The 120,076-nt window shown below is 53.7% G+C and overlaps 32 protein-coding genes across 32 annotated transcripts; 19 read left to right on the top strand and 13 right to left on the bottom strand.

The window, feature by feature from the left end:
- Nucleotides 1-477: 477 nt before the first annotated feature.
- PG985_010091 (Cytoplasmic tRNA 2-thiolation protein 2) lies at nt 478-1,881 on the top strand (the record flags this gene model as incomplete). Its single annotated transcript, XM_066829859.1, has 1 exon — nt 478-1,881. The coding sequence occupies one exon, from the start codon at nt 478-480 to the stop codon at nt 1,879-1,881; it is 1,404 nt and encodes a 467-aa protein (XP_066682249.1).
- Nucleotides 1,882-2,394: 513 nt separating this feature from the next.
- On the bottom strand, nt 2,395-3,363 carry PG985_010090 (Mitochondrial oxaloacetate carrier protein- variant 2; the record flags this gene model as incomplete). The annotated part of the gene is made up of 1 exon (XM_066829858.1): nt 2,395-3,363. The coding sequence occupies one exon, from the start codon at nt 3,361-3,363 to the stop codon at nt 2,395-2,397; it is 969 nt and encodes a 322-aa protein (XP_066682248.1).
- Nucleotides 3,364-5,660: 2,297 nt separating this feature from the next.
- On the bottom strand, nt 5,661-7,595 carry PG985_010089 (uncharacterized protein; the record flags this gene model as incomplete). Its single annotated transcript, XM_066829857.1, has 3 exons — nt 5,661-6,332; nt 6,393-6,486; nt 6,541-7,595. 3 exons carry the CDS (start codon nt 7,593-7,595, stop codon nt 5,661-5,663), a joined length of 1,821 nt encoding a protein of 606 aa, XP_066682247.1.
- A 6,811-nt stretch (nt 7,596-14,406) lies between these two features.
- PG985_010088 (uncharacterized protein) lies at nt 14,407-15,885 on the top strand (the record flags this gene model as incomplete). The annotated part of the gene is made up of 1 exon (XM_066829856.1): nt 14,407-15,885. The coding sequence occupies one exon, from the start codon at nt 14,407-14,409 to the stop codon at nt 15,883-15,885; it is 1,479 nt and encodes a 492-aa protein (XP_066682246.1).
- An 828-nt stretch (nt 15,886-16,713) lies between these two features.
- Nucleotides 16,714-18,420, top strand: PG985_010087 (uncharacterized protein; the record flags this gene model as incomplete). The annotated part of the gene is made up of 6 exons (XM_066829855.1): nt 16,714-16,834; nt 16,932-17,167; nt 17,232-17,364; nt 17,440-17,500; nt 17,567-18,102; nt 18,227-18,420. 6 exons carry the CDS (start codon nt 16,714-16,716, stop codon nt 18,418-18,420), a joined length of 1,281 nt encoding a protein of 426 aa, XP_066682245.1.
- A 925-nt stretch (nt 18,421-19,345) lies between these two features.
- Nucleotides 19,346-20,591, top strand: PG985_010086 (uncharacterized protein; the record flags this gene model as incomplete). Its single annotated transcript, XM_066829854.1, has 2 exons — nt 19,346-20,410; nt 20,478-20,591. The coding sequence occupies 2 exons, from the start codon at nt 19,346-19,348 to the stop codon at nt 20,589-20,591; spliced, it is 1,179 nt and encodes a 392-aa protein (XP_066682244.1).
- Nucleotides 20,592-20,917: 326 nt separating this feature from the next.
- Nucleotides 20,918-29,105, bottom strand: PG985_010085 (Ribosomal protein L19; the record flags this gene model as incomplete). The annotated part of the gene is made up of 3 exons (XM_066829853.1): nt 20,918-21,481; nt 21,540-28,885; nt 28,970-29,105. 3 exons carry the CDS (start codon nt 29,103-29,105, stop codon nt 20,918-20,920), a joined length of 8,046 nt encoding a protein of 2,681 aa, XP_066682243.1.
- A 1,277-nt stretch (nt 29,106-30,382) lies between these two features.
- PG985_010084 (helicase associated domain-containing protein) lies at nt 30,383-35,021 on the top strand (the record flags this gene model as incomplete). The annotated part of the gene is made up of 4 exons (XM_066829852.1): nt 30,383-32,443; nt 32,499-32,596; nt 32,653-34,726; nt 34,809-35,021. 4 exons carry the CDS (start codon nt 30,383-30,385, stop codon nt 35,019-35,021), a joined length of 4,446 nt encoding a protein of 1,481 aa, XP_066682242.1.
- Nucleotides 35,022-36,684: 1,663 nt separating this feature from the next.
- PG985_010083 (uncharacterized protein) lies at nt 36,685-38,852 on the top strand (the record flags this gene model as incomplete). Its single annotated transcript, XM_066829851.1, has 4 exons — nt 36,685-36,925; nt 36,979-38,293; nt 38,388-38,469; nt 38,514-38,852. 4 exons carry the CDS (start codon nt 36,685-36,687, stop codon nt 38,850-38,852), a joined length of 1,977 nt encoding a protein of 658 aa, XP_066682241.1.
- A 1,305-nt stretch (nt 38,853-40,157) lies between these two features.
- On the top strand, nt 40,158-40,978 carry PG985_010082 (60S ribosomal protein eL19; the record flags this gene model as incomplete). The annotated part of the gene is made up of 3 exons (XM_066829850.1): nt 40,158-40,231; nt 40,319-40,739; nt 40,820-40,978. 3 exons carry the CDS (start codon nt 40,158-40,160, stop codon nt 40,976-40,978), a joined length of 654 nt encoding a protein of 217 aa, XP_066682240.1.
- Nucleotides 40,979-42,989: 2,011 nt separating this feature from the next.
- On the bottom strand, nt 42,990-44,953 carry PG985_010081 (uncharacterized protein; the record flags this gene model as incomplete). The annotated part of the gene is made up of 4 exons (XM_066829849.1): nt 42,990-43,154; nt 43,328-44,024; nt 44,088-44,520; nt 44,590-44,953. 4 exons carry the CDS (start codon nt 44,951-44,953, stop codon nt 42,990-42,992), a joined length of 1,659 nt encoding a protein of 552 aa, XP_066682239.1.
- Nucleotides 44,954-45,354: 401 nt separating this feature from the next.
- PG985_010080 (uncharacterized protein) lies at nt 45,355-46,546 on the top strand (the record flags this gene model as incomplete). Its single annotated transcript, XM_066829848.1, has 3 exons — nt 45,355-45,838; nt 45,960-46,309; nt 46,463-46,546. The coding sequence occupies 3 exons, from the start codon at nt 45,355-45,357 to the stop codon at nt 46,544-46,546; spliced, it is 918 nt and encodes a 305-aa protein (XP_066682238.1).
- A 605-nt stretch (nt 46,547-47,151) lies between these two features.
- Nucleotides 47,152-48,289, top strand: PG985_010079 (uncharacterized protein; the record flags this gene model as incomplete). Its single annotated transcript, XM_066829847.1, has 2 exons — nt 47,152-47,903; nt 48,010-48,289. 2 exons carry the CDS (start codon nt 47,152-47,154, stop codon nt 48,287-48,289), a joined length of 1,032 nt encoding a protein of 343 aa, XP_066682237.1.
- A 1,201-nt stretch (nt 48,290-49,490) lies between these two features.
- PG985_010078 (uncharacterized protein) lies at nt 49,491-50,780 on the top strand (the record flags this gene model as incomplete). Its single annotated transcript, XM_066829846.1, has 1 exon — nt 49,491-50,780. The coding sequence occupies one exon, from the start codon at nt 49,491-49,493 to the stop codon at nt 50,778-50,780; it is 1,290 nt and encodes a 429-aa protein (XP_066682236.1).
- Nucleotides 50,781-53,738: 2,958 nt separating this feature from the next.
- Nucleotides 53,739-55,530, top strand: PG985_010077 (glycine hydroxymethyltransferase; the record flags this gene model as incomplete). The annotated part of the gene is made up of 3 exons (XM_066829845.1): nt 53,739-54,135; nt 54,196-54,333; nt 54,392-55,530. 3 exons carry the CDS (start codon nt 53,739-53,741, stop codon nt 55,528-55,530), a joined length of 1,674 nt encoding a protein of 557 aa, XP_066682235.1.
- Nucleotides 55,531-62,312: 6,782 nt separating this feature from the next.
- PG985_010076 (HAD-superfamily subfamily IIA hydrolase) lies at nt 62,313-63,746 on the top strand (the record flags this gene model as incomplete). The annotated part of the gene is made up of 2 exons (XM_066829844.1): nt 62,313-62,659; nt 62,711-63,746. 2 exons carry the CDS (start codon nt 62,313-62,315, stop codon nt 63,744-63,746), a joined length of 1,383 nt encoding a protein of 460 aa, XP_066682234.1.
- A 1,647-nt stretch (nt 63,747-65,393) lies between these two features.
- Nucleotides 65,394-66,232, bottom strand: PG985_010075 (short chain dehydrogenase; the record flags this gene model as incomplete). Its single annotated transcript, XM_066829843.1, has 2 exons — nt 65,394-66,063; nt 66,150-66,232. The coding sequence occupies 2 exons, from the start codon at nt 66,230-66,232 to the stop codon at nt 65,394-65,396; spliced, it is 753 nt and encodes a 250-aa protein (XP_066682233.1).
- A 996-nt stretch (nt 66,233-67,228) lies between these two features.
- PG985_010074 (mandelate racemase/muconate lactonizing enzyme domain-containing protein) lies at nt 67,229-68,695 on the bottom strand (the record flags this gene model as incomplete). The annotated part of the gene is made up of 4 exons (XM_066829842.1): nt 67,229-68,250; nt 68,319-68,467; nt 68,536-68,569; nt 68,623-68,695. The coding sequence occupies 4 exons, from the start codon at nt 68,693-68,695 to the stop codon at nt 67,229-67,231; spliced, it is 1,278 nt and encodes a 425-aa protein (XP_066682232.1).
- A 1,922-nt stretch (nt 68,696-70,617) lies between these two features.
- Nucleotides 70,618-73,561, top strand: PG985_010073 (transcriptional regulatory protein; the record flags this gene model as incomplete). The annotated part of the gene is made up of 3 exons (XM_066829841.1): nt 70,618-70,805; nt 71,104-71,128; nt 71,189-73,561. The coding sequence occupies 3 exons, from the start codon at nt 70,618-70,620 to the stop codon at nt 73,559-73,561; spliced, it is 2,586 nt and encodes an 861-aa protein (XP_066682231.1).
- A 175-nt stretch (nt 73,562-73,736) lies between these two features.
- PG985_010072 (uncharacterized protein) lies at nt 73,737-74,755 on the bottom strand (the record flags this gene model as incomplete). Its single annotated transcript, XM_066829840.1, is given in 2 exon segments — nt 73,737-74,042; nt 74,060-74,755. The coding sequence occupies 2 exon segments, from the start codon at nt 74,753-74,755 to the stop codon at nt 73,737-73,739; spliced, it is 1,002 nt and encodes a 333-aa protein (XP_066682230.1).
- Nucleotides 74,756-77,451: 2,696 nt separating this feature from the next.
- On the top strand, nt 77,452-77,844 carry PG985_010071 (uncharacterized protein; the record flags this gene model as incomplete). The annotated part of the gene is made up of 2 exons (XM_066829839.1): nt 77,452-77,584; nt 77,654-77,844. The coding sequence occupies 2 exons, from the start codon at nt 77,452-77,454 to the stop codon at nt 77,842-77,844; spliced, it is 324 nt and encodes a 107-aa protein (XP_066682229.1).
- A 663-nt stretch (nt 77,845-78,507) lies between these two features.
- On the top strand, nt 78,508-79,026 carry PG985_010070 (uncharacterized protein; the record flags this gene model as incomplete). Its single annotated transcript, XM_066829838.1, has 1 exon — nt 78,508-79,026. The coding sequence occupies one exon, from the start codon at nt 78,508-78,510 to the stop codon at nt 79,024-79,026; it is 519 nt and encodes a 172-aa protein (XP_066682228.1).
- Nucleotides 79,027-81,462: 2,436 nt separating this feature from the next.
- PG985_010069 (uncharacterized protein) lies at nt 81,463-83,422 on the bottom strand (the record flags this gene model as incomplete). Its single annotated transcript, XM_066829837.1, has 6 exons — nt 81,463-81,672; nt 81,824-82,063; nt 82,176-82,376; nt 82,435-82,950; nt 83,027-83,133; nt 83,200-83,422. The coding sequence occupies 6 exons, from the start codon at nt 83,420-83,422 to the stop codon at nt 81,463-81,465; spliced, it is 1,497 nt and encodes a 498-aa protein (XP_066682227.1).
- Nucleotides 83,423-84,174: 752 nt separating this feature from the next.
- On the bottom strand, nt 84,175-85,734 carry PG985_010068 (S-(hydroxymethyl)glutathione dehydrogenase/alcohol dehydrogenase; the record flags this gene model as incomplete). Its single annotated transcript, XM_066829836.1, has 3 exons — nt 84,175-84,453; nt 84,587-85,416; nt 85,473-85,734. The coding sequence occupies 3 exons, from the start codon at nt 85,732-85,734 to the stop codon at nt 84,175-84,177; spliced, it is 1,371 nt and encodes a 456-aa protein (XP_066682226.1).
- Nucleotides 85,735-87,302: 1,568 nt separating this feature from the next.
- Nucleotides 87,303-90,410, bottom strand: PG985_010067 (Splicing factor; the record flags this gene model as incomplete). Its single annotated transcript, XM_066829835.1, has 1 exon — nt 87,303-90,410. One exon carries the CDS (start codon nt 90,408-90,410, stop codon nt 87,303-87,305), a length of 3,108 nt encoding a protein of 1,035 aa, XP_066682225.1.
- Nucleotides 90,411-93,875: 3,465 nt separating this feature from the next.
- Nucleotides 93,876-94,955, bottom strand: PG985_010066 (RNA recognition domain-containing protein; the record flags this gene model as incomplete). The annotated part of the gene is made up of 2 exons (XM_066829834.1): nt 93,876-94,089; nt 94,201-94,955. 2 exons carry the CDS (start codon nt 94,953-94,955, stop codon nt 93,876-93,878), a joined length of 969 nt encoding a protein of 322 aa, XP_066682224.1.
- Nucleotides 94,956-97,787: 2,832 nt separating this feature from the next.
- PG985_010065 (protein phosphatase 1 regulatory inhibitor subunit 16B) lies at nt 97,788-99,019 on the top strand (the record flags this gene model as incomplete). Its single annotated transcript, XM_066829833.1, has 2 exons — nt 97,788-97,947; nt 98,007-99,019. The coding sequence occupies 2 exons, from the start codon at nt 97,788-97,790 to the stop codon at nt 99,017-99,019; spliced, it is 1,173 nt and encodes a 390-aa protein (XP_066682223.1).
- Nucleotides 99,020-102,460: 3,441 nt separating this feature from the next.
- On the top strand, nt 102,461-105,409 carry PG985_010064 (uncharacterized protein; the record flags this gene model as incomplete). The annotated part of the gene is made up of 2 exons (XM_066829832.1): nt 102,461-104,698; nt 104,756-105,409. 2 exons carry the CDS (start codon nt 102,461-102,463, stop codon nt 105,407-105,409), a joined length of 2,892 nt encoding a protein of 963 aa, XP_066682222.1.
- Nucleotides 105,410-106,035: 626 nt separating this feature from the next.
- PG985_010063 (uncharacterized protein) lies at nt 106,036-107,151 on the bottom strand (the record flags this gene model as incomplete). Its single annotated transcript, XM_066829831.1, has 1 exon — nt 106,036-107,151. The coding sequence occupies one exon, from the start codon at nt 107,149-107,151 to the stop codon at nt 106,036-106,038; it is 1,116 nt and encodes a 371-aa protein (XP_066682221.1).
- A 1,435-nt stretch (nt 107,152-108,586) lies between these two features.
- Nucleotides 108,587-109,186, bottom strand: PG985_010062 (uncharacterized protein; the record flags this gene model as incomplete). Its single annotated transcript, XM_066829830.1, has 1 exon — nt 108,587-109,186. One exon carries the CDS (start codon nt 109,184-109,186, stop codon nt 108,587-108,589), a length of 600 nt encoding a protein of 199 aa, XP_066682220.1.
- Nucleotides 109,187-113,674: 4,488 nt separating this feature from the next.
- Nucleotides 113,675-115,304, top strand: PG985_010061 (Trichothecene C-15 hydroxylase; the record flags this gene model as incomplete). The annotated part of the gene is made up of 2 exons (XM_066829829.1): nt 113,675-113,719; nt 113,784-115,304. 2 exons carry the CDS (start codon nt 113,675-113,677, stop codon nt 115,302-115,304), a joined length of 1,566 nt encoding a protein of 521 aa, XP_066682219.1.
- Nucleotides 115,305-115,877: 573 nt separating this feature from the next.
- Nucleotides 115,878-116,144, top strand: PG985_010060 (uncharacterized protein; the record flags this gene model as incomplete). Its single annotated transcript, XM_066829828.1, has 1 exon — nt 115,878-116,144. The coding sequence occupies one exon, from the start codon at nt 115,878-115,880 to the stop codon at nt 116,142-116,144; it is 267 nt and encodes an 88-aa protein (XP_066682218.1).
- Between the last annotated feature and the right edge of the window lie 3,932 nt (nt 116,145-120,076).

Here is a 120,076-nt window from a genome sequence, read left to right as displayed (position 1 = left end):
TCCAGGGTCGACTTATAAGTCTTACAAAGGCAGATGATGGTTGGGAGGTGAAGCAGCCCGAGTGGTAGAATTATAGCGGATCTTGGAGTTGCCTTAGCGCCGTCATCGTTGGGCAGTTTGCCTGGGAAGTCTCCACTATTTTATCAATCACACACCACACCTTCTGAAATCTCATGAGTCAACCGACGACTGTGATCCAAAATCGGGCTTCCCTTTCTTCGCCTTCGTAGCTGGGCGCAATTCTATGAGATCTGCATAAGGAGGTACTCTCGATCTTTTGTTAAATTGAGACAAGACTCTGCCGCAAGCATGGCAGAAGAATCGCAGGTGGCGTGCAACCGCTGTCAAGAAAACCCTGGCACCCTCGACCTACGAGGGTCAGAACGAGTATGCCCGTAAATCATCCACCCCTCTCTCCCCCCTATCCCTTCCTTACTGCCTTCCCTTCTCTTAGTCACAAACCCATGTTGGCCAAACATGCATGTTCTATCTCAAGACAGTAACACTTCACCTATTCGATTGACCTTTGTTCGCCGAATACTAACATCAGACAAACACAGACAATGTTTCAGCGCCTATGCCGTCAACAAGCTCGTCAAGCGCATGGAGCAGATGCAGCGTGAGACGCGCACCTCGGGAAGCAAGCTGCCCCTACGCCCGCAGCGCTACCTCCTCGCCCTGTCCAGCGGCGGCGCCTCGTCGACCGCGCTGCTGAACCTGCTGCACGAAAACCTCACGCGCCAGCAGGCCCCCCAGTCCGCCAAGGCCAACAAGGGCGGCAAAGGCGCCAAAGGGGGCGGCCAGCGCGTGCGCTTCGAGATCGTCGTCGCGTGGGTGGACTGCGACCTGAGCCGGCCCCCTCCTGTTTCTACCGATGAGGCTGCTGCTGTCGCCGCTGCCGAAACAGAGACGGACGCGGACGCGGCGTGGCGGCGCTACAAGGAGCGCTACCCGACCTTCGTCTTCCACCGCATCCCGCTGTCGTCGGCGCTCAGCCTGCGCACCAACTCCATCGACTGGTCATCCCTGCCGCCCCTGAATGCAGATCTGGCAGCGAATCCACACGAGCAGCTCGCGGACCTCTTGTACACGCGCCTCGCGACCCCGAGCTCGCGCGCCGACGTGCAGCGCCTGCTGGTGCGCCACCTGCTCATGGACGCGGCCCTGCGCGAGGGCTGTGACGTGCTGTTGCTGGGCACCAACACGACAGGGCTGGCCGAGCTGACGCTAGCTGAGACGGCCAAGGGCCGCGGCTTCTCGCTCCCGTGGCAGGTCAACGACGGCCCGTTCCAGGTACCCTCCTTCGCATCGTATCTGGCGCCATCACCGGGTCGGGGCTCGGAGGAGGCCCCGAAGGATACGGAAACCACAGACTCGGAATCACCCCCCACATCGAAGGCCGATGGCCGACTCTTCATCTACCACCCCTTGCGCGAGCTCTTCCGCAGCGAACTACAGACCTACGTAACCCTAACCGACCCACCCCTGACCAACCTCCTCTCCGCCCCCTCTTCATCCACAGCCGGTGGCGCCGCCGTCGTATCCCACAAAGACCTCAGCATCGACGAGGTCATGTCGCGGTACTTCGCCGAGGTCGAAATCAACTACCCGTCCGTCGTCGCCAACGTGGTGCGGACGACGGGCAAGCTGGAGCGATCCGCCGGCGCAAGTGCACACAAGCACGCTGAGGAGGATGAAGAGTCTACCACCAATGCCCACCCCCGCTTACAGCAGAAGCAGTGTGGATTGTGCGGCATTGTGCTCGACGAGGCGGGCGATGCGCGGTGGCGCGGCGAGCTGGGCGAGCAGGCGCCCGACGTGGAGGAGCGAAGGGGGAAGCTGTGCTATGGTTGCGATCGGTCTGTGAACGGTCGATCTTGATGGTGGGTAGTAAAAAGCGAAAAGAAATGGAAATATACAATGAAGGCCTTCTTCAGCCATGCAGACTTGAATCTTATTATGAAGTGAAATACAGTGCAATGAATTCAAGGTTCGTATTTTCCACACCCGCTGGCTACCTATACACACACTTCCATCTATCTACCCATCTCGAACCACCCCAGGCAAGTATGCAATGCAATGGCTTTCTTCGAAAAATGCAAACACCTCTCTCTCTGTCCCATAATATCAACAATACCAGAAACGCCAGATGGTATTATAGATTTTCTCTATCCGCTATGGTCGTCTCTTGAACAATACGCTCCTATATCCCACTCTTTTCTTTCGCTTTTTGTACATCAGGGGGCGCGCATGGCATGTCAAGACATACGTGAAGGGGCTCCGATCGTGTTGGGGATTCACATATAACCCCATCCCAACCCGCCTAAGAATCCCCCTTTTTCTCTATCGTGGTTCTTTTTCTAACAAATTGTCTCCTTGTGCTCCTCGTTCACTTCATGCCTTGGAGGCCGGCAGGAAAGAAGAAGGCAATATCCTAGTCTCGAGCTTGCGCATGAGCTTGTTGGTCTGCTCGGCCAGGGTGAGCGTCAGGATGGTGTGCGGTAAAATGCGGGCCAGGTGCGGCAGGAAGCCCTTGTAAATGGCGAACAGGCCCTCGGTGCGTATCGTCTTGCCGAGGCAGTCGAAGACGCCCTTGTACAGGTTGCCATTCTGGTTGTAGAGGCGAGACATGATGGTATCTGGAGAAATCTTAATGTTAGCAGAGTGCGCGGATAGAGAGATCAAGATCTGTAAACGCCGGGTGGAAGAGGCGACATATAGACTACGGTTCTTCGTTGCAATAGTGAGAGGAAACTTACCCGGCGGATGCATAAACACACAAACCACGAACCCGCTCACGGCGCTACTCGCCAAATGCAACGGCGCGCCCTCCTCCATGCCCAGATGCCGGACCAGCCGGCGCTTAGCAAAGAAGTACGTCGGCAGCTGCACACTGCTGCCGCACCCCGTGCGGATCATCGCCGCGCCTACGCCGCGGTAGAGCCCCCAGATCCCCTCGGCGCCGTAGATCTGGCGCAGGCCGTCGAGGGCGTTGCGGTAGCGGTGCTGGGTGCCGACGGGCAGGAACGGGCTGAAGCTCTGGAGGCGCGTCTTGACGAGGAAGAAGGGCGAGCCCGCGGCGGCGCCGATGATGCCCGACGAGGCGCCGCAGAACATGTTGACGCCCAGGCTCTGCACCTTGGCGTCGCCCTTGAAGAAGAGCTTCGTCAGCCCCGCGCGCATCGGCTCGTAGAAGCCCAGCCGGCACCCGTTCAGCAGCACCTGGTAGATGTACGCGCACCCGATGCCGCGGTAGATGCCCTTCAGGCCCTCGTTCCGCACAATGACGCTGACGCCGTGGATGGGGCCCCGGTAGTGGTGCGGCTGGTGGCCTTTCGTCTGGAGTTCGCCTTGCAATTGCATTCTGTGGGAGCGGGCGCGCGCACATGTTGGTTAGCTTCGATGGTCTTCTTCCTCTCATGGTCGCAATGGGTATGCGGGCATGCGAGACATGGTCGCGGGGCACAGCGCACACCCATTGACGGCAAGCAAGCAGGCAAGCAGGCAAGCAAACGACGAGAGCGCGACATAGTTGATCACATACCGAATCTTGACTGTCTCGAAGGGATGCGTAGCCGTGACGGCGCCGCAGGCGGCCAAACCGCCAGCTATGAATGCTCTACATCGGTGACCTCATCGTCAGCTTATGGATCTTGCGACGCGCACAATAGCGAATTGGGGGGCGGGCATCCAGCTTACCCGCCGGTTGTCGACATCTTTCCGTAATATCTCTTCTGCTGCTGCCGCTGCTGCTTGTCCCACGTGCGCGCACCTTCCTACACACAAGTACGACCGGGTTCGGGTGTTTGTTTCGTTCTGTCGGTTATTCAAGGGAGAAAAAGGAAAGGGTAGAGAGCTTGCTTCTCTTTGTGCTCCGCGAAATTTCCCAAGTGCAAGGGAAGACCCCGAAATCAAATGTTGCGACAAAGCTCCGATGTAGGACGAATCCACTCGGTATACGACGGGCTATCGAAATGGACCCTGTGGAGTTTTGTTCTTGTTTGGTCGCATTGATAGGAACACAATGAGAAGTAAAGGGACCTGAAGATAGCTCCAGGTATTATACCATGGTGCACGGCATGGTGTTGAGAGTGAATGGAAAACTAAAATTCTATACGTACGTCAAGCTTTCATTGGTAATCACAATCGGTCACGGTGACCCTACCCTTTGGGGGTTTCTTTACTTCTTACCCAGAGGATCGGGTCTCAGCTAAGGCCTCTCGGCCTTCTGGGCAATTGGAATTCCCTCTTCAGTGAATGGTCCGAACTCGGTAGGGCCCCTGCTGTGGGGGAGAGCTGGCCTATCCTCGCAGTAGTCCCATTAAGCCCAGATCCAGCCTACCTGGTCACTACGGCCGGTACATAGGCGGTCGTAGTCGGCTTAAGAGACGGCGTAAGCAACCTCACGCATGTCGTGATATTGAATGCACACTTAAGCCCCCTTTTCCTTTATAAGAACTGAAGCAGAATGGAATTCAGCTTCGAGGACTTAAGGGCGAGAACCCGAAAATAAAGCAATAAATATTTCTAGGTGTTAGGGAGTGTGCATTGTATCCCGAGGAGCGCGGGCAACCTGGCAATTGAAGGAAATCCCTCCCGAGCAATACTTGTCGCCAAGTACCTCTCGCTAAAAAGCAAGCAGGTTCGGAGCCTCCAGCTTTAATAGGTGGGGACGTCATGATGTCGATCTTTACATGTCATGTCATAAGGCGGCCTGCCTTGCACTTGACGTATTCAGGACCCTGGAGGGTCTTGTAGACGAACACTGTAGTGGTGGTAGGCATCGGTAGGTAGCTGAACAAGGGACCATGTGCATAGCCGTCAGGATGTCTCTAATGAATCCTTGAATGCTCGGCTAATATGGAAAAACGCGTTATACTTTCCGACAAGATACTGCCCGAAGACAAGGTATTATCCGAAACCATAATTCCAGAGTATCGTACGGACCGCACTGAGCACATTTGTTATTGTATAGGTATACTTTTGTCACGTCTGGCCACCCCCGGTTCCATGGGCAAGAAGCATTATGAACTCGATATGGTTCAGCTTTCCATGATCGCGCGGATTAGTCCCTTTATCAGGCAAAGGCTGCAGTGTAAAAGACAATTGTATTCTGTCCCTGATTGCATTATCTGTGCTGCCACTTATGAAGTAGCAAGTTTGGCTCCAGAACAACGTGTATATATGCAATGCAAGCTTTGCTCCACCTGTTCTTTTGCTCAGACACACACACACACACACACACTCTCTCTCTCTCTCTTTCTCTGCTATCAGACAGCCTCGTATTTCCGGCTGGCTGCTTATGCAGTTCTCCTGATTAGCCTTGGCTTACCCAGTAAAGCAAACTCCTGCCAATGCATTACAGGACCGACAATATGCACCAAATCCTTCCCGCTATGCCCTTGCCCTCGACGACGTGACTCCTGTCATATAAGACTAGGCAATGTGCGCGACGAGATGTAAAATGCAAACCCTTAACGCCAACCCTTATGGTATCACAAACTCTAGACATTTGGATGAGCATTACGACCACCTCCTGCTTCTCAACTTCGAAGCTCGAAACACGAAAGAGCCCGGCCGTACGCGCTGCTAGAACCGTCGGATGAAGATCCTTCACGGCTCTTTAGCGGACCCGTTCCGGGATCACTGGCTGCGGCTCCCTATGCCGTATTCACGCCAACCCTATTCGTGGCCGCATCGAGACTGTTCATCGCACCAGGTCTGGAAATGTCCTGAGAAGCACGTCCAGCATCTCCGTCAAAGACCCATGGCCCAGCGTCGTTACGCGGTGTCAGAGGTCCCTCGGTGCAGTTCGCCAGATGAGGTGCTCCGGTCGGTGATGGCGTGCGGGTCCCGCGGTTTGACGGCGTGCCTGCAGTCGGCGTCCGAGAAGCAGAGGGGATAGCCACCGGGCTCGAGGTGGTGGTGTGAGCTAATGTCGTGTTTCCAGCTGCTGGTGAGCTATTCAAGAGAACCGTGGAATCCCCCATTTCTACTTCGCGGGAGACGGCTTGGGGCACCTCTGCAACTGCCGACAGCACAGGCTCACTTTGTGCACTTTGCGTACTCTGCGCGCTCTGTGCTCCTTGGCGATCGGGCTCCGCTTCCTGTTGTGAATCGTTATCTGCAGATTGGTTGTCGTTTGCCTCCTCGGGACCTGAGTCGAGCTGCTGCCACTCATCCGAGACTTCTTCCACGTCCATGTCAAGATCCGCTGCGGCTCGACAGTTTGGGCAGGAGAAGATAGGGTATGAGGGTCCCATCAATAATTCCCTGATACACTTGAAGTGCCATGTGTGGCTGCAAGGGGCCACGAAGAGAGACTGGCAGGGCTAGAATAGTGTCAGCAGAGCCCATCGGGTCCGAATACGCCCGTCTCATGACAAACTTACAGCTATTGCGTTCAAACAGATCGAGCAGTCTTGGGCGTGCGAGGCGTTTGATGCTGCCAAAGTCATGTTTCTAAGCCGCTTGTGTGTGGCCATACTGCGTTCGGATCAGTTAAAAGAGCTACTCGGGGACGGAGGCAAAAACGCTTACTTGAAGGTATTCGGCTTGGCTTGCCAGCCCCGGTTCAGCTCAATCCGCATCTTGACGCAACGGAAAATCATCTCCTCCCCTCCCCGGAAGTCGATGCCCAACTGCACAATGTCTCCATCGTTGATCGAGAAAGGCTTGGATTCCGTGCCGGGTGGGCTCAGTCGGATGTGGTTGAGAAATGTGCCCGATGAGCTCTTGACGTCTTTGATGAACCACTTGCCGTTTTCGAACCAAAATTCGCAGTGTCTTCGGCTGACGACCTTACTCTTGAAGCCTACGGGAGCGGACGAGGGAGCATTTGACGGAACGGGGGCATGGTTTTCCCTTTCTGAATAGCGTCCAACTTTGATGATCTCCTTGCCAGTCGGTAGCGTACGCGAGACGGGGGTGAATGACAGTGATTGCCGATTAGACCTGGGGTCGTAATGAGCGGAAAACCTGATGCTCGGGAGTGCATCGGCAGGCAAGTCGCCCGTTGTGGCTGATCGAGATCGTGTCATCTCTGCCGAGTGACCTGCAGACTCTTCTTCAGGGACGGTGGATCCCGGTTCGTTGTTGGGAGTATTTTGATGCTCGGCAGGATTCGATGCAGTACTCGGCTCAGGTGTCGATGGCACGGCACCAGCACTAGCGATTTGTGATGTGTTGCCAACAGGCTGCGAGGTAACCCGTCGCAATTGTTCGCCGTTTACGTTTGCCGTGGATTGCAATGCAGTACGTGATCCGTTCTGATCACTGGGTTGGTTGGAGGCTCGTGATCGTTGCTGTTCCGTAGCGGCAGACGCTGTTACGGATCGGGTGAGCGTGGCGGTTCGACCAAGTTGCGGTGCATGCGAAGCTGCAGAGGGCGAGGGTGTACCGGGCGTCGAACTCGAAGTGTGGTTGTCACGAGAAAGAATATGGTTTTGCGTGTATGAGCGCAAATAACTCAAGCCTCGTAGTCTGCCGGTCCTACTGGTGTGATGGGCAGGAGATGACGTGGGAGGGGAGGACGGAGAGTTGTTGACAGAACCAGGCTGTAATATGCCCGGCGACGGGGCGGGCTGGGTGAACATTTGAATTGAGGTGAATGATGTTTTTTATTGGGGGGGGTGGTCTTGCGGGTGGGTAGTCGGCGGATCTGCGACGAAATTGCTAAAGGGCGTAAAAAGGCGGGCTGACCGACAGGATTGCTTGCACCAGCAATGCAATCAATACCAATGGGCAGCGATTTCCGTTGCTGTTGCTCGGTGTTTTTTGGCCGCAATAGGCACCACCAGCGTGTCCTGGTATGGTCGATCAATGCTCCCTCTCCCGCGGCAAAGCGGCGTTGCTTTGCTTTTACGTTGCTTGGCTTGCCCTGGGCTGGCCCTGGTATCTCTCGCTACCGCCGTTTCCCTGGAATCCTGGGTGGTTGTTTGAACGGTTGACAACGAACAAATTGATTGAACCTAAAAAGGAAGGGACCCTGGGTGAGATTGGAGGCCAATGCGATACCTGAACGAAAACAGATTTGACAGGCAGCGAAGAAAAAATATCGTGACTGAGCGGATGCCGTGGTGCCGCAGTCAGTTGCCGGGCGAGCGCTCGTTTCAATGGCCTACAGATCCGGGATAGAGTTGTTTCAACGTATACTGAGCGTGTAAGTTGGTTGCCGGTGATGGATCGGTGGGGTTGATGTCCAGTGAAGTGAGTGGCTTGCTTGTGTGGACAAGCTAAGAGGAAAATATGGCGAAAGTAGTGGGCGTGTTTTTTAGGTACTTTGGTAGGTAGGGGGGTCCAGATGCGGCTCTGTCGTCGTTTTTGTTTTCTTTTATCGTCCTCGAAAGTCGAACAGAACCGGTCGACGAAGGAAGAAGAAAAGAGTCGGGATGTAAAGTTGCGAGGTTTGCGTTCCCCAGATGGAAGCCGGGTCGGGTCATATGTATGCCAGTGATGAGATGAACGAAGGCGAAACTCCCCGATAAGGAAGGGAGAAAATTGGAACAGGTCTTCTTTTGGACTTGGATCCGGCCGTCAGTCAGGTCGGGTCATTGAAGTTACTTGACCTACGAAATACAAATAGGTAGCTGACTTTTTATTTGAGCTGGAGATCAGTCCGATCCAGTCCAGTCCAGTCCAGCCAGTGCTAGCAAGTGAAGATGCTACTAAGCTTAGTAGCCCGTTGAAGTGATCGCCACGGTACTGATTCGTCAAATCGAAACGGGAGATAGATTCTCAAATGCGCGCGCTCGCTGAAGGGCTGATGCAACAAACACCGTATCTTTATTATTAGAACGCCGTAAGACGAGAGGAACCTGCTTTTTTGCTGGCCGGACGCGCAGATATGTATGTAATGCACACACCGTAGGACTTTGCCAGGATCATGGAACCCGACAAGGGGCCTGACCACTGACGCCACCGACGGACGGGTCTGGCAAAAGTTGGGGGTGGGTTCCCTTCTGCAGGAGGTTCGCTGTGGGAGGTGAGATGAGCGGGCGGGGGCTTTCGGTGGTCGGGGAGGGGTTAGCTGGTCTTCCAAGGCCTCTCTCTCCGCAAAAATGGCTGGCAGCTCCTGTCTTCTGCAATCGCTAGGCAGTGGCTAGACCTTTTCAGGGGCGGTCCAGAAGGGAAGTCGGCAAGTCTAGAATCCCCAGATCTCTTTCTCCCTTCGTCTCTTCTTAAACCACCTCCCGGAATGCTCGTCGGGCGGCGGCGTGGTGAGTTTATTAAAGTCGCATCAGCCGCAGCAGGCCTTTGTCAGTTGCACTGCACCAACAGGAGAGAGGCGATGTCAGTAAGGTAATCCCTAAGGTACTATTGTTGGTAGCCCCGTATCAACCTTGCAGGATCTGAAGCACGAGGATGACAGAAGTCTCTTTGCAAAGAAAAACGCCTAGGTTACTACACCACGCCAGGCGATTGATTTCCTGGTCAGACGTTGCAACTCTAACTAAAACCCCACAAACAACGAACACGCGACCCTCGATCTTGTTACTTCCCGGCCAACGTGATTGCACAGACTCGATTTTCAAGAGAGCGAGACACACCACTTGTCGAAATAACCACATTGTGTGATGCGTCTGCCGTACCACCTAACCAGTTGATGCATAGGTGTTTGCAAGGCAACCTTTTCACAGCGACTTCTTAGTGTGTCGAAATGTTTAAAGTACCTTACTTACTAAGACCCGTCAAGCTCCGCCAGATCGATTCTGAGACTTCACCGAGACCTGCAGAACTCTGACGAGCTGTCTGCCAGCAAACAGGTCGAACAAGCATCGTCAGCATCGCCCTAAGAAAGTATATCTAGATGCCACTTGCGGCAGGACACTCATCAACACCAGCCTCATCAACTTCAATTCCATGGCTGCGACTGAACCGCCACCAGATCTTTGCCGACCCGGCCCGAGCCTATCCAAGTCATGTTTGTACCAGTTCGAGATAAGAACCTCCTCGGTTTGGGACTATTGACGATCACTGCCATAATTACTTGGGACGCGTCCATTTTGTTTCATTATGCCAATTCGAAGAGGCTCCGAGACTTCTCTTGTAATGTGCATGACAGATGCGTTGTCAGAGCTCCGAGCAGTGTGCACGGTATGTATGTCCAGTAGCTCAGTCGCGTCATCTGAAGTCGAAGCATCCAAGAGCTTGTCACATGACTCGGTCCATGGCGATATGATCGACCTTCCTTCCCGCCATGTCGTCAGGTTGCTGCCGCACGGAAAACGAGGCTGAACTGACAGCCCAAGGCTCCACGATGCTCGTCATTTCCACAATTATAGGGGACGGCCTGAATCGCTTTATGGCGGGTCGCGACGGGTACAGGCAGAGCAATTACTCGCGATCGGTCAGATTTCTGGGAACCCGGTTGCTTGTTGGCTCGGGGTGCATTTCCGAGGATTTCCGAGGAGCGCTCCGTCCGATCCCGATTCTTTGCCTCTATGGCGACCATCGGCTGTGCGCTCAGTTGAACTTATCGCGAAATGATTCCATCCCTTCATTGCGAATGACGGTCCGTTGTCCTCCGTCCATCTCAACCTGTTGTGCAAGCAGACTCCAAGCCATGCGAGATCGAGCCTTGCCATGTGAAAGAAAGGGGTCGTTCACTTCAGCCTCGCATTACAGGCTGTCTCGAAGGAACTGGCATGAAACCCCCTCTCCTAGCTAGTATGAGGATCTAATTGTGTCTGTGCCGGTAGTCATGTTCAGGCAGTCTCTTGAGCTCTTGTTTCGTCTTCAGGAAATGTATCTGAATCTAGCGGCGGCTTGCGCTCTCCAAGCAACACGCAAGGGCGATGCATACTCGTCAATGTTGAATACCTCCTTCAGATGTCTATCAAGCTTCATACGTTAAACTCTTGCGGTATAAAATTGTATATACATACTGTATATACGATAGAAAATAGAAATGTTCGAGCACATCTAAGACCTTGATTGGTCCGAATACGAGGCGAGAGATGACGTCGAGGCAAAGAACACAAGCAGTCTCTACGCTTCGTCCAAAGTATTGCATTAGATGGAGCCAATGAAGCATGAAGAAATTTAGATCAGATGAACCATGGTAAGTAATCATCAGAAAACAAGAGATCACAGTGCGAACGACGCCCTATTCGAACTCAGGACAAGCCCCTATTTTGCCAAAGTGAAAGATGCCAGTCGTGGTGTAATCAGATCACCCAGCACCGAAACTTTCTCCTCAGTTGTTAATATAGGCATTTGAATGGGCAGTTCTCGTCTTATTTTTTCTGTTTACCAACTCCCTTGATGAAGTTGCCAGTTTTTCAGCCACTACACTACATTTGGGGGGGGGGGGGGGGCGGAGCTGATACACTTTGACGGAAGAAGGAGACATATGCTGTTTTCACTATCATCCTGGGAAAGCAGGCATATTTGCCATCTAGGATTGCGTGACCTACAGAATCGACTTATTCTAGGCGTCAAGGATGATAGTGAAATTAAGGGAGCAACAGAGTTCCCATTTCTGAAAATATCAGTTCCCCTTAACCCCTGAGACCCCTTAACCCCTGAGACATAACCATGAAGACCCCAAGCTCCCCAGAGTTTGTCTTACCAGTGACCTGGTCATGTATGTGCCCTGATATGTGATGAGCAGACGCCAATGTATACAAACAAAGACTCGATATACAGTTGTTCCATAAAAGAGATTTTCATGCCGCCAACAAATCATTGTATAAAGTCATAGCACATAGCCTGAACGATCCCACGGCTGTAAAAACAATGCCCGGGTCAAGGGCTATTTCCTCGCTTATCGTCCGCCAGTAATGAATCTGAGGCTGTTGATTAATTGTAGCATTTCGAGGATCTCAACATGCGAGTCCGGCGTCTCGTATAAATACATATTTTGCTGCACAGGGTGCCCAGGACCTGGAGACAATGTCTTTTATTTCTAGCTCGAATTGTTCTCATCTGTTTCTACCGGGGAGCCTTGGTATGAATCGAAAAAATAGAAGAAAAAGAAGAAGTTCTCATCTGTTTTGGAGAGATTCAGTCTTGGCAACACATCCTCTCAACACAGCAGGTCCTCACTACCTACGGGCCAGCTGGTCCAGGAAGTTGTACATCGAGTATCAATGGCCACACTTACATAACTTGTTAGTTTCCAAAGGGCCATAGCTTCACTTCCTACCCCAGGAAACAACCGTACGTTTTGCAACGATCCTCGACCAACAAAAGGGTCTTATATCGATTCAACATCTTACGGAGCGCAATGAGGTCTTATGCTCAAGATAGAGGTCCTGCTGCAGGGCAGGATTAGGCGGGGGCTGTAGTCATATCCATCCTCGGTGACGACATCGAGACCATCTCCCTCTCCACTGACTGCCAGGAAAACCACCTGATTACACCAGGCTCACGGACCGCCTGCCAGGCGTGCTGCACGGATATGCATGGCTGCCTGTGGACGATCCCGGATACAGGATTCGGTTCCGGGCATACCTACAGCTCTACGTTACATCGTGAACGGAGCATGCCGGCTCGCGGATAACCACGCATTCGGTAGCAAGACCGAGAAGGATTCCAGGCCCGGTCCCTAATCCCGACATCAATTCATGCGAGTAAGGAAACCCGTTCGTGCTCCTCTCTCTTCCTTGCCGGCGGGAGAAGGGGGTGTTAGGGCAGCCGAAGTTGCCGACCGGAACATATGGCCTGAGCAGCAGTGGGTGCGTGGGCTGCCAGCTAATTTAAGGGGATCGCTCGCAATCCCGACATCCTCGGAGCATGAATACCGCCACCCCTGACGACGTTTCCGTACCTGCAGAACCCCCCGTCGATCTGAATCGGTGTTCATCTGCATATGTCTTGTAGCTCCTGGAAAGCAAGATGTGTATTCGCACGTGAAGAAACGGTATGTATATGCTCCTAACATATGCCCATTCTCCATGTCAAGTTCTATTAACGTATGGAACCGATTTTGACAGGAACCGTCGAGGTAACCTAATGTCGCAGCAACCGGTTCTCGCGGGGATCGGCCCAAAAGCACACACGAGCGAGCACACACGAGCGAGCAGCGTTTCCCGGGCTGGAGCTCCTGCCGAGAGCTTGGCTCAATTTCTGGAATATCGTACCATGCTCCCCCTTTACCCGTTGCTGAAATTGGAGGGTTTCTCCCGCCCGAGAGCGCCCGACTCTCGGCAGGCCGGGCGGGCTCTTCCTTTCAAACAACGTCTGAGGATATGAGAGCGTCCATTTGGAAAGTATATATCTAACTACATATCCCTTCAGTGGCTGCGAGATTGGGGTTTCCTCCTGCCTTGGCAAAATGAGAGTGGGGACTACCGTTTGCGGCGCAGTCCTGAGCAGCTGCTTCGATATCGTCGGTCGTGACCTGATGTGTAAGTATGCACGCATGCACGCAAGAGGTAGTTCGTTCGGACTTGAAAATGGGGCAGCTTATCTGCATACAGCCGGCCCATTACCAATAACACCCTCGTTTTACCGGAATACAACATCAGCTGTCAGCGTCGGTATTCAATCAGACGCCTCTATCGTCCTTGCACGCATCGAAGGCACGCCACCATCTTCAGCTTGGCGTGCGCCGTCCTCGTCCTTGGTGTATGTCCATGTTCGGCAATCTACTCGTGGGGAAAAAACGTGGATAGCGGAAGAAACAGGAAGACTATTGACATACATACTCGTTTACTCGCTACACGGCGAGACTGCTGCAGGAGGGATCGAGCTGTGTTCTGATTAGCCAGTGCTGTGAACCCCTCTGCTCCGGTGCAATGGTCAGAACGTAGTATCGGGCCTCAGCCATGTGCCACGCCGCCGGGTCATTTGCTTTTCGAGTCTCAGCCAATGCACTACCGTTGCATTTCGGGACTTGGCGTGAGTCCTATGTGGTCGCTAGGCGTGCCCACGGAGGGACTTCTGATTTGCATCTGCGAATAAAAGGCGGAGAGGGGGATCGTACGAGCAGCACAAGTCCTCTTTCCAGTAGTCTGCGCCGCTGTCAATCTCGCTCTGACTGGGGCTGGGTAATAGGGATGCTTTGGGAGCGGATCGAGAGTAGAGTTGCACCTCTTGGGCTGCTGCATCGCTGAGGGTATTTCTCAATACTAATGAAGTCGTTGCCTTGTTGCTGCATGCATTGTCACTTAAAGCCAACAGTCGCTGGGGATAGGCGCAAGGGGGTATTGCTCCATCTTGTTGTTGACCCTGACTGGTCATGGCCCCAGCTGAATCAGTCAGCCATGAAGTCCCCGGGTGTCCCGGCATCTGTCTTGTCTTGGAAGATTCCGAAAGCTGTATAAATATGGCTACCCCCAGCAGTGTGCTGCTATCTGGGAAGGATCCCTCTTCACCGGCTAGGCTAACCGCTTCATACATTCATTCGTTCCTCCAAGCCGTCGAAACCTTCGCCCCTGTTAATATCAGCCCATCCCAACGATGAAGTCATCTCTCCTCCTACCCCAGCTTCTGTTGTTGGCGCAGACCACCCTCGCTCAGACGAACTACGATGCCATCATCGTCGGCGGTGGCCTCTCAGGTCTGGGCGCAGCCAAAGCCCTGTCCGAAGCCGGGAAGAGCTTCGTAGTACTCGAAGCGCGCGACCGGGTCGGCGGCCGCGTCTGGAACCGCGAGCTCCAGGACGGCGGCTACACCGAAGTCGGCGCCGAGTTCGTCGGCGAGACCCAAGACAAAGTGCTGGACCTGGCCGCCGCGCTGGGGCTCGAGCTCTACCCGGAGTACAACACGGGCAACAACGTGCTGTACCACAAGGGCGAGCGCACGACGTACGCCACGAGCCCCATCCCGCCCGTCGACCTCCTGAGCCAGACGCAGATCGGGGCCGTCATCCTGGAGCTCAACACGCTCTCCCTGGGCGTCGACGTGCAGAACCCGTGGGACAGCGCGCTGGCGGCGCACTGGGACAAGCAGACGTTCGACCAGTGGCTCCGGGCCAAGGGTCTGACCGAGTCGGCGCGCTTCCTCATCGACGCCGCCGTCGAGACCGTGTTCTCGGTCGAGGCCGACGAGCTCTCCCTGCTCTACGCTTTGACGTACATCGCTGCCGCCGGCAACGAGACTACCAAGGGGACCTTTGACCGCCTCATCTCCATCGACGACGGCGGGGCCCAGCAGTGGCGCGTCGACGGCGGAACGCAGCTCCTGGTCATCCGGCTGGCCGAGAAGCTCGGCAACGACAACGTCCGGCTCGGCGCGCCCGTCCGCAAGATCAGCAAGAGCGGCGACGACGATGCCTACACCGTCACCCTCAAAGACGGCTCCACCGTCCACGGCGCCCACGTCATCGTCGCCATGTCCCCGCCGCTCGCCCGGCAGATCACCTACGAGCCGGCCCTACCCAGGGCGCGCGACCAGCTGACGGCGCAGATGCGCATGGGGTCCATCGGCAAGGCCATCGCCGTCTACGCGACGTCGTGGTGGCGCGAGGAGGCGCACGGGTCGCTGACGGGGCAGGCCGTCAGCGACAGCGGGCTAGCGCGGTCGACGTTTGACCAGTCGCTGCGGCCGGGGCACAACCCGCCCGTGAGCGCGCTCATGACCTTCCTCGAGGCCGACCAGATGCGCGAGTACGACAACCGGACCGAGGCCGAGATCACGGAGCAGGTCGGCCGGGACTTTGCGAAGTACTTTGTTGCCAAGGACGACGCCGCGGCCGCGGAGAAGGTGGCGGATGTCAAGGAGTGGGTCGTTCAGCGGTGGGACCTGGAGGAGTACTCCCAGGGCGGGCCGGTGGCCGTCGCGGGACCGAACATCTATACCAACTATGGACCGGCGTTGAAGCAGCGCGTGGGAAACTTGCACTTTGCTGGGACTGAGGCATCTGACTACTGGATCGGGTACATGGATGGGGCTCTGCGCTCGGGCTACCGTGCTGCCGCCGAGGTCATCGACGGGTAATAGTCGTTCTTCACCACTCAGGGTATCGCTCTGCTGTATATAGCGTCAAGCATAGTGTATGGTCGTAATGTTAATGATAGTCCAGTAATGCTCTCAGTCCTATTTGCGGAACCAATCTTTCGGTGAGCAGGGGGCAGCTTAGCCCCTTTTCGGGACATTCGGATGGAAACTTCAGAAGAACAGTGAGGGTGTGATGAAAGATCAAGGGTCCTTGGAGAAGCAAGACTCTGCATTGTGATAACAGTTCGGTTGGAATTATAACACTAGGGCGATCGGAGGAAATGAAGTTAGTGGCGCTTTTCGTTCTTCTGCTGTTACACCCAGGTTACAATGCAACATACCCCCCTCCCCACGCGTCCAATGAGGACGACCGGCTTCAGATTATATGTACCTGGTCATCCTCAACCCAACTTCTAGAAATAGACCTCCAAGTCGCATCATCCGTTAAGCTTATCATGCAATTTGACGAATGCTCGATTTTGGGTGCTCGCTCTGGCTGGTGACCTGTCGATGCTCCCCTCCCCAACGGGACTGCGCGCCAAGGCATCGCGTTATATTGCGTGCTATTGGGGCATCCTTGCCACTGCATCCAGACATCGTAACTCTGGGTTAACCGATGTGAGTGATGACGGCGACATTGTTGACTGAGAGATTGCAAATAGGGTGATCACTTGCGGGAATCTGCATGCATATTGGTTTTTGATGAAAGTGGTTGATAGCCGGATATGACGATGTAACCATCCGCAGTATTTAATACAGCTCCGTGACGGGGTGCATTTCTTCCAGTCGTTTTCATTCGTCTTGTTCGCTCAGAAGTACTCAGCAAAGATGAAGGTATCACTCGCCTTGCCACTGCTTGTCTCCTTTTGCGCAGATACCGGGAGCGGCGCACCTGGCTTTCTGAACGGGCAGCCCATCGACGGTAAAGGGAAGGGGGCAGTAATCTTAGGTCAGTCAGTATATGGGAGAGAAAGCTTTGATTCGTCATGCGTTATTGCCTGTCATATTACGCCAGAGTGGTTGGTTGATACTAACGAAATGAATAGGGGGCACCAATAAGGCGCTCGATCTGCAAAACCCTGACAACCTGGGCCGGCAAAGCACCGACAACGGCGTGGTGCCGAACCTGAAATGGAGCTTCTCCGACTCACGCACGCGGATCCTACGCGGTGGCTGGGTGAGGGAGCAGGTCATCACCGACCTTCCCGCCTCCGTGGACATCTCGGCCGCCCAGCAGCATCTGACCAAGGGCTCGATCCGCGAGCTCCACTGGCACCGAACAGTAGGTGATGACTGGATCATATGCGCCACCTCATTCGCATGTTGACACATAGGCATTATTACAGGCTGAATGGGGCTACGTGTATGCTGGCTCCATTCTTCTGTCGGCTGTCAATGAAGACGGCCAATTTCAGGTCTCGAAGCTCGAGGTCGGTGATATCTGGTACTTCCCCAAGGGAGAGGCCCACACTGTTCAGGGTAGGTGGTCTCCTCGTTAATCTGAATGACCTGATATCTCCCACATGGTAATATGCTAAACTGTCTGCTCGACAGGCCTCGAAGACGAAAATGAATTCCTGCTCGTCTTCGATGATGGTAATTTCGATGCGGTTGGGTAAGTACCAATGGTTGAGCCATTGATAATATCCCACGTGCTCTGACCTGGCATCGTCCCGCACAGCACCACCTTCAACCTCGACGACTGGATCGCGCACACCCCCGTATCGGTCCTGGCCAAGAACTTCAACCTGTCCGAGTCCGTCTTCGGCAACGTACCCTCGCCCAACCCCTACATCCAGAACGGCACGCTGAGTTCCCAGGACCAGGACGTCACGGGCGGCAACGGGCCGCTGACCGGCAACGTCTCGTACGTATACTACGCTAAGGACCACCCCCTCGAGAAGGTCCCCGGCCGCGGCGGTACGCTGCGCATCGTGGACACGACCACCTTCCCCATTGCCACCACCATCGCGGCCACCATCGTGACGCTGGAACCCGGTGGTCTGAGGGAGCTACACTGGCATCCCAACGTAAGCTCGTGGACATCTTTGCCCTTATGCTTCTCCATTGTACTGACTGCCCATCGACTACTACAGGCCGCGGAGTGGCTTTACTTCCACAAAGGCCAAGCCCGAGCCGGCGTGTTCATCGGCAACTCCAACGCCCGCACCTTTGACTTCTCGGCTGGCGATACCGCGCTCTTCCCGGACAACAGCGGTAAGTACACGTAACCTGATCGCTCTTATTTGCTCCTAGCCAAGCCAGCAAAAGTTACCCAATCGGCCTTGACTTCTTCCCTCGTGACTTGGTTAACTGACCACCTCTTTCTATTCTTATCTAGGGCACTACATCGAGAACATTTCGCCGACAGAGGAGCTTGTTTGGATCGAGATTTACAAGAGCGACCGCGTGAAGGACATTTCTCTGACACAGTGGCTGGCCTTGACACCGGCCAACATCGTGGCCGACATCCTGCGGATCCCCTTGGATGTGGCCAAGGGCATCAAGAAGGAGAAGCAGCTTCTGATCAAGTGAAGAAGAAGAAGAAGCAACCTCTATCGCGCCACGTCTGATGGTCTAAGTCACCGCTCGGGACAATTGTCGAGAAGAGGCGCGACTATTTGCTTGCCGGCGTTCTATCAAGTATTCTCAAGTATCCTTAATGACCTGACCAATGTTATCATAATAAACGCAAACAAGCACCACAATATTCAGGACGTGAAAAGAGCAGCATAGAGAACTCCCCAATCCTGTAAGTACTGCTGGCGTTGTTCCAAGGGTCGGGTCGTGGAGGATCCACATTCTGACCCATGATCCCTGTCCGCAAGGTGCTTGATTTACATAAACACCATACTGATAAAGGCGATATTGATTGGAACCCCCAAGCATTTCCATGGGCCATCCCGAGATCCCAACTCGACGGTTCCCGATACTGATCTACGCTGCGAATCCGCTCCCTACCAACCAACATATTGTTGCTATTGGGACTGACTTAGAGAGCATCAATGATACCAGACTTATTGGCCATCCCTTGAACGCTGGCTAGCTGCATTACCATCCTTTTAACTCCGATGCTGCTAAACTCCATCAGGTGAGCTTCTCCGGCCTCGTCGGTGCGGGGAACCAATTGCGCCGTGCCTCGTCCGAGCATCCCGAGGCAAAAAGTGTCAGAGAACTGGCATTCCTGTGGTGGCGGTGTCAGATATCGACGGTAGCTTCGTTGTACAATACTGTCATCCTCTAGCCTGGAATCTAGCTTCTTCATTACCAATCAACCCTCTACTCACATTGATGTACAACAACAGCAGTAACTGACAAACCAACCCCTACTTCAACCGCTTACTTACTGCCTACCTACCTATCGCTGTGTAATCTGATCAACCAACCAATCCACCGAGATCGATCGATCGACCGACCAAAACCACCGACCGACCCTCCTAGAACCACCGGCCGATCAACAATGGAGGAGCTCGAGAAGCCCAAGACGTCCTTCCTGTCCCTCCCGCCGGAGATCCGGGAGGAGATCTACCGCATCATCCTGCACCCGGACGCGAACCGCCTCGCCGGCCGCGACGACTACACCGACTACGACTACCGGCCGGCCCTGGTGCTGTTCCGGCTGAGCACGCAGCTGTACTGGGAAGCGCGGCGGATCTTCCGGGACCTCAACGTCTTCGTGCGGATCGAGACGCCCTGGCCCGAGGCGCACCACCACGTCGCCTTCGAGGGCCACGTCCCCATCCTCATGAAGCACGAGCGCGCCGCCCGCTTCACGGGCCACAGCCTCGCCGTCGCCATCGGCGCGCCCCACACGCTCATGCAGGAGGCCGAGCCGCAGCACTTCGTCATCCTGCTCGACGACCTCGACAAGTTCGCCACCACCTGGCGCTACGCCGACCTCACCAACCCGGGCCTCAACGGCTACCTGACCCTGACCCTGCAGCTGCGGGACCCGCACTTCGCGCCCGAGCTGCGCGGCGAGCCGCGCGCCGTGCCCAAGTGGCGCCAGCGCCAGCTGCTCCTCCCCTTCGGCGCCGTCAAGGGCCTGCGCGAGACCGTCGTCACCTCCGACGCCGCCACGACCGCGAAGCCCTTCTTCTCCGTCGAGAACGAGCTGCGCGCCGCCCAGCAGGTGCCCCACGCCAGCCCCGCGGCCTGCCTGGCCGAGACGGCGCGCCTCAAGGCCGAGGGCACGAAAGAATTATCGGCGGGCAACTACGACGCCGCCCTGGCGCTCTACAACCGGGCCTGGGAGGCCATGCACGTCGTCGTCAAGGGCCGGCAGCGGCACGTGCACGCCGAGGCCTTCTTCGCGGGCGAGCTGCGCGAGGAGCCCTACGTCGGCAAGAACGGCCAGCTCGAGCGGCTCGTCCTGCGCGTCCAGCTCGTCGCCAACACGGTCCTGGCCTACCTCAAGAAGGAGGACTGGGACGAGGCCCGCTTCTGGGGCATGCGCACCATCACCACCATGCGCTCCTCCATCGGCGCCCACGACCGCCACGACCTCGCCCCCGAGGACGAGGCCGTCACGGGCTTCCCCCGCCGCCGCCCCCCTCGGCCGCATCTACTACCGCACCGCCCTGGCCTACAAGGAGCTGGGCCAGAAGGCCGAGGCCCGCCGGCTGCTGCGTGTCGCCAGCGTCTACATGCCGACCGACAAGAGCGTGCAGAAGGAGATCGCCGCTTGTGCCCTGCGGCTTGGCTGAGTGGACCTGGCGGATCTGTGAGACGAACAAGCAATTAATTCATTTTGAAAATGTACTTCGAAACCATTGCAGTATACCTAATTCCCCCGAAGTTGACCCCAATGCAGGCAAGGAAGGTCATCGTTTAATTAGGATCCATGTACAGCTAGTCGTGACCGGTGCAATATTATGCCCTAATTTTCAACTCATCGTCTTGCCAAAGGTGTGAAATAAACAAAAATAATCATCTCTTCTTTTATCTACCTATCGTATCGTGAATGCAATATGAAAACTTTCGTAATGTCGGACATTCATACCCTAACATTATTCCCTGGACCGACCTCTCCTTAATCCTGGCTGAACACACCACCGCCCAGCTCAACCTGTCCCACACTCCAAATCTCTCTCTCATCCTCCACCTCGTCGTTGCTCAAACCAAGAGCGCCCTGTCCACCGACACCACCCTCGGCCTGTCGCCTCTCCCTCGTCTGGGCACCCAACCGCAGACCGACGCGCTTAAAGTAGTCGTTCATGCTCCGGCGGGTGTTGGGCTGCATCTCCTGGCCGGCGGGGCTCTGGACGAATTTCTCGAAGACGCGGCCCTCCTCCTCGGCGACCGAGAAGAGCTCGATGAAGGCCGCTTCGGCGGCCAGCTTGACGGGGATGACGGGGTCTCGCACCGAAGCGAACACGGGACCGGCCAGCAGGGGCAGATGGGGCCGCACGAGATCCACATTGGTACGTGAAATCGTGCGGATGATGACCAGGGCCAGTCGGCGGGAGTCTGTAGGGTTGCCTGGGGCAATGATGGTGGCAAGCGTGGAGAATATAGGCTTGGCTTGCTCGAAAGACGGCGTATGCGACATGAGGTACTTGCCTGTAGCAAGGATGCAGTTGTCGGCGACGAAGAGCTAGATAACGAGTCAGTTTGGTAAGTCTGACAAGTGCCAAGGGATATGGGTAACTTACGTTCTTGTTGGACATGCCCTGGGACAGGATCTCGGGCACGTCTTCAGCCAAGGGGCTGTCAAGTAGAATCTGGGGCGACTCAACGAATACCGCATTCATTGCAAGGACCGATGCGTTAGTGAAATGAGTGGTGGCGACGCGGCTCTTCAGCAGAGTGTTGGCCACATCTGCTGGCACGTTCTTGAGAAGAGCCGAGAGCAGCTTGGCGTTGGTCACCGTCATCGTCGAATCGGTGTTGTCACTATCCATATCGATCAAGCCCAGCACAGCAGTACGCGAGCTTTCGCCCATGTTGGCTCCAGCTTTGCTGACGACCTCGTACAAGGCCTTCAGCATAGCTGTCTTCACGCCAGCATCGGTTGTCTTAGATCCAGTTACCAGCTCTGCCACCAGGGGGTCGACACGGGGCGTGAACTTGATCAGAGTACCCAGTGCCTTGGCCGCACGCGATCGAAGCACCTCACTCGTAGTGTCGGCCAGAGATCTAGCGAAAGTACGCTGCAGTTGCGGCAAGAAGGGCTTGAGGGCGGTGGGCATCTTCTCGAGCAGGTTGTTGAGGGTAAGAAGAATGGCCGCCTTGACGTCAGTAGACCTCTCGGAAACGACACGAATGAGCGGACCGGTAATTTGGGTAACAAAAGGCTTGAGGGAGGCCTCGCTGGTCCTATCCACAATGTCCGAGATAGCAAGGGCTGCAGCAGTTCGTTGATCCGCTGTACCGTTCATCAAACCCTGCAAGAAGATCGGCAGGATGGCGTTGATTCCCTTTGGCAATTCGAAACCGGGCAAGTTGTGTCCAGCAACGCCGACTTGGAGAAGAGTCTGTCTCGTGGAGGGCACAAGAGATTCCATCTCTTCCTTCTTGAGCTTCTTAGTGAAAGTGCTCAGGGCCGTCCAGGCAGCCTTGATCACATCCTTGTCTCTATCGTCAAACGAAATCAACAGAGCACGGACAATGTCCTGGTTGTATCGTGAATAGTCCACGGATGCTTCCTCGAAGAAGTTGGCCATTCGGTAGGCAGCGTTTGCCCGCTTGCGGTGATCTTCGTGCTTGACAAGTTGAAGCAGAACATTGATGACTGTGTTGAGGCCATCGTACTCGTCCATGGACAAGATGACAGTGTCAATCGAGCTTTCGACATCTTTACGCATAGCCTCATCCTCGTTGTTGACAATGTTGTCCATCAGGGAGTTGATGATGTTGGGCAGGCGTCGGTTCATAGCAGCACCTGCCACCTTTGCCAAGGATGCCAAAGCTCTGGCATTGAACGCCGAGATAGGAGGCGTAATGAGAGTTGGGATAAGGTTGGGCAAGATGATGTTGGACCGCGTTGCCTCCGTGAGCAGCGTAAGGAGTGCCTGGAGGGCATTGTCGGCTTCGGAGGTATCTTCGGAACGCAGAAGGTTGAGAAGGTACGGAAGCGTTTGGTCGACCGCACGCTTGCCGATAATTTGTTGGAGCGAGTCGAAGGCTTCTGCGGCAGCCTCCCTTACATCCTCATCAGAGTCCGTAAGAGCGGTGCGAACCACAGAAATGAGAGTCTTCTCATGGTCCTCCAGAGCCTCTTCAGAGGCAGATGCAATGAGCTCCTTGAGGGCAAGGCATATACCCTGCTTGGCATCTGTGTCTGTGGAGGTCTGTAAGCCTTCTTCGAGGGTCGGGAGGAGACTCGAGAGCACGCCGTCACCAGCCTTTCGGATAAGTTCTCCGAGTGCGTTGCTGGCAATAACCTTGTGTTCCATGTTGGAACTACCAAGGCGACGAATGATGATTTGAGTAAGAGTAGGGGTAAGCTCCTTGAGGGTCTTGGGCGTGGCAACGAGAGCCTTCCATACGCTGATCGCAGCGGAGCGTACGGAACCAGCAGTATCGCAACGGCAGATGTAGAGGGCAGCCAGGATCTTGTTACGCTTCTCTTCGCCAAGTACCTCGCGAAGCGATGCACCAGCCTCCTTGGCCGACTCCAACTCGTCTTCAGCATCCTCCTTGCCAGTGATACCAGTGAGGTTGAAGAGCAAGTCACCAACCAGCTCAACTGAACTGAGACGGATTCTGTAGCTGTCATCCGCAAGACCACGTTCCAACTCGGGGAGGAGTAGATCAACGGCGCGGGCGGCAAAGTTCTTGACAAGCAGTCGGCCAGCACGCAGCGCGGTCTCACGAATGGATTCGACGTCGTCCGCAAGACCAGCGAGAATAGGCGGAATGATCTTGCTCAAATAATTGGCAAAGCTGTTTCCGAAGCATACCGGAAGGAAAATGAAGAGCGACATGAAGCCTTCTCGGATGGCGGCCTTGGACGACTCCACGTTCTGCAGAATAGTAGGAAGCGTCTCCTCCAGTCTTGTCGTTCCAAGACCAGCAAGGACTTCGGAAAGAGCTTGTGCAGAACCAAGACGATCGCCGGCACCTGTGTCGGACTTGAGTGTTTGCATGAGTCCGGGGATAAGGTCGGGAAGGGCATCTTCGCCAAGCTTCTCGACCAGTGAACCAAGAGCACGAGAAGCAGTGGCTCGCGTTGTAGGTACAGGATCGACGGACGCAAGTTTGAGGCCGGACACAAGCACGGGAAGATGGGCAATAAGATCCTTGCGCTCGGTCAAGTGGGCCAAGCTTCCAATGACTTGCGACGCCTTCCGCTTCGTTTGGGACCTGTCTGCCAAACCACGCTGGAGGACTCTTGTCACCAGGGCAAGAGATGGCGCATCGAGATAATGCACGAACTGGACCTTGATAAGAGAGTCCAGTGCAGGATCGGTGTACTTGGTAGGATCGCTGAGAGCCTTGAGGAGAATGTCTGCGAGGCTCTTGACTTCTGGGTTTGTGATGACGTCGCCGAACCGCTTCAAACTCTTGTTGGCAGCAGAACGGACTTCCTTGTGACTGTCATTCAGCACACCGGTCAAGGGAGGGATAATGTCTGGTAAGCTCGCCGCCAGTTGTTGAGGGTCCAGGTATGCCATGGCACCCAACAGTTCGCAAGCACCCTTCTTACTCCGCCACTGATCTTCGTCGAGACCGTTGAGAAGCGTAGGCAGAATCTGCTTCACACCAAACGAGCTGAGCTTTGCGAAGCAGGCTTTGGCAGCTGCCAGACACGCGTCTCTCACATCTGCACTGCTGTCGCCAAAGCCGGTGAGTAGCTGGGGCACGATCTGGATTGCATAGGGCTCAAAAAGGCGGCCAAGAATCAACGGTGCCAGCTCAAACGCAAGGAAGGCGCCTTCTCTTTGCTGCGTCTCCTTCTTGTTCTCGGTTGCGCTCTTGAGACTGATGAGGAGGCGGTATTCACGTAGCACCGAAATACCCCTTCCAAGTACTAATCCAGCCAATCCGTACGCAGCACCACGCTTGGCTGCGTAGTTCTTGGAAGTCAACAGCGTGTTCATGACTTGGTCAAAGTACTTGGATGACTTATCGCCGCAGGTGCGCACCAAAGGCGGAAGGCATTCGGCCACAGCGTACTGCACCGCCTCAGACGGAGTACCAAGAGTAGCCAATAACCGCTCAATAACGATTGGGATCTTCGCGTCGCCGGGCTTCAAATGCCTGGCCAAGGCACCGTACATGACGATCACAGCCTCGTTAACCCGATCTCCGGCCTCAGAGCCCGTGTCTGGCACTTCTAGGGTGCGCTCAAACATTTTCATCAACTTGTCCACCAGTGCGCGTCCATGGTTGTCAATAGCAGAGATGGCTGCCTCCAACATTTCGCTTCGGACATTAGGGTTCTTGTCACCAAGCGGACCCTTCTCGATGAGGAAACTGAAAAAGCCATCGACCTGGTCTTTCTGTAGACAAGGAGCAAGTGTTTTGAGCGCAGCAGCGACACCATGTCTAGCTTCCCATGGATCTGCCAGGTCCGTCTTCTTCGGCATACCATAAGAATCGTACCCTGCAACACGGGGTTTGGCGAATTCAACGTATCTTGATTGGATGTTCTGGAGAACTTCGTCAACGGTCGATGGGTGTGACCGACATGCGTCAGCCAGAGCTCTGGCAGAAGCTCTACGAAGCTGACCGTCTTTGCTCTCCAGATAGGGGATCATCTTGAATGGTACGTCCTTGGACACCTTGAAAGCACTCTCGTCCCAAATTTCCCGTGCAATCTCGATGTTTGTCTCGTCGTCGTCATGGCACGCGATCCATATTTCATCAGAGAAGTCGAGCTCGCTCATATCCACATCCGCACTGATAGATTGCAGGACCGTTTCGCGGACTGAGGACTCCGGCACGATCGCGCCCTTTGCAAGAACAGAGATCTCCGGCAAAGACATGTTGGGGGCAATGCATCTTATCATATCAGAGAAGCAGTCCTTGATGATCTTGTAATGCTGGTTGTATCGCTGCATTGAGGCGATCATTGTCGATATCAAGTCGGCCCGCGGAACAGCCTCCTCGGCGCAGACATCTGTGTGGAAAGTGACAAACTCGACAGCAAGAACTATTTGGGCATCGCGTTCCTCCGCTGTTGCTCCGAAACCACCGTGCTGCAACACCAGGAATATGAGTGAGAGCATGTATACGACGGAAATGACGTCGAATGGTCGCTGTTCTCCAGCGAATCGTAAGCGGTACAGAACTCGAGTTATCAGCTCTTCCAGGCCCTCTTCTTCCAGATTCTCGGGCAGACCGGTCACTCCCAGAGCACGCAGTGTAGACACGCCAATAAACGGCCGAATCGAGCCGAGGCGATCCGTGACCTTCTCTGCGCATGCCAAGTATACTTCAGGAGCACCGTCGCCTGTGATGAGGCATGCACCGGCTTCCATGGCCTTCAGAAGCGCGTTCACTGCTGGCCCCATCCAAAGACTTGCCTCGGTTGGTGGGCCATTGATCAACCCTTGGATGATGCCAATGCCACGCAACAAGCGTGCGGCAAGGAGCTGGACCGACTTTCGAATTTCTGACTCCTTCTTCAGCTGGGCATTGACCTTAGCTTGCTCATCAGCTGTGAGTTTCTTCTGCGTGCCTTTCTTTGCAGCCAACTGTGCTCTCAGCTCTTCTTCCCATTTGAGGGTATCGTAATCTTTGGTGTTCTTGTTAGGCAATTCCTGAGCCTTCTTAGCAAGTACGTCGATGCAAGCAGTGCCTTCAGGAGTGCGGAAGATGGCGGCTTCCACTGGCCCAACATCCTTGAGCTGGTCAGGGTCCAAATCGCCCTTGATCAACTCGATAATCTTAGATGTCATGAGCTCAGGGGCAACGAATGCAAGGTCGGCGGCAGCATTGCAGGCTGCAGTCTTGATGGCAGTAGACTTTTGCTCGAAACTTGTTTTGTGGGTGATTTCTTGCAATAGAGATGCCTCGTGTTTCTGCACCAGACTTCCAGGATCGAGACCGACCTTAAGACAGGATTCAATCCAACTGGACCTGGGAATAAGGTTGGGCCTCGCCAATGCAAGCAATGCACACATTTGCTTCTCAATGGCCTCCTGGTCGCGTTCTGTACCTGCCTTCTTGAAGTCATCCTCAGTCAGACAGATGGAGCGCAGCGGCAGATGCAGGTTTGTCTTGTCGAATTTAGCTGAGGCAGCTACGCTTTCCTTGTCGCTGAGTTCGGTAGACTCGATCCATTGCCAGAGGCCAGCAACTACTGCCTCGGACACCAGAGTAGGTTGTTTGGCATATAGTTTGGTGATGGTTTCGCATGTTTCCTTGCGAATTTGAGGTGGTACAGTTGGAGAAGAGGCTAGGAAGATTAGAGCCTGGGACCATGCTGACCGCACAGGACCTGGGGCTTCTCCAAGATCCACCACTACAGCTGCCAGGGCAGCAAGAAACCATCTCAAGTCGTCTTCCGCAGTCAGTCTGTTGTATATCCGGTGGTTGAGCAAGAATGACGGTTTCGGCTCAAGCACAAGGCTTTCCTTGGAAACTGCTGCCTTCTTGATGGTAGCTTTGATAGATTGACTCTCAACCTGTGCAAAGGCGTGGTAGGCCAGGACTGTGACCACATAAGCGCCCGAGATCAAAGTACTCTGCACAGCAGCAAGAGGATTCTTATTGACCTCGGCCCAGCTCTCTGCCAGGGGGTTCGCTATGGACTCCACAAATTTGACCGCGTTCGATGGAATGGCTTCTTGTGTGTTGTTGAAATGAGAGAGTACCTCGCCCGCTTTGAGAATCCACAGCCTGCGTGAAGGTATCTTTTTGTCGGCAAGACCTTTGGTGTAAGCATCAAGAACGGGCTTTGCCAGCTCAACATCCTGTTGCAATTCGTATGAAACGCAATATGTGAAAGCGGAAAGTTCGGCAGCCAGTGCCATTTCGTTGCCTTCTTTGCCAACCACAGGAGGGAGAGCGGCCGTGACTTTCGACGCAATTGATGCGGACAAGGGCATGCTTTGCAGCATTTCCGAGTGAAGTACACGCTGGTCGGCTGATGCCAGCTTTCCAGACTTCAGAGGGCCTACAATCTCATCCGCGACCTGCTCCAAGATTTTGAAGTCGTCACACTTGGAGACGGTGGTCTCGAACGTGGTCTTCACAGCTTGACGAATAACCGCATTGCTCGATTTGACGTTGGACAACAGGGGCTTCATCAAGTGACCACCCAGTATCGTTGAGAGGTCCATGTCTTTTGGAAGCGAGCTGACGAGATTCGGTACCAGACCCAGAACAACTTCAGGGGCACGCAGCAGACCCTTCTCGATTGACGGGACGACCTCCTTAGTCAGATCTTCGAATGTCACGAAATCCAGGAAGAAATCTCGTAGGCCAGATGCAATGTGATCTGGGAGTGATGTTTTGGATCCAGCTATCTCTCGTGTGTAGAAACCGAAATAGTCCGCCTTCCGGGAGGCAAGTACCGGCTTCGCCTTTTCGTGGCGAGACGATACCCCAGCAACTACACCCAACATAACAGCATTTCTGGCCGTGGGTTGACCAGCTTTTACTGTAAGTGCTTGCACTACCTTCTCAATGAAGCTTCCACGGAACTCTTTTTGCCAGAAGGCAGCCCGCAGGCCACGTCGGGTGACAGTGATGGCTGAGTCGGCCACCGAAGAGCGGGTGGGTGGTTGGTAGCATTTCTCCAAAGCAGCAGCGTTGGCATGGATAATATCCAGACCAAACTGGTCCAGCATGGGTGTAGTTGCGATTGTCGACAAAAGCAGACCGCACCACTCGACCAGAACAAAGGCGTTGTTGGAGGCTATGCCGGCCTTCTGCGACTCCAGTCGCAAAGCGTTTACGAAAGGCGCAACGACCTTGGGCTCGCTCGCGTTGGCGACGATAGAGACGAGGCATGACTGAACGGCTCGCCGAGAGGGTCTGTCATTATAAGCAGGATGGGTATCGAATAGAAGCTTGAGGACCCTGGGTGTCGCGGAGACATCGACAGCTATTACGGGCGAAGGATATCTGGTCAGCGGCAAGATGGGGTATTAGAGCTGAGGCGCTCCACAGCACAAGTATGAGGGCTTACAGTTCTGCTTGAATTTCTCTTCAATGGACTTTAATTGAGCTATGCGTTTCTTGGTAGATGCCGAGAACAGGTCTGCCTTGGCGGCGACCAAATCGACACCTGCCTGAGAAGCACCATCGGTGGTCGCTTCAGTCATTTTGAAGGTATAGTGAGAGTTGGTGGGGAACATGGACATGCTAGGCTGCCCAGCAATTCCGGTGGTTATGTAGAGTCGACAATGAATGCAATCTGGGCCTCAAAATGCACTCGCAATATCAACTGAAGTCTTCAAGAACCGAAGCGTCGTAGTAGGAAAAACCCAAAGACAAGCAGGTAATGCACTCGGCCTGACGTCCTGTTGCACACTCAACACACCAAAACCGCATCAATCGTAAAATGTGGACGAATGCGATGTCAATGTGGGGTGACATGGAAGAGCTGCTCCCGCAAAATCAAAATCAGCCCGGCGAGCTGTTTAGGGAAGGCGGTCACACTAACGGTTGTGTATTCTTTTTCTAGAGTGCCAAGATTTCGGGCCATTGACTCACCTGAACTGCATCATGGCATGAAGTACTGCTTGCTTGTACTAGGTAGGGGCTTTTTACTTGTTTGCCAACGGCTACCTTCACCAGGCATTCGAGTACCTATGTATGTTATGTACATCTGACTGAATATTTAGGCAGCCCAGAACATTAGTCTTTGTTCTGGTCATGACATGCCTGGCAGCTTCTCCAAGTGCCTATAAGCTTGAATAAAACATTTGAGTGTTCGAGCATTAAGCATCGGCAGCATTTTGCATTCAACATGAATCATATCGACAGCTGGTGCTAGATTTGGTTAGTCCAAATCTTTGGAGTGCTTCTACCCTGTACGTACCCTTTATTCGCCCTATCTGCCCTGTGCATCCAGTGGTGCTGCAACTGCAGGGGAAATAAATTTACCTCGAAACCAGCCTGCGGCCCTGCCTGGCTGAACCCGTAGTGTGCGTCTCGCCTGGCATTAGTCGGAGATCGAACCGGTGATGTCAATTTGTGCCCCTCCATACACACCTGGATGAAGCTTCATCCACTAGCACTTCCCTCGGGCCTTTGAATCATCAATGCGACCAATTCACTACCTCGCAACAACCAGACGATATCTACAGGAAAAAACGCAACTTGTTCACATAGTCGGCGATTTCTCTTTTTCGATCACGCGCTCAACCTGCCTGACGGCTACGGTTCTTGCTTGCTTGCTACCGCGTCATCCTCAACACAGCGCCACCAAGATCGACCAGAAATTACGTCCATTGATGGTAGCACTGACCGGCTTCCTTACGGAGTGAGCGCATAGGCGCTCTGCTTGCAATTCCCTTTTCCTTTTTTGCTTGAGATATCGAGCTGGACATTCCCTTCATTCTATCTATCCGATAAATTATACGACTTCACAGCCAAGATGCCGCCGAAAAAGAAGAAGACGAAGCCTACAGCCAACCCGGCACGAGGATTTGCTACTACATCAGTCGCATCAAAGCCCGTCACCCGCGTTGAGAAGGCCGAAGAGGCGAGCATCACACCAAATGGAAAGGGAGCCACTCCATCGTCAACCCTCGAAGGTAAAGCCGCCGGAGCGACGTCCGAGACCGCAGCGCCCGCACCGACTGATTCCACGCTGGCACAACCGACGAAGCCCGACCTGAGCCCCGAAGAGTTTGAGAAACAGCTCCTGGAGGCTGAGCTGCAGCTTCTCGTCGAGAAACACGCACAGAAGGTCAAGCGCGACGCCCAGCGCCAGAAGACACGCCTCGAGACGGACCGACGCCTGCTACGAGGACAGGCCGAGCCTATCAATTCACGAAAATGGCTACCGCAAGAGCTGATGGATCACATACTGGATTTGATCCAGGCCGAGCACCGGTTTGCCGCGTCTTCCCTTGGGCCCGATACCACTAGTTCTGGTAGGTTGCTGCCCGAGGAGGAGCTCACCATGAAGCTCTGGACGCTTCAGCAAACATTGGCAAGCGCTGGTTTTACCGAGGAGAAGGTCGCCTCTGTGTTGCAGTACATACTGGAGATTGCTCCAAACATTGGCGGCACCACCAAGGAGAACATCTGGGGCCTGGAAGAAGCGTTGGACTGGCTCGCTCGTGAGTGCAGCAGGGACGAATTGCCCGACTACGAACAGAGGGGCAAGACGTTCCCCAGGCTCATTGACACGCCCCAAGAAAGTCCCTTGGCTTCTGGTGCCAACACGCCGCGACTTTTGGAGCTCAGTGGCACTGCTACGCCATCGGCTAAAAATGGCTCTGCCAAATCTCGGTCTTCTCGCGCTGCTTCCCCGAAGAGGATCACTCCTGCATTTGACAGCGACATTGAGCCCGACGACCTTGTCCCCGTCTACCTTGAAAGCAAAGCGAAGCTTTTCCACATTCAGCGGCCAAAGCAAGATATCAAGCAGGCCAAGGGTGGTAAGAAGAAGGGCGTCAATGGTTCACAAGACGTGGATGTGGATATGGAGGAGGCCAAGCTACTGGCTAAAATCCAACATATAGAACAGGATGTTCTTTTTGATAAGATCTCTGCCGAGCAGACTTGGCGGAATGAGCGCGTCATTCTTGAGAGAGAATATGCCGCTACCAAGAAGCAAGAAGCCGATGAATCCGAGGCCCTCGCTGAGCAACAAAACGACGACGCTTCAGATGACGAAGACGATGAGATTGCAAAAGAGGCCAAGAAGATGGCCGCAGAAGTTCTCCAGCAGGATAGTGCCGATGACGAACAATCTTTGTCAGACCTGTTTGCCAGTCTTCCAGTGCAGGAAGTAGACCCTAGCACTGGAAAGACCGAAAACGTTATCAACAGCACAGATGGATCAAAGGTATTCATTCGCCATTTTGGTAAATGGACTGGCGTCACCCCCATGAGAGCGTTGGAAGAGACCTGTCGCTCCAGGGACCCAGCAGTGAAGCTACAATACCGACTTATATCTGAAGCATCTTTTGCGAACCGACATATCGTCGTCATCAATTGGTCCAAACCTCAAGAGCTTATCTCCACTGATATTGCTCACATTGAGAGCTATGCTTACCCCCTTCAATTCTCTTTTGGCATGGATGATGTGGCTACTCCTGATAGCAAACAATCAGAAGCTTATGTCGCCACGGCTGCACTGTTTGCCATCTTCCATTCTACCAAGGAAGAAAAGGTTTTCATGCGCTTACCAGCAGTATGGAAAGAATTGTGGAACGAATTCGCCCAAACCAGGAAGAGCCAGAACGACGCACAGGATCGTGCGTCCATCAAAGAGTTACGACGGATGGTCCGGCAGAGACAGGACCAGGAAGAAGAGGATGGTATCCTCTTGCAAGGCGCTTTCAGAGGCCGGAGAGCTAACCAGTCTCTCAATGATTCTGGCGATTCTGGCTCGGACAGAGAAAAGGGTCAATCCACAAACCCTGAATTCTACCAGAGGATATGGGCCAACAAATGCAACACCCCGAGGTTCCAAGCCATGCTTGTAAGTTACTACCATGTTCACCCTTTGCTGTTTTCTACTGACACTTGTTATGTAGCAATCACGTATGCAGCTACCAATGTGGCATTTCAAGCAACAAGTCCTGGATAGCATTGAAAGGGAGCAAGTTGTCATCATTTGTGGTGAGACCGGCTGGTAAGTAGAGCATTTTTCACTCTCAGTATCTTCATATATACTGACAAAATCGATAGTGGCAAGAGCACACAGGTGCCCGCTTTCATTCTGGAGCACCAGCTATCACTGGGGCGACCGTGCAAGATATACTGTACTGAACCACGACGTATCTCTGCTCTCTCTTTGGCGCGACGTGTAAGCGAAGAGCTTGGCGAGGGCAGAAACGAATTGGGGACAAACCGGTCTTTGGTTGGCTATTCCATCCGATTAGAATCGAACACGTCCAAGGAAACAAGGCTGGTCTATGCCACCACTGGTATCGTTATGCGCATGCTCGAAGGATCCAATGATCTTCGGGAGATCACTCATCTTGTTTTGGACGAAGTTCACGAGCGGACGATCGATTCCGACTTTCTACTGATTGTTCTCAAGAAGTTGCTTTTACGCCGCAAGGAGTTGAAGGTCGTCCTCATGTCGGCGACAGTGGATGCGGAGAAGTTCTCCAAGTACATGGGCGGTGCGCCAGTACTCAACGTACCTGGCCGAACCTTCCCTGTCCAGGTCCAGTACCTCGAAGATGCCTTGGAGCTCACTGGCTATAGTATTGACCAGAAGCATCCTGCTGAGAAGTCAATTGACCTGGATGATGATCCGGCCGAGAATGACAAGGAGGCGGGCTCAGCACGAGATGCTGTAAAAGACCTTCGACAGTATTCGGCCAAGACGAGAAACACACTTGCCCAATTTGATGAGTATCAAATTGACCCCGAGCTGATTGTGCAGTTGATCGGCCGAATCTCAGTTGACCCGCAGTATATTCCGTACAGCAAGGCCATTCTCGTTTTCTTGCCGGGCATCGCAGAGATCCGAGCCTTGAACGATTTTCTTCTTGGGGAGCCTTTCTTCCAGAAGGACTGGGACATTTTCCCTCTACATTCCACCATCGCCACTGAAGACCAGGAGAGGGCTTTCTTGTTCCCACCGCAGGGTGTTCGAAAGATTGTTTTGGCGACCAACATTGCTGAAACCGGTATCACAATCCCTGATGTCACATGTGTCATTGACACGGGAAAGCACCGTGAGATGCGGTTTGATGAAAGGCGACAGCTATCGCGATTGATTGATACTTTCATCTCAAGGGCCAACGCAAAGCAACGACGAGGCCGCGCCGGTAGAGTCCAGGAGGGACTCTGTTTCCACATGTTTACTCGACATCGCCACGATAAACTGATGAGTGATCAGCAAACACCAGAAATGCTTCGTTTGTCTTTGCAGGACCTGGCTATCCGTGTCAAGATTTGCAAGATCGGTGGCATTGAAGAGACTCTCGGAGAAGCGCTTGATCCTCCTTCAGCAAAGAACATCCGCCGCGCTGTCGATGCTTTAGTCGATGTGCGAGCGCTTACTGCTGGTGAAGACTTGACCCCGTTGGGCTTACAGTTGGCGAAACTACCTCTGGACGTTTTCCTTGGTAAACTCATCCTCCAGGGCACGATTTTCAAATGCTTGGATATGGCCATCACGACGGCAGCCATATTGTCTTCCAAATCCCCATTCTCAGCGGCTTTTGGACAGCGTACGCAAGCCGATCAAGCGCGCAAGTCGTTTAAGAGGGGTGACTCAGACTTACTCACCGTCTACAACGCATACTTGGCTTGGAAGAATGTCATACAGCAAGGCGCTCCGGTATTCCAGTTCTGTAAGAAGAACTTCTTATCTCATCAAAACCTCTTGAACATTGAGGATTTGAAGGGTCAGCTTATTGCCTCTTTGGTCGACTCGGAGTTCCTCCAGCTTACCGACGAGGAGCGTCGCACTCTTAAGCGACTTCGCCACTCGAATCGTCGGAGCCAGTTCTTCGATATGCCGCAACGGGTCAACATCAACAGCAACAACGACGTCATCATGTCGTCGGTCATTGCTTGGAGCTTCTACCCCAAGCTGTTGATGAAGGAGAACAAGGGCTTCCGCAACGTTGGCAACAACCAGAGCATCAGTCTGCACCCTTCGAGCGTTAACAAGGGTAACATGGAGCTCAAATGGCTGTCATACTACCACATTATGCAGTCGAAGCAGTTCCTCAATGCGCACGAGACGACAGCAGCCGAGGCATTTGCCGTCGCTTTGCTCTGTGGCGACGTGCGAATCGACGTAAGTAGCACCGCATTTACCCTCTTTGGGTCCTTTATAGGACTGTGCCCAGTACCACAATGGTTTGCTAACACATTTTTAGATGTACTCTGGTGTTCTCGTGCTGGATGGCAACCGAGCACGATTCAGCGTTCCGGACTGGAAGACTATGCTGGTTATCAAAGTGCTCAGAACACGGTTACGCGATATCCTCAACCGCAGCTTCAAGATGCCGGGCAAGTTGCTCACGGAGCAGCAAGAGAAGTGGATGGGAGTCTGGCAGAGAATCTTCAGCCAGGACTTTGGAAAGAATTAGTTAGGGCTAGGACATCAACATCATCCTAGGCAAACGCCCGGGTGTTTGCTTCTTAGCGATGCCTTGGCTATCACGCATTGCCAGCCCGTCCTCTTGTGGCTGGCCAGTTACTACACCATTGTCTACAGGAGTCATCCATATTGTTGGTGGCCAGCTGCCAGTCTCGGGGCTTGGTTATTGCACCATGCTTCTATATTTCTGGCTTGGCCCCAGGGAAACCCACCCTTATAGATAGCAATGCGAGAATAAAAGTCAGCGTCATTCGGCCTTGATACTTTGATTGATTTTGCCGCTTCTAGGTGTTTGTAGTCGCGCTGCGTGTTTTCGGGAGCGCAGAGTCGCCGCTCCATTTGCATGAAGACATAGTTGCATGTTATGTGGTCTGTAGACGGGATTTGAAGTTTTAAGAGGTGGGCGGCTCATCATTGCTTATCGAGTACTATCGGAATTAACTTGTGAACGTTGGAAGATAAGAATATTTGAATCGTGACATACCTCTACGTAAATGGAGAATCAGTTGTGACCCTTTCTGGCATGATTACGATATGGTGTGGGAAGCTGGTTGAGATCACCAGAGTCAGGGGCTCAAATTCGTGCTTGAATGAGCAGAAACTTTTCTCGATCACCTTTAATGTAATCCCATCATAATCAATCGGGGTTTCACATTCGCGACTCGATCCTCGACACCAAGCTATATTGAAAGGAGTCGCGCTGGTGATACACAAGGTGACAAGCATGGTCGGGCAGAGAAACAGCTAGTTGTCCAACATAAGGCCCCGACCTAGAATTCCACAGCCAAGGAGCCTTGTATACCCGTCTCCTCTTTGCATATCTTCTCATGCGACCAGTAAAGAGGGATAGCACCACTATCCCTTACACAGCCGGGGATTGCTCTATTACGGAGTGTCCTGGTCCTCTCGACTCGGTTTTGGTAATTCATGTGCGACCAATCACAACGAAACCTGTACTTCAACATAACCAACAAAGGAATCGGCAGTTTCATAATACCGATTTGAGGTAACGCTGTAGGTGACCAGGCTAAAGACTGCTCATGTTACTTTCGTGAATGGCGTTCCGCTGAGTGCGCGTCTCCTATTGAGATGATACTCGTGAATTGTAACATCCCACATTACGTACCGCCAACAGCTATGGCCTTTAATCACCGAGCCTTATACTGGCAAATTGGAGCAATCCAGTACGAGTGTATGAGTGATCATGTTGCCCTACCAGTAATACTATGAAAGCCCGCATAGTAGACGTTGCCTAGGGTGGGCGGCCTGATATAACACAGCAAACCTACCCTACCTAGGTACAAGCAAGGGATACAGGACACAAAACTACAACCATATTGCTCAATTTTTTTTTTTTTTTACTTGACTGTGATGCGGCCACGACATACCAAGTTACACACCAGGAACCGTTGGCAGAATTCGAGGAGAACCCGGCGTGTATACAGAAGCCTGCGGAAGCCGAAGTCTGGCGTAACGACCAACGGGGACCGGTGCGAGAGCTAACAAAGAGCCCCACCACCACACCAACCGCTCAACATAATAGACCTTGTTCTTCGGATATCATCAGCCTCATTTCTCTCCTTTCTGAAACCGAAAGAGTCATTGGACCAAATCAGCCTGGCATTCTGGCATGAATATTGCGAGGGCGCACAATGATCGCCTCTCGTCTCCTCATATGGGCCCTCGGGGCCCAGACTCTTTTGGCGAATACAAGTCAGGAACCAAACATGGACCTGATGGAGGAGATCGTGCAAGTACTTCTCGGGCCGCAGAATGAAGGGATCAGAGGGGCCATTCGTGAGGATGCGCTGGCAAGAGGCAACACTCCTGCCAGCCGCCCTCGCCTCGTCGCGAATGAGGAAGCCGTCGAGCTTGGGCACACGGTTTGGGTTGGTATGTCTTGAAGCCTCCTCTGTTCACCTTTCAAAAAGGGAAAGCTCTTTCAGCTAATGTTTTCCCTGAAGTGGACCGTATTCTTGAGCCGCAGACCATCGTCCATTTCTTTGAGTTCACCATCAACGGCCGCCTGCCGAGTGGCAAGCAGACCGAGCTTCCCCTTCTCGGAGACGATATGGAGCTTGTTACGGAACCTTACTCGGAGTGGGCCCCGGCGCCTTTCAACAAGAGTCCGCGGTCGGCGGCTGAAGACGTTATGACCCGCATCGGATCCGATGAGGACAGCGGAAGACTTCAGGTCATCAGCAAGGACCTCCACGCCATGAAGTCGCGGCTGTGGGAAGGTGTCATGCCCCTGTCCCAGCGGCGTCTTGACGAGCAAGGGGCTAGCGACCTTCGGAACTTCACTTACACGTCGCAGCTCGTCACGCAGGTCATTAACGTTTTCCATTATCTGAATGAGCCTGAGGTTAGCGATGCCCTGCGGGATACCTACAATCTCATCTACGATCACCTTGAAACCTTCGAGAAGGCTTTCAACGCCAAGCGGGCTCAGGAGTCGCAGCCCGGCGTCTCTGTTACTGCCCTCTGGGCCGAGTACATGCGATCCCACTACGAAGTCATGGAGAACAAGGCACATACATGGGTCTTGGAAGCCCTGCGCCCCCTCAAGAGGAAGGTTCTAGCAGCGATAGACGGCCACCAGCCTGACCAACTCATGGTAGCGGACTACGACGAGATACAGTGGAAATTGACGAACATGTGGCAGGATCTTAGTGAGAACACTGCACACGCCGATTGGGGTATCTTCATTCCCATGGATGGGTACAAGGGCTGCACGGCTTCGTCGGCGACCCCGCGCGCTGTCTCTAAGAGGAAGACGACCGCGCTAGATGGCACGGAGCCGATTGCGTTCTCGCCAGACACGGAGCGCAGGAGGAGAGAGTACCATCTCCGGCGCAGACACATCGACCTCATGGCTTCGCTGAAAGACATGGCGGAGAATCCGGGCGCCCAACAGCGGCCCTTCAATGACCCTGCGCAACTCGGGCCCTTACTGCTCATGCAAGCGAAGGCCCAGGCCGGGGCGCGTAAGGAGCTCCGCGGGAAGTCCATCACCTACGAGACGGAGTCCTGGATGGAACATCTGTCCGAGAAGTCCGGATGGGGCTACGTAGTGTACAAGACCTCCCAGGCGCACTCGAAGGCACAATGGTCGCAGTTTGTTGAGAAGTTCGAGGCCGACACGGGCAACTGGGGTCACAGCCTGGTCAACATCACCAAGGTCCGCGATATCTCAAACATGCACTGGATCGACGGGAACGACGTGGGAAAACCCACTCCCAACTTGGAAGATCTGAAAAGGTGAGACTCACCCACCAGTAAAATAGACTGGTACTCCTCTCGCTGGTATCGACTTTGAAGACACGAAAACTCCATGGCTAACATGACTCAACAGCCACTTCGCTACTTACGTGGAGTCTGCTTCATTCCCAGAAAACTGCTTCTCGGACGTTTTCTTGGTCGCTGATGAAGCGTCTGTGGCTTCATACCTGAACCCTGCCCCCCTGGTGAACCTCCCCAGGGGGACGTTGGCCCGTTTATCTACGCCGTCGACGCCTTGTTCGACCCCAACGACCCGACTTTCCGCTCCGAGGAATCGCCCTTCTTCGAGGGCAAAGTCCGCGTCCTGGGCAGCCTCGTCTGGGACGACGTCGGCGCTCTGCTGCTCACGCAGACCCAGGGTTTGGCGGAGCTGTGGCCGTTGGCCATGGAGCACCCGCTGGAGCTCTACGTTGGTCCCACCGTCGAAGTGCAGACGAATGCGTGGAGGGTGCTGAGGAAGGCGGACAGGCAAGACTTGGAGAAGTGGATCAAGGCGGCGCGAGAAGATGAGAAGAAGGTTGAGCGCGATGAACTATGATAGTGGTATTGGTTGGATAGACAATAGGCCAGAGGGATGGCGCTTTCAGCTACGCACTTACATGAGCAAATGCGCCACATTTCGTGGGTTGGACATGTTGCTGGCCTAACAATGGACGGGCCCGAGGACACCGAGAGACCAAATTGACAAGGTAGATTCACCATTCGTATCGTCTTGCTTACGCCCATCTGCAGCCCCCTTCGTAGTGCGCAAGAGTAAATCTCCAGGATACCAACCACGTGAGACGGCTCGTTTGATTAGTCTGTCATTAGCAGCTGATGTAGTCAAAGCAAGGTGCCAGTGGAGATGCAGCCTGGAGTTGGAGGATGATCCAGACGCAGTCTATAACCATGATGTATTCCTACGATGTGTCGGGCAGGGCATCACTATGTTGCTGCCCCCTTCCGAATGCAGACGAATTCGTGATGAACGACCGCCGTATCGAAGCCAAGATGGACATCAGCACGTTTGTGACACTCAGCTGTCTATGCATCACCGTCTATGCCTTTTCAGACCACCCGTTGCCAGCACCATATCGAGTCATACTAGCGACGGCGGCTTGCATTCTGGTATGGAATGGTCTGAAGCTTGCATCCGCACAAGTCGGGGCATTGGTCAACTCCAGAGTGTTCCGGAGGTTCATCCGCTTCATAGCCGGCTAGCTTGGCAAGCTTGGGGTTGGCGGCCTGAGTGGTTTTACCAAAGGAAGAAGAAAAAAAAAAGCTGGGCCACAGTGCCAGAGTCCCAATCAGCCACATCTCGATTCGACCGTCTGTGGCTAAGCTGACATCTTGTGTGACAAGCCCCACCTTGCATTCAAGCCACAAAGAGGGCTCGACTAGCCCCAATGCAAACTAGTCCCACACAATCTTGCTGCTTTCCAGCTGGGAAGGCACCACTTTCTGGTCGAAATTTCTCAATTACGCTTTGCCCGAAAGCCAAAGCCCCGAAACCACCAATTTTCGAGCGCTGTAGTTTAGTGAGAGGAAAGTCGTCCAGTTAGACCCCTCCCGCCTTTTTTTTCTCTTCCTCTCAACCAAAGGAGACCTCGACAACCGACCATCTCACCGGATACCAGCAATCAAGATGTAAGTTGCCCAAACTCACTGTTCGTCTGCGTCAGCCTTTGCGACATTTTGATATTTCGATGGATTCGGCGGATGCGGCGATGGAAATAATGTACGGATCGTTTGGCGAGAGAGAGCACGAAACTTTTACACATACACACGCACACACAAATCAGCCCTGACTCGAATATCGGCATCATCGATTTTGCCCCGACCACCACACCCATCAGCAATTGCTATGAATCAATTACGCCTGAGCAACCTCGTCAAGACTCTCGCCCCCATCTGTCGATCCGTTGTCCATCGAAATATGTCACTTCGGCATCTCATATCTCGCTGCAAATTTGTGTGGCCCTGGAACATGGGAGACTAGTGGGCTAACTCTTGTTTCCTATTAAGGGTCAATCTGCGAACCCAGAAGCGCCTGGCCGCGTCGGTCATTGGCTGCGGCAAGAACAAGGTCTGGCTGGACCCCAACGAGGTCAGCGAGATCTCCAACGCCAACTCCCGCCAAACCATCCGCAAGCTCGTCAGCGATGGCCTCATCATCCGCAAGCCCGTCACCATGCACTCGCGATCGCGTGCCCGTGAGCTGAACGCCGCCCGCCGCATCGGTCGTCACCGTGGTTTCGGTAAGCGCAAGGGTACCGCCGATGCCCGTATGCCCGAGCAGATCCTCTGGATGCGCCGCCTCCGTGTCCTCCGCCGCCTTTTGGTCAAGTACCGTGCCAGCGGCAAGATCGACAAGCACCTGTACCACGAGCTGTACCACTCCAGCAAGGGTAACGCCTTCAAGCACAAGCGTGCCCTCGTTGAGCACGTATGTTGAACCCCCCACCGAGATCCAACATCTCATATATATCCCTTTGGGCTTTACCATACTGACTTTCACTCTTCTAGATCCACCGTGCCAAGGCCGAGAAGGCCCGTGAGCGAGCTCTGAAGGACGAGATGGACGCCAAGCGCGCCAAGACCAAGGCTGCCCGCGAGCGCAAGCAGGAGCGTGTGGCGGCGAAGCGCAGCGCCATGATGGGCGAGGGCGAGGAGGAGAGCAAGTGAACAAAATCACCTCCGGTATTCTGAGTTCCTTTACAACCACGGTATCTGAGAAACGGCTGCATTCGGAGTCATTGGTTTGGGTCACCTTTTTTTTCTCGTCGCGTATCTGGAGGCTCGGAGGCATACCGTAAATAACGCGAATGAATCCATCGAGCTGTTTGCACTGGCATTGACGAATGAGAAGAAAACGGAAAGCACACGGTCTTGGGTTCTGGTCTCCTGCATGTGATGTGCCCTATGTGACGAAGGGGGTCAAGCTGACGATAATGACGTCCTGGCTACTGCCTCGGAACATGATTATGCGCATGTTAAAGTTACATAGAAGAAGCCTTCAAATGTGATTGATGATACATCCTATCCTTTACCGTCATCTCGTGCATCCTCTTGTGTCTTTCCTTCTTCCCATCTTGGTTGACCCAACGGGAAATCCCGGGCAGCACGTCATACATGCATTGTATGGTTGAGGCATTGGATGATGTTGGCTTCAACAGATTTCCTACAGTAGAGAGCCACTGATCACTTGTTCACCCACATTGCCAACACCTTTGATTGCTTGCCTTGGGACTATTGAGGCGACTCCCACATTTCAGTGTCTCTGAGAGTCTCCAACTTGCTGCGCGATTGGCCGACGCTCAGCCATCAGGGCATGGATTCCATCAGGCGCACACGGATCTAGTTAGGTGGCATCCCGTTCCGGCTTCGTCAATTACTGGGGAAGGTGGACTATGATATGGGATAATTAATAATCACCCGTTGATTCAATTGGCTCTATTAGATGACTTTATGCTGGAGGTGTGTTATCCCAGTCTGAGTATGCCATGGTATGCGGTTCTTGGCTTGTTGAGTTTGGATAGTAGCGTCGGGGGCCACTACAACAACGGCAACTGCCCCTTTTCGGGCAAGATTATGACGGAAGGAGCATGTTCGATTTGGATGCTGTCGTACTTTCTACGCTCTTCAAATGTTAACCCATTTGACACGCTGGATTCTACTTTTTCAGTGACAGGCAACCCCGGAGAGTCCGTCGGCCGAAAACTGGTTCACTTGGGCCAACAGCACCTTCTCGGGCTGGTTTCCCTCCCTTGTGGAAGCAGAGAAAAAAGCTCTCTTCCGTTTCTCAATCAACCGCTGGGTCGACCAGACGGTCGCCTCGTACAAGCCCGCCGAGAATGCCGGGTCGATCATCGCTGCAGCCGTTGGGTGAGCAGCGATTCGATCCAACTTGGAGCAGCCGGGGCGATGTACGACAAAACTCCGTCGGACGTGACGACAAGCAGGTCGCGTCGATATCGGCCGGGGCCGCCAAGCTCGTGTGCGCGGCAACGACCTCGTCCTGCTGCATGGCAGGCTTCAATCGACTATCAATCGATTCAATGGAACTCTTTCGCTTCTCCGCCGCCACGTGGAAACGGCCTGTGTCGTTTGGTTGCTTTTTTCCTTTACACGCTTTCCATCGTCTGAAATGGTACGCCAAAATTCTATTCCACTACCATTTTCACCGTTTCAAACGTGTCCACCAAGTTTCATTTTATCCAATACTCGTGCAAGCCTTGCGGTCGGTCCGGGGCAGTCGACGCCAAGACTCCAGAAGAGCTGGAGACGGCGGCCCTTTCTATATTGGGGTCGACCGGTATTGTGTAGAAGAGTCTTAAGGATAACGTATACATCCCTCAGTTACGGTATTCTTCTGCGATTTTGTCATGTTCTAATATGTGTTTATAGAAAAAGGGAGAAAACAAGAGAAGAAGTCGAGGAGATGCCAGAAAGGACCATGAGGAGGAAGGGAACGACGCGCAGAAGATTGCCCGAGCTGAGCCTCGGCTTTAAGGAATGGCTTGTAAGATGATCATGACTTTAGACACGTTGTTTCTTTGTTTGCGTGGCGGGGGAGTTTCGAAGATCAGCGATATGATACAGCGAAGGGAGAGGAACAGAGGCGCGTGTTTGATACTATTAGCGGCAATGGGTTATTCGAACGTACGTATGTACGTAATATAGAACACTAATATATCTATCGGTAAAAGGTATGTGCGTTCGGACTATGGCCAGGTTTGCCACTGTCATCGTCCTCCGTGTCATGGTCGGGCTCCTTCTCAGAGGCCAAAGACGAAGCTTCGCTACTTCCATCGGTGTCGTCATCCGCGGTCAAGTCAATAGGGTGGTCAATAGATGAGCCCTGCGACAGAGATGAGGTTAGCTACTCTAGCTGTCCCGAATTGGCTAGGGAAACGATGCCTCGTGCGTTCTCATTCGATCCAGAGTAGATCGCAAGTGAGCTACCGGATAACATGGTCATTACTGTGCTTATTCCAATGGTGTTTCAATCGCTTCTTCAATCCACATTCTTACTTCTTCTTTGTCGGCTTGCAGATGTAGTGACCCGGATAGAGAATCGTAAATGTGCTTCCCTGATTCATCATCCAGTAGTTGAATCCATAGCTGCGATTTCAGGACCTCCTGCAGGTCTTTCCAAGTCCTCACGTGGCACATATCCATGTGCTCTCGCAGGGAAACTCTTAGCCAGTCGTCTTCTGAGATATTGAAGACTGATACAGCTCCAGTCATCAACAACCATACCATTATCTCTGAGGACACTGATCCATTGCCAGATACATGATGGCGAAGGCTTTGGTGGTATGCCGCAGAAATGCCGTGAGAAGGGGGCCGGATGTCTTGCCACTGTAGGAAGATATGGTAGGTAAAGACAAGAAGGCCAAGTCGCACGGTCTCATCCAGTGAGCCGGCTGTGAAGCCCATGCGAAAAAGTCGGTACATAACCGCAGTCATGGTTCCATGAATGGTTTCTGGTGGAAGCAGCATCCGAGTCTGGGTTCCCAGGTTGGCTAACAAACAGAAGGTCCTCGTGATCTGCCAGGCTTTGGCCAGATCTTCATCTAGGGTCGAGACGAAGTGTGCCAACTGCTCCAGGCGTAGGTTGGTTATGGGTTTGGACATTAGCTGCTCAGGATACTCGGGTATGGGCTCTGCTGGCTGGAGGAAGAACCGGGGCTTAGAGTCGGTAAGAAGCGCGATACCGAGATCGCATCTTTCTTCACAGTTAGTACATTCCCAACGATTGATCATGGTCATATTTAGGCGGGTTACATACCTCAACATCTCGGTACGCAACCTTGGGTGGTGGTCGAAGGCATCTAAACCACCCCTCAAGTCGACCATCTTCCGCAGGCCTTGCATATGCTGCTTGGACGTGGCGACATCCCCATCAAAGTGCGCCGCGCTGGCCAATTTCAAGACCGCACTGATGGTCGCGTCGGTGATCTTTTCTTCCTCGTCGTCTCCTAGCAGCTTCTGGCGCAAGAGCTGGAGCCCTCTCTGGTGATGCTGAGTAGCTGCCGCATTGACAGCGGCGTCCGGCCGGCGGCGCAGGATCCGGTCGATGAAGTTTTCCAATGCGTAGGCGTTGATATGTAGCGCCGCCGCATCGAAGCCCACTGGATGCGGTGCTGCCGCCGCTCCGCCTTCGCCGTGGAAGCCAATCGACGCTAGGAGAGGGGAGATGATCTTCATCGCAACCTTCGAGACTTGGGGGGGCATATTTGAATCAATCCACAACGAACTCAATACGCTGGGTCGGATGGATTATCACGTACCTTGTATCATCTGTATGATGACCGATGAGTCTATGCCATCGGGGAAGTCCATATAGTAAAGACGGTTGCCTAAGCGACCGGGGAGGATCGGCATGTTCACCTTGGTTACTTCTTCTAGGATGGCATGGTCGCGCTGTACTGGGCTGCTAGAAGTGCCAATATCTCTCATGTCTCCTCCATGGAGTCGACGATAATTCACCGTGTTCTTCTTCTTTTTCTTGCCGCGCATGACGTGGCTCCTGATGAGCTTCCGGGTGGTCGGGTTGGCCTTATCTCCGTTTGAGGAGACGATGAACGGCATATTACCGACTGACGGCCCGGCAGTAGCTGCACTCGCTCTCCTTGTATCTTTCAGCTCTGACATCTTGAAAAGTAAGTCTTGGCGCAGTTCCTCAATTAGGTAAATCGTGTTGAAAAAAGGATAGATTACAAGTCCGAGGTGCGACTGCGGGATGCTGACAGGCTTATCCCGACACCTCCGTGCCTTGCTCCTTTCTGGCATAGCGCCCGTTGTAGTAGCAAAGGTCCGGTATCGAAGGCCCGTCTTAGATCCGGGCTTATAGAAATGACGCTGACTTGAATTCGTGTTGATAGAAGGGCGTCGGATACTTTAGCTGAGTCATGACCTGTTCACTCGGTCTGCAATGCGTTTATGTTGCGGACATGGACGGACATCCATATAAGGGCAATGAGAAGCCCCTGGCCTCTGGATATGTCGAATAGCCAGCTCAACACTATCCTCTTACCAACCCCATCCCGGCCACGATGACGAAAACCTCTAGACAGAAGTCAGTTCTGATCACCGGCTGCTCAGACGGCGGCATCGGCTCGGCCCTGGCCGAGACCTTCCACGAGCGCGGATACCACGTCTTCGCCACCCTCAGAAACCTCTCTAAAGTGTCGCCCCGTCTTTCCGCCCAGGCCGCGAAGAAAGACGAGAATAACAGCAGCAGCAGCGTGACCATCCTCCAGCTCGACGTGCTATCTCCAGACTCCATCACCGCCGCCGTCGCGAGCGTCAAGGCGGCGACGAGCGGTCGCGGCTTAAACGTCCTCGTCAACAACAGCGGCCAGGCCCAGATCCTCCCGGCCCTCGACACGGACATCGACGAGGCCCGGAAAATATTCGATCTTAACTTCTGGGCGCCCTTGGCCATGGTACAGGCTTTTGCGCCGCTCCTGATCGAGGCCGGGGGGTGTCTGGTCAATAATGCATCGGTCAGCGCCTATATGCCGATGCCCTTCAGTGGTGCGTAGTCAAGTCTCTATTCCCTGTCTTTACCATCCTCACTCTGCACTGCCTACCGGTCACTCAACTACACGTCGAGATTGTGCCTAGATACTGTCTTGCTGATTCAAGAGCTCTACAGGCACCTGCGGCGCCTCCAAAGCCGCCCTCGTCCTAGCCAGCAACACCTGGCAGCGCGAGCTGGAGCCCCTCGGCATCCGGACTATGACGCTCATCACGTGCGGCGTCCAGACCAAAGCTTTTGACGGCGTCGAGGCGCCCCGACTACCCTCCAATTCGTATTACCGCCCCATCAGCGGCTACCTGGGGCAGCTCACCGACGGCCGGCTCCAGCGCGGCGCCATGGACGCGCATCGGTACGCCGCCGACGTCGTGCGGCATGTCGAGCGGGGCGCCGTGGGGGAGGTCTGGGTCGGGCAGAATGCGGGCGTGACGCGGTTGGCTTGGTTGCTTTTGCCGTGGTCGATTATTGTGAGTTTTGCCTTTCCTGCCTTCTGATTTCGAGTAAGCATCCCCTTTTAAGGAACAAGCACCAAAAGAAGAGCCCGAGTCAAACCCTTCTATTACGAGGAGCAATATCTATTCATTTCTGTTTTTCCTCCTCTGGCTGACCAAAATCTCCAGAATAGGATGTTGGAGGGTGTCTCGCATGTTGCTCCCGAGCTGGCCAAAGTCAAGCAGGAGATGGAAGCCAGAAAGAGAGAATGATCTTGCTCGCTATGATTATAGGAGCGGTCACTGGTGCTCATTTCTTATCTCTTTTTACTAATACTTCTTTCGTCCAGCTTAAATGCCACTTTTTACAACATCATTTATCATGAACTCGTGATGAAGGATCGCTCCATTTGTCTACACTTCATTGATGTCGGGAACCCCTAACGACGATTGTCTCTGCTGTTCGGACGAAACGGAAGTTGCCGCAAAACTCCGGGATCATATTTATGTTGAAATGATTGAGGGAGCCGGACTGATTCCGCGATGCCGAATCCCCTTTATTGTGGCGTCGTTCTTTCTGTGAGGCATGACCGAAAGTTATACTGCGTATAGCCCCTGATCCTGGTACGCCACGTCGAAAAGGGGCAATAGAGTTTGGGGTACACACGATGTACCCCCACGACCCGTGTCCCTTAGGTGCATTAGGCCGGAACTAGCTGTGTTACAAAGCCCTCGGGAAGCCCGGGCTCCGGCGTCATACACGTGGACTTTACCGTTTTCCAAGTGCTGACAGCAGCAGCCCCAAGTTGAGAAAGTAAGTAACGTTCTTTCCTTTGTCCAGACTAGTCACTAGAGCGCAAGTGCAAGAAATCCCCGAAATGGCTTCCATCCCCCAAATCCTGTCTTGGATCGTCCGAGACGTCTATCACGGCTGGAGCCCCCTGCCCTTACCGCCCGCCGGCTCCTTCGCGGGCCAGACCGTCTGCGTCGTCGGCGGCTCGACGGGGCTGGGCCTCGCGTCGGCGGAGCACTGCGTCAACCTGGGCGCTGCCGAGGTCATTATCACGAGCCGCGGCGCCTCCCGGGCCAATGCGGCGAAGGAGTACCTGGAGGGCAAGGCGGCCGCCATCGCCGCCACGACGGGGGCGTCGGAGTGTCGCGTGACGGGCATGATCCTCGACATGAACCGGTACGACTCCGTGGTGGGCTTCGCGGAGGACCTGAAGAAGATCAAGAAGGGACAGGGTGGCCTCGATTTCATCCTGCTAAATGCGGCCGTCATCCAGTCGCGCTTCGTGCAGAGCCCCGAGGGTTGGCAAGAAGAATTGCAGGTTAACACGCTGAGCAGCGTGCTGTTGGCGCTGCTGTTGATGCCCTGGCTGCGGGCGGAACGCAGGAACCGCTATTCACCAGCCCACCTCGCTTTCACGACCTCGTCGGCATCGCTGGCAAACGACATTTCGAAATGGGAGGGATGGTCGTCGCAAAATGGGGGAGAGGGGATCTTGAACCACTGGAACAAGAAGGAGACGTGGCCGCCGGGCTTGTCGGGAGGGTACGGAATTTCCAAGGCCTTGTTGATGTACGCCTGCAGAGAACTCGTTAAGATGGCCGTGGGGCCTGATGGAAAGTAAGTCCCCCAGTATAGAAAATCCACAAACTAGTTGTTGTATTCTGCCCCGATTATCCCTGCTACTGACATCAGCGAGAAACTGACGACTCAACTTATACTCTAGGCCTTGGGTGATCATCAACTCCATGGAGCCCGGTATGGTGAAGACGGAGATACAACGGCACATCCTCGAGAACTCGCCCGCTCTAGAGTTTCTGGGGGATATCTTCGTTTCCGCCGTCTTCAAAACCTCGGAGAACGGTGCCCGGATCCTGATCATGGGTGGTCTAACCACAGAGGAAGAACATGTAAGCTTGGAGAAGACGCCTACCCTTCCCTACGTACCCTTCGCCTCCGATTGTATGCAAGCGAACAAACGAAGGTCGTTAGAAATGATGATCTGACCACGGTCTTGGAAAATTGCAGGGACACCGCCTATCGCGGCTTTATCCGCACGAGGAGTACATGAAGTAAGTCCACCACCCAGGACATACCATGACCCATACCCCGCGCGTTGAGCCCGAAGCTAACAAATAATTTCCCGAGCTGCAGCATGCCTGTAGTCGCCAGTCCGATGGCGAAAAGACTGCAGCAGATCGTTTGGAACGAGATCACCGGCATCCTAGCCAAAGCTGTGCCGGAGGCCAAGCAATGTCTTACTGAGTTGCGCAGTCCTTGAAAAAACATGCCTTTGTGCTCATGAGTTGTGATGGTGTAGCATGGGGTAAATTCTGAGTGCCATAGGATATGCTTTCTGATAGACTTGGTTGAAAGGGGGTAATAGAGTTCATCCACACCCAAGGACTCCATGGGAACAACAACAGCAGAGAGGCCCGACCAAGGGTTCAAATACCCTTTTGACATGTAGTTCCCTTGCCCGGACCGGTGTAGCCTAGCGGTTGTATCATTATAGTATTATTAGATTATACTTAGAGGCAAGATGGTTCAACTCCCTCTGCGGGCATTCTTTTTTTTATTTCTTTTTCTCCCATCTCCCTATTCCCCTTTTAGACCTCTGTCGGGTATCAGTAATTCTGCTCTGACGATAGACAAAAAGGCATAGTGACATATTACTTCCGCCTTGTCCGTCCAAAGAGAGTCTTCATCGTCCAAATTATTTCTTCGCAACGTCGAAGAGTCACTGGTATTCGGCAGGTGCGCCGACAACCAGTCCATTACCTAGATCTATTAGGTATGAGCCAGTGGCTGCCTGGTAGCGGTTTTATCACCGTAACTCCGCAGGTTGTTTAGTTGTTCGGGCCACGCCGTTACTGAGGTGAGGTGCTGCACAAATTATCAGTGCTGGCCTCTCGGCTCCGAACAACGGCCGAAACGACGGCCGCAATCACGGCCGCGGCATCAACCAGGCGCATTATCAAGAAGACAGAAGTATTTAGGGGAGATGCATTTCCCTTTCACAACAACAAACAACTTGCCATCCGTTTGCCTATCATAGTCACATTGTTTCTCTTTTAAGACATCTTAGATCGGCACCCAGTTATCGCCCTCTTGTGTGGCACTTACCAAACTTTCGTACTAGCCGCATCAGAACGGGCTCCCCAGGTAATGGTACCGCAAACGCATCTTATATCCTCTGCTACTGCCATGTCTCTCAACATACTCATCGTCGGCGCCGGTGTATGCGGGCCGGCTCTCGCGACCCTCCTGATGCACGCCAACCCCGGGCACAACATCACCGTCGTGGAACGCGCACCCTCGCTACGAGTTGCGGGGCAGCAGCTTGATTTCAAGATGCAGGGTCTGCCTATCCTCAAGAAAATGGGCCTGCATGACACTATCAAGCCGTTACTGGTCGCCGAGACAGGGTTGCAGTTCATGGACACGAAAGGCAACTCGCTCGCAGAGTTCGGCGTGACACGTGACGGGAAGCGGAATTACTCACTGTCAACGGACCGCGAGATCATGCGTAACGATTTGGTCAACATGTTGTATGAAGCAAGCCTGAAGCGGCGTGAGGAAATCGAAAAATTGTCTGGGCCCAGAAAGACCAAAGGCAGCTTGAAGTACGAGTTTGGGAAGAGCCTTACTGAGCTCTCGCAGGACGATCATGGAGTCGACGTCAAATTCTCAAGTGGCGAGACCGGCCAGTATGATCTGGTGATTGCTGCGGACGGCCAAGGGTCGCGCACAAGACGCCTGACGTGGGGAGTAGAAGCCAGCGCAGCGGCGTTTCACCCCTTGGGAATACACGCGGCCTATTACAGCATCCCACGGGCGGAGGGAGAGGGGGGCATGGCAAAGTGGTTCAATGCTCCCGGAAGCCGGTCTGTCATGATCCGGAACGGCGACCGCCCGATGACGCAGGTGTATCTGTTCGCGCGCAAGAACGCAGGGCTGTTCAGGCAGGCCTACAGAGAGCCCGTCGCGAAACAGAAGGAGGCCTTCCGTCAAGTGTTCGCCGGCGCCGGCTGGGAAGTCGACAGGTTCCTCAAGGGCATGGACGAGTGCGACGACTTCTATGCGCACGAAATCGGGCAGATCAAACTTGACCCGCTCTACAAAGGCCGGGTCGTCCTCGTGGGGGATGCTGGTTTCTGTCCCTCGCCATTCACGGGTATGGGCACGACGCTCTCTCTTATCGGGGCGTATGTTCTGGCTGGCGAGCTAGGGAGGCATAAGGACGATATCGGGTCGGCGTTGAAAGCGTACAGCGAGGTTGTCCGGGCTCCTGTCGATGAGTACCAGCGGCTGGCCCCGAGTCTTCTCAGTGGCATATTCCCTTCGTCCAGGCTTGGTGTTTGGCTATTGCAGAATACTGCTTGGGTGCTGTCTATTCTCAAGGTCGACCAGTTGATACACAAAGCCCTACCCGCGGATAGTAGTGATGGGAAGTGGCCGATCCCAGAATACCCAGAGTTGAATTTGCCTGCATGATAGATTGAGACTGCCTTTAGCATCCTGGGCAATGAGAGGTCGGGGTGGACACATGTAGCTGGTTGCAGCATTTGGATTCATGTTTGTTGTCAGTATCAGTGGTCTTGATGGATAGGGGACTGTGTTCGTAGCGACTGGGAATACTCAACTCATTATTATGTAGATATGGCATGCTATTCGCTTTCACCCTCTCTGAACATCATAGCTCAGGCGTTTGTAAGTGCCCAAGGGTTTGCTGAAAGGACGCCTGCAGGTAGTGGAGCTGCCTTCCTGACGGTAGTAGGCACTGGAAGGGAAGGCACCACCCAACCAAACGTGCCATTGGGCTGTTTGCAGATGACTCAAGGTAATTCTACAGTACCTACCCAGTCCCCCACTGATGCCTTACCTAGAAGCACCTCACCTACCTAATAAATCAGAACAATGGCATAAGTTCCCATCCTCACATATGATCACATTCCAAGTCCCGTATCGTCCAGTGGTTAGGATATTGGATTTTCATCGCATTATATGAATACTCCAAAGGCCCGGGTTCGAATCCTGGTGCGGGAACGATGCTTATCTTTTGCCCTTTATTTTTGGTTTTTGTCACAATCATCCACCGTTAGTCGGTGGCAGCCTTTTTACATGTGCACACCTTTGCACCACAACGTACAGAATACCTGTATGCAAGATGCTCTAACACTTCAAGTAGGTGCATCTTTCGGTATCGCGATGCTGACTCCTCCCTTTGAGAAGACTATATGCACCCACGGTCATGAGCAAGCCCATTAATCTGTAGGCCATGTAGGTCAATCGAACCAGGCGCTATTAACCTTCTTGAAAGGACGTTCCTGAAAAACAAACCGGAATTTTCGTGACATGCCTGGAAGCTGCGATACTTTGTTAGATGCCCTAATCATCATGCTGACGGCGTTGGAGAAAGCCTTGTCTGGATGTGCTGGGCAATGAGGGCCTATTCAGATCTCTGTTGATTAAAAAGGAGGTGAGATCCACTCCCCTAGATGATACACGATGATATAAATGTTGGAACCTCCTCGCCGTTAGATTGAGGCAAACTCTGAGCACCTGACTTGGAGGTGTGGAATGCCTATATGTATGGCCCATAGCCAATCCATTGACAGAGGTATTCAGTTCAAACTTCAGATTTATGTACATATCTTGAGAGCTTACGTCAGGTTGAATCGCCTGCCCCCCCTGACGAGTATCACGAACGGTTGTGCCTTCCAAACCTGAGCATCATCATCGACAAGGCACCGCTTTTATCTGCGTTTTATGGCGTTGTCCAGAGGGAAGAGTAGGTTGAGTATGGCGAACTTGAGATATTAACAGAGACACCTAGCCCATCATTGCTCTTGGTTTGCTTTCCCAAAAACCTGCCAGAGCTGGATCCAGGACCACCGTTACATTAGGAGGCAGTTTGCAATGTTAAAAATTACTAGAACTAGCTGATATCAATTTTAAAGGGGCCCAAGCCGTTCCATGTGCTCTCGTCTGCAGCATACGTACACGCACACAACATGCAGCTGGACGTTAATTCTTGCGAATATCAGGAGAATGCTGCGGCCGGTAGGTTCCGCGGCTCTCGTAGAGCTCACAATGAAAATATGCTGTTCAAGGAACCTTCTCCTAAGAATGTGTAATGGCTGGTCCTATGTGAGGAATGCCAACGCCAATGCCTTAGTCAATGGGGCATTCTAGGAGCAGGACCTGAAGAGGGCGGATACTACACCAACAGTATACTACATCAACAGCAAAGGAGCTGGAGAACTCGAGGCACAAAGAAAGCACAGTCAACCATGTCACAACTTGTCGCAACCCGAATATCCAAGTAGATGATCAAGAGGTTGAGGCAATGTTGTACAAGGAGGAGGGCATGAACACATAAGCATTATGGCGTCGATATCTTGGACTGATGTCAATAGGTACCGCAGGTGCACCTCCACCTAGCAAGGCCACCCACGTACTTGGACGACAACGAAGGCACGCCATTGAATGCGGTTCATCAACGTCAACATCACCTTGCCAGTGTATTTGCCTGGCCAGGTCGACAACAGAATACAGTTGAGTTACTTCAACGTGAACAAAAGTCTCGTCTCGCCTCGACTCAAACATCGTTGGGAGACAGCTATGGAAGCCAAAGCCATAACCTGCCAAGGAACCAGCAAGCTGGACGCATCGAATACTATCTATTAATCTAAGCGTATGACCAGATGGCAGACCTCCAGTGGACACTTGTCCAAAAGGTCGCCTCGTGTTTCGTGGGGGAGCGTGAAGATTGAGAAAGAGTGCCGCAGCTCAAGCTGGCAGCCAAGAAATTGGAACAACATAGATTGGATCAGATGGTTTCAAATTGCCCCTAGGGTGGTGAGTGCCGCCGGGACATGTCAGCTAAACTCCCGCACGAAGCGGAAGGACAGCTGCTTGGTTGTTTACGGACTCGTCACTTCCAATTTTAGTTGTAAGGAAGGAAAGGAAGAAACCGTCAAATTGGCCCGTCCCACGATCGCATTTTACGTGTGCAGCTGGGTAATCTAATCAGCACGTGACTGTCGCTGGTAGTGGGTGCTGGACCTGAGCTTGATTGAGCTCCTCATTTCCCCCGCTTAGCCGATGGGTTGATTATCGGCAAGGCGGCCAATGCTGAAGCTCCTCCTCCACCAAAAGCTGCACTAATAAGCACCATGCCCGAGGCAAGCGTAATCGGTGACTCCATTATAGCTCGTTCATGAGCTTCTAACACGGCCGACGTCGCTGCCACGATTAGCCCGTGGATCTACTTTTCTGCGAAGAGCCCTGATAAGCCGCAGCATGGCATGGTGATTGATTCATGGCCCTTGTAAGATAAAGCAATTGCTCGCCCCTCCTGTTTTCTTGTCATGCCATCTTAATCTCGGTCGAACGACGAACTATAGCTGACTCCAGAGCCCCTCGTTGGTTTGTGATTCGCAGGTAGCAATGTCTCTCCCATCTTTCCGAGGCACTCGATGTGCCCTCCGCACACTGCCCAGATGGACAGCGGCGACCAGGACTGTCGCAGCAGCAACCGCTCGTACTCCGAGCGCTGCTCGCCGGGCGCAGTCGTCGGTGTCGCTGGACGGGCAGCAAAGTGTACGACACATTTCCGCTACTACTACTGCATCGAGCGATAACTCTGGAGATCATGCTATGGTTGGAAGACAAGATACTGACGCTGCTATCAAGTTACTTGCGGCCCACCTGCAGAAAGCCGACCCCGCGGTCTTCGATATCATTGAGAAGGAGAAGAAGCGCCAGAAGCACTTCGTCAACCTGATCCCCTCCGAGAACTTCACATCCCAGGCCGTCCTCGATGCGCTCGGCAGCCCTATGCAAAGTAAGATGGCGCAATCGAAGAGCTTGATCAATTGAACGGTTTAGCTGATGCGACATGCAGACAAATATTCCGAGGGATACCCTGGCGCAAGATACTACGGCGGCAACGAGTTCATCGACCAAGCAGAAAGATTATGCCAACAGCGTGCGCTAGAGGCGTTCGGGTTGGACGAGAAGGAATGGGGAGTCAATGTGCAATGTGAGTGGCCCAATCGATCCCGGGGCTGTATCCAGCGGCGGACTGACATGTGGAATAGCTCTGTCCGGAGCACCGGCCAACCTCTACGTTTACTCGGCCCTCATGAACACCCATGACCGATTGATGGGTCTGGATCTGCCCCACGGTGGCCATCTCTCTCATGGCTACCAAACACCTACCAAGAAAATTTCCGCCATTTCTAAGTATTTCGAGACACTGCCCTATAGGCTGGACGAGGAGACCGGCCTCATAGATTACCAGAAGCTGGACGAGATGGCTCAACTCTACCGCCCCAAGATCATTGTTGCTGGCGCCAGTGCCTATAGCAGGTTTATCGACTACAAGAAGATGAAGGACACTTGTGAGAAGGTCGATGCCTATCTTCTGGCTGATATGGCTCACATCTCGGGAATGGTGGCCGCCAAGGTGGTTCCAAGCCCGTTTACCTTTGCGGATATCGTCACAACGACTAGCCACAAGAGCTTGCGGGGGCCCCGCGGGGCCATGATATTCTACCGCAAGGGTGTGCGCAAGGTCAACAAGAAGAAGCAGGAGGTTATGTACGACTTGGAGGGACCTATCAACTCGTCCGTCTTCCCTGGTCACCAAGGAGGGCCTCACAACCACACTATTACCGCTCTGGCTGTTGCGCTCAAGCAAGCAACAACTCCGGAGTTCCGCTCTTACCAAGAGCAGGTCCTTGTGAATGCGCAGGCTCTTGCGAACCGGCTGGGAGAGTCTAAGAGCAATGGAGGTCTTGGCTACAAGATTGTTAGCGGCGGCACGGATAACCATTTGGTTCTAGTGGACCTGAAGCCCCAGCAGATCGACGGCGCACGAGTGGAGCGTGTCTTGGAACTCGTCGGCGTAGCGAGCAACAAGAACACGGTACCAGGCGACAAGTCTGCCTTGATGCCTGGTGGGCTTCGCATGGGCACGCCCGCCATGACGACCCGTGGCTTCAACGAAGACGACTTTGTGCGGGTTGCCGACATTGTTGACCGGGCAGTCACCATCGCGTCGAGGGTCGACAAGGCTGCGCGAAAGGCTGCTGAAGAGAAGGGCGAGAAGTACAAGCTGCGCTCCTTCTTCGACTTCTTAGGCACTGGCGAGGACGACTCAGAGATTGTCCAGCTGCGGTCAGAGGTCGCCGACTGGGTTGGTACCTATGCCTTGCCATGGGATGAGTCTCCATAAGAGACAACATCCTGTGAGGTGGTGGCAGTCTCAGCGTTTTGATTTTGGTTTTGGATCCGTATAGGGGCTTCGTCATTGCGATACTGGAAGAATTGAATCTACATCCTATAGGACACGAGGGTTCAACACCACTGAGGCCTTCGTATGCGAGCTCAACTCGTTATCCGTACTGCAATGACACATGTGACAACATGGTTGCAGGAATGGTCTACCTTGGAGGAACTTGTATCGTACATAATTGATACCGGAGTTTGGCTTTGGGCGTTACTCCCTCCCATCATGCACATGCCTGGGCTCCTGTGAGCTTTAAGAGTTGCCGTAACCGTCGTCGTGCTGTTGAGCGATGTCATCATGCCTTCCTCGCACCTAGCCCCCGAACGATGGGGGCAACGAGGATGTATTTCTGTCGCTTGGGGCGGAGGCGGAGAAATCACATCATCGGCATGGAGTATATACAAACCATACATCAATTGGTGTTGGGTGGCCTCAATCACCAAGTCAATTTACGATGGTGACACAGCAGCACGAGTGCGCCGCCGGTAAGGCAGCCAAGAGGCCGGGCGGCTCTGTCTTATGTGAGGTGACGCACAGATCGCACGATGTTCCACGACAGTCGTTGGCTGCGATTCTTTCTAGGAATCCCTCGTGCTGACTGGCCGGCCGTCTTCCTGGGCCGTTAACCAAGACCGGCCGTATCTCACGGTGTACTACATCACATACTGAACCCTTTCAGTTTTCTCGTGCTTTTACTTTCCTGTCAACACCCGACAATCTGGAACCCAATCGAATCCGGGGTATGCCGCTGACACATAGAGTTCAATCTCGCATGCCCATCTCCCTGCTGTTTTGGAAGCATGTCAAATACAGCGGTGTCCACAGAAAGTTTATGCCTCAGCCTCGAAGATGTTTGAAGGTTTATGTCCCTTTGAGGGAATTGATTCCTACGCTCTACGTCTTTGGTCCTTAGCCCTTGAGGTATGAGGCCGGTCGGTCCGTCCTGAATATATTTCAAATCCTATTTCGGGCGCGATCCGCGAGTGTCAGGAACAAGGGACTGCGGCCCGGATCTTCAAACCAGGCTCCTCCTTCCATGTCTTTGCTTGGGGTAACCAGGCCCCTGCCGCGGCCGTTTCTGGCTTTTGATTCTGATAGCAATACGTTGCAGATGAATGACAATTGCCGCACCGTAATATCCTCGGCCGGTTCGAGTACCCCAAGCCAGTTCGGGATACCTGCATGTTGGATTGAGAGAGAGAGAGAGAGAGATCCTGGCAAGTTCTTCGCCCGACCCAAGCGATCAGGAAATGCCCGCATGCATTCCGGAAATGAACACACCTTTTGTCGTTTGGGCTGCCGGCTGCAGCAACTTTGCGACGACTGACTGATATGTAATGTACGTGATTGCGCCAGCCACCGGGCAATCCTCAGCCATACATACAAAGTGCCAGAATGCCGGATGAGGTCAGACCGTGGTAGCATGCGCCGCATCCATACCGCCTTGCACCGTATACCCCCGTTATCAAACCAATGGAAACGGCTCTCAAGATGCCATACTTCGCAAGCAGTGACTTGGATCGCATGCGTGTGATAGAGAGGGTCAGGAACATTGGGAAGTACGGTGCTGAAAAGGTCCGAAACCTGTAATATATCTGACATGTTATGCCATGTCAGCATGCAATTGAAGCCATGAACAGTTAGCTGGGCGAGTGCATTTCTTTGCCCTGTCCAAGTCCATACTCTGCTCGGCGGCATTCAGGCATGAGGTTGATTGCTGAACTCTGACAGGCTGCACGGCGGTACGTCCGACGCACACTTACTCGTGCGGGCGTAGAAAGTAGAGATGGGAGTAGATACGTGGTCAGTTTCTTTCGGCTTGTGAAAACGCGATCATTGCCTCTTTTGAGCCATGCTGCTGCTGATAGCCTCGCGTTGCCTCTTTAGGCCAGCCAACGCTTGGCCGCCGTTTTGTGTCTTGGTCCGCACACCTTTGACCTGTGAGCTGCCTCCTTACTTGTCATCCGCGGCGATCTCTCTCTTTGCCCTGGAAACTACTTCCATGCGCCCAACCGTTCGTTCTCGAAAGAAAGGGGACGGATCCGAGCCGACCGCCGTGACTGATCAGCAGTGGGCGGGCGCCCACCACCACCATCGGCCATGTGGCTTGGAGGCGTTTCCAAGGGGTGCAACCATAATCCGATTACAATGTGGTGTAGACAAATGATAGAATAGCAAATTCCAACTCCGCAAAAGATTTATTTCTCTTCCAAGGCACGTCGCGGTTAGTAAGAAAAGGCGGTGATTGATTGATTAATTGACTGCGGCGCGCGCGCAACGCTCCGGGGAAGCCCGCCAGCTACGTCATATCGCCAACCGGTTTGGTTTTCGACGGGCGCCCACATGGGAAAGTCGAAACCGGAGCAAACATAACGGTGCCGGATTGGGATCGCGATACGGGTTTCTTTACAAATGGATGTTGGGAGAAAACGCATACCTAATCAAAGACGTACTTCATAGACAGAGCCAGCTTGGCACGGGAGCAAGCGGTGGGAAAAGGCCCGACTCAACCATACGCCTCGAACAATGGAAATATAATAGTCGAAACGCCCAGTGATGCCATCACGGCCCATCGTTTTTGCCTGTACTGCTGTGGTGGTTTCGCTCCAGTTCTGTGGGACCCTTTGGCTTCTGGGGCAGTACTGGGGATACAAGCGCGTATCGAGATGGACGCGTGAGATCGAGAGTATGTATATAATCGGTTGTCCTACGGTTCCATTCCCCGTACATACACGTTAGATACCCACAACATTTTATTCTCCTTTCTCCAGTTACCCAGTTCTTCTAATGTACTCTGAATGTGGGGATGGGTAGGACTTCCGAATCCGTCCTGGCAGAACGGGATCTGCTATCTGCCAATCTGCCTCGTATCAGCACGCAATAGTCGTATAGGACAATGGTGGGTGATTACAGCTGGCTCTCTAGCTGTTTCGTGTGTTGTGTGATATCAAAACAATAGTAATGACAGCGGCATATCTCCATCTGAATGTCGATCATGTCTGATCCTCCGTTGGAGGCTCTTGCCAACGGCGGTCCGTGGCATGTGGCGTTTTCGCGCGGCTGAGACAGGGACGCCGTATCAAACGGTTAAATGCGCCCGCGATTCACGGTTAGTTGCGTGGTGCGGCGCCCGAGATGTTGTGTAAGCCGCTGACTGGCGATGTACAGGAACCCGTACACAACCGTATGAAGCCGCATGGTAAGCAACAGATACGTAGCATCTTCGCTGTCAGCCTGTCTGCATGGTGCTCCCTTTGTCTCACAGGCAATATTGCTTGCAGCATCCCCCACTAAAAGTCGCCTAACCCATCTATTTGCTGGCCGTTCTTTCGCTGCCACCCTTGCCCGTCGTCCGTGATCAGATCGTCACCAGGCAGCTGAAGGGACCCTTATCACATGCAACCTCATATGTAGTGGTATGTCGATACCCTCCATTGCGAGGGCCCATGTCGTCGTGCCGCGGAATACGCTCGCATTTGTTTACATTTTTGGACTCCCTCACTTGTCGCTTCAGCACTGGAAATTGGAATCTGTATCGACATGTACGTCCAGAAATAAGTACAGAGAGCATGTACAGGCCGCATTGAATCATATCATCGACGCCTCTGTCGGGTACCGCGTGCATCGGATGAATAGAGCCATTCGGCGAATAATTACACATAGGGCATTTCGCAAGTATCAGGGTCCATGAGACCGCTGGAAAAGGCAACCGCCGGAAATAGTACGCTCGACGTCCAGGTAAGTAATAAAATGGTACAGGGGAGAGTGACAGGCACGAGCCTGCCGGACCTGCACCGTATCAACTTGAAGCTCATCGCCACAAAGTCGTGAGACTTGACCCTATCAAGGACCCGAGGAGATCCTTATCAAGGATGTCCCGTTCACTTTATTCGGACGACAAGTGTGCAGCCTTAGGTCAGCTACACAGATCAGCTACGCACCCCTTTGGCAGCCGCTGGTATCACAAACAAGTCATGCCTACATCAGAGGGTTGTCATTCCGCTGTTCAGTGTGCGACGGCGGGATGTGCGACTGACATTTGGCACGACGATCAGATAAAGATAAAGTAGTGCTACTGACGGCAGCATCCTTGGGACACAGCATCCTCTTCGTCCTACCTACTGCGCTAGCAACTTCCCTGGTGGTCTCGAATTCAGCCCCCTTCTCCCCCAGCTGGCCAATGACAGGAAAGCTTCCGGCAGCCATGGACGTTGTCACTACGCCGCATTGATAATAAAGGTGCGCTCAATGACTTGGAAAGGTTTTCTTACTCATCAGGGATTCGCCAACGATCTACAATGGTGGCAGTCTTGCGGTGAGACAGAGCGCATAGTACCAACCTGTTTACTGTAAGCAGTAAGCTCCAATCTCATCAACGGGACTTCGTACCGTCTAACAGCGGGAAGCCAGCTCCAGAACGTCGACAACATGACAAGACATCAACCTCGAGTCATACAATGATAGTGACAAGTAATACCGACAGATAGATACAATCGGTGTACTGCCATTATTGGATTATGCTTGAAGCCCCCCTCCAGTCCTCCAAACACGTGCTGCGGTTTTTCTACATCTTGACATAACCGAATCTTGACATCCCAGGTCGGTTATGTCGGTCGGTCTTGTCAAATCACTCTTATTAGAGGATAATCGTCGCCTTGACTTTGATTGTGCCGTCGCAGCCGCGGATAATAGAAGAGGTAAGTAAGGAACCGGGACCAACCGACCGACTGGCCGACATCCTGCAACCAAACCAAACCGCTACCCGCCGGCGGCACAGATGATACAGGAATAGCAGCTGCCGAAGGGTCTGCCTTTTGCAGTGCCAAATGGGAGGCTGTGGCTGGCGTTGGATGTGACGGCGGGTTGCCTGTAACGACATATGCTGCAGGGGGGACTGGGGATGTTCAATCGGGAGGGGCAGGCATCAGTGAGGGGTTATTCTGGGTAACCCCTCGCTTGCTCCAGACATTCTTCCTCTCTCTCCTCTCTTGGTCTCGGCCTCTCCAGCATGGCAGCCAGCAACTCCCCAGAGCCCGCGCCCCGTAAACGCATCCGGCTTTGCGGAGTGCGTTTTAGTGGTTACAGAGCACTTTAGTGAGATGTAACAACAAGGATATGTCGCTACAGGGAATTGGGCTGTACTTTTGGGTCTTGATTGCACTGGAGGTCTCGAGGTCCCGCCCGCCATATGGGATTCGTGTGTGCTGCCTGCCGTCACGACCCCACCACCTCCAATCTACGCCTAACCCCACCAAGCTGCTCTGGCTAAGGAACGCTTGACGTCACTTCTCATGCAACGGCCCATTGTTTTCTCCGACCAGGCATGCATCTCTTCCATGGCTCCGCCGCCGGTTTCGACAGCCAGCCAGCGTCCAGACAGGAATCAATACTTTCCGAGATCGATTATCAGCACAGGCAAGAGTACGCTAAGGTACATGCAGTAAGATCATGGCATTTGAACTGCCCTGGCCAGACAACAATATTCCATTGGTCTGACCAAACACGCCATACATGGTTTGGTACAGCCTCAAGGTCCCTTAGCGCCACCAGGGACTGAAAATTTTCTCTGATTTTCGACTGCCGCTTGGCATAGAGCCGTTCCTTATCTGCCCATAATGGCGGGCGTTTGGCGACCCTGCTTGCGGGAGGCCATATCATCGTCGATTCATCGTCAAAGGCGTCATAGGAGGGGGGCGTCAATTCGCAAGCAGTTACGAATCGATTTTCGCCATGGAAACTGCTCTTGACGTCCACTTTGATATGTATCAAGATTGAGCGAGAGGGAACCACTGTCTGGACTCCAGAGGGCCCTTGATGACATTACCGCTGCAGGGCCCAGGGGTTCATGGAAAACTGGTGCCAAGTCTGTCGGCTGGGCCACTCACACTCTATGCCTCCTGCCCAGTCGGGCTATGGTGTCATCTTACATGTGGCCGAGTCATTCTCTAGCAAGCCACTCTCGAGCCGTACCCGACGAATACATGTCGGAACTAGCAGTGATTGACCCATAGATTAGCGACGAGCTAAGGGGAGCCTTGCATGCTACGCTACAGTCACTCAATATCAGCGGCAACTTGACAATCAATCCCAGATACCTCGATGGACAAGCAGTCGACCTGCCTGCCGTGCGCCTCTTGCCTGGACGAATATCGCTGGATGCTGCGAGGCTGGCCCTGCTCGCCCTGAACCTACCGTACGTCCGAAGTACACTCGACGTTCACATGGCGAATCCGGCCTTCAACGAATGAAGCCTAACGGCCCTGATATGATTCATACCGGGGTGGGTGTACATGCCGTCCTTCTTTGGTCCAGATACATGCACTCTTACACAAGGCGACTCCACTGCGGTTCCACGCTGGCAACGGAGGTTTGCATGTTTACTGTCTTCGATTGTCCTCTTCTCTGATCTCACTGCACGTTGCCGATTAGAAAGAATACCTAGGTACATGTGTTTGTGTATCCACCGTTTCCAATCCTATCCACCCTTTCCCACTCTTTCCAACTCCCAAGGTACTCCTCGATAGTTATATATTGGAGTCTCCCCGGACCTTCAAATGGATCATTATTATCATTCCCCAGTTCATCCTGCATATCATCCTCCAGACATATCTCGACTACACCGTCGTGAATGCGAACAGCCTAGAGTCTATACCAGTCACCAACCACTTTAACCCTTTGATTTACCTGCGTGTCGAGTTCGTTCATTACCCAAAACTCAAGCCATCATCATGTCTCAAGCACCCCAAGACCCTCACTACAAGCCCACGTTTCACCGTGGCAGCTTTGTCAACGAGCTGGAGAATGCGCGCGGCGATATGCCCAAGAACTTGCTCCGAGAGCACTCTGACAGCAGCTTCTCCGACTCTGCTCCGACTCTGAGCCCAACTCACAGCGCAACCCCATCTACTCCCCCCTCCGAGCCCGTCTCACCCAACGAGACTGGCGATCTCGTCGCAGACAGCTTTGCCTTCGCCTTCGACATCGACGGTGTCCTCATCCGAGGTGGCCGTGCTATCCCGGAGGCCATCGAAGCCATGAAGGTGCTGAACGGCAAGAACGAATACGGAATCAAGATGTAAGCGTCTCGTCCGGTTTCAAGCTATCGAAACTAACCCAGTACCAACAGTCCGTACATCTTCTTGACCAACGGAGGCGGCAAGTCGGAAGCTGAAAGATGCGCCGACCTGTCCCGCCAGATGGAGATCGACATTTCCACCTCCCAGTTCATCTGCGGACACACACCCATGTCCGAGATGTCGACCAAGTACAAGACCGTACTGGTTGTCGGTGGTGAGGGTGAGAAGTGCCGACAGGTTGCCGAGTCGTACGGCTTCACCGATGTTGTTACCCCTGGAGACATCATCAAGCACAACAGTGCTACTACTCCCTTCCGCAAGCTTACCGAGGAAGAGCTTGCCAACTCCCGTCAGCGCGATTTTAAGAACACCGTCATTGAGGCTGTCTTCGTCTTCGCTGACTCTCGTGACTGGGCTGGCGACCTCCAAATCATCCTCGATGTCGCCATGTCCAAGGGTGGCCGCCTTGGCACCATGTCGGAAACCTTCGAAGAGGGCCCACCCATCTTCTTCTCCCACAACGATGTCCTCTGGTCGGCCGCTCACGACGACCCTCGCCTTGGCATGGGTGCTCTCCGCGGCATTGTCGAGTACACCTTCAAGGAGGTCACCAAGGGCAAGACCCTTAACACGCAGGCCTTTGGCAAGCCCCAGATTGGTACCTTCGAGTTTGCTACCCGTCTGCTGAAGAAGTGGCGCAAGAACGAGCACAACCTGGACTCGCCCCCTGAGACTGTTTACTTCGTCGGCGACACACCCGAGAGTGACATCCGTGGCACCAACCAATACAACACCAAGGCTGAGAACGACTGGTACAGCATCCTCGTCAAGACTGGTATCTACCAAGATGGCACCGAGCCGTCCTACAAGCCCCGCACCACTGTCCCCAACGTCCTTGACGCCGTCAACTTTGGTCTCAAGCGCGAGATGGAGCGCCGCGAGAGGAAGCAGCTGTCCAACAGCGAACAGTACGCCACCACCATGAAAAAGCCTCACCTGACCGACCTGCCCAATTGGTTGTTGGACAGCACCGAATGCGCCGTCCTGAGCCCGTCTGAGGAGCGCGCCCTTTCATGGGTCGCATGAACAATTTCTATTCTGCGACCACTACGATTTTACGATTTACCGTTTCTATGATACCAACATTTGTGTTTTCCTTATACTTATTTTTACTAAATCTCACCATCAATCTGCTTCACCACCTTGTTTCATAGACCGTCTGCGGCTAGAACAGAAGAACGGGCTTTTTGGTTTTCATTACTGGCGTAACTTGGGGCAAACCTGTTGCCACGATTTTCTCATCATTGGGCGGCGTTTCAATTTCCATGTCTTCACCTGTTAGGGCGCGTGAAGCGATCCCGTCCTACAATTATGTTGTTACGAGAAGCGCTGGATATGGGAAGTTGATGGAGTTAGCGAGATAGCAGCGAAATGAAAAAAGTAAAAAAATCATCAAATCTTGCTTGACATGTATACTGTGATTGATGTGTCTTGGTGATTCCTCGCCCGTTTCTTCAGTGCTGAATGGGTTATACAATAGTATCTTGATCAAACATCACCACGGTAGAGGCCTTCGACTTACAAGTGTCGCATCTTGCCAGACGGACTCTTGGGTTATTGACTCGAGCTTTCTCGCTTGCAAGCATGGAGGCCTCATTGACCAAGTTTCGTACATCTGCTACCGGGTCTAGGTACCAGGCCACGGATCCTGCCCAGGCGCCGACTTTGCCGGTTGTGCCCGGTACGGTAATCTAAACGACGGTCTGATATAAAGTAAGTGTGTGTAGGAGGGACCACATTTTCCGTAAGCCCCGGAGAAACTTGCTTTTCCTGCATCGCCCTGCATGAGTAGTGGACTGTCCGTCGCCCAGGCCGGTGACTGCCACTACCCCCCCGCAACAAAGAGATGATAGGCAAGGCAATATCTGCGAGAGAAAGCTATTTATTCACTACGAGAGTCAACAACCTCGTCCGTTTTACCCCGTTACCCCGTACCCACAAGATGGGGCTATGCACCGTACCTCCACCCATATGTACTCCTCCTCCGCGTTTACCGCGTCCATGGTAAGGATATGGTGGACAGGCAATGTACTTGGTATGGGGAATTCCGCAGAAACGTCGACGGTGTGTGTGTGTGCCTGTCGGTTTGGCATCTTCTCCTGGCGAATGAACCTCACGCCATTCCCCACGAAAAACCGGACTCCACTAGGCCGATCAAGGTCAAACAATACCAAGATAGATACGTACAGTTGTAATTTGGGACCAACACCTAACTGCATACCCCTCTATCCCAAGCTCCCTCCTCCTTCTTCTTCTCCCCTCCTCCGCATAATGCCTGCGCCGATGATGCCTGGGGGTTGGGGTTCCTTCCGGTGCCACTTCGGCTTTGCCAAGACGAACCGGCGTCGAAACGACATAAGCCGCCCACACACCCACCCGTCAGCCGTCCGGCCGGCTCAGGTTGGGACCCAGGGTGTAAGGTAGGTGTGTGATGTGTACACTTGGGTACATATAATGCGATCGTGATCAGAGAGAATGGAGTCCATCAATCCCGCCTACTCCGCTATAAGACATGATGTAAAATGACCTGACCTGATCGCTGGACCAACCGCCCAACCGACCCGCAGGGCTGGCACGCAGACAGGCAGACAGCTCTTCCCCCAAGCCCGTCACGCATCAGGCTGCTCTCCCTCTCGCTCGCTTCCTTTCTATCTTTCCCTTCTCTTTCTTTTCTCACTGCAGATTGACAAACAACCCCCCATCCACCAACAGCTGCGCCCCCGTCACATAGCCGCTCAGCTCCTCGCACGCCAGAAACACGGCCGGCCCGGCCATGTCCGCGGGCGCCCCCGTGCGGCCGAGCGGAATGCGGCCCTCCATGTACTCGCGCTTGGCGTCGTCGGCGAGGTCCGCGTCGTTGAGCTGGGTCCGAATGGTGCCGGGGAGCAGCGCGTTGCACCGGATGCCGTGCTTGCCGAGGGCCACGGCGCAGCTCTGCATCAGCGACAGCACGCCCGCCTTGGTCGGGGTGTAGTGCGTCTGTTGCCCCCCGCCAACGAGGGCCGAGATGCTCGAGACGCCGATGATGCTCGACCGGGAGGTGGGGTCCCGCTCGTGCTGGGCCGCCATCTGCCGCGCCGCGGCTTGCACGACGTAGAAGGCGCCGTCGAGGTTGGTCCGCACCGTGCGCGTGAAGAGGTCCGGGGCCAGGTCGAGGAACTCGGCGAAGGTGCAGATGCCCGCGTTGGAGACGCAGATGTCGAGGCGGCCGCCGAACTTGGCGACGGCGTGCTCGACCAGCTTACGGCCCGTCTCCGGATCCGTCACGTCGCCGGGCAGGTGGTCCAGATCCCCGATCGTGGCCCCTGGCGCCGCAGGGGCACGACGGTCTTTAGGGCGGCGGCTTCCGACAGCAGCGAGTCCAGATGCGTCGCGTCCCGCGGCAGGTCCAGGTGGTTGACGACGACGTTGCAGCCCTGGCGCAGGTACTCGAGCGCGATGGCGCGGCCGATGCCGGTAGTGCCGCCCGTGATGATGGCCGTCTTGCCGGCGAGGAGGTTTGTGGCGGGCATTTTCCTTCGTTTCGTCTCGTACTGTCTTCTTCTCGCTTGATTACTCGTTCGTTTTCCTCTTCCTTTTCTTGGCTTGTAAAATGAAGTCCGAAAAAGAGTCGGATATGCAGAGCTACTAAAGGAGGCTGATACACGAACGCTATCGGGTTCGATCAATAATAAGAAGGACGCGGAGGTAGAGAGCGGGTAAGTGAATGAGTGATGGTGAAATGTTGCAGAAGCTGCTCCGTTCGCCTGTATAAGTTGAGGTAGGTGCGGATTGCTAGACCCGGGTCGCTAGCGGCCAGCGAGTATGACCGGGGGTCACGATAATGCAGGCCGAAACGACTTCAGACGCTAAATCACGGCTTTGCATATGCCTATCTCTCACTGAGCTGGTTGGTGGTGATGCCCGGGACCCGATAAAACCAGATTGGGTAAAACCTGCACCAGAATGAGCCCTTCTTGGCCTGGTATCATATCAAATACCTCGTCGGTCGTCCAGAGCTCAACGTCTTGAGTCGCTGCCAGCTTCCAAGCTTCGTGCTTGCCCCGCGTTTCGGGTCAGTGGAAACCGAGTGGAGGGGTCTTCAATGAGCTGGTGCTATGACGAAAGTTAGTGGGGGCAGGTTGGGGATGGGATGGGTTGGAAGTAAATAAAGCTCACCGTGAAAATAACAACACGAACATTGACATGTAGTACGAGATGCAATGATTCAATGGGAAGCGTCAAAGCAGAGCCATAGTCATATTTTATACGGGTGACAGGATTAACGGCAATACTGCTTCAAATAAGAAGTATGCGTGCATTGGTATATCGAGAATCATTAATTTGGTTTTCATGTGCAAACTTGAAAGCTAGCTAATTGGCAACGTATCGCTCAAATTGTAGATGCCAACCTCATTATACATAATCGTCCTCATCTGGTCGTAGGCCCCATCCCAGACTTCGGTCCTTGCAATGTGATACACACCATCCTTTAAACTCAACTCTAAGCCCGTCGTCGAATCCCCGTACTAGGAAGATGCGGCGTCGGCCTCGGTCGTCTCGGCAGGTTGCAGAGCTTTCATGGGAGGTGGGTTCAAAAGGTAAGTAGACGAGATCAGCTTAGACCTCGCAGCCGGGTTGATCGTCAGGCCAAACCCAGGCTTGTCCAGGTCCGCCGACGTCAAAAAGCCTTTTGTCGGGATCGGCTCGTCCATGAAGAGATCACCAAAGACTGGGAGAACGCTCTTGCCGTCGGGGGAGTTGGCCAGGTACTCCTGGAACGGCGTGTTGGGTTGCGATATGACGAAATGGTAGCTATAGGGACCGCTGGCGTGAGGCACCACGGGGATGTCGTAGGCGGCGGCGTGCGCGGCCACCTTGAGCAGCTCGGTCATGCCGCCGAGCCACATGACGTCGGGCTGGATGATGTCGAGGTTCCGGTTCTCGATGAGCTTGCGGAAGCCGTAGCGCGAGTACTCGTGCTCACCCGTCGTGAACTTGACGGTCGGGTGCGCCCGCTTGATCTGCTCGAAGCCGTCGGTGTCGTCGGGCGTCAGGCACTCCTCCCACCAGTTGATGCCGAGGTCCTTGCAGGCCTCGACGATCTCGATGGTGTACGAGACGTTGAGGCTCATGTAGCAGTCGACCATGATGGGGAAGTCCGGGCCCACGCTCTCGCGGTGCTTGCGCAGGAAGGCGATGTTCTTGCGCAGGCCCTCGTGCCCGTCCGCCGGGCAGTAGGGCAGCGGCACCTTGGCGCCCCAGAAGCCCATGTCCTTGGCCGCCGTCGGCTCCGGGCCCGTGCAGTAGAAGTCGATCTTCTCGCGCGCCGCCCCGCCGATGAGCCGGTAGACGGGCTCGTTGCGCAGCTTGCCGAGCAGGTCCCAGAGGGCCAGGTCGATGACGGAGATGACCGCCACGGGGAGGCCCTTGCGGCCGTAGAACATCGAGGCCCGGTACATCTGCTCAAACAGGAGGTTCGTGTTGCGGGGGTCGGCGCCAATGAGGAATCGCTCGAAATGCTGGTGAACTAGCCAACATCCCGGCGGGCCTAGGAGTTTGAACCGGTGAGTATTTAGGTCCTGTGCGAACCCGGGCTCAGGGAAGCGTATCACTTACCACCAAACCCTGTGGCAAACCCTACAGTGCCATCAGTGGTTTCGATCTCTACCAGGAACGAGCCCAGAACATTGATGCCCCAGCTTGTGCGGGACTTCTTGTACTGGTCCCAGATTGAGCATGGCGTAGAGATATCGGTGTCGATCAACCTAAAGGGGTAGATCATGAGAAAGAGACTAGTGGCATTGATTTCACGCAGAGGTACAGAGATACTCACCAATGCCCTCCTTTGACATTATGGTAGTCGCCGCCTATGTCAAGGTCAGTTTTGATGATGAGAAACGGCAAGGCACACAAGACTTACCTGAGCCAACACCTCCGATGATGAAGGTCCGGATGGCCTTGATTGTGGGAAACTGCCTCACCGAGGAGGTCATGATGGACGTAAATTAGTTAGGATGACTCGATCTTATACCTGAAATAGTCGATGACTACTGAATAAGAACCCCGAAGAAGGAATGACTGCATGTGAGTTTGAATGAGCACGAAGATGGGAATGCCAAGTTATTGTATGTCGACTGACGACTACTTGAAAGTCACCGAAAGCTACATAGCATGATAACGCAAGGCAGGAGAAATGTAGTGACTCGTTCGCAGCCACCCTAGTCCCGTGCGGCCGAAAGCAGTACAGCATCTTTGGGCAGGGCCGAGGTGAAGTGCGGCTCGTGATCGGTTCGAGATGACCCGACCGACTTTCCACTACCGGCAACGGCTACTACACGGCTAGGGCCAATGGCGTCCCCACCTCGGAAGGGCGAAAGTGATCTACTGCGCGTCTTCTTGGAAAGTCGTGACAGTTTCATCCAATTACGACAGGCAGATAGGGGTAATCCAGTTATTCGCGTTCCGTTAGAGAGTAGGAATGTTTGACTGGAGTCGGTGCTTGCGAGTGCAGCATCCGGGTTATGAGATAGACCTCCATCGAATAAGAACGATATGGGAGTGAACCCTATTGCTTGCTGCTGTCGTATGAGTCCCGCTGGCTTGGATTCATGAAGTAGAGTTGCTCAGAGGAGGAATCAAGCATGGTGAGAAGATGCGTGCAGCTGGGGTGGGTTGATGCGATCAGCTCTGAGAGGTGGTGCTCATTCCGGTACTGGATCGCGTGATGGAGAGCCTAATTTTGTCCGCCAAAAGACGCGAGTCTGCTATACTGATACACACCCGTACTCGCTCTTCTCAACCCTATGTTTAGTTGTATGTCATGAGAGTATAGATGCGATCGCCATTGCGTGTGCCTCTCTGCATGATGCAGACGTAGAAATGCTCGTGGCACATGCCAGGAAAACAAGGATATTGCTTTTGCCCACCCCGCATTTTCATGTCAAAATGGGCGGGGGAGCTATGCTAGCAGACTGGGGTACCACTCCAACTTCTTGTTCGCTCTTTTCCAATTGATTCTTGCGGGAAGGATGCCGAGAGTGATGTGAGATCTCAGTCCATCCTATAATTGGGGCGAAATCACAGCTTCCATCATTCGCTACCTACATATCTCTACCAACATGTGAAGAAGATATCGTGGTTGTGACCCCATCATCGCCCGAGTCCCCAATTGACGTCTGGAGAAATGCCTCTCTCTCCCTTTCCCCACCAAACTCGAAGGGATTTAACGGGGTCCGGGTCGCACAACCATTCCGCGCCAAGTGCAAGTCAATTAATTGATTGATTGCCTTTGCATATTGGAATTCGCAAGTCTGACATGCATCATGTCCGTACTGATGTAAGAAGCAATGATGAATGCATGCGCGGAAACTGACAACTACCGTCGGTTCAGAGTCTGCCTATGAGATCCATAGGATCCATGGGCTGGGCTTCTGGCTGGCCTTCGTTCTGGGGTGACATCCGCCGCCCCCCATGCACACTAACTAACACGAACGAACCTCTCCTCCCCCAGACAGACATGGACCCCCGAGACGGGCACCAAGCCGCTGCCCGCTCGCTGTGCCGCTGTCTTCCAATCCTTCCTTGGCCCCCTCCCTTTCCCCCATTTTGCCCACAATAAAATTCCCCGGGGCCCAGAACCGCTCCATCTACTCATTACTTCTGCTCAACATTACCCCGAGCTATCGCAGAACATCGGCCCTTACCGTTGCTTTCGAGGCTCCTAGATGCTCCTCTGAACGACACTCGGAATCGGGCTGAGGACATGCCGCTGCTTCATTGTACCGAGAAGAGAGCCTCCCTATCTTTGAGTCCGTCCATCGACTAGAGCCAGCCAGGCCATACTCCAGGGGTGTATGTACCCTGTTATACCTTATTCCTAAAGCGCCCGCCCGCCTGCGCGCTCAAAAGAAAAGCCATGCCGGCCGACAACGGAACCCAGCCACACCATCTTGTCTCGCCGCCACTGCACCACCGCGATAAAGCAGAGCCCGACAGCGATGACGGGAACGGCCTTCACAGCGGCGATGACATAGACGCTGATGATGATCAATATGAGGCCGAGTCTGCTAGAGCTGGTAAACGCAAACGGCCGCTCTCTGTCTCGTACGTCAACTTTCAATTTCTTGTGTTCAGAGGTCAGCCATTGGCCTCTTGGGTTGGACCGAAAAGTTTCCAGTACAGCGCCAGTCATGACATGATGGCCCCTTGTTGCGCCATAGGCCAGATGTTTCCATATTCAAAAGCTCTACTGTCTCATTAGCTATGTATTGCATACTGGATTAATATACTCTGTGTATCCTTTTCCATCTATCTTCCGCAAGAACAGCGCCATCAGATTGGGCGGCATTCTGTCGGTTCTGGGCTATGAGGGAATACGTGCTAACATGGACTTGTTGCCAAGGTGTGAGCTATGCAAGCAACGAAAGGTAAGTCCTTCCGCGCTCTATCTGCTACTTTATGGGCGAAGTCACTGAACATTAGGATAGGTGAAATGTGACCGTGGTCAGCCGTCCTGCGGCTGGTGCAAGCGCAACTCAGTTTACTGCGAGTATCGAGAAAGGAAGAAGCCAGGCTTGCGAGCAGGCTACGGCAGGGAGCTGGAACAGCGTCTGGACAAGCTGGAGGAGATACTACGGTCGCATTCGGAGATCTTGCAGAACTCGTATATCCACAATCCGCACCACCCCGCGCCGCCGAGCGCACCCAGTGTCCGGAATAGTAACGCAAGCGGCCCGAGTGACCATGGCGCCCCTAGGGATCCAGCGCCCGTGTTCCGGCAGAACGAACCGCTGCGTACACCCCAGGCGGAAACGGCCTTGTTTCTCCAAAAGCCCTCGACATACCCCGCCGTCACACAGAGCGTCGACTTCGGGATGCCGCCGCAAACGCCGTCAATGCATTCGGTGCATGACGGCTTCCAGCCCGCGATGCACCTATCCGGCATATCGCCCACTAATCAGGTGCCAGGTAGTTTGCCTGTCAGCTCATCGACACAGGATTACTACAGCAGCAGCCATTCTCTCCAATCGCCTGGGTTGAGCGTCGCACAGAGCCAGACGCATCTCTCGTCAGATCAGGACTTGCCTCCTTACGACTTACTGTATGCCCTGGCAGATCTATACTTCAAACATATCAACACCTGGTGTCCAATCCTGCATCGAAAAACAACGCTTGACGCTTTATTCGGGCCATCGGCACTAGACGAGACGGATAGAATCTTGCTCCATGCTATTGTCGCGACGACCCTGAGATACTCTACGGACGCTCGGTTGACCGACGAGAGGAGGCAACACTATCACGATGTATCAAAGAACCGAGTCCTGCTCTACGGTCTGGAAAACTCTTCTGTTAAGGTCCTCCAAGCTCTGGTGATTCTTGCTCTCGACTTGTGCGGCAGTGGTAACGGACCTCCCGGGTGGAATATCATGGCTCTCATCACGCGATCCGTCGTACAACTTGGACTAGCCGTGGAGAGCAACTCGTTCTCGGTTTCCCCCAGCTTTTCGTCTATTTACACACTCCGAGCCATGCTACTACCGGAGCCCCGGGATTTTGTGGAGGACGAGTCGCGGCGGAGACTGTTTTGGATGATCTACCTATTGGATCGCTATGCGACTATCGCGACGGCCTTCGAGTTCGCCTTGGATGATAAGGAAATCGATAGGACTCTCCCTTGCCGTGATGATCTTTGGATAAAGAACCAAAAAGTCGACACGCGATGGTTCCAGACGCAGGACTACCCGTCCGACCTACCGGACCATGATACAAATCGGCCAGAGAACCTAGGGGCATTTTCGTACTACATCGAGATCCTCGGAATCTTGTCCAAGATCCACAAGTTCCTCAAGCAGCCCGTCGACATCAGCGCCTTGAGCGACGTCGAGCAGTGGCAGATGCGGTACAAGCAGCTCGACAACCTCCTCACCTCGTGGAAGTTCGGCCTCCCGGGCGACTTCGGCAACATGGCCAAGCTCTACCAGCCCAACTGCAACAAGGCCCTGAGCTGCACCTGGGTCATGCTCCACGCCACCTACCACACCGCCGTCATCCGCCTGCACTCCTCGGCGGCCTACCCGACGACGCGGTCCCCCATCTTCACCCCCTCCCTGACCGCCAGCCAGCACTGCCACGGCGCCGTCGAGAACATCGCCGCCCTGGGCGAGTTCGTCGTCCAGAGCGGCCTGCTGAACAAGCTCGGTCCCCCCTTCGCCTTCACCCTCTGGGTCGCCGCCCGCCTCCTCCTCGTCCACGGCTCCACCGTCGAGCACAAGCTGGCGCCCCAGATCGCGTTCCTCGTCGACACCCTCCGCGACATGGGCCGCCACTGGCCCGTCGCCGCCCGCTACTGCGAGCTCCTCCAGCGCGTCCTCGACGAGCACGCCGACAGCGAGCGCGCGCTCGGCACGACGGGGGAGCGCATCACGCCCTCCTCGGTCAAGATCCTGGCCGACATGCGGCGGACGGCGTTCGACTTGGATATCCTCATCAGCCGCCAGCCGCGGCATCTCTCGGCTGGCGGCGGGGGAGGCGGTGGTGGTGGTGGTAATGGGGCGCCCAGTCGGTTGCCCAGCGTGACGCCGGCTCGCACGCCGGCGCCGAACGAGCTTGAGTACCTCGACGTCTTCGACTTCTTCAATGTGCCGCGCCTGCCGTTTAGCAGCGAGGCAACGCCGGCGGGCCACCAGAATGGGGGGAATGGTATTAATGGCGGGACGGAGATGAAGAATGAGGTGCCGCCCGGCCATGCGGAGCTGAATGCGGCTAATAACTCTAATACTGGAGGAGGGTTGGCGAACGAGTTCAATATCACCAATTACATGGTCGATGCGAATAGCGACTGGCTATTTCGGCAATCGTAGCATACGGGAGGGGATATAGCAAGGATATCACAGCGCAGCGGAAGAACATATGATGGAGCCCAAGGGCATATACAAATACACTCATGCAAACTTCTGCCATAATACTGACGGTTTTCCGCGATACAAGTCTCGTACATGATGCCTACTACGTCACGTAGCATTGCTGCTACTGATCCTAGGATTTGTGCTGAACGTCCCCGAGCTCAGCCAACCCCCTCATAGCCTCGCAAGCATCCGCCCAGGCCGCATCGCCCTCGTAGAGCTGGCTCCGCAAATACGCCCACGTCATCCGCTGCACGGCGCCCAACCGCTGCGGATTCGCCGCATCCTCAGGGATCTCTACGGCGTCCCAGCCCGCGACGCCGCCGAGGCCGTGCCGCGCCCCCCGGACGGTGAGCAGGTTCTTGGGCCCCGGCGCCAGGCGATACGCGTCCATGTGGAACTCGGGCCCTCGCGTCGGCGCCAGATGCAGGCTGGTATCCTCGTCCCCGCGACGACGAGCGTCGGCGCGGTCAGGTGGGTGAAGTCGGGCCCGTAGAAGGGGATGATCTGGCGGCCGGTCTCCGTTTCCAGGGGACCCGCCCCGGCCGCGGCCAGCAGCACGCCGGCCTTGATGCGGTCTTCGCGCGCGCCAAAGGTTGTGTTGTCGCGGGGGTCGGTGTTGACGAGGCCGAGGAGCAGGTTGGCGGTCGCGGCGCCGAACGAGTGGCCGACAAGGCCGATCCTGTCCCTGTCCAAATGGCGCCCGCTGCTCAGGAAGCCGGGCACCGCGGCCTCGATCTCGCCCAGGCGGTCGAGGATCTGGACGAGGTCCCGAGCGCTGGTCTTCCAGTGGGCCTCGTTCCCCTGTTCGTCCGTGGGAACCTGAGACGGGTCGTAGAACTTGGAGTACAAGAAGGTTGGCTGGATGACGGCGAAGCCGCGGCCTGCGAGGAAGTCGGCGAGGGGGGTATAGCCTTCGTGGGAAGAGAGAAAGCTGCTGGGGCCGAGGCCGTGGGCGAGCAGGATGATGGGCAAAGCGGCAGGAGTAGAAGGGGAGGAGGAGGGGCATGGGACAGAGATGCGCATCTGTAGTGGCGCGGGCCGGTTGGGGATGTTGTCGAGCACGACGGGGCTGTAGGACAGGACGGGATCCGGGTCTGGGACGGGGATTTTGGCTGCAAGGCCGAGCTGGGAGTGGTTTCCGAAGAACATGGCGAATGAGTGGTAGTTCAATGATCTCTACAATAGTTCGTTACACTGACTTAACGTGATGTGCCATTCTCACGTTGTTCCTTTTATAGCGGCAACATCGTTCAGGAAGGAGCCAGGATATCATGTTTCGTCGCCATACTTACTCGTTCAGCCAAGCCTGATTAATCAGTGAGACCTGTCATGATTGATGAGCTGACCAATTCGGACATCACGACACTTAACTCCAGATGAGAGATGCGTCGCAGTAGAGGCAAAACTGCTCTGCACAGCTTCATCATCCTCAGTCTCCGGGCCTAAGGTGCTTAAGTGCGGGTAGGCCTTTGTAACATAAGCGCCCATGGACTTTCCGAAATGTGCGAAGCCGTCCGTGGTCCAGTCTAAACGCCCAGAGGTCGCATTCCAGCCGCGGCTGACTAAAAGCTGGCTGAATCGGTAGCTCATATGAGGTAAGAGATGGTCGGTCACGTTAGGGCGGCTTCTGGTAGCATTCGGATCGAATACCAAGTTACCTAACCCAGCAGACGGACGATGACATGCATCAAGCTTTGCTGGGGAGAGATGGAATGTCCTGCTTAGGTAGTCACTTACAAGTACCGTCCATGGGACGGACTTATTCTCTGCACCCTGGAAGACTGACGTGATGAGTGGCAAAAAGGGTTGATAGATTCGAAAACGAAACCGGTATACTCCTATGATGCACATGTAGACATCCACCAGACAGAGTTAGGTAAGTTCGGGTGCTTCTTCGTGGTGGTTCTTGCTTGTGTGTACCGGATCCCGGGCGCGTGCGGCTCCGGTAGCCCAGAATGTTCCGCTGCGGGCGGCCTCCCCGCATATATCCACTGGCAGGACAGGTGTCGTCAAATCCCACTGCTCATGCCGGCAGATGATGGGTGACCTGGAGTTACTCCAGATAGCTCGGCTGGAAACGCCGTTCTATCCTCATCAAACACGAAAGCAAAAAAGAGGCAGCCGAACACTATGTCGCAGCTTCCATACGTACGTACAGTTGTTTGAGATGTACCTTAACCAAGCGTAAGGTAGGTCGTACGAGAGAGACGAGAGGAGAGGGGAGGGAAGACAGTCACGCCCGGGAGAGGAAATCTCAGGCGGGACGGAACTGCGGCATGCAATCAATAGCTCTGGGGGCGCGGTAATTGCTCTGGGGCGCGCTGTCGTGCTCGAGGGCAGTCGCAGACGACAGCCACAGAGCTACCTAGCCGGCCAATGGCACCTTCTTTTCCACTTGGAGGTGGTTACTCAAAGAGTGTGCCGACATCCGTCATCCTACAGATCTTGCGGTGCAATAGCATCTCGCACACTCAGCTTCGTATATTAATTGGTCGGGGAGGCTGTTTGTTTGCAGGGAAATCTTATGATTGCTTCATCATCAGGGGGGGAGCTATGATGGATCAATTGGCAGGCATTGAGCGCGCAAGAAGCGCGACCACTCGTCAATGCAATTACGTAGCTTCCATGTTTCTTGGAAAGCTACTTAGCATGGAGGGGCAAGGAGGAGGGGCAGCTAGTCGCAAGCTAAACCACACCTGGGAGTCTGGTCGCCTTAGTGAAGGACGCTCGGCTGTTTTTGGCAGAAAAGGAGAGAGGCCAGAGAAGACAGATCTTCTGAACAGATCTACACAAACACTCGGTGTGCTTAGGATCAGATACTTGATACGGCTGTCCCTGTTGTTCGTGTTAATTGCACTTATCCACCCTCCACTGGAGACAAGCCGCCAGCCCGCGAAGCTCTTGCTGACGTGTTTACCGCTTGACTTGGTTGCTGTCCAGGGCATTGCACATCGCAGTGGTTCCTTAAATATGGGGTCTCCATTCCACTGTGCTGACTTGGCTTGGCACTATACCTCGAATAGTGGGAGCCAGCGCGCGCTAGAGAGGCTGGCCAATCACTAGAGCAAACGCCCGGCCGTTTTTAGGTACAGCTGCTGCTTGTTCGGCGGGCGTCTGGCCTGCTGGCGTATCCCTCCCACTGGGGGCTCAGTTCTGCGGCCAACGTAACACCAGACTCCCCCGATCCGACCTGCCTTCCTGCCCTCACTTCTCACTTGCAGCTTTGCATGCTTGGGTCAATTGGCATCAGCATAACCATAACTCACTTGCTACAGCCTCGCTCCCCGTCAGTGCCGCAATGCCGAGACGCCACGTATATCCTGGCTTGGCGAGAGGGGATTGCCATGGGCTGGGCGAGCTCTGCTTTGCCCGCCTGTGGGGATCCGTCTGTTTGATCCCTTCGCATCGCCCCGCAGGGGTCTTCGGCGATGGAATGGGGGTCCAGTTTCTAAAAGGGTCCAAGGCATGATTCGGGTGGTTCCTCGCTTCCGTCTGGTTCTTTGGCGAAGCGGCTACACATGACAGGCGTCAGGAACTAGGCTTCCTAGGCACGCCTCCTTCATCATGGATGGGATGGCCAGAAGCCTGGACCATGTCGATGAAACAAACCCCTCCCAGCTCAGAGGCAACCAGAACTCAAGAGTGAGGGGCTGTGATGCCATGCCTCCATGCCACTGTGCCACGATCCCCTTTCGATGGGGGAGGGTAGGTCCCCTCGACATGCATATAAAGGTGCACCTCATCCCTAGCTCTTAACCCGGACTCCTCTTCTTGATTTCTTGCCTCATCACATCACACCATCTACCATCTTCCCAAACAACCAACCACACACACACACATTCACCATGTCTTTCTTCGACACCGCCCGCGACATCCGTCTTGAGGACAACCACATGCTCCGCGCTACCCTCCAGCGCGTTGACGGCGAGTGGGTTCAGGCCGAGATCAACCTGAACGACCACATCGGCAACGAGAACGGTATGTATCTCCCACGCCCTTGATCTGTTGGTCAGGCATACAGATGGACTGACCCCTCTTGCTCTCCAGGCCGCTTCTGCTGGGACAGCAACGGCTTCTCCGACTCCGCCGAGGGCACCTGGTGCTCCATCGAGGGTACCGGCCCCGTCTGCGTCCTGCGCGCCCGTCTCCGAAACGCTGACGGCGAGTGGTGCGACCACGACCTCAACCTCTCCGAGCGCCTCGGCAACAACGACGGCAACTTCCAGTGGGGTAAGTGATGGCTTTCATAGCTTCGAGCATAAGTTGGGACGAAGTCAGCTAACAAGCATCTCTCTCGCAGTCTAAACCTTCTCATATGAACCGTCTCCGGGCAGCTCTCTATGACCAGGTGTCCCCGATAGCATAGCGCATACCCTTGACAGTCAATTGAAAAGAAAATAAATCCATGATGAAGGTCGAACTGGACGCTTGAACGTGACGTGATAACTGTCCCATCCTATCGAGCCCAAAGAACGGGCTGGTTCTTCGGATGCAAACCCGAGGCATTGTTAACATCGTAGCTGAGGCCCCCAAAAACCATGACGTAATGGTAGATGTTTGGAGAATCCATGGGATTGTCCGGACAATGAGACGAGGCTACTAAATGAAGGTGGAACCTCTGGGTTGTCCCGTTATGAACACGACTCAACTTGATGGTCGGCGCGGCTTAGCGGTCCCACTACCGAACCTGTCTCTCCGATACTCGGCCGCCCGTCCGAATTGATCGTTCATGAAAAAGCTGATGCACGTCTGTCTGTCAGCCTTGTCCCTTCCCAACTGCCGCCCCTATTGGTCAGTCAATCCCGTTATCCAGACGACATATCCAAACTCCGGCAGAGAATACCCCTTTTCAATTCACAAGCCGTCTTTTCCCACCAAAACAGACTCCTCATCAGTCAGCCATGGCCACCAATACCGGCCTGCCCTCGTTCACCATCCGCGCCATCACGCCGGCCGAGACCCACAACCTCCGGCACCGCGTGCTGTGGCCCCACAAGCCGCTCTCGTACGTCCAGCTGGGCGAGGACGACCAGGGCCACCACTTCGGCGTGTTCCTCGAGGACACGGCACCGCTGCTGCCGCCCAACTTGCAACACCTGGTGGAGCAGCCACAGGTGGATACGGTGCCGACGGAGCCCGTGAGCATCATCTCCATGTTCTTTGCCGAGGACGCAAACAACAAAAAAGAGGCGCGGTTCCGCAAGTTCGCGACGGAGCCACAGTGGCAGGGCCGCGGGGTGGGCTCGGCGCTGCTTAGGTACGCGATTGTGTTTGCGGTTACGGAGGGGGCCGAGTCGGTTTGGTGCGATGCGCGGACGTCGGCGTTGGGGTTCTATCAGCGGTTTGGGCTGGATAAGGAGGGGGAGGAGTTTTTGAAGGGGGATGTGCCTTATTTCAAGATGAGCCGGTCGTTGCCTTGATTGCTGGGTAACGGATGGGATGGACGGGGTAAGGGGGGACGGTTTTGCTCAAAGGGACGTTGAGACGGGCGGGATACTTGGGTTTTGGGGCGGCTAGAGGTTCATAGATATGGATGATTGGATAGATGTTATCTTGTTGATATTTCGGTACATTGCCGCCATGATATACTGTTGTATGTTGGGATTATCAGGGCATCATCTTGTAGTGGCACTGTTTGCCCTATTGCCACCCATGAGAACCACCGTCATCCTCATCTCCCCTTATCCAGGCTGCACCAAGGTTCTAGTTTCGACAAGCAAACATTTCAGCTTTTGCCAAACGTCTGATGTGAGCCATTGAAGCCTGTATTTGGCTCAATCTCCATCTTGTCCAGATGGCGCTATAGCTCGCGAGTTGAATGTGGTCATGGGCCAGCATCGATCATTAGGGCAGGCAGGCAGCGCTATCGCTACAATCGCCGCCTCCGTCGCGACTTGATCTGGCTCCCTTGGGACTTCACAGGTTCATGAGACACTGAAATGGAGGGTTGGAATGCCGTGAAAGGTTGCTTGCTAACATGAGTATCATACGAGAGACGCGTTCAGTTTTCAAGTCTTGGGTTCAATTTCATGTCGACCACGTAGTAGAATTCAAGTACTTCGTAGCAAATGGTTGACAAAATTAGTACATGAGTTTTGGTTGCTAAAGCACTGGTTCGAAATGATAAAAATGATGTGTTTTGTGTTTTGTATGGCCAAGGTGTGGATGTGTGTGTGTGCTGCTCACGATGTCACCTGTGAGGGTGAACCTCAAAAGAAGGGCCTGGGAAACAAATTCTGATATCACGCATTCTAATACAGATCATGGGAGAAGGAGATAAAAAAAATAGAAATGAATACAAAAAGAGAAGAATAAAATGGCAAAAGCTCAGCTGCAAGCCCCGGTCGGTGTTCCCCCCCTCGTCTAGAGGTGCCCTTGGGGGGAATCGAACTCGGAGGTCGCAGCCTACGAAACCTTCCCGGACCAGGCGTCCCCAATCCGGGAGGTTTTACTTCGTGCAGCTCACTCGGCCAGAATGTACAGGGGGGGGCTTCCCCGAGTACCAGACTGGGTGCGAGCAAGCTGCGATGGAAAATCAAGCTGTTGTTGGTAATTATGAGGTCTAGATAGGTGGTAGCTTACCTATTGTTTGGTACATAGCTACATAGCTTGGGTAGCTACCTAGGTACTGGCAGGTAGGTAGGTGTGTTGCCCCGGGTGGTGTACCTCCTTCACAATAGCTTCACCTCACCTCTGAATCACCTGGAGCAATAATCGCCCAGGGCAGCTTACCCCCGTGCTTGGGCGGGACGCGTAGGAGGGTAGGCCACTATCACACACGTAGTTGAAGCGCTTGGAGGACATATGAGGCTGCCTCTTCCCACTGAGTTGCCTACTTTTGAGATATCACGTCGCCCTGAAACGAAGACAGACTGGGACGCCGCCCAACTGATGAGTGAAGCACTCGATACCATACACCAAGCTCTGTACACAGGTAAGTCTCCATCCAGATGCTCAACCAAACTGCAATATTACCGACTATGATACATCTGAAGATGAGAATAGAAATCAGAATTCATCCCCCCTTCCCCGTGCCCATTTGAATCACCACACCCTCATATTCTACATGATAACCACACAACTTCCTTCTACTCACCAGTACTGATTCTTTCTGAGTGACAACGCCAATGCCCTGTCTTCTACTCTGGACTTGTTGATGCGGGTAGGGATATATGCAGTTGTTGTTCAAGAGGAGAACGAATCCCTTCTCATGATACCGGTCAACCTTGCTCGCCAGATATTTACCGAAACCAACGAACCAGAAGCAAGCAAGTTTCAGGCGGCCTATGATGAAACGTATGTCTTAATTCTCGTATACATGTATATGGGGAACGACCTGTTCGAGTTTACATAGGAGGCTGGTGACCAAGGAGCCAGGCCGTTTCAGGGCTGAGGCCAGAAAAGGAGATGGGTATCCATATCCTTAAACTCCTTGATTTATTCTTCTCTTTTGATGCTCTTCCATGCGGTCCTTCCCAAACGGATTCTGTTCGCGGTTGTCAAGCCCCTCAATGTCATAAACCCGAATGTAGATATACGCCTCGCTTTTCAGTCTCGCCGACCCATCTACGCCAAGCATACATCTGCTATGCAGCCCCAATGGAGACAATAAATAAGCTAGAGTTATCAATGCGGCGATCAGAGTGGTCATGTCAATGTGTTTCAGGGGAACAATCATGTATAAGAACTAGTACATTAGAGGGTTCTCTGGCATGAATTTACTTAGGACTCGCTGATACACCATCTCAAGCAAATAACTCCAAGGGACGAGGGAGCATCGAGATTCAAACGCCACCCTCAATCTGCTACCAGCCAGTAGCACCCAGCTCACCCAACTCGCCGCCCTCCATCCCACCTCAACAACAAACAACCTTCGCCCGGATCCCCTGACTCTCCCGCTTCGGCACCCCGACGAACAAGTCGCGGTCAATCACCAGATCGCGCTCCGCCGTGGTATCAAAGGGCGGCAGGTCGAATCGCGTGACGACGTAGGCGAGCGCGAGGTAGAGCTCGGCCCAGGCCAGGTTGATACCGATACACGAGCGGCTGCCGCGCATGAAAGACACCTATCATTCGTCTTAGTCATTGGTCTTTTGGGGAACAAGAAAAAGAAAGGCCCTGTGCCGTAGGAGAAGGGATGAGGATGATGCCTCCCCCTCCAGAAACAAGTTGGGGCGAATTGCAAAGAAGGGAGAAAGAGGAATGACAACCACTGACCATGTACCGATCGAGCCGCCGCCCGTCCTCGCGCGGGGGCGCGTCGACCCACCTCTCAGGCCGGAACTCGAGCGGGCGCGGGAACAGGTCCGGGTCGTGGTTGACGACGTAGTTGAGCTGGCTGACGGGGGTGCCCGGCGGGATGGTCCAGGCGCTGTACTGGAGGGGCTCGCGGGCCACGCGCGGGAGGCGGCCGGTGACACCGGACATCATGCGGACGCCTTCTGTGATGCATGCGGTCTGTGGGGGAAATGGTATTGGTTGATTAGCTCTTGGCTCAGATGGATAAGGTTGATATAGCAGCAGCAGCAGCAGCAGCAGAACAAGAGGACGCATATAATGTGGCACATACCAGGTACGGAAGCTTCTCGAGTTTCGCAAGTGAGAAGGTCCCATCGGGTTCCGTCCCCCCGGTCGCAATCTCATCCCGGAGCCTCTGGCGCTTAGTCGGATCTTCGTTGACGTAGAACGAGATCATAGCAAGACTCTTAGCCGTCGTCTCGGTCCCCGCCCCAATTACAATCTGCGCCTCCGCCTCGAGCCGCTCCGCCGTCTTTCTCCTCAGGCGGGAGATCGCTGTCGAGCACAGTCTGGAAGATAGAGCCCTCAACCTTGTTCTTCTCCTTGCCGTCGCCGGATGAATCGTTAGCATTGCGGGCGAGGATCTCATCAATCCGCGCCCGCGTCAGCCCCTGCCAGACCAAGAGCCCCGCCGCGGGATGCTTCAGCGCCCGCAGCAGCCACAGCGGCGTCCGCTCAATCACGGGCCAGAGCCAGGGGAACTGGCGCAGAAACACGCCGTTGGCCGACTGGCTGACGATGGCGTCCTTCCACAGCAGCCCGAAGTCGGGCTCGTCGAGGTGGCGCGTGCGGGCGCCGAAGGCGAAGTCGGTGATGATGTCCATGGTCAGGGCCGTGAAGGCGACGTCGAGGCGGATCACCTCGTCGCCCGCTGCCGCCGCAGCCGCGAACCGGCGGCACAGGTGCTCGACCTTCTCGCGGATCTGGGGCTCCTTGTCCGTAATGGACTTCTTGGAGAAGAAGGGGCTCAGGGGCGCGCGGCGGAGGCGGTGCAGGTGGTGGTCCACTGTCGCGAAGCCGGAGGTCGTGTTGCCGGCTAGTTTGACCTGTTCGCACACAGCATATACTATCAGTTTCTGAGTTACCTACAACAGCTAAGGAGGTCTTTTAGGTTGAGCGCACCCAGGCCGCCGACTTGTCCCGCTTCTTGGACGAAGGGGCGTAGATCTCATCGTAGTAGTCGGGATCCCGGATGTGCAGCTCATTGGGCATGATTCGTACGATTGGTCCTGGTATTCATTTTCATTAGCATGTTTCTGTCACCCGTAACAGTAAGTATACGGGGGCAAACCCACCATATTGATCGTGAAGTTTCTGGATCTGCCATATGAACTGGCCCTGCCGGACAATGTCGTGGTAGAACTCGTACCACTCAGTCGTCGCCGCCAGCTTGGGACCCGGGAACCCGGCCAGCGGATGCAGCGTGACTCGGTAAACCGCCAGCGCGGCGGTGTACAGCAATATCAGCCCGGCCCCGTACGCAGCGAGCGCCGCATTGCTGGTATCGAGCAATCCCATGGTGTGTACGTAGATAGATCGATGTCTCACTGTTTTGCTCAAGCGCCGGCATTAGTTCGTGCTACCTCGAGCAGCGCGGAGAGGGAATGGCCAGGCCATTGATGTTATAGCCCAGCCCGGAAAGGAGGGGTCCCCCCGATTGCTTCATTCCAGCCACTGGGCATGCACGACGACGGGGCTTCGAGATGCGATGCATATTCGGAGAGGCCTTCGGCATGTCGTGATTGGATGAGCACAAGAGCGGATCCGGGATTTTCATTTCCAAAAGGAAGGAAAACCCGCGTGAGATGCCGTAGCAGCGATCTGGTGGACTGCTGGTGGCAGCCAATCTAATCTCGACGGGACAAGCTTTCTTATGCCAAGGACGGTACATGGGGATTTGGGGTTAGGTCTCGACTTGCTCTAGGTAGCTTCCAGTGTGACTATGCAAGATGGCTTTGCATTATCTCCAGATGGTAATAGGTCCGAGGAATAAGCACTTGTATAAGAAGCAGGGAATTCGATTGGCTGTGGCAACAGTGAACAGGCTGCCCCGCTGTCTTGGCGATGGAGCACTCTGTTAAGAGCCGACGCGGATTGGTAATCTCATTTCCACTGCATCGACAGGATGAACAAGCAAACCAGAAGAACTAATTGATGGTATTGTGATTATTATTTCATTACTCGTGATCGGTGGCTTGTTTGATATGTAGACATGCATCCGTCCTTGGATACTCATACTCAGACTAAGTAGACAAACTTGTCGGTCACGTCTAGTATTTCGTCAAAGGCGGGCACCCTTGGCACGCCGGCAGCGAGAACTTGGTCTCGACAAAGACCTTCTGCATGCCGTCCTCGCGCGCCTCGAACTTGTAGTAGACCTTGTCGAGGTCCTCCATGCGGACGCGGTGCGAAACCATGTCCAAGGGGTCGATCTCGCCCGTCTCGATCTGCTTCAGAAGCTCCTCCCAGTACTTGTGCACCGGCGCCTGGCCGTTGCCGATGAGGCGGATACCGCGCTGCATCAGCGAGCCGACGTTGAAGTGGTTGGTCTGGAAGGGTGAGATGCGTTAGCGATGGTGAGTTATGAAAGATGGAACATTGGTGGGTTCGAGCCATCAAGGTCCTCCCTAATTGAGGGATGAACTATTGTGGAGGAAGGGGGAGGGGAAAGGAAGAACTTACGTAGCCAACATAAACACCCGTAACACCGCACCGACCGTAATTCCTCACACCCTCGACCATCTCGTTTATGATCTCGCTCGTGTCCGTCTCGGCACCGACAGCCATCTCGAGCCAGTGGGCCCAGCCCTTGGCGTACTCGCCCGCCGCGCACTCGAGGGCGCAGTCGGGGCCCCGTCCTCCGCAGAGCTCCTTGAGGCGCGATACGACCGTTTCCTTGTTGGTGAGGCCGAACGAGAGCGTCTTGTAGTCGATGAGCGAGCCGAGCTTCTCGGCGTACTTAGCGGGCCAGTGCTCGCGGATGTAGGTCAGGCGCGGCTCCGTGTCGACGAAGTGGACCTTGGAGGCGCCCGCCTGCGCCGCGAAGATGCCGGCAAAGTGCCCAATGGGCCCAGCGCCAAACACCGCGACCGTGTCGTTCGGGTAGACGGCCGTGTCTTGGGCGCAGTTGTAGGCGGTGCAGAGCGTGTCCGACAGGTAGAGCGCCTTCTCGTCGGGGACGCTTTCGGGGATTTCCAGCAGGTTCACGTCGGCCATGGGCACGCGCACGTACTCGGCCTGGCCACCTGCGAAACCGCCGACCAGGTGGGAGAAGCCGAAGAGTCCCGCCGTCTGGCCGCCGTACATGGACTTGGCCGTCTGGTTCGAGGCTGTCTTCTCGCACATGGACGAGAGCTTCTGCTTGCAGAAGAAGCAGTCGCCGCAGGCAATCTGGAACGAAGCCACGTAGCGCTTGCCCTTGGCCACCTTCGTGACCGAGGGGCCCACCTCATCCACGATACCGCAGAACTCATGGCCGAGGATGTCGCCCTTGTTCAATTGGATGATGGAGCCTGCTCATACAGATCAGCACGCGATGGAATTCTTCAGCATGGGGGAGACAACGAACCGTGCAACAAGTGCAAATCACTTCCGCAGACGGTGCTTCCGGTGACTTTGAGGATGACATCGTTGTCCTCCAGGATCTTGGGCCGGGCGACGTCTTGAACCTCGACCTTGTTCTTGCCCATCCACACCAAGGCCTTCATCGTCTCGCCGCCGTCCTTTCCGACACCGGCTTGGCCATAGTTGGCAATGTCCTGCTCTAAGATTGCGCTGCCGTCATGTCCTATCGCCTTCTCGGCGGCGTATGCTGCTTGGGATGCTGCCATTGTGACTTTTGTCCTGGGCCCACGGAATCAATTGGTGTGGACTGTTTCTGTTTCTTCTGGTTCCGGAGTGAGATACGTGATGGCGCTAATCAACAAGTATCGAGTTTTGGTTCGTTTGGTTCAAAGAAAGGGTATCACAATCGCAAGTTCGTTTCGATATAAGAGTAATGGAGTTCAATCAAAAGGAAGTATGCTGCGATGCTGGGTGCGTCTTTCCTTCTTATATAGCTACGTTACCTGCCTTTGACGGGGATACGCACGCAAAACGACGTAACAACCACCCGAACCCAAACCCCGATGAATGGATCAAGTCGTACATACTGACCTCACTACTTGCACGCGACGACCCCGCGATTGGCAATTGGCAAGGACCCGTTAGTTGCTCCGCGACAAAACCCCCCCATGTTCATCTTGGTTGTATGACGTTGGGAATGGTTCGCGGTGGTGGCCGACATGGCTCAGAGCGACGTCATGGACTTTTTGTCCTGGGTGAGAAAGGGCGCGGCTCTCAACCTCTCCATTCAAAACACCACATAACGGTCCACCGAATGCCAGGCTGCAAGAGCGGGCGGGCTCCGCGCGGCAGTTGAATGGCAGTTGCATCCTTCTTATCGCCGATAGTGGCAAAGCCGAAGACAGTAATGCCAGATCTAACATCGAGTTGTGACCAGTAATCGGAATGTAGGATCGAGAAAGTACAGGCTGGAGGGAGCACGCCGATCGAGGAGTCTAAGGTCCGACCCAAGCAGCAGTTCCAGGGGGCCGCCCCGCCGGAGAAATTGATCCGGCCTACGTTTACTCCTGGCTTAAGTAGGTACTCAAGGTAGAGTTGCAAACCATTCTGTAAGACTATTTCACTCAACAATTCTATATGTACGATTTGCCCGAATACTCAAACAATATTCTTTTTAAACACATTGAGAAGAAGTCAAATTGAATGCAGTACTGTGTCTTCGCTTGCAGAAAGCTGACCAAGTCAATACCGCCATGGTGTGGCGCGGCAAGGACACGAATCTCTAATGCCCCCTAACCTATTTCCCCACAAACCCCAGCATTGAAGTCCGCTGGCGGGCTACCTACACCTCCAGATCAAATCAGCTTCAAGTCAAGCGACATCACGACCTACTGTATGCTCATTCCGAGATACCAAAAACATAGATTATTTCAGGAAGTGTCGACAGCCAATCTGGCCTTTTCTATTTTCATTTTGTTTCATCCCACTAAACAGAAAAGAATTCCTCCTGGCTTTGCAGTGGTAAAGTGTTTATTCCTTCCTGTTTGAATGCCTATTCCCCTTTAGCACAGGCGTCTGTTATCCCAATGGCTGTTATTCCGGTGTCGGTTATCCAGTGTCTGTTATCCCAGTCAGCCAGTATCTCGTGTGGGAAAGAGTACCCGTTTATTCGAGAGATTCCTATTATTCCCTGGAGACATCAAGTTCATTCCAAAAGAGCAAATGCTAACACCGAGAGAGTCGATAGGCTAGCCAGTTCATTCATTCAGTATTAACGCCGTTGCCCATTCCTTTAGCCATAACAAATGCTGGGGTATCAACCACTAAACTAGAACTACTTCCCACCCAAAAACATGGCCTTAAAATCTGCATTGCTTTTTGGTTTCGCGGGGCCTGTTCCGTTTGTAGCGGCTCCCGCGGCATCTGCAGACTCTGTCTTCGTGTTCTTGACGAATCCCAACGCCTTTTTGGGCCCCCGGCCCGTTGGCCCCGGCCGCCGAATGCTTGGTGGCGCCATCAACTTATCCGTGACACGAGTTTCACCCTTCTGGCGCTTCAGCTCCTCCACCGTGCCAGTACGCAGTTTGCGGCCAGGTGCGATTTCATACCCATCCAACTGTAGCATGGCTCGGCCCATAGTGTTGACATCAGCATACTCGATAATGGCTCCTTGATGGTTCGGCTGGAGCACCAGCTTGACAATGTCTCCATGTTTCTCGGCCAGTGCGCGCAGTCGCGCATCGTTGACCGTGTCAGGCACGTTCAACAGTGCTACCGTTCGATCTTGAATCTCTTCTCTCGTCGGTCCAGTTTCATGTGAGTCGGTTCCTTCCATGGCAACGTCCCCATCCGTACTGGCTTCGCGAGTAGTTCGTGCCGTGGGCTTGAACTTGGTCTCTTTGCTCAGCTCAACCTCCACGATGCTGTTCCCAAGCTTCGTAAAGTGAAGTCCGACTGCTTTCTCGGCTTCTTCCTTGGTTGCGAACGTAGCAAATGCCGTACCCTTGCTGTGGCCGCCAAGGTTCCGGAGGATGCGGACTGTTTGTACCTCTCCGTACTGTTCCAGCACTTTGCGGAGGTCTCTGTCGGTCATCTTCGTATCGACATTCTTCAGATGCAGCTCGCGCCCTTCGGCGATAGCGCCATCTCGCTTCTTCTTGTTCGACGGGTCCGAGTACTTCGCCTGCAAATTATACTTGCCCTCCAAAGTCTTGCCATTCATCTGCGTGGCCTTTTGGGCAGCCTCTGCGTCTCGGAATGACACATAGCAGAAGCGGCGTCGGGTGTCGAACTTGAGCGAGGGGAACCGAATGTTGAACATGTCGCCGCAGTGTTTGAAGAGATTTTGGATGTACGCCTCATCTGCAGTCGGCGGATAATTCGAGACGAATATGGTGAGACCGGTACCTGGCTTGACAGTGATCTGGGATGTGCCGAAATATTTGTTGTCCCGCAGGAGGGCTGACTGCATCTCCTCCGGCGACTCGAACTCGATCAAGGCCAAAGAAGAGCCACCATCCTTCTCCTTTTCAACCATCAAATTGACAATATGGCCGTACTCTTTGAAGTACTTGCGAATGGCCGTCTGAGTGACGTCGGCGGGCATATTTGTGACAAGGATCGACGTGTTCTCGCGATCACGCTTCAGAATCTCTTCCGAGGTTGCTAGCTGTACACCGTGAGACTCGGCGTTCTTAGGTCGTTTGCTGGCTTGGCTCTCCACCTCGTCTGTTTCCTCGTCACGCTTCCTCTTAAAACTAGACGGGGAACCCTGCAGCTGCAATGCTGCAGTCTCCTCGGTGATAGAGCGAGCCTGTTGCTGTTGAGCCTCTACCTGGGCGGCATAAGCAGCAGCCGCCTTGGCTTGCTCGTGCTGCCTGCGTTCTGCTACGGCCTTTCGGACCTTGTGTATGGCGTCCAGTCCTCTGCGCAGGGTCACGGCGTGTTCATAGTCGTTCAGATGCTGAGAGTAGACTTCCATGATACGCTCGGGCCAGTCGAGATGGGTTTGCTCGAGGGCTCGCGCAAGGACTTCAGTAGCTAGTGTAGGAACACGAAGAGGCCTCTCCCCGTTGTTAGCTGGAGTAGGACTTCTTGGTCGTGGTTGCGAGGAGAAAACCATCATCTCCCAAAGGTAATAGTTGAGCCAAAAGTCGTAGCTATTGGCAAGTAATGATTTTTGTGCCGCGCGGGTCCAAACCTTGCGAGCGTTCTCGACTTCGCCCTTCTTTTCGGTCAAATACTGGACGAGGATCCGTTCGATTCGATAGTTCGGGTCGCCCTTATACTCTTTCTTGTACAGGCGCTCGCCCCATAGCTGGACGTCTTCCAGTGCCACAGATAGGCCGACGTCTGCGATGTCCACGGCATCTTCGTGTGCACTAGGGTTCATGGCTGTACGCTTGAGGTAGCCGCACCACGCGGCATACATATCGATCACTCCTGCCATTCCGTTCTTGTCGAGGGCCTTGGTGTTGGTTGCGGCGTGCTTGATGTGTTCGACATCCTGGAAGGTCAACCCCGACTCCTCAGCACCCAGAATGTAGCGGGCCCAAAGCATTCCCGACCAGGGGCAGTGCGAGACAGCACGTTGGTGAACACCCAGCATGTCTGGGATGTCATACTGCAGGGTTGATGTTTTCGATATAGTTTGGAGACTGGAGATGTAGACAGTATAGTTGGCCCAGATCTCATCATCCTCCGTAAAGATGCCACTGAGGGCTCTCGAATAGAGGGCAAGGCCAAGCGCAACAGGCAAGGTGGGGCTTTTGCGGCTGTCCTCGGTCTGCGCTGTTTCCCAGTCCAAGTACTCCCGCATGATGTTCTTCTGCTCTTCAACGTCGCCAGCTCTTTCAGCCCGCCGGAGCTTGAGTTCGCGAGGCTCGCGCTCTTCGTAGGCTGCCTTGGCTCCCTGTGCGTTGGCTGTGACTTCCTTGAACTCGGACTCGTAGGCGGCATTGTTGTATTCGCTGAGAAAGCCGGAGAACATTTGCGACGTCTCGTCCCAAGTGGCGTGGGGAATTGTGAGGCGGTCGCGGAAGAGGCGTGTGATGCGCTGCACGCCAAACGGGGTGCGAGTGCGAGCGAGCTGCTCCTGCTCGATGGAGATCCAACGGTTCCAGAACTCGTGGCTGTCGTTGACTCGGTACATGATCGGCTTGTAGCCGTCGCTCCATAAGCTCAAGGCCGAGTTGAAAGAAAAAATTTGTTGGCCGAGCTGCTGCTCCTCGGTAGACCATCCGGCCTCATTGCTCTGGCAATCGGTGAAAAGCGACCAGAAGTATTCGCAGTACGCAAGCCATATCCGCATGCTGCCTGGCTCGGCCGAAGTGGCGCTCTTGAAGAGCTCGACCATCTTGACGCGTCCCTCGAGGTCATTGACATGACGTCGTTCCTCCTCAACATACGCCAGCCAACTATCTTCACCGACGGGGTTCGCCATGTTGCATGTTGCGCGCCTCGCAGTATGTGTTTGCGCGAAGAGGGAGGGTCGGATTGGCGGATTGGCAGATTGGCAGATTGACGGATTGGCGGGTTGCGATCGCGTGCGTGGGGAGAGAGGAAAGAGGAGTAGTAGTAACCGCTGGAATAAACCTCCACCGACAGACAGCACCTGGCTTGATTATTCCGTTTACTCCAGGTTGCGACAGTGGAATAAACGAGTACTGCTGTAATAATCTTCTGTTGAAGTGCTGATTCCAGAAGAGACTTGGCCGGTTTATTCTCGCAGGACTTGCAGGTAGAAAAGTGTCCTAACCTACTTGTCGACTACGACAGCGTGCAGCGTGGGCGGTATCCGCTGAAGCTGATGCCTGCCGGCCCTACCTACCCAAAATAAAAAAGAAGTGGGGTTTCTTAGCGGACCAGCTCCCGCCTCAAATGCAACTTAAACAAGTGAGTTTGATGATGCTAGAGGGATGTCCGACAGAGTATCGGCTCAATACCTATCTGTTGCCGCAGTGGTTCAGTGGTCGGATTTGCGGTTGTGCGAACCTGTCAGGCGGTGTTGAGTCGTATTGTTTTACTCTTTTCCACCAAAGCTGAGCAGGACCCAAACAGTCGACTCGACACGAGCAGGGGGGATTCGAAAAGGCAATAATCAGGAGATGGATCGGCGTTGACAGGGGGTGTGGGTACCGTCTGAGGGAAGAGTCCCGGATAATCGTCTTGTGTTTGGTCGAAAAAATGTTAGACGATGCCTATGATCGACAGGCTCGGACCGGGGCTTGTTGCTTGAGAAGAGAGGGAGAGCGAAAAAAGAAGAGCAGGAAGAAGCAGAAGCTCTTTCCAAGCAGAATAGACGATACGATTGCCAATGCTGGCTTGGCGGCTTGAAAGTGCTTTAAAATAATGGCTTCGCCCTCGACTGTTCTTTCTTTCTCCGATTTCTCTCACTCCACCACCCTTCTGTCCCCGTCACCCTGGGCAGGCGCAAAGTTACAGTTATCTCAGACGTCAACAATTATCTCAGACGTCAACAACCCGCAGTGGAGTGAACGGGGGTTGGGAACCTTGGGACTTATTTTTTTTTGCGTGCTATTTTTGTTTGCACTTGCTGTATGGTAATAGAAATTCCAATTAACAAGGCGGTCGATATTGCGCGACTCGCTCGCACTCCTCTAGCGGCTGGGCCTAATCAGAGGGGGGAAAATGCCAGCAGCCAGCTTACTAGGTATTAGGACAGCGAGACTCCTGCTTCCCTCCTGCCTTTTCCTGCACATGCCGCCGCGCGAAAACAAAAACCAACCTACTTTCACAAATGTTCATTACCAAGCAAAAAGGGCTCCCCCCATCCATCCCATACGAAGCAACGGAGATCTAGAAGGGTAGCCAGGGACGCCGATCGTCACTATCCTGCCAGCCAGGGCCCGGTTCAGTGACACAGCTGACAAACAAAGGTGCGGCCACGCTGTCCAATCAACGCCAGCCGTCGCCCTTCGGATCGCTTCCACCGCACAAGTGTGCCAACATCAGCTGCGCATTCCTGCTTCGTTTGAGCAGCGGCGATTAAACTCTTGCGAGATTCAAAGCGCCGTTGATCTGCCTTCCATGGTGAGATGGGATTGGGTTGGACTTGCGTGCGATTGGTAAGAATGAAGAGACGAACGTTGGCTAAGGTTGTGTTTTGCGATCCCTAATGTTATTTTATCTCCTGCTATTCCCGCATGTCATCCCAGTGCAACCAGCACAGCACAAATAATCAGGGTCGACGGCAATCTCGGCTTTTGCATGAGTGGGAAGAGGCGCCCCAATTCCAGCCAGCGGGTCGAGACGTCACTGTCTGCTGCCGTCTAGTGGTCGGACTTTAGTTGTACAGGCGTCTTGCAGGGAAGATGCCGCCCGAAAGCGGAAAGTGGGCTTGCCTGACCCCCGTCCAAGCACGTTCTAGACCCCTGAATCGACCGGCTTGGTCACGCCCAACGACGTCATTGCACCACCGGGGCTTGCAGCAAAAAATAAGAATGCAGCGATATCTTTTTTTTCTCAGCTAAGATTGCGCTCCAGCGCTCTCCATCCAGTGCCTCAATGCCCCCAGTGCTGTCTTCACCAACGCACACGACACAACGTTCGGCTTATTCCACTCCTCGGAGCACCCAAACGTGCATGTTGTGTGACACCTCAGAGAGAAAGTTCGTCTCCTTTTTTCCTTCTTTGCCTGCTTCTCCGCCTTCTTCTCGCCGTCCTGGCCAATGGGCACTCGTTCTGTCAATCAAACGAAACATTGCCTTGGGACGGCAAACGCACATGCGACACCATTCGGGGCCATCCCTCCATTTTGGAGTGTCTTAGGCCTGGGGGTTTAAGTTTCAAGAAATGCCGTTGAGCCGGTATCGAAAGGGCGACCAGCCAAACTGGCTCCTCTCTGACCGCTGTGGCCTGGTGGGAATCAGACACGACGATAATCACTAAAGGCAACAATAAGCCAATAAACCGGAATTCATTAGGGTACACGACTCATTCGCTGCGATCTATCGTCCCATAAGACTAGGTAGGGGGGTGATTGGGAGCGACTGCTAGTTGTAGTGCAAAGGGAGCCGTCTCCACAGCGCATCCGTTTGCGTTCAGTTAGTAAACGGGGTTGAGGTCGGGTCGGGGGAGACAACCCGCACAACCCGAGAATTTCAAACCCCGAAAAGCGCGCCATTCGGTAGGTCGTGACAAATAAGCGAGAAACGCGGAAGACAACGAGGCTCGGCATTTCAGTACTGGCGATTCACATGAATCTTAATTGTGTATTGCGCCCAGTCATGATGCAAAGGGTTGTTATTGTTTCATCTATCGCGGTTTTACCGCTATCCTGGGCGGGTTCCCTGCACTCAATGTCTGCCATGCGCTGGCTGCAGTAAAAAACACGAGTGGAATGAGCGCGACAGGATGTGAGCGCAACAGACAAGTTGAGCGCCGCAGAACCCAACATCATTCGGAAATACCTACCTGAGGGCACCTCTTTTTATACTGTATATAGCACTACAGTATACAGCCTATAAAAGGGGTGTGGTGACAAACAACGCGTTCCCACGCTAACCTCAGACTCGGGTGCAGCTGGGGGCTACTGTGCTTACCTTGCTGCTCGAGGGATCGCGCTGGGGGTACTGACAGGCCGGACGATCGAGCGGGTAATAATCCGCAGAAATGAGATGCGGGCGACTACTGCGCGCAATTTGCAACATGCACGGCTATTCAAGATGGCATGCATGAAGTCGGATGGGCTGCCCAATCTTGGGAGCAGCCCCGATAGGCCATCTAATGGCTCTCCGGTACTCACAGTCGATCACATCAACTCGACGTAGCGACTGTCCTCAGAATTCGTGCTTCTACTCATAGTAGAAGGCTCCTTTTAGAATATGAATATGCGGTTCTACACTGGCAACTGATGCACACAACATCCTGTACCCGGTGCAACACACTAGGACTGGTAAGACTGGGCCGGCGCACGCTCAGTTCTCGGGACGGCGATCGAGACCTTGATGTTGCCGCCACTGTGCTCCGATCCATCAAGAGCGTTGACAGCAGCCTGGGCCTGGTCGGCGCTAGCAAAGTCCACGAAGCAGAAGTTGCGTCGCTCGTCGGTACCGGGTGCCGAGGGCGTCTTGGGGCTGATTCGCTTGCTGACCACCTCACTAAAAAGAACAAAGAGTATTAGAAACGACCGGTATGGCGCCATGCACCAAATGCACCCCGTGCCAGGGGGTTGATGGGGGTTATGGGGAAAACGTGATTTGGAAACTTACACTTCAAAGCCGTTGAACAGGCCCCGCATCTCGACGTCATTTTCAGACTGGTCGAGCATGCGCGGGAGTCCACCAACGTACACCTGGCGGCCCTCCTCCTGAGCCTTGGAGCGCTCACGGTAGCTGTTGTTGTTCGCGAAAGACGAACGACCGCTGTCGCGCTCGCCCCAGCTGCCCCAGCGGCCGGCACCGCCCTCGCGGGGGGTGCGGTCGCTCCGGCGCTCGTAGCGGTCACCGTTCTGGCCAGAGGGGGAGTTACCGTCGCTGTCCGTGCGGCGCGGCGCGCCCTTGGGCAGGCACGGGCGGCACTTGACGGGGCGATCGAAGAGGGGCATGCCCTCGAGGCCGGCCATGGCGGCGTCGGCGCTCTCCTTGGTGGCGAACTCGACAAAGCAGTAGCCCGGGTTGCGGCCGCTGAAGGGGTCGACGGAGATGTGCGTGTTCTTGTAGTCGGCGCCCTTGCAGCCGTGCTCCTCGAGCAGGGCCTCGACGTCCTCGACCTTGGCCGTGTAGACCAGGTTGCCCAGGTAGATGCGGCGGCCCTCGGCGATGGCGGCCGCCGTGGCCGAGTCGTCCTGTCCACCACGCGCCGGGCGGTCGCCGGGGCGGCCGCTGTTGTTGCGCTGACCAGACGAGGAGTTGGTGGGGTTGTTGCGCTGACGCCATGTGGACGAAGGTGGGTTGCCGCCGGCCGTCGGTGACCGCCAGCTGGAGGCGTCCCTCCAAGCTCCTGAAGCTCCCGCGGGGTCTGACATAATGATAATGGGGGAGGTTGGCTTTAGGGGCTGGGGTTGGACAGGCAAAGACAGGACGAGACTACTTGGGAGAGGATGCGAGGGATGGAACTTTTTTTCCCCTCGACCGCGCGCGTGGGTTTCCAAGACCGAGAAAAAAAATGTGCCTACCGGATTGTTTTTGGCCATTCAAATTCCAGGACCCTGGGCGGTGGGAGGGGGGTCTGTGCTTGGGGGCAGATAAGCCAGATTGCCATCCAACTCCAGGTGCCAGGCGCGCTGATTGTGCGGGGGATAAACACGATAGCGGTCTAGGCCAGGCCCGTCCTGGATTAGGCTGACGTGCTAAATTGCTCGCGCGCGCTCAGCCAACTGGATTGGATGCATGTACATCGTCATGTAGATTTCGATGTGTATCAACATGCCGACTTATTTCCCCTGCCCTTCGAGCCTTTATCCGTCTTTCTTTCCTCCCACTGGCGAGGTGTTTCACTGCCGTCCCATCATCCCGTCCCATCCCGTTCGCGTCCACGCACTGGCTTTCCTTGGGTCGGGCCCATTCTGTAGCAAATTTTCGTGATCAGCGCGAATGGCCACTATTATGCGTGACACTAACGACATTGGCACAACATTGGAACACATGACGTGTCGATGGGGATGGTCATCTTTTTTCTCGTCCACTTTCAGACGTTCGGTGTCAACTTTCGGTGTGATTTGACTGTGACAATAGGGGTTGCCCAGTGTTCCAACGGACAAGGCCTTGCATCTCGGCGCAACTCTCGCGCCGGAGGGGTTGGCGACATGCTGGAACTTGAGGAGCTGACGGGTTATTGGGACCAACCCCCTGAGTGAGGCTGTGTGAGCTCCATACGGTACAGCCCTGAAGAAGTTCAGCTGCTCAGCGTAAGCTTTGGTGAGTCGAGGGCAGCTCAAGTACATGATATCATGGGAAAGCCTTGTCAGGACGTGGTCTTGAGTGCCAGCCTTTTGGGTGATGCACTTTCCTTGCTTGTTCTACTTGGCAAGACCTACCACAGCATTGGATGTTTTGTTCGCTCTTGGAAAGTAAACATGTACTCGGGAAGAAGTTGCAAAGCGGGATTGGACTGTAGGGCGGTACCTGTTAGAGTAGTCTGTTATGGACCTCCCGTGATGGTGATGAAGTACCTGACGACTTCTCGGCAGTTCACGTGACAAACCGATCTCTAGAGTTGATACGGTTTGTGGGTTTCCATAATCCGTTCCCGAGTGTCATGCTACAGTAATAGTTGCCGGTATCAGGGTCAAGTCGCCTTCTCGTAGGCTTTCGCCTCCTTCAAAGGGTATTTGTGAGACACCTCCATACGATATGTCAAGCCACTGAAGTGAAAGACGACACTTTACAGCGTCACAATCAAAGAGGTTAATTTCTTACGCGGATTGAAGGGGCCCAAGGTTGATGGGAAAGTCACAGGGGGCAATTTGATGCCGAAGAGCATAACGGGAGGGATTGAGGCAGCAGTCGCGTTTGCAGTCGCAACCGGCAGTCCCAAGAGTCTTCCTGGTTAACGATCTTCCCGTAGTTGGAACCTACTTCCAAATTTCGTAGCCCTAAATGGGACTTGGGTTCTCGTAAGCAGGCCGCCCAACGATCTGTGCAGGCTTAGTTGGGAGGAAGATCCTTCAAGTGTACAATCTCCTCTGGCGTTATATGAGTTTCGATTCGATGCTGGCCTTCAGGTGTGCATGTCACGCGTTCAATGACCATGGTATACTTGACACCTGCTAGCCGTATCTGCTTATTGCTAGCTGTATCTGACAAGTGACTGGGACTACCTGCCAATGCGTGAGCTCAATGTAGTTTGGGGTGCGAGGCGCCAGCCAATTTAGCAACAGAATATTGTTTCGGGGAGCATAGCAAGACAAGGTGAAAGGACGGCTACTACGGCTACTAGAGTTGGAATGTATCAACCCCAAGAGCTTGTAGGCTATGCTTCGCGGTTCGAAAAGGCAGAGATCTACCTACAATGCCTACTGCGAACTCTCGGAGTGGCGATTAGCATGCAGTCACTGCCTATCCTGGCAAATTTGATTAACTCCTTCAGCAGAACGGGAAGGGGGCTTAGAGTGAAGTTGTGATATCTACGATCTTCTGATAACTGTTCTATAAGTACGCATATGTCGTTGCCAGCATCAGGGACTAGGGGGGCGGCCGATATAGCTTGGACTGGCAGATTGACCACAATAACCACTGCCAACTCGGACTGGTAATTATACTGTGGCTCATAGTGGCACCAATCTTCACGTGGCTCTATTATTAGAATGTTCCATCCTCTCATTCTCCATCCGATGCTGCTCCATAACTCAACGGCCGAGGAGGAGCTTGGAGAAAGTGGCAGGGCGGGACGCCAGGATCATCAAATGAACGGCGATTCCTCTTGCCTTACTGGGTTTCTTAGGGATGTCACAGAGCCCATGCGCTCGCAGGGCTATCTATAACTCGACCTTAGCAGCTCTTCATACCCATGCTGGTAACGGGTTCCACGCTTACCAGGTTGTGGGAGTGGAAACCGCGCCTAATTAGCCAGCTGGGGACAAGGGTGCCCTTGGCAGACAGGGCCTTGGACCCTTCGAATATCCAACTGATTCATATGGCCATCTTCATATCATTGAAGTATCGATCCAGAGCATATATTAGCTTGCAGATCGCCACATGAATCTTAACTTGTAGGCTTAGTCACCGCATCCAATACGACCTCAAGCTCCCAACGCCCTTAATACATTTTGTTCTCAACCTTCAGCTTGTCAACTCGAAGCAAACACACTCAGGTACCCTTCAACTCACTCTAGCGGTACAATTACACAACCGGCAAAATGGCAAAGACAGAATCAAAACCTACCGGCGCAGGCAAATGCGGCCGCCCACCCAACTCGGCCTACCTTGAACTCATGAAGGAAGATGAGGACTGGAGGCAATTGGAAGACGCCTCTGAGAGGAGGAAGATCCAGAACCGCCTCGCACAACGAGCCTACAGTACGTTGTGCTAATATCTTGCATCTTTTTCTTGATTCAAATGCTAACATTGACACAAGGACGCAATCTCAGAAGCCGCAACAAGGAGGTTGAAGCACTCAGAGAGCAGCTTATGCGGTTCCGGGAGGCTGACGGGAACCGTACGGACACAATCGAGAGCAGCAGCAACAGCAACAGCAGCAGGAAATCGCAACCCAGCAGCAGCAGAGGCAGCCCCAAGGCAACAGATGTCCAGAAAACACAGCCCAACGAGTGGATGCCTAGCGGCTACGAGAACCACCAGTTCTTCGACAACTACCAAGACTCGGACGACTCGATATCATTTGCTTCTGGGTCGTCCCCGGGCCCCCACTCCCCCCAATCTGGAGAGACGGACTTGGATATCCAAATCATCTATGACGAACACACAAGCCTATCCCCACCCCCCTCAGCCTATAACAACGTGTTTCCTTATGAGAAGGAATGCAACAGCTCAGGAGAGGACCCGCCGCTACCCATGCAACCGTCTTATCACACCTTCGATTATGAATCGGGGACAACGAACCACCAACACCTGGCACCGATCTCACACCACCCAACACCCCGATATGGTACCCCCATCGAGCTTAGCCATCCGGCCACAATGGGTAGCGATGAGGATGAGAGTCGCTTTTATTATGGGTATCCGACCAACATGTGTACTGAGCCTAGGGGACCCCTGGTCTCAATCACGGACTTTCCCGCCCCCGCCCCTGGGATCCATAACCATGATATCCATGCCGGCGAACGGTCCCGGAATCACACCATTCCTCGAGACACTGTTAATATACACCCTGCATTACTATACGGCGCATCACCACCACCCCAAGGAACGACGCCAGGCTCGCAACAGTCCATCTGGCCAAACATGAACGACTGCACTGTCACGTCGCTGCTACACACCGCGGTCGCGGGTGGTTACATGGAAACGGTACGGCTCATCCTAGACCACTGGCCCGAGCTGGCCCATGTGGTAGACGCCGAGGGGTACACAGCTGTCCAGAGAGCCATCATGTCTGGCCGGGATGATTTAATTAGCATGTTTGTTCATTAGGCAGTAGGAATGGACCGCTAGTAATTTCTTGTATATAGTTCTTTGACAGCGGGGTTGTTTGTATTTTACGGTATCAATTTAGCCAACAGAGGATTAACACGGGTCCTGTAATATCCAAGACTTACATTGTGTCATGTCAAGAAGTACTGTGTCCAACCCGCAACCACCCCTAAGAACCAAACCTGCAACGAGATTGCATCTCGGTCCCGAAAAATACTCTGGCCTAAGCCGAGCCCCGAGCCCAACCCGAGGAACAGGCGAGCGAATCAATACCAGAGAGGCACAGATAGAGAGGGCTATGAAGCTTGGCCATATGCCCATCCATGCCCCATGCAAGTTATAGGAGACTGGACCCAATGGTGCATGCCAAGAAGTCCCGCTTCCCCCCACCCCTTGTTCGATCCCCGAACCCCATTTTAATGGTCGCCGACTAACCTGGGTCTGCCCTACAGCCCCTGTAGAAGTCCCGGGAGGAAGGATTCGCAACCTAGGTAGCGGCTTGGTGGCATTGCTACCCCCGAAAATAGTTGATGGCTTGTCGTCGGGATGGAAGGTCCGCTCTGTCTGTTTACTTACTCATTATGTAAGTCGGACGAAAGTCCGACAACCTCGTTGGCTCCAGCACCCTCCCGCAAGGCATCCATGAGAAGCCTGCTGATACGGCCAAATTGGATCCTTGAAGGATCAGGATGTGCGCCGTTGAGACTATGGGCGGGCCGTCAGGCTACTCAACCGTAATCTCGGTCCCGAGGTTTAGTCAGGGGTACACCATACTTCTACATATGTGGATACGTTCCTCGCAAAGCCCTAGCCATCATCGTACGAGGTCAGAGGCTCGGGAACAGTATCTATAATTACCAACTAGATGGATCGACCCTTGCTTGATGAAGTTTTCTCTCTGATGGCGTCTTGCGCACGTGGCTTCTCTGCTTGCACATGTTCACTGCGGCTTACACTACGGACTAAAAGAAGCTTAAATTCGGTGCATGGAACCCTTGGTTGCTGAAAGTACAAGAAGAAAATGGAACTTGACCGTTGGAGATCAATGGACGTTCCAGCATGGACCGGGGGCTGGCCAAGGTGGACCCCTCGCACTCGCATTGAGTTGGTCGAGGAACGAGCTTCCCGAGGAGCGAGCAGCGCTATTAGTAGTCTCGACATCGCTATAGCTTGCAAAGCTGACGATGCTATAGTAATTACCGCCCTTGCTTCAAGGGGACCTTTCTGTCCTCCGCCAAGCAGTTGGTTTCACTACCTTGCCATCCCGTCTCCCCGGGACGGCTCTGCCCAGCAGGGCTGGGACCCCCGGCGACCATTGATGTCCAATCACGGGGAACGAACGGGAGGACCCAGGCTGTTGATGCATCAAATATCAAGATGCAAGTCTTTGCAAAGATCTGTAGGTTACAGCACATTGCCAGCAATCTTACAACCCTAGTCGGCTACTCCACTATTTGCACCTCAGGGGCACGATCAGCCATGACAGGGTCCGGGAACCTATAAATAAACCCACCCAGACGGCGACCTTGAATCAGTAGGAGTTCACTGACTCGCAGTTGGCAGGTGGGTTTGGGACCAGGGTTCCGGCAACTCGATTGGGTTTACTGCTCTGGGTCCTCGCACTCGACGGCATTCTTCCCCACAAGACCTTTTTCACCAGGGAAGGTATACACCGAGTCGGACCCGAAGAAAAGACGACGTGATTCTCATGACTGACGAGTAGATTGCCGAATGTAGGCGAGCCCCTCTCGACATACTCATGGCGTAACGGGGTGATCTAAAGGTGTAACTTGAACTTGCGTCCAATGACTCAAGGTGATGAGTGATCTCTATTCATCAAGACATATACCACTACCGCGGGCACCGTGCAAGGAAGGTATGGCGACGTGAGCGTTAGGCGTGCTATTCAGGAGCGGTAGCAAGTTGCACCATGAGGAGGGGTTTGGGTCATGCTATCTGCTTCATCTAAGATACACAGATTATAACCCGAATGCGTCCAGAGCCACATGTGCGCATCTTGCCCGAATGCTAACAATAATCATTCCATATCGATTTTGCTACCCAGTCATCGCCACGGCCAATGAGGATACATAAAATAGAAACAGCCTCTTCATCAACGCGGGAGTAAACCCTGTGCCGAATACAAAGATAGGCCCGATGATTGCTTCTATATCCATGCGACCTGAGGGCGGTACATCATAATCAAAGGCGTTTGGCGTGGCCACTGTGTGACCTTTGGTACCAGAGCTTTCCTCGTTTAGGCTTCGTATTAACCACAGCGTTGGAGGGAGGATACGAGACGTAAGCCTTCATATGCACACGAACAATGCCGAAGGACCATCACCGGTACCACCAATGCAACAAATGCTGCGATGCATGTAGAGACAGCCCCAATGATGGCAGGACCGAGAAATGTACCTATCACCAAATGATCGGAGGGAGGTGCATCGGATCCGCGTTCCTCGTGGGTGCGAGCCGGGGGTGGCGCGAGTGATTCTGACTCTATGTCAGTGCGACTTGATGTCGGTCCGTTCTCACTTCGACTTGTCACAGTTTCCTCAGTATCAGCGCTTGAATTGGACGTTTGGGTTGGCATTGCCGTATAAGCTGGTTGATTTGAACTCATGGTGACAGTTTTGGGAACGGAACGAGCAAAGACAATATCCTCAACAAAGGGGAAAATTGGGAGCTTTTGGCTTCAACATCTGGGCTAGCTATTTATCTATGGATGACCCGTCAGCTTTGAATTGCTTTTCCTCGGTCAATATGTAAAACGACCTACCAAGGCAAGTGCCGCCGAGGCAGGGGCTGGGACACGACCTGGCTTTTGAGAGAGATTTGCTCAAGCTGGACGACATCGACGAATAAGAAGCGGCGCTGTCGAAGGTCGAGCGAAATATAGAAAATTTGGCAGCATGTGTGCCACTTCAAGGAAGGAAGGTCCGACCCGGTATCATAATTACCCTCGGAGACTAATAATTAATGCGCCAAGTTGCAGTTGGGGGCTACCCTCAATTCGACTATTCCTCATATGACCCCCCAGGCTAAGATGGACCAATGCGACCCTCGAAGATTGCCACCGTTGGTGGCGAAGGTATGCTGGTTGTCGAAAGTTCACCCATATGATCCTGAACCAGTCACTTTTCGACAAGCTCATCAGTTCACACATGATAGTGGATGGTTCGAGAAGCCGAGTTTTCACTCTGCCAATACTGACAATTAAGCGAGAGAAGAGAAGCTCACACCCCTCATTATCTTGGCCAATTGCGGCCATTCTCAATACTACCTCGATGTGGTCATCATGCTTTCTGGGGGCCGCAAAAAGGAGGGGAAATCTCACCACATACGCCCAAATTTTCAGTAGCAGCTTATGCCTTTGCTGCTTCTTCCCATGCGTCTTTGTTGATTGCACGCAGAGCTAGCAGCCGCCAATCATCAAGCATGTCCATCTCGAAGCTTCAGGCCTCACTGGCTCAGGCTACAAATGAGGTAACTGTCGCAGCTGCGAACATCAACTTTGATTTCTGCCTTGTGAAGTATGAGGCGCCCGAAGAGTACCGACCCCTTGGGGAGCTTTTATCCACCAGGAGAAAAGAGAGCGCCGAACATGGGAAAAGCCACATCACGGCCCGCCGTCTGGCTGCCCTCTTTGAGGGAATCTGTACGGATACCCCCAAGCTGATCAAGGCTTATGGCGAAAGAGTGTCCGAGATTTCAAGGCAAGCGACGGACAACGAACACAAGAGCTTTTCTTCGTCTGTGTTTGGATCTTATACCGGCGTCGATGCGACTTCCATCTGGGCGGCAGCCACGTCTTCACAGAGCGCCAAGACGGGTGCCATCCATGTGCACCTCTTAGCTTGCATACTGGCCTCGATGTTCAGTGCCACAGAAGCAACCTCTATCTGGGTAGAGTTGATTGAGGAACGGAAGAAAGATATAGCCGCTCAGTGGGATCGAGACGAGAGCATACCATTCTCCGTAGCCGCGGCAGCGGTTCAGCAGGGAATTCCCCGAAACCAGCTTGCCGAATGGGATGCCAGTGCCCGCGCGTGGCTCCAGACTGCGGACTCGGTTATGGTGGCGAAACAAACACAATTGCGTCTGATCCTCGACAATGTCAACAGCGAATTTCGGGTAGCAGAGGAGTCTTCAGTCTATCCCGGCGTGATAACCGCGTGGAAGAACACGCTGAGAACAATGGAACGGCTAGTATCCGGCATTCCTCAGGAGGTCCACGACGGATCAGCGATTTTGGGTCTCAGAGCATGGCATATATACCCGAACATAATCGTATTCGGAAGCCACAATATCGAAGTTTCTATGGACGACTCACTTGTTTCTTCAGGGGGGGTCCTATCGCTTGGTTGTTCGCCGTCGAGCACAACCCCTACCAGCGGGGTCTCCTGGTCCCTGTCTCTGGCTCACCTCAAGTACTACGGCGAACCTGTACAGAGGAAAGGAGTGTTTCGATCTGACCCCACTCGCATCACCTTCAAGGAATTACTACTGGTGGTACTTGGTTGCGTTTTGAGCCGATGGAATATTCCAATAGACCATAACTCTACCTGGGAAGCCATCAGATTTCTTGAATCAGTCTCACAACCCTTTTCGCATATTCTAGAGGAACGACACCGGGTAAAGAATGACACGAGAAGAGCGAATGATACAGACCTTAGCGATCGAACAAAGGGAATACATCTGCTTTCCCAGACTGCAACCATGGCGCTGGGAGATCAAGACCAGTCACTCCGGTTCATAAATCTGGGCCGCAATAGGTCAAATTTCCTCCCACCGCTGACAAAGGTGGAACATGTTGAATGGCAAATGTTTCTGCGTCCATTCTTTGGTTTGACCGATGTTGGGCCCTTGTTGGAATGTTTCCGAAATCCAGAAGGGCGAGTTGAGTTTCTACGCAGAATGGCTCGTAGAAGGGACTTGAAAGGCCGTCATTGTATCATCCAGTATCTTCGAGTCGACGTTTATGGCCGAGATACTCTCAACTACGCCAGCGTATTTCCTCGCACAACGGCCATTGAGGAAGACGGTGAACGGCTTGCCAAGAAATCGTCATCAGGTCATTCGAGGTGGGTCGATCCTGGGTATCGATCTACTGGAGTTGTGGCAGAGGATATTCAGACCAACTGTGATCCCGCAGCTTACGCATCCTCCGAGGACACTATCGCGTACGAATGCACGTACCTACCCAGGACAAAAGCAGAACAGAAACTGAGGTTTTGGTATGGCGACAGTGACGTAGCTGCCATCTATGTCGACAAGGCTCCAAAATCTCCTGGCTTTGACCAGCCTAAAATCACTCAACAAGACTTACTCTGGTGTGCGGAGCATGGTCTACTATCACTTGAAAAGATATTACTCCACACCTCTGACAGCGTCACACGAACGCTGCAGTACCTCGCAATAGCAAGCGACCATACATTTGGAACTATACTTGGTCCTGTGATACAAGTCAAGATTTTGGAAAACCCGCTGGTACATACTAAATCCATGGCATCCATAGGTGGTCAAACCAACGGTGCAAGACCGCAGATCTCCACATTCACCCAAGCAATTTCAATTCTGGTATATATGGTGGCAGGCCATGATATGTCTCATAGTGATGTTCCTAGTAACGTCATTGGAATTTCAGTCGGTGATTCTATTTTTGTTCCAGAGCAGGTAAGAGGCTATCATTCCCTGAAACCAGCACCTAATTCATACTAACCATGTATCAAGCTTCTGTGGGATCCCATGAAGACTGGGGTTAGAAACTCTTTCACCCGTATCTTAGGAAATATTGGCAAACCAGGCTGTGTCATGTTTTTCTCAGTCGAAAATCCCGTAACGTGCCCCCTGGACGCGAGCTTCTGGCGGGTCGCAAACCCCCAAAGATTCGACGGTGTGGCGACGGACCTGTTCCAAAACACCTCGATGCACCTTTCGTTCACGGATTGGGAGCGGCCACTCGAAGGGTTCAGGTCTGGCGGCAACCAGGACGTCGAGATCGCCTTGATGGAGTCAGTCCTGTCGATCCGCGAGCGCGGCCGGTGGATTGGCGACGTGGACGTCCTCCCTGCTCTACGCAGCAACATCATCTACCGGCTGCCGCCGCAGCTGCCGTGCAGTCACTCGCGTACGGAGGCGCCCCAGGCGCACATGACTTCGATCGAGTCCTGGGACGAGCTGCGCGAGTTCTCGGCCGGCAACGTTGTGGTTCGCGCTCACAGGAACTGGATTGCGCGTCTGGCTGCCACGGCGTACCTGGCACAGAGCGCGGAGCGGGATCGGCGGCACAACATCCGGAGAATCACGGTGTGCCCTTCTTCGGTTTGCTGGAAGTGCATGGATAGTTATGTTGCGCAACACGCTGCCAATATTTACATCTACTAGCATCTACGGCGACAAGAACACTGGCGAGAAAGGACGGTTATTTTGGTTCATAGCTGCATGTTTATTATTAATACGGACGCAACAATGTTATGAGTGCCTTGGCACACGAGGGTCGGAGGATGGGTTTGGATCACTCCTATCAGACTTGCTGATTCAATGGTGGATGGCAATGCATCGACCAAGATGAAAAAAAACAAAACGGGTATAATGGTTCAACTCCAGCTTGCAGGCTGACCATGAATTCTCTTGGAATTCGTGCAATCGTTTCGATTGTAGCTGCAGTGTTTAAAACTTTTTCAAATTTTAAATTAATCACTACGATTCGTATGTCTAGGCAAGGAGTCTATGCTCCCTGCCCGCGGTGACGCTGTCGACATTGAATCGTTGTCAGTGCCTTCCGCAGGCTCTGTGGGACTCGGAGAACCCGCAAGTTGCGGGTTCTCGATGTCTGAAGCAACCGCCGGTGGGTTGGAGTTCGAAAAACCAGTACCCTCCGAAGTGACTGCCCTGTTTCTGGCATCAGACTCATTCATCTGCTGTACTGCCTGGTCCAAAATTCTGTTGAATTGTTGAGACCTTCTCGGTCTCCTTCTCCTTTTGACTATCCGGCTTTGCCGCGACGTCTGTCAGAGGAACCGAGGAAGCAGGGCCTGGGCCGATTGTGCCGGTGTCGCAACCGACGGTGTCTCTTGTACAACCGCCGGTTGGACGCTAGCAGAGACGGAATCGGCTGGCTGACTCGGCGGTGCCGACTCGCCTTCCAGTTCAACGTTTGTATTTAGCAACGCGTCGGCATCGTCAGGCTCTTTCGTGTCCGTGAGTGCCCAGGTCAGCGAGTCACTGAAGGGTCCTACTAAAGGATCAGGCTGAGGGAAGCGGCCGCCGTAGGCGGCCCGAAACTTCTTCACGGACGTGTCGTCCGGCTGGAAGATCTTCCGAGCGAGGAGCAAATCGGCAAGCCAGGTAACATATGCCTGTGACAAACGTCCGTTAAGAGCCACGCGCTGAATCCCATTGGATTGCGGGAGACCTTTGATCACTGCCACGACCTGGCCCTCGCAACTTGCGACAGCTGTCGGAAAATATTCCTTAGCCTCTTCCTCGGACCTACCTTTAGATACCTCAGAAAGCAAGTAACTAGTCAAAATGAATTGGCGTCGTGCCTGTGCCTGTACCTGTGCCGCTTGCGGCGATGCAGTGCCGGGCTGTGCCTCTTGTGCAGCCGCCCGTGGGACACTTACCAGGGCAGAAATGACTGGTTGGCCCGACGGTGCCGATTGGCGTTCCGTCTCGACGTCCGACAATTGCGAGACGCGTCTGATCGCTTCCTCCGCCATGTATTGTAGCGAAAGGTGTGTCCACGGTTCGCTAGTACCAGTGGATTGATCAGGCTCGGGGAACAGCTTTCGATAGCGCGTCTTCAGTTCAGCCTTGGTGCTTTCAGAAGCGTCGTAGATATAGTCCCATAAGACCGCATCTATGGCCCAAGTCACATATTCATGTGTCAAGCGGCCAGCTCGAGCTAAGATTCCAGTAGGGTCGGACTTTGGAAGGCCGGCGACCCAGGTCAGGAAATCTGTTTCAGATATCGTGACCAATTGCGGGAATCTTGCGGAAATTTGAGCCCTGTCAATGGGCTTGCCGTTGACAATAACCGTAGGCAGGAATTCCATGGCTTCAGCAATAAGCTTCTGGCGTCGATCATGAGCCGTTCGCGAAAGATGCAACGTGGGGCGAGGCATCTTGGGAGCTTTTGTTTGTCTATGACAACAAGTAACGGTTAGCAATGAGCTATCGGAGAAGTTGCGAGCGCAGTCAAATGATCGCCAGTTGATGGGGACGAGGATGCTGAGGATGATGATGAGGAATCGAAAGGTCTTGGTCACGAAGGCCTCGATCAAACTCGGAACGCTTCACGGTGTGGCAGGAAGGGAACAGCAGATGAAACTTACTTTTTTTTCAAAAACAAAACAGAAACGAGGCGAAGGGGGGAGTGGAAAAGAGAAAAAGAAAAAAAAAGGGCGAGAAGTTGACGTGTGTGTGTGTGTGTGTGTGTTGAGAGATGGAGAGAGGGAAATGGGAAAAAATTGGGATGGAGGGCCTCTCAGAATTTTTTGATCAAATTAGAACAGCAGTGGGACAACACACAATCAGTTACCCATGCCTTTGCCCTTTTGCTACCTGCGTACCTACGTACATCAATTACGAGCTTTCTCCCTAACTGCCTGCCTACCTAACCCGGACCTCACGCCCCGTACATATGATGTAGCCCTTCCCTGACCACCTTTACCTCTACAACTACCCCTCGGCCGTTTGGTGCAGCGGACCTACTGATTCAGGCGTACTATGGCATTGTTTGGCTACACTAGTAAGGTATGCTTACTTAAACCTTTATAGAAATCGAATGACAAGATGGCTGGGACAATTCGCACTTTACTAATAAGGTGGGTGGCTTTTGCTAGGGACAGCGCCCAAGCTGAAAAGTTCTAATTACTATTTGATCTAGGTCTAGAGATGACTGGTCCTAACATATCGAAGGATCGTGTATCAAGGCATCTGAATGCTATAAGAACTTCTGTCGAAGGGGTATAGCCGTCTGGGGCAGAGCTTCTAAGCAGGGCAAGTATGTCCCACCGTCTCGATCCCCACGCTTGGTTGACTACCCGATCGTATTGATCCTCTGGCATGAACTGGGCGCCGCCTTTCTGTAGCCTAGTGGCGGCATCCAGACATGTGCTTGGTACGGATGTTCCGTTCAACATGATGCAGCACAATGTGCCGAGGTGGCTGAATGAGGGTGAGCCGACAGAGCGTCCGATCAAAGGATTCGCGCCGCGAGAGATAAGGTGTATCAGCGGACCCGTCTGACCGGAAATGCCAACTATACGGACTGCCCACGACAGAGCCGATATCCCTTGGACATAGGCATTGATGTCTGCACCGTGGTCCAGCAGCGCATCGATCATGTCGTGCCCAATGCTGCCCTCGTATGTGCTGTAGTTGTCAGATAGAGCGTTGTATACGTCGACACAACCACTATAATAAGCTAGATTCTTCTTTCTTCTTCTTCTTCTTTTTTTTTTTTTCCGGATGCATACCAAGGTCGAGATAAAACATGAGAGAACACGAAACTGATTAAGATGGGAGCCATTTATGATTTATGTCTCATCATCTAGTTCATGGGTGGAGGACAATATCGAAAAAGGAAGCGGTATCATGGACCGGTCGTGCTGGTGTCGTCGTGGACGGCGCCTCTTGGACATCCGTCTGAGTGACACTGGCCGGGGCGGGATCGACTTCCTTACTCGACGATGCCGAGTCGCTTTCGCTGCCGACGTTCGCATTTCGCGACGCGTCAGCATCAGCACCAGCATCATCTTCCGTTTCCTTGGTTGGCCGGGGCAGCCAGTCATCATATGGGGCCTTGGTAGGGTCAGGCTCCGGAAAATACTGCATGTACGTGGCCTTTACGCGTTCATCCGGCGAGCCATCCAGCCCGAAGATCGACCGGAACAAGGTCTGATTGACAAGCCAGTGGACGTATTCCCGTGACAGACGGCCGTCCTGATACAGCCGGCCAACCTCATCGGTCCGCGGGAGACCCGTGACATATGCCACGATTTGGTCCTCGGCGTTTTCGACCAGTTTCGGGAATGCGTTCCGGGCCGCTTCCTCTGAGCCTCGAATATGTGGCAAGAAACGCAAGAGTCCATCCCAAATCCTATCGCGCCGGTCCTTGTCCTCGGGTGTATGAAGATGCAACGGAATGCGAGGCATCTTGAATCCTTGTTGATCTAAATGACCAAGTAGCGATTAGCGATGACTGATCAGAAAACAAGCGGGTGCAGAGGGAATAGGAACATGAGATGGAATGATTTCTTCCAATGTTGCTGATGAAGGGCGTGGCGACTCAAATCAGATGGCACAAGAAGTTGTCGAGAGGGAGTGAGGCATGACACTTACCTGGTTTTTTTCCTAAAAAAAAATCCAGAAGGGGGGGGGGGAGAATGGCGAGAGAGAAAAGAAAAAAAGAAGGGAGAAAAGGAATCGGGAAAGATGAGTTGTGTGTGTGTGTGTTTGTGTGTGTGTATGTGTTGGTGTGTGTGTGTATGTGTGATGGATGGAAAAAGTTATGATGGAGATGGAAAGATGTTAGATAGGAGATGGGATTCTTTTTGAACAAGTCAAAGCAGCAGTGGGGCAACACACAATCAATCATCCAGCAGGCCCTTTGCCCTTTTGCTAGCTACCTGCGTACATCTAATTACCAATTTGCCCCCCCCAGCTGCCTGACTGCTGGCCTGAATCTTATGCCCCGTACACAATCCCAAGTCACCCTCCATTGACCATCTTTACCTTGAGCTGTTTGGTGTAATGTACCTACTGGCCCAGGCATACTGGCTCAGACATACTGGGCCATTGTGAACCCCTAACATCAGCCTAAGTCATGGTTGCTACCATCACTTTGCCACAAAGACGGCTGTTTATGATCTACAATGCTTGCCTGTGCTTCACCCGCGTACACTTCTTAGTAGTGAACAATTAAAACTACCTTTATCTACCACTTGGACTGAGTCCAAAGGGGGGTCAACATATGGCGTGGTGGTCTTCGAGGTTGGTTATTAAGGTATCATATCATAGACAGGGACATGGCAGTTCATGGAAATCTCCATTTCAGTTTCCATTGCCTAATGAATCGCACGGCAGACGAGGTGTGATGTCCATCGACGTGAAATAGGAAAACCCCCTTGCTGCTTACTGTAGCAGTGATATGATGAGATTGACTAAGGCTGCTCCCAGCACTGCTGCTGCTCCATCGGTTGGTGCTGAGGTTGTGTGCCCTCAGTAGCTATGATAAGTACATTCTGTTGGCACTCGGTCACTACCATTTAGGGACTGAAGAAAGAAGACCCCAGGCTACGAAATCTGCTTTCCTCACTTGGACGAAGGAGAATGCCTAATGAAGCTGGAGACGGAGAAAGATTAGCATAGATCAGTCCAGCACATCCTGATGCCCTCCTGGGAGGTTAGGAGATGCCTACACCAACACCAAGGTAACATACAGTTTTGCCACAGGAGCAAGAAGCATTGTGTGTACATCTCCTGGGCACTGCCCCCCCTCCTACGTGACAACTGGGGCTGGTAGACGGGATCGCTTCAGAGGATTGGAACCAGAACAAAGTCCGGCCGGCATCCACTGTCCTTCTCTTCATCCAATACCAGGGCCCTCATTCCCAAGTAGGCTGCTTTTTATGTAGACAGGTACCAGATCAATGACACCGGGCTTGCCATTACCCATACACAAGCTCGCCCCAACCTTCGAAATAGAATGGCAACTGGTACATAGAAATATTTTTGACCACGTAACGCCCGCTTTTCTTTGTCAGTATGTTCCTACGCAGGTCTGTATGCATCATGAGGAATCAGCCAAGGTGTTGAACATGGGCCCTCTAGAAGTTCATGATTGGGACGAGGGGGGTTTGGTTCGTTGGACAGGTTCAAGTCGGTACGGACGTGTCACTAGGCGAGCTGGGGTGCGACGACTACTACGCGAGAGCATCAATTTATTACAGACTATCTACCGAATGGTCAATGACTTGCATGTAATAGCCCTAGTAGGTGGATGGGAAGGCAAGGAACGTGAAAACGAGGAGATGAAGCGTCGATTTTGACGGAAATCCATGAAGTGATGCTGTGATCAAACTCGTTGCGAGGTACGATGTCAAGTGCCAGGTTCCTCGATGCCGACTGCATGTCGGCGAGACAGGTCTCTGTCTAGAATGGGGACATTCCCAGGCGCGCACAGTCGGTACAGAGTCATTGACAATCTGTTGTGGCTTATTCAAAAAGCCTGGTGAGGCTTCATCGCGGGACGCTGGCGGTTGCGATCCACCATTACCTAAGGCCTCAGCGACTGCGACTTGGCAGGGCTGAGATGTGACAGACGGACAGGTGACAGCTCCCTCTTCAGCTTGACGACCGACCCGTGTGGCGTTGGCCGAGTCGATAGGGTTATCACTGATGACGCCCTGACTGGGACTCGTATCATGCCCTTAGCAGTGACGTCGTGCCCGGTTGACAGTTTCTGCCTCTTTTTTTGTGGTCTGGCTTGCCAGTCATCGTGTACGTATGCGACGAGGAATCTGGGTGATCGGTCCGTTGGAGTGGGTGAATGTACAGTGTGAAACAAAGTAGAAAAACTCGACACGATCGGACCTTTCTCGAGGCGAGGATGGGGAATAGAAAACGAGTTTGGCAGAGGGAAGGGGTGAATGAAATGGAGGTGAGGGCACGTTGCTAGTGAGATGGAGATGAGGCGAGCATCTGTTGTCTGCGATGCCTCTTTGTCCGAGTGGCTTATTTCCCATATTTGTCAAAGCCCTTATTTCCCACATTTGTCAAGTCTCTTATTTCCCACATTTGTCAAGGCTCTTATTTCCCACATTTGTCTGGGTAGCCCGGGTGGCTTATTTCCAATATTTGTCCGGGCCCTTATTTCCCACATTTGTCCGGGTCGGCTTCGAACCCATACACTTCGACCGGCACCGCCTGTAGGATTCGGCGCCTGGGTACCTTGTGGCGTGCCGCTTTCTGCATATTTCTCAATTGAGCCACACAACATCTGGAGTTCTTGATAATCACCCTTGGTACTCGGCGGTCGCCAATCTGCCACACACACAACATTTGTACATACTCTTCGTAAGTTGGCTATGGCCGACGGAGATACTTACATCAGTCTTGACCATGTTGGTAGTTGGCTTCATAGAATAGACGTTTCTGATTTCTAGACCATTCGCAGCCCAACTTGCAGCTCAAACCGTCTTTCATTCATCCCACCCACTGGCCACCATCATACAACCTTCCCCTCTACTCACATGCACTCTTGCCTTCGGCAGATTTGAAACCCATCACCCGCTGTCATTTTTTCTTTCTTATTATTTTCGTTGCATTGCCCCATCTTGCAGTGCTAATATTGGAAAACAAGACGTCATCAAGGTTGCCCTCCCGGATCTCCATCATGAGATCTCTCTAGACATCGCCCAATCCCACCCGAACGGCTTTGTCCTTTGCGACTGGACAGCTTTCGCCTGTCGAAAGGTTACGCAGAGCGGCGATGATACCGAAGGGTTCTACCTCTGGTGACGGGAGTACAGTAGTGATCAGAATATCACCGGCAGGACTAGATTTTGTCCAGCCTGGCTGTGGACAAATATGTATGTAATCTTCTACTCTTCAGGGTCCATGGCCCAGCCGCTGTAGGCAGAATATTCAGTGTTATTGTCTAAGCAAGAGAACAGAAACCCACACTCATCTCAGTTCTAAGGAGCCAAGTAGGGCAAAACTCCAATTCTGCCTCGGAGTGGCCGTACTGTCGTGTAGGGGCTGCATAAGAAGAGGGTAAATGCCATCAAATCTATGCCCTCAACTCGCCATCTGAAGTGCCCCCCTTCGAAAATCTGAACGAGCAGTAGCACTCGATACTTATAGAAACTCTTACAGTACAACCTCCGTCCGTCTTATGAAACAAAGGAGATGAGACCCAATCTGTCCTGTCATGTCCCAAGCGAACCCCTGTTGTCGTTATCACATCACAGAAGGAGAATCGCTGGGAAGAATTCTGCCACTGGCCTGGGCATCTCGTAACGTTAAGCCATGCATATCATCGACTGCCACGATGCAAAATGAATGTTTGAAGGTATGGGTGAAGCAACTTTTATTGCGCTGGAGAGGAAATCGTGGGGTCGTGACATCATGGTTGGAGATAGATGTATGCTCGGCAGTGCTTTGAGTCTTGGGTTGACATGACACCATTTCAGAAATGATATGTGTCTCTGATGTTGTGTAGCAACACTTCGCGAGCACAAAAACCAATGATTTCCTGTCATAAGGCGATAAGGGACGCAGCTATGGGAACCCCGCTCGTTTCATGCTGGTACAGCGTCAGCACTAGTATGTCACGCAGGAAGTATTATTCGTCCTTCCTGCCATCCATCTTGGCGCAATACTGTCGACCTACCAGAGATGGTTGTCGCCGTCTGACATGCATCGGAGTCTGCTTTCTTGTAACACGTATCGCAAATATGCCGGGTAAAATAATGCCCCACACCCTCTCCCCCTTTGTTTTCTTTTGTTACGCGTATACTTCGGCCATGACTATAATTCAACCGTGACGGTAGCCGCTCGAGAGAGTTTCCCTAGACATTTTCCTAACCTTCAATGCCGTAGATTGAGTACTCAAATTGCATCAGAAAATCGCTTACCAACATGGCACTACCAATACTACTCCTCCTGAAAGTGGCGGCAATCTTGGTTGGTACCCCTCCCCCAAGAAGAAAGAAAGCTGTAATAGGCAGGTCTCACTCACACGTCACAGGGTGTCGGACGCGTAATTTATCAGATAATCTACAACATTTTCTTGTCGCCGCTACGGAGATTCCCGGGCCCGCTGTTGTATACCGCCACCAGCCTACCTTACGACATTGCCTGCGCAAGAGGCGACGCCGTCACCGTCCTGGATCGTCTGCATGACAAGTACGGGCCCGTAGTACGCGTCCGCCCGACAGAGCTTTCTTACATCGACGGCCATGTATGGAAGGACGTGTACGGATTCCGCTCGGGTAAGGAAGAATGGTTCAAGGGTGATGTGATCCACTACCTCAACGGCGTGCCGGGCATCATCAGCGCCCCTAAAGACGCCCATCGACGTTACCGTCGCAGCCTGGCGCATGCCTTCTCGAGCCAGGGCCTCCAGGAGCAGGCACCTAGGATACGATCTCATGTTGACAAGCTGATCGAAGGCCTGGGCCAACACAGCCAGGCGGGGCCCGTCGATGTGGTTCCGTGGCTCAGTTGGGTCACGACCGACATCATCGCCGACCTGGCATTTGGCGAGAGCTTTGGCTGTCTGGAGACCCAACAGGAGGACGCCTGGTCGGCCTTGACGTCGAAGATCCTGACCCCAGCCGTAGTGATTGGCATCGCTACCCGCTGGCACATGACCCTGTTGGCTCCGCTACTATATCCACGCGACCTTTTCATGGGGCTGGCATCAACAGGCAAAGACCTCAGAGAAAAGCTGCGGAGGCGGCTCTCATTCAGCGAAAGCCGCGGCGACTTCTTCGACCGCATGCTGAAACACGGCCTGATTGTCGAGGACAAGGCGGAATTCACGGAGACCAAGGACGGCCAGGAAGGTGTGACGTTCGAAGAGCTGGAGAGCAACGCGCAGGACATGGTCTTCGCGGGGTCGGAGACCACGGCCACGCTTCTCACCAGCACGCTTCACTATCTGATACGTAACCCCGCCGTGCTCTCCAAGGTGACGCAGATAGTGCGATCGACGTACACCCGGGACGAGGACATGACTGTTGCATCCACCGCCGCTACCGCGCTGCCGTACCTGGACGCCGTGTTGCAAGAGTCGATCCGGATCCACGACCCGGTGCCCATCTTCGCCCCTCGAGTCGCACCGCGTGGTGGGGATACGGTCGACGGCGTCTTCATCCCGGAGGGTACGCGAGTGCACTGCGCCAAGTACGTGGCGCACCGGTCCGCGCTCAACTTCGCGCGGCCGCACGACTTCGTCCCGGAGCGCTGGCTGCCCCTGGGCCAGGGCAAGCCCGCGGAGTTCGCCGACGACAACCGGCATGGCGTGTTCCAGCCCTTCAGCTTCGGCCCGCGCAACTGCATCGGCATGAACCTGGCCAAGGCGGAGATGCACCTGATCCTGGCGAAATTGCTGTGGCACTTCGACTTTGGTCGCCCCGAGGGTGTGAGGGACGGCGAATGGGAAAGCTGGGCTAAGGGGCAGAAGGTTATGTTCTTGTGGATCAAGCCGCCGATGGAAGTCTCTATCGCGAAGAGAAAGGATCTGGAGGTTGAGAGTGTGGCATAACAGGCTTGGGATGGAATCGGCAACAATAGAAGGAGAGAGAGGTGTAGTGAAATTGGGAATTAGCGTATCCTCACAGGCGACGACGGGTTCCTTCAGCGCATTTGTCTGACCCTTAGGTATGGTTTAGGGGGAGGGGGGCCATGGAAGAATGCAAAGTAGGCAGAGACAGGTGGTATGAAGTCGCGCTGTTCTCACTGTAAATTGCATCCATCGCAGGGCTTTAGGTACATTAAGCAGGTCCATGCCTAATTCTGCCTGGCAGACTTGTCCAAGATTTAACGCACCCACAACAAGTTTGTACAACTCCTCTACAACGTGAAATTGGCAAACTTTTCCCTACGCAGCTGAACTTGCCCACCTCCAGCTTTCACCAAGATTTTACCATCCATCCATTCTTTTTTCTTTTCTGACTTCCTCTCCCTTCATAACAAAATTTCTTTCATCGGCACCGCCAAGTTTGACATAATCAAACGCCGCCCGCCACGATGCCACGCGACCAGCAACGCCGCTCGCAGGAACCTTCGCGCCCGTATCGAGGAGCTTCTCGAGGCCGTCCAGGAAGTCAGCGCGAAAATGAGCGTCAAACCCCTGGCACCAACGAGGAACAGCATCAAGGCACACGTGTCGCTAGCAACGCTGGCTCACGTGGCTCAAGATCTGTACGGTTCGCCAATGCTGACATGCATGAGACTTCTCAGCAAACGCAGCAATCGGTACCCCGCCGTGGCCACCGCCAGGAACCGGTCCAATCTGATCCCCGCCGTGGACGCAGTGTACAGGATCGGAACCAGAGTCCGCCTGCCCTGCCTCAGCAGCATAATGATCACCACCGGCCCATAGAGCAAATACAGGACCTACTTGTGCAGGCGTTGTGTCAGACCCAAGTGGTTGACGTCGCTGAACGGGAATTGTCGACTGAGTCGCACTCCTGGCAGGTAATGTTGTCTGAGCTTCAAGAAGAAGGTTTCGCAGAACAAGGCGCACTGCCCCGCCCTGCCCGGCCCATCGAGCAACTACAGGACCGACTTCGGCAGGCGTTGCTTCAAACCCACGAGGTTGTCGCCGCCGACGAAGAGATCAATGCCGCTGAACGGAGACGGTCGACTGCGTTGCACTCCTTGCAGGTAATGTTGTCTGAGCTTCCAGGAGAAGTCTTCGCAGAACAAGGCACACTGCCCCGTCCTGCCCGGTCGCAGCCCGATCATAGATCACGGCTGTTTCACCCCCGAGCCGAGGCAACGCCTCGGTCTCGCACTGCTGACAGTACTCTGTCGAGTCCGGTCCTGCGGGTAACTCCGGCCACAGGTCTTTTAGGAACAGCAGGACCGATGCCACGCCCTGCAGTCCCATTTGTGTTTGAAGATGCAGATAGGTCACAGGCAACGCCTCGGTCTCGCACTGCTGACGGTACTCTGTCGAGTCCCGTCCCGTCTGTGTTCAGACCTGGTTCGTCGCTGCCACCACCGCCGCCATACACAAGATTCGATCCGACTATGTCCCCAGATAACCTCGATTCTTCGAGATCTTCTGTTGGTCAGGCAAGCCCTCGCGTACCAAGGGATAGTTCTGGGCGCTCGGAAAGGCAAGATTCCTCTCCAGGTCAGGGACATCTCCCAAGGGCCACAACCCAGACGCATGACAACGTGCCCTCGATAAACAGTCAATCAATTGGAGCACGTACTCCCCCCCAACGAGTAGCTTCACCCGCGTTCGTGTTTGGTCAGCCCCCGGCCTCTAGGGATCCCCCAGAAGCTTCTGCCAGTGGAATTGGCCACATGTCGCCGTCACTAGACCACCGAAGGGCACGGGAGCCAATGGCTCCCATCCCAGTACCACCTCGTCATCCAATAGAGGTGATACTTTCTGACGACGAGTCCACTACAGGTATGTCTCCTCCCTCATCGCCGGAGTTGGGCGATTAAGCCCAACTCCTCTCATTGCATTCCTTCGTGAGCCAGCCATGATGCTGGCCGACGATGTTACCACCAATTATGTATTGGAAAACCTTCTCGGCTTTCACTTGCAACGCAAGATGAAACCCGAATAAAATACGAACACAATAGCCTATTTAGACGAGTATGAGTATCTAATTGATCACCGTGTCTGTCTGAACTTTTGTATCTCCTCTAAATCCTTCTTGTGCTTTGCGATCCATCCTTACCATGTGCAAGAGTGTGACTGTTTATCCGTGCTACATGGCCCATCACTTAAGTCCTTTTGACCGTCTATGTAATCTTAGAAGTCCTGGCAGGGTTTTCGCATCTTGTCCTGATGCCATTCGCCTGGCCTTACATCTAGTATGAGACGTAGTGCCCGTCACATGCCGGTCCGGATGTCTTTGGTGTGACGATGGACACTTTTTCATATAAAAGTGTTGTTATCGTATCTCCAAGGGAAAATGTCGGTCCTGGTGATGGTATTCATCAAAGATCGCCGGGCGGCGTATTTCTTCCGTTAACCTACCTGGACCTCAAAACGCCGACAATGTGGCCCAGGACCCGTCGCCGGACTGCAGTAGCTCAACAGTCATCGTGCATGATGATGGCATAGCTCGCTGGAATCGCGTACTCAGCTGGGCACTTGGTGCTGTGTAGTACTGACGACATATCTTGTGGTCTTCTCACGCATGGTAAGCCCGTAGCTACAACTTGGCTACAGTTGTCGTTAGCCCTGGACTCAGGAGTTCTACAGTACAAACCCGACCCTTAGTTTTGAATTCATCTTCTTCGTAACCAGTGTTCTCTGCTTTCCCTTTGGATTTGTTCCTTACATCATGTCCCATCGCCTCATGGACGACGACGGGCCACACCGGATTTGCATTTGTGACCACCCTAGTATGTCAGCATGTTTTATATGAAGTATTCAAAATGACAGTTGTCTTCTTCCGAGTGTACTGTCAGCAGATGGAGCTAGTCAACACCTTGCACTGGTTATTTGCTGCTTGATCGGTTTGCTATGTCGCCTGATCAGTGGCGATTGAGTCGTTTCGGGTACTTGCCATCAGTGACCACCATGCAATAGGCGTAGCTTACATGAATAGCGACGACTGTCCATATGGAAGAATCGAAATAAAGGATAGAGACAGGCTGCCCTTCGTAGCACTTACGGTTGGTTACTTAAACCTTAGGTACTGCGTGATTGGGGGTTAAGTGGGCATGCCTAAATTGGGGGTGAATGGGGGTGCCTAAATTGGGGATGAATGGGGTGCCTAAATTGGGGGTGAATGGGTATGCCTAAATTGGGGGTGAATGGGGGTGCCTAAATTGGGGGTGAATGGGTATGCCTAGAATAGGGGTGAATGGGCATGCCTAAATTGGGGGTGAATAGGGGTGCCTAAATTGGGGGTGAATAGACCTGCCTATTTCCCCATCACGTTATCAACCCCGGATAACGAGGCGTCTACTGACACCCCTCATTATAAGGAATGCTTTTTCTTTTCTATTTCTCTTTCAACTTATACCGAGACTCCCCAACAGAAACAAAAGAAAAAGGGCGAATATTAGGATCAAAAACATCCTAAACTATTGACAAATTCCTTTCTATCCCCGGTAGTAAGGTAGCTTCCATCGGAGGAGACTCGGGCTCGGGGAAAAGTCGTGGTTGTACCGGATCTCTGACAACGTTGCCATGATCACAACTTGATGTTGATCTGCTTGCAGCCGTCCGACGCCACATCGAAAACAGTCTGCGAGGTGCGTTTCCAGCCCTTCCTTACAAATCTGAGGATCCGGACTGGATGGAGGCAAATCCGACTTGCAACAACGTTCCGTTTGATTGCGACAAAGAATCCACCACGTCACAGCATTATGTTGGAAGAGACTTGTGTCATTCCTATAATGATATTACGCATTTGTCTGCATCCGGGTGCACTGAGTTGGCTCTCGTGGTAGATAACATGGCACCGGCACAGACCAACTGGGATCTGATTTCCTTTTTGCGCCGCTTCACTTATGGGTGGAAATGCTACGAGAGGGGGGCCTGGACAGTCTTTCCTTGACCAGTATCGTCATGGTTACTTACTCCGCGCAAGATGTCGAAGTCGTTTCGTATGAGGACTTCCTTGATCACCACTGCTTGGAACGGTCTTCGGATTAACGCCCATCCTTCGAAATTTCCATGCCCGTGGATACCGTGTCGCACTTCAAAGACGTTCGTTGGGCGTTCCGCCTTGCTTAGATGGCCGGTAAGGCAGAAGGTCGTCCTCCTCCAAAAGTGCTCTTTGAGAAACCCAAGGATGAGAGATATGCTGGAGTGCTGGCTACAGATCTCCGCTGTTGCCTGTTGACCAAGTTGTTTCTTGTGATGGCTTGGTGGCCGTGAACAGACCCCGCGTCAATGCCGATTCTGAGTCGACTGTACCATCCTGTCGTACTGATGGAGATGATCGGCAGGTACCAGGCAAACGCCTGACGGGTCCGAGAAAGGAACTAGATTATTCTAGCCAGTCTTGCCAGTTCAATAGTGAGTGGCACTAAACCGACAGGAGCGATGCGGCAAGATAGGTGTTTTCATTGTTATCTCAGCTGCGGCTGAACATGGCGTTTTCTTTTCACGCGCCCTAGAAACGCCAGGTGGTGGCGGTGATCCCCGGAGCCTTGCCAAAAGCATGATAAGAAGCTGGAACGGCAGAGAAATTTCCCACTACGGGACTTGGCTCAGCCATTGGGCTGACCTCATATGGATGGAAATAGACTGTAAAGGCGAAGCAGTCTTGTAGCTTTGCTCTCCAGGCCATTAGCGCCCTGTATCATCGATAATCGAGGATCTTTCGG

Source organism: Apiospora marii (assembly GCF_038362585.1).
Source record: "Apiospora marii strain CBS 49790 chromosome Unknown utg000006l_segment0_segment0, whole genome shotgun sequence".
In the NCBI taxonomy this organism is placed as follows: domain Eukaryota; kingdom Fungi; phylum Ascomycota; class Sordariomycetes; order Amphisphaeriales; family Apiosporaceae; genus Apiospora; species Apiospora marii.
The sequence above is the reverse complement of the archived record's forward strand: the minus strand, read 5'-3'. Positions and strand labels throughout refer to the sequence as shown.